The 110618-nt window shown below is 38.3% G+C and overlaps 2 protein-coding genes across 3 annotated transcripts; both read left to right on the top strand.

Moving 5' to 3' along the window:
* The first annotated feature begins 11874 nt into the window (after window positions 1-11874).
* On the top strand, window positions 11875-29701 carry chrnb3a (cholinergic receptor nicotinic beta 3 subunit a). Its single transcript, XM_047366609.1, has 8 exons — window positions 11875-12258; window positions 21951-22102; window positions 23839-23883; window positions 25484-25593; window positions 26052-26565; window positions 27613-27803; window positions 28842-29058; window positions 29243-29701. The coding sequence occupies exons 1-8, from the start codon at window positions 12198-12200 to the stop codon at window positions 29375-29377; spliced, it is 1425 nt and encodes a 474-aa protein (XP_047222565.1). The 5' UTR covers window positions 11875-12197; the 3' UTR covers window positions 29378-29701.
* An 18887-nt stretch (window positions 29702-48588) lies between these two features.
* On the top strand, window positions 48589-107901 carry LOC124868947 (neuronal acetylcholine receptor subunit alpha-7-like). Of its 2 annotated transcripts, XM_047366607.1 has the most exons (10): window positions 48589-48996; window positions 62952-63091; window positions 74150-74194; window positions 79247-79356; window positions 96815-96894; window positions 98646-98813; window positions 101740-101934; window positions 102395-102481; window positions 104830-104939; window positions 106210-107901. In XM_047366607.1, the coding sequence occupies exons 1-10, from the start codon at window positions 48927-48929 to the stop codon at window positions 106819-106821; spliced, it is 1617 nt and encodes a 538-aa protein (XP_047222563.1). In that variant the 5' UTR covers window positions 48589-48926; the 3' UTR covers window positions 106822-107901. The 2 variants fall into 2 exon arrangements, with proteins under 2 accessions (XP_047222563.1, XP_047222564.1); XM_047366608.1 differs by lacking the exon at window positions 74150-74194.
* The last annotated feature ends 2717 nt before the right edge of the window (window positions 107902-110618 follow it).

Below are 110618 nucleotides of genomic sequence, written 5' to 3'. Positions count from 1 at the left end.
CCCTTTATCGGCAAAAAGTGAACACCTGTGAAAACAACTGTACATCAGAACATTGCAAAAACTATCTCTTAGCCTTGTGAATTAAGGCTCTACTTACTTAAAATAATGCTCTAATGGAACTAGGAGTAACCTCACACCCAACCCAGCCATGGGTTACAGCATGGATTTTTTTCTCTCTTAATATTAAAAAACATAATTTAAAAACTTGATTTTGTGTTTACTTGTGTTGTCTTTGACTAATATTTAAATATGTTTGATGGTCTGAAATGCTAAAGTGTGACAAACATGCAAAAATATAAGAAGTCAAGAAGGAGGTAAACACTTTTTCACATCACTTTTGATCTAGTAATGCATCATCTAAATCATATTTTATCTCTGACAAATGCATGTTATTTTCACCTGCGTTTTCTCAAGGCTAGGTATTCTTAGGGCTAGGTACTTACCTGATATCTCATACATCTTCGAAGGTAGCATTGTTTGCAACATTACACAATTCAGGTGATTACAATTGAAAAAAACATAATCTAATTCTTGTAAATTTACATCAAGGCTGCAACTCAGTGACATCGCCAGCATTTGACAGTTTTTAAGTGATGCTGTAGCTGTTGATTTTTAAATGGATTCTTCTGGAGATTAGCTTGGATACACTAACATATTCCACTTATTTTTTTTGGTAGAAAAAAAAACTTCACATATGTTGTGAATTTATTGGGTGGGTTTAGTCAAATGCTGCCAATAGCTGTTAAGAGGTTTAAATTATACATGTTAATAGGTTCCATATATTAAAATTCCTGAGTTGAAGCTTGAGCTGATTAGTTTCTATGGGAAAAAAAAGAAGAAAAAACTATATTTGAGTAAATTGTTGAGTTTTTTGGAATCTATATTTTCAAAAAAAGATGTTGGTCTTTTAGCTTTATTTCTTAATTGTCTCTTCTAAGTTAAAAGTGAACACCTTCCTTTTAAAGTAAACAAGCAGTATTTTAAACACATAGAATACATGAAGAAAAACATGTCAGTACTTGGATCTTTCTTTTTCTTTCATTGTTTATTAGAAATCAAGAGTAAAGTGTTCATCAGATTTTATATTGTGTGAATTTGCAAATTGCACCGTTCTTCTAGTCAGTTTTGATGTTTCCGTTATCTCTCTACTTTACTGTGTATTTATGCCATTAGAATGGAAGCAGTCATACAGGTCCTTCTCAAAAAATTAGCATATTGTGATTAAGTTTATTATTTTCCATAATGTCATGATGAAAATTTACCATTCATATATTTTAGATTCATTGCACACTAGCTGAAATATTTCAGGTCTTTTATTGTCTTAATACGGATGATTTTGGCATACAGCTCATGAAAACCCAAAATTCCTATCTCACAAAATTAGCATATTTCATCCGACCAATAAAATAAAAGTGTTTTTAATACAAAAAACGTCAACCTTCAAATAATCATGTACAGTTATGCACTCAATACTTGGTCGGGAATCCTTTTGCAGAAATGACTGCTTCAATGCGGCGTGGCATGGAGGCAATCAGCCTGTGGCACTGCTGAGGTCTTATGGAGGCCCAGGATGCTTCGATAGCGGCCTTTAGCTCATCCAGAGTGTTGGGTCTTGAGTCTCTCAACGTTCTCTTCACAATATCCCACAGATTCTCTATGGGGTTCAGGTCAGGAGAGTTGGCAGGCCAATTGAGCACAGTGATACCATGGTCAGTAAACCATTTACCAGTGGTTTTGGCACTGTGAGCAGGTGCCAGGTCGTGCTGAAAAATGAAATCTTCATCTCCATAAAGCTTTTCAGCAGATGGAAGCATGAAGTGCTCCAAAATCTCCTGATAGCTAGCTGCATTGACCCTGCCCTTGATAAAACACAGTGGACCAACACCAGCAGCTGACACGGCACCCCAGACCATCACTGACTGTGGGTACTTGACACTGGACTTCTGGCATTTTGGCATTTCCTTCTCCCCAGTCTTCCTCCAGACTCTGGCACCTTGATTTCCGAATGACATGCAGAATTTGCTTTCATCTGAAAAAAGTACTTTGGACCACTGAGCAACAGTCCAGTGCTGCTTCTCTGTAGCCCAGGTCTGGGGAATGCGGCACCTGTAGCCCATTTCCTGCACACGCCTGTGCACGGTGGCTCTGGATGTTTCTACTCCAGACTCAGTCCACTGGTTCCGCAGGTCCCCCAAGGTCTGGAATCGGCCCTTCTCCACAATCTTCCTCAGGGTCCGGTCACCTCTTCTCGTTGTACAGCGTTTTCTGCTACACTTTTTCCTTCCCACAGACTTCCCACTGAGGTGCCTTGATACAGCAATCTGGGAATAGCCTATTCGTTCAGAAATTTCTTTCTGTGTCTTACCATCTTGCTTGAGGGTGTCAATAGTGGCCTTCTGGACAGCAGTCAGGTCGGCAGTCTTACCCATGATTGGGGTTTGGAGTGATGAACCAGGCTGAGAGTTTTAAAGGCCTCAGGAATCTTTTGCAGGTGTTTAGAGTTAACTCGTTGATTCAGATGATTAGGTTCATAGCTCGTTTAGAGACCCTTTTAATGATATGCTAATTTTGTGAGATAGGAATTTTGGGTTTTCATGAGCTGTATGCCAAAATCATCTGTATTAAGACAATAAAAGACCTGAAATATTTCAGTTAGTGTGCAATGAATCTAAAATATATTAATGTTAAATTTTCATCATGACATTATGGAAAATAATGAACTTTATCACAATATGCTAATTTTTTGAGAAGGACCTGTACAGGGGTTGGACAATGAAACAGAAACACCTGGTTTTAGACCACAATAATTTATTAGTATGGTGTAGGGCCGCCTTTTGCGGCCAATACAGCGTCAATTCGTCTTGGGAATGACATATACAAGTCCTGCACACTGGTCAGAGGGATTTTAAGCCATTCTTCTTGCAGGATAGTGGCCAGGTCACCACGTGATACTGGTGGAGGAAAACGTTTCGTGACTCGCTCCTCCAAAAAAACCCAAAGTGGCTCAATAATATTTAAATCTGGTGACTGTGCAGGCAATGGGAGATGTTCAACTTCACTTTCATGTTCATCAAACCAATCTTTCACCAGTCTTGCTGTGTGTATTGGTGCATTGTCATCCTGATACACGGCACCGCCTTCAGGATACAATGTTTGAACCATTGGATGCACATGGTCCTCAAGAATGGTTCGGTAGTCCTTGGCAGTGACGCGCCCATCTAGCACAAGTATTGGGCCAAGGGAATGCCATGATATGGCAGCCCAAACCATCACTGATCCACCCCCATGCTTCACTCTGGGCATGCAACAGTCTGGGTGGTACGCTTCTTTGGGGCTTCTCCACACCGTAACTCTCCCGGATGTGGGGAAAACAGTAAAGGTGGACTCATCAGAGAACAATACATGTTTCACATTGCCCACAGCCCAAGATTTGCACTCCTTGCACCACTGAAACCAACGTTTGGCATTGGCATGAGTGACCAAAAGTTTGGTTATAGCAGCCCGGCCGTGTATATTGACCCTGTGGAGCTCCCGACGGACAGTTCTGGTGGAAACAGGAGAGTTGAGGTGCACATTTAATTTTACCGTGATTTGGGCCGCCATGGTTTTATGTTTTTTGGATACAATCCGGGTTAGCACCCGAACATCCTTTTCAGACAGCTTCCTCTTGCGTCCACAGTTAATCCTGTTGGATGTGGTTCATCCTTCTTGGTGGTATGCTGACATTACCCTGGATACCATGGCTCTTGATACATCACAAAGACTTGCTGTCTTGGTCACAGATGCGCCAGCAAGACGTGCACCAACAATTTGTCCTCTTTTGAACATCATGGGTATGTCATCCATAATGTTGTGTGCATTTTGATATCTTGAGCAAAACTGTGCTCTTACCCTGCTAATTGAACCTTCACACTCTGCTCTTACTGGTGCAATGTGCAATCAATGAAGACTGGCTACCAGGCTGGTCCAATTTATCCATGAAACCTCCCACACTAAAATGACAGGTGTTTCAGTTTCATTGTCCAACCCCTGTACAAGGTGAACTATGACAGTAAAACCAGTTAACCTGGGATGAAACCTACAACCAGAAAAAACGCTTGCCTGTTTAGTAAAAATAATTCAAATTCAAAAATACTTTATTAATCCCAAAGGGAAATTAAATGTTGTTGTAGCTCATTATGTAGGTTTCTTCAAAGAGCCGTTGTAGATGCTGATGGCTGTGGGCAGGAAGGATCTCATGTAGTGGTCTGTCTTACAGCACATCTGAAGAAGCCTCTGACTGAAGACACTGTTGTACAACAGTCTCATAAAGAGGATGCTCAGGGTTCTTCATAATGTTCTTCATTTTATGAAGAATCCTTCTCTGCACAATGATCTCCAGAGGTTCCAGAGGAGTCACCAGAACAGAGCCAGCCTTCTTTATCAGCTTGTTGAGCTTTTTAAGTCCCTGGCTCTGATGCTGCTTCCCCAGCAGATGATGGCAGAAGAGATCACACTCTCCACAACAGACATATAGAAGATATGCAGCATCTGGCTGCAAACACCAAAGGACCTAAGCTTCCTCAAGAAGTACAGTCTGCTCTGTCCCTTCTTGTAGATGGCTTCACAGTGGCATCTCCACTCCAGTCTGTTGTTCAGGTGAACACCGAGGTATTTCTACTCCTCCACCACCTCCACTTCTACTCCCATGATGGAAATAATGTTTGACTTATTCCTGTTTCTCTTAAAATCTACAATCATCTCCTTTGTTTTATTCACATTCAAGATGAGATGATTGTTTCCACACCATGACACAAAGCAGTCCACCAGCTCCCTGTACTCAGCTTCTTGTCCATCGCATTGCTTTACCAAAACATTACCATAAATCATAAGAGGGGGGAGACTAATGTAACATACACGCACTTTATCTCCCCTGCCATGCTGTGTCCTGCGATGTCCTGCAGGATGCGCTCTTATCTCTTTGTTCTAACATATAACTTTCTGTGATACCATGATCACCATAATTATTTCATGTACAGGTCCTTCTCAAAAAATTAGCATATTGTGATAAAGTTCATTATTTTCCATAATGTCATGATGAAAATTTAACATTCATATATTTTAGATTCATTGCACACTAACTGAAATATTTCAGGTTTTTATTGTCTTAATACAGATGATTTTTGGCATACAGCTCATGAAAACCCAAAATTCCTATCTCACAAAATTAGCATATCATTAAAAGGGTCTCTAAACGAGCTATGAACCTAATCATCTGAATCGACGAGTTAACTCTAAACACCTGCAAAAGATTCCTGAGGCCTTTAAAACTCCCAGCCTGGTTCATCACTCAAAACCCCAATCATGGGTAAGACTGCCGACCTGACTGCTGTCCAGAAGGCCACTATTGACACTCTCAAGCAAGAGGATAAGACGCAGAAAGAAATTTCTGAACAAATAGGCTGTTCCCAGAGTGTTGTATCAAGGCACCTCAGTGGGAAGTTTGTGGGAAGGAAAAAGTGTGGCAGAAAACGCTGCACAATGAGAAGAGGTGACCGGACCCTGAGGAAGATTGTGGAGAAGGGCCGATTCCAGACCTTGGGGGACCTGTGAATGCAGTGGACTGAGTCTGGAGTAGAAACATCCAGAGCCACCGTGCACAGGCGTGTGCAGGAAATGGGCTACAGGTGCCGCATTCCCCAGGTCAAGCCACTTTTGAACCAGAAACAGCGGCAGAAGCGCCTGACGTGGTAAGCCAAGAGTGATGGGGTTTTAGTTATACGTGTGTGTTTTCCTTCCAAAACCCGACATTTAACACTGTTTTAAGCCTGTATACGTTTGCTCTTTCGATGATAGGAAGATTGAGCATAAATCCTATCTCTAGGTTATCTGGATTGACAAAAATTGGGATTGCACTGCCTAAGCTATAAACTAGGTGTGTTTGTGGAGGTTGCAAGATGTCTGTTGTGGTGGACTTTAGGATTTTCTCTACCAAATCCAGCGGAACTAGGTAAGTGGGTATCTGTGCCTCGGTGGGACTGTCTACAGATGAACCAACCTCCTTTAATAAGATTTTGCATGAAATCTCTGGCAATGTGGGTGTCCATTACATCATTCTTAATCACTTTTGTGAGGTCTGCTGTGCATGCAGAGTGTTATGGAAAAATATTGTGGCAACTTACAGTTTAAGACCGTGTCCTAGAAGTTATATGTTTAACTGTTTCTGTTGAAGAAAGTTGTTAGTGATTAGTGCATGTTAATGTGAGTTCATGAAACATGCACCTATTTGACTGGTCCTACGCACTGGTCTCTCCTTTCCCGGACATGGAGACAAGCTCTGTTCTTGGGGAGGAGAGTTCTATGTAGGACTTCATCTGGTTCAGCAAAAACGCAGCAGCTGGGATGATGGTGTCAACCTTTTCTGACAAGCATCCAACCCACTTAATGAAGCTGCATGTCACAGTTAGGAGGAATTTGTTACCTCCTGTTAGTTTTGGAGCTGGTTCGACCCAGTTGGTCTGAAGGTGGAACCAAGGTAATGTAACCCCCCTTCGCTGAAGCGGAGGTTGACTGGTTGGCTGGGATGGCTGAAACTGGCGGCAGGTTAAACATCCTTTGATGTGGACCTGGGTGTCGTGAGACGTTGGAGGCCAGTGCGCCATCTGTTGGAGGGTGTGGAGTGTGGCTTTGTAGCTCCTATGGCACCCTACAGGAGAGTAATGGGCGTAGGAGAATGTGACCCCCCTTTGGTCTGTTGTAGCCATGCTGAAAGCATGGGAGAGCTGTTTGATGCCAATCTGCACACTGGAGGTGCACACTCTGGCTGTCTTAAGGAGAGGGCATAGCCCGTCTGCTAAAAGGAGTGTGTGGCTGTGTTGTGCCTCAGTTAAAAGGGGGTCTTTTTGGCACAAGCGGTCATACAGCTCTCTACTGGTTGAAGGATTTTCCAGCCAGAATGCTAGAAGCATTCCTGGTATGAACATGGATTCCAGGTGTACATCTTCCAACACTTTGGGGTTGTACGTTTTCACACCTGGGTTCTTTAAAGAGCAAAGAAAGGATGCATGACTGCATCTGGGAGGAGTTTTCTGGGTTGCTGGGTGCAGCTGTGTCACAAAGGTGCCCATGTCTGGCACCGACAAGGGCCTGAGAGGTTCTTTGGGCTCCTCTAAACTGGCAACCTGGTTTGTCACCAAGGACGGTTCACTGCTTACACCCCGTGGGTTTTGCACCTCCGCCTGGACCCATAGTTGGTCCTGGTGGCAGTCAATGAATGGGGCCAGCCTGTCCAGCAGGTCCTGGCCACCAAGAAAAAGCTCTTTGTTTAATGTGCACATATAAATGGGGTGCACCAGAGCCGTGTCTTCGAGTGTGCTGTCCAGCTCCACCCAATTAGAGATGCATGATCGGTTTTGGGTGCGGCTGGTGATGCTTACATCACAAACGTCGGCCTGAAATGATCCATTGAAGGAGAGCATGGCTCTACTCACCTCCTCAAACATGATTGGGCACATCAGGTTGATCTCTGATCCTATTTTAGAATAGAAAAGATGGTTTGTGGTGTTTCTCCTGGGGAGGTCCCAAGGGGTACTTGGAGTCTCCCAGGTTTGTCTCCCCATCCGATCAGGTAGACTCTGATGGCTGTGGAGACTGGATCCACGCCTAGTCATGCTGACGGGAAGTTTGGGTCTGGTTTAACTGGACGGTCGGCTTCCTGTTTCAAGGGTTGTGGGGGCGTGGTGGCCTGACGCACTGCTTCTGTCACCATCTTACGTAAAGCCTCCTCCAACTCTTTCCCCATAATCCTTTCTGTGTGTCGGTTCCACCCTTTTCCATCAAGTTTACCTTTAGGCTTTATGTGATGGTCAGGTCATCTGTTCGACTGGAAGTGGTCCGGCAACTTTGACTGTGGTTGGTATTCAGTACCACCCCCCCAGTCCAGCTGACCAAACCTACGTTGTTCCCCGAACCGGTTCTTAACGTGGGTTCCTGCTGGAGGCATTTCCTGACCTTCTAACGCAAGGCTGGTTCTTTCAGTCTGGACCTGTAAAACCCTAGCCTTGCCCTCTGGTCCCTTGGTCGGGCGAGCACGTGTTTCCCACGCCATCTGAGCATATTTGCGGATCTTTTGCATGCTCATGGCCTTGGTTCTGCAATACATAGTAACATCGTATCGCACACTTTCATGAAGGTTGTGGAGGAACAGGGATTTAAAAGCATGTTACTCCTCAATGCCGGGCGCATTGCGTCCTTGGAAGTAAACGGCTCTCAAGCGCCGGTAATACTCCCTGGGTGCTTCGCTTTTCTTTTGCTGGATAGTGAAAGCACCAAGTGTGGCGGAGGCCCGGTCCGTGTATACAGAATATTCTTCCCTTAAAGCTTTGCAAAGGGTTGAATAACGGTCTCGGACTGCGGGTGTCAGGCTCTCCATGAAAACATGGACGCTCCTGGATGTTGTCTTCCAGATGAGCTTCAGTTTTTCCCGTGCTGATGGGCAGTACAAATCTAGAAGACAGCGTTCAACTTCCCTAAGATAATCATCAATGTTTGATTCTGCATTATTAGGGTCGAAACGCTCTATGTCTTTGGCAAGGGACTCAAGCTGGCGGGTGCGCAATCCACTCTCAGGGATTGGTCCTGGCCCATCTGAGTCATCATCGGATAGTTCACTCCAGCTGCACTCAGGGTGTTTCAGTGCATCACGCCTCATCCTCAGAGGAGGCAGTGGAGGCTGCTCCCGGTACAACGGTGGGCCCTGTGCTTCCCGGACTTGGGTCCTGGGCAGCGGTTGAGGACGGTAGGAACCACCTGAATCCCAGGGGCGGCTCTCCTGTCGCCTTGGTGGAGGTGAGGGATCATAGAGGACCATACTGTGAGTCAAATTTGAAGGCAGCTCGCATCTGAGCCGTGAACTATTTACACCTGCTGGGTCCCCAGCCAGGTACCGTTCATGGTTGCTGATTGCAGTGGGGTGGGGCACCGCACCACTGAATCGATTCTGACTACTCACACCTGTTCTTGCCTCGGTGGATGTATGGGGAACCCTATGAGCCTGGAAAGGTAATCTCTGGAGAGCAGCTTCTACATCCTCCAGATCTGACCTGCAGGTTCTCTCAGAGTTTCGCAGGTGTGGCTCACCTCCAAAGGTTTCAACCTGTGAGGTGGGTTTTGGTTCGTCCCCCCATTCTTCCAGGGGGGGAGGGGTGGCATGGCTACCCTCTATTGCTTCCAATCTATTTCCAACTTCTGTTATTTCACCTCTAAGGACATCCACTGTCTGCAAAGTATCATTCAGCTCGAACTGCAGTTTAACGCGCTGGTCAACTTCCAACATTAACCTTCGCTGATACAACAGAGTGAGCTGTCCTAACACATCTGAGACCCGTCTGTCCTTCGGTGGGTTTTTAATGACTTGGAGCAACTCCTGAATCCTGGCTTCACATTGCTCAATGCCATACTCATTGAGGCCTTTACGCTCCTCTGGGGACAACAGAATCAATGACCCAATAACCTCTTGTGCCTGCATTCCTATGGGGTCCTCCACCATACACACATCTCCAGCTGCAGTCTGGGATGTTCCCTCCATCTTTGGCCCAATATGCACAATGCAAACACACAAACTGTTTATCTATGAACCACCACTAAAGAAATTAGCAGCAATGCAACAGACTAAGCTGTTCAGTGATTAAAGGATTGCTAAAATTAATTAGCCGCACATAACAGACTAAGCTGTTCAGTGATTAAAGGATTGCTAAAACTAATTAGCAGCACACAACAGGCTGAGCTGTTCAGTGATTAAAGGACTGCTAAACTAATTAGCAGCACACAACAGGCTAAGCTATTCAGCTTGCTGTCTGATTCATACATGTATCTTCCAGGTGTATGGGTTTGCTTAAAATGGGCACACAGGTTTGACCGTTCAAACTGTGGCTTACCCAAGTCTATGCTTTAATGGGGGTAATCAAGTAAACACACAAAAAGGGGAAGAAAGAAGAAGAGAAAGAATTTTGAAATAACCCAAAACCAAATTCAAAAATACAATTTTAAAGATGGGAAACGAAACTAAACATTCAATGCTGTTCTTAGCTTCAAATAAATGTTAGTGTTCTCTAAAATGGATCACCTACCTTCCCGTTAGACAACTAAGTTAGTTTTATGAGTCAGATCAAAACATGCTTCACACAATAAAACCCAGCGAAAACGCTTATATTTTATCCAAAAGTGGTAATGAATGATCTGTAACTTCAACTTTCAACTTTAAGTTATGCCATTTTGATCATAGGTGATGGAATTATCTGCCTGTGTTAATGAATTGAGTGATTAAAGAAAAAAATCAAAGTAGGAAATGCAATTCGCACTAGTGACCACCAGATGGTACTGAGTGCAGGTTTGCGGTTTGGGAAATCCAGCTGCAACTGTAATTTATTCAATGGCCACCAGATGTAGGTGTTGTTCTCTACCTGACTGGGAGAATGTTGGTCACACCTGTAATTACGCCCAGCGGACACTGGGGCAGGTCTGCTGCTGAAGCAGCAGGCTGGCGACTGGAAATTAACTTTAACTTTTCCACAAGTTAAACTAACTTTCACCTTACATCCACAACAAACACCTCTGAAAGATAATGTTATCCTCCGTAGCAGAACTGCGCACAATCCAGTCAAAATATCCCCTGATTCACAAACGTTCTGTGCGAAACTCAAAAAATCTCACAATAAAACGTCTAGTTAACGGAGATCACAACTGTTTATTCTGTGCAACCCTGATTTGATGTCTGTCTTTTTAAGGTCCGTCAAAGGGACGCCATATGTTGGGAAAGAGGGGGGGGGTTAAACTCCATGAAAGCGGTCAGTCCCCGTCCTTTGGCCTTCTTGACGAAAAGGAAAAATAGGATCTGACCATCAGCAGTCGACTAGAACCAAGCAAGGAGGGAAAGTTGCGTCTCCATGAAACTCCGTGGTTTTGGTTACATGTTAAACTCACGTCTTCGATCGGCAAAGTGAAATTTCTGGACTTCTCATTCCAGAAACCTCTTTCATGAATTTTTTGTTGGCCAACGAAGGAGAATAGATGAAGACTCCACGTGGGACCTCTTCTTCTCCAGAGGATGCTTCAGTTGCGTGGTAACCGTGTCAAGGTCTCCAGCTGAAAGCGTATGTTCAAAATGGGCGCCTCCATATATAGCGTCCTGTGACGTCAGACTTGGGACGCTCGTCATATCAGTCGCAGTGCTCGACAGGATATGTAGTAGTGGGCTGTCCTGGGTACAAAATGGCCGATACCATTGGAGAGGCACCGTGACGTCCAACAACATGCAGATAGTCCAATATTCAGCAACAAGTGGTCCAACACCTGTTAGAGGATGCAAAAGACTTGAGACTGGGAAACACCCAGAGCTACAATCGAATGGTGTAGCTTCAAGTGCAGATGATCCAGAAGTAAATACAATTGGAAATCTGTGGTAAGACTTAAAAATGGATGTCCACAGACACTCTCTAGCTATTAATTAAGTTCCCTGGGGTGTTAATACTTTTACTAGGGACATGTTTGGCTTCAGTAGCTAATGCAGAGCATTTTGATACATTTTTAAATCCTAAATAAAATAAATGGAAATTGTTTTTAAGAACAAAGATATGAGATTTGAGTGTTGTATTGTGTTTTCTCGTAGTTAGTGGTGTTTATGACTCAGTTAAGTTTAGCTGCAAATGTTCTGTTTGGTCCATCATAATTTATCAAAGAAAACAAGTTACAATAAAATAAAGGTTCAATATGAAACAATTCAAAAACAACCTGGAATGTTACTTTTAAAGTGATCCCATCAAATGAAGCTCCTCAGTTTGGTTAATTTCTTTAAACGTTAATGAACGTATTCCCCTGTGGATGTGGGGCAGATGTGTCCTCCCTCCACACCCTGTGACGGATCTGTCCCGCCCTCAGCCCGTCGGCTCGGCTCCGGTTCTCCAAGCTGGACTCACACGCAGAAGAAGCTGCAGAGAAGCACAGCGGGTTCCGTAGGACCAGGACGGACCAACACAAGCCGCTATTCTCCACAGCAGGAAGGTGGGGCGCGTTGTGCACCGGCACCAACAAGCTGCTGTCCTTCATCATTTATCATTTAAAGCGGTCTCCGCGGTGGGGATGCAGCTGGGGGTCCCACATGGCTGCTGAGGACACGCAGAACGGTAGAACATTCTGATCCATTGTTGAAGACGGGACAAAGCATGAAGTTTGCGGCTGCGGTGCTATGGTTCTGTTTGGCTCTTGGAGAGGCTGCGACGCAAGGTGAGGATCTGGGAAACGCGTCCTGATGTAAACTGGTGAAGGTGTGATAGGAAAATTGAGGAGCCACAGTGCCGAAAATGGCTTGGACTCGTTTTGTGCGACCGGCACACATCCCATCACGTCAGCCTCATTATTCAGACTAATTATTGAGCGTTTAGCATGTAATGTCTATTGCGCAATATGTAAGAACAGGTTTTATAACTGAGTGTTCGTTTTATAATTTTCATACAGAAATTACACTGTATGATCGAGGGAGAAAGCGGGACATGACATAACGCTGGGGTCACCGAACAGAAGCGCGTTCATCATTTATTAAAGAGTGAATGCGCAGCGCCCCCCTGGGGACGTGTGACACACGGCGAGCTGTGAGGAGAACAGTAAGAAACAATAAAGTATATAATAACCATTGTAACAAAAGGGGGAAATGAAATCCCTTATATAATAAAGAGAATTATCGCGGAAAACCTTTGTTATGGAAGGTAAAGTAGGCTTATGAAAGTAGGCTTGCTTGTGTGAGCTGCAAATCAAACTGTAAGATTGATTTTATATATCAAAAGATATTTAAAACAACTGCTAATAGATACTTTTTAAAGAAAATATTAAGGTACCATTTATTTTTCTTTATCAATTATGTATATTTAAACATTTTAGGTTTAGTCTAGTTTCAGTTGCTTTACTGCATCAAATAATTTACAGTAATTTTATTTTTTGCATTCATCCAAGAGCATCCAGCTGTAGACTCTGTGGGGAATCATAATTTGATCTGATCTCCATCTCTGCTCAACAAGATTAGGTTTTGGCGGATATTTTATATTTGACGGGAATTCTCTGCCTCCAGTTTAAAAGCCTCTGTTTTAATTACAGACAACATGTCAGCTTTTGTCACAGTTTTTTTTCTGTATGAGTTCTTTATTCACTTTTGTCTTGTTTTCGTCAGGAAACAAAGGTCCTTACCAAAAATTGTATGGGGAAAAATGTTTAGCTACATTAACCCTAGTTGCGATGCAAATTTTAGTCATGTTAAAAAGTTAGGACACCTAATTAATTAAATATTTAGTTTTGTTTTTTGTAAAATGTTTACTTTTATAGTTCTGTCTGGAAATGATTATGATTGGATGGCAGGTAACCACCTTGTTTTACTCATTAAACTAAATATATGAACAAAATGTTTATTTTCAGCCCAGTGAAAAGTAAGTACACCCTACCTAGTGTTGCCTTCGTTGGCTAAATTAATATCAGTGAGATGCTTCTTGTACCCATCTTCCAGTCTCTGACATCGGTCTGAGAAAACTTTGTCCCACTCCTCACTTTCAGGTGTCAGATTTTTAATGGGTTTCTTAAATGTGTAGCATATTTTAGGTCACCTCACACGTCTCAATAAGATCAAGATCTGGGATTTTACTCAGCGCAGGACCATCAGTTTCAGAGCTAATTTGCTTGGACAGTCAGGCCTGCTCATATAGGCAGTTGTTTTGAAAGTGCTTGACTTGTAGATTGTTTTCTGTAATATAGAGTTGTGGATTTCAAAGTCTTTAGAGACCTCTTTAAATCCTTTACTAGACTCATAAGCTGCTACATTCGTCCTACTAAAGGCCTCGGACCGCTTTTTCAAACTCACCATAGTATCCATTCTCACTTCAACCATCAAGAGCACACCTAACTTAATGTCTGGGTGTAAATGGGGCAAACCATCCGGCCCAGTTATTATGGTATAATCCTTTGCATCTTATGTGTTATGCTTGTTTGATTTTAGCCATTTTAGATGGAAATAATATATAATTTAAATAGAAGAAATTTTTCTTTGAAATATACAAAGGAAATCTATTTTAATACTTGATTTGTGGGTTTAGGGTAGACCGGGGGGCTAATGGAACAGGGGTAAAGTCGATACATCTCAACTAAGATCCATACGCAGCAAGCCTGATGAATGAATTTTGCTAGCACATGAGTAATATCCTATTTGTGTGTAAGAATTTGGACTAATGTGCAATGTTTCCACTTCAGAGATATCGGCACTAAGTATTTCGTCTATATGGCAAGCTTCCACATTGAATAGCTTCTTTTGTTTTTATTTGACTTAGATGAATGTAAACTTTAATCTCTGCCCTAAAAACAGACTCATTTATTGACTCCATGCCATGCAAGATCAATGTGCAATTTAGAGAAATATTTAAGGTGGTCATCTGGATACAGTTGAGACAAAATGACTCAACTGACTGTGGCCACAGCTAAATATGCCACATATGTGAGTAAATGACAACAGTTTTTCTTTTTTGCAATCTTTTTTATTTTTGTATTTTTTATGTTGATTTTGTTATTTCCATTTACCTTATTTGCTATGTATAGTCTTGAAAAAAGTTTCTATGAAATAAAGTGATCTTAGCAATTATATTCAAACAGAATTAAATGAATATTCAGTTTGGGTTGAAAAGGCATGTGGAAATGTGATATTAAAATGATGTCTATATTCCTACAACAATTGCAATAATTGTTTAGTACGAGGGTACTAGGTGCAGTTGAGACAAAAAGCGCTTAATATTTATGAGCCATTTGAGAAAAATATAAATTACTTATTGATATATTGACTCCGTATAATGTAGTACATGAGGAAAAGAAATACTGTGTGAAAATCACTTCTGCAATGCATTTAGTTTTTGTGTAGTTATGTGAAAAGTGTCTCAACTGTCCTTGGTCACATATTTAGTGCTTGTATGTGGGAAGATATTATGTTTAATGAAGACATATATTTGTAATATTTTTAGATATAGCTAATTGAAATTGCTTTACAGTGTACATTGCATATATTTGAATGTTTGTTACTTATTTCCCATTTTGTTAAACTTTTAATCTCTTGAATTTTTCACAGATTAACAATGCAAGCATTCATAAACGGTGATATATGAACTGTTTGGGAATAAAAAGCCTCCTAAAACATATAGATACATTTACGTTTAAAATCTTTGTGTAAATACAATCACATTGTGGTATCATTACCCAAGATTATCATGCAGTTAAAATCTTACATTGATCCAAGCATTAGTGGTCAATTACTCTTTGTTGCAGTTAATCAAAATGATTAAAATATAAACTTAAACTATGATAATATCCCCTGATGTATAAAGTCAAATCAGTTTTCTGTCTTCTGTTGCCCCTCTCAGTGGCACTTCCTGTTGTGTTTCTGCATGGAACAGATGTGGCAGTGTCAAGGTGATTATAGTATTGTGTCCCCACATGGGGTTTTTCAGATTGAGAAACAGGCAGGGTGCACTTGTGCATGCTGGGCCTCTTCTGCATCTCTGTCATTCACCAAAGAAGCTTTGTCTCTCACAGACTCTATTGAACCTCTGAAATATTCCTGCTGAGGTGTTTCATGCCGGAAGTGGATACAGACATTCACGCTTTAATGCATCATAATTTTCCAACAGAGAATCGACTTCCATCCCCCCAACCATCACAGTGCTCATTCTAATCAATACCTTCCTCTATATCTCGGCCATGCACACACACACATTCACAAACTATTTATCTATCTACCTGACTCTAATGGAAGGAGCTGGCTCTTATGGAAGAATGCAGACCTGGAAATAATGGGACTCTAATGTTTTTGTTTATGAGGATCTTGAAACAAAGCTGCTTCCTGTACTTTTGCCTAGACGAGTCCAACTGGAAAAGTGTGCAAAAGCCCCATTTTAGCTCTTTGCAAACTTTGTACAAATCTGATGCAATGGGAAGAAACAGCCTGTACTTTCTTTTTATACTCTACACACTGAACAGAAAGCAATATGGCTTTGAAAACAAGCAGTAAAAGGTCCATGTGTGTTTTACTTTCTCTTTTTTCTTGAGAATTCTTTTTGTTCACAGATAAGGGACAGTATTACCAAATTATATTAAAGTATTCTGGAGTCAATTGTGAGAAAAAATGTCTAAAGCTTTGTTAAAATGAGGCTATACAAGCTATTGTATTGGGAAGAGAAACACAATAATGTGAGACTGAGCTACATCTAGTTGTTTCTGCTGAAGAGGGTCTGAAAGCTGTTGAATAATGGCATGTACTTAGATTTTTGAACACAACTGTTTCATTTTGTGTTCATCTTTTGCTTCATAAATTATTACATTTCTGTGTTTGAGGTTAAATCTAGTTTTTTGAACTTGGCAGAGATTTGATCATTTTTATTTAAGACCCTAAAACGAAAATTTGTAAGTTAATTTAACTTCTTTTTTTTTTACATTGTACCTCGTTTATTATTACTGAGACATTAATTGAATGTTGATTTTCATCTGTTGCTATACCTGTGGGGAAATACTTGGTATGTATAGGTTACTGCAAGAACTGTGGGACATACTGTAAAACATGCACAAGTTAAATTTGGCTCTGTTTGGATTTGAGAAAATAGTAAAAAGACTGTCTCAAATGCATCGTTTAAATATAAAATGACAGACATGATTTCCATGATGAGTGTGTGTGAACCTCTGACCGGCACTGTAGGTTAGATTCAAAAGTTATTGTGGCCAATATGAAGCCACAGGAAAAATCCACCAGAGCTCATTCAACAGTAGGTGTAAGTAGCAAGAGCTGATTTTACCACTTCAAAATAATTGTGCTTATTTATTTCAAGATACCTTAAGAGCAGCAGTGGAACAGCTTAATTTTTTTTATTCATTTAGAGCAGCTTTCCCTCATTTACTTGGCTTATGTTCAGAACAACAGACATCTGCATGCAACTCACTGTCTTAAGTAGAAGTTGGAAGGTTTGGTAATCATGTTAATGAGTTTAATGATCTGATATGTTGCTGATTATATTTCCAATTAACCTACAGCTGTTTTGAGTCTGTGTTCATTTGTGTGCAGCATTTCACATTCTACTGTGTCAAAACAAATCTTTAGACTTTGTTATGTTTGATATTGTCAGATTTCTGTCAAAATATATGATATACTGCATTATAAAGGCAACTGGGGGAGGGGATTCAATGACACTGACACCTTTAGTTGCTACCAGATATTTGGAAAGACCTAAAACGCTGAATCCCATTGCTCGACCGAATGATGGAGCCATTCAGTTTTTATACCTCATGCCTGAAATTAAGCTTTAGAGCTCAGTGGTTTGAGCAATGACAACTTGGCCCCAGCACCTGAGCCCCAACTGATTTTTTTTTAGCCTGTTGAAGGATTTGGCTCATAAAGTGGAAAAAAAAAAACAGTGTCTTGTGTTCAAATGCAAAAAAGAAATGGGAATTACTTTCCCTTACTATCAGTTTTGCTGTCTGTTCCTCGTCCTCTTGCCCCAGTTAATGTATCTTTCAGCGTCTCTCCTTCCCCCTCATCCTGCTTCTCTCAGATGCTGGAGGGAATTGCTCTGGGTCAGTGTGTCTCACTCCCTCCCTTATTAGCTCTCACCACTCCTCTCATGCATTCCCTTATTTGAAAGGCTGTTGAATTAAACTTGCTCTCTGCTGTCCTTTGGCCTCTATTGCAACGCTGCACAACAGGCTGTGCCAAACGTCACTTTCTTATGTGGACAAAGCCCAAAGCTTTCAGCTCATAAAGCCATAGCGTTACTGAAGCAGGCTCTTTTGTGTTGCTCATGTACAAATGCCAGATATTGCTCTGAGCGTCCAGCAAATGCAGCTGTCATTTTCATCTGAATTCTGCAAAATGAGAAAAATGGTTCTTTGTCTCATTACTTAGCTATATGCCAGGGCATCAGGAAAAAAAAAAATACTTGCTGAATTTTTCATGAAAGAAATGTAAAGTGAAAAACAAAAATTCATTAAATGAAGGGTCTCCTCAGATTACATTTATACCTACAGCTTTTATCTACGTTCAGACGATCAGTGAAGTTGCACCAAGCAGAATTACAGAATGCATCATCATACTTTGGCAGCCTGTTATCTGTTAGTGCCCACCTTTGGGATCTGAAATCTCCCAGCTGTTTGCCAACGAATGGCAGCTGGTGAAGTGAGAGTGCTGCAGCTTCGTGCCCAGTTTTCCAACAGAGCGCGGGTGTCACTTTTTACACCGACGATCATGTCTTGTGGCTGACTGCACAGAGCACTCTGAGCTCTTTTTAATCTCCCCTGGCAATTGATCTGTCTAAGGTGATGGTGTCAGCATGATCATTTTGCCTGCCTCTGGAGCTTGGACACATCCGTTTGGACAGCTTTAAGTCTGATGTTGACTGCTGATGTATGTGTGTGTGTGTGTGTGTGCTGCCTGGCTGGCTCTAAGGACATGACCTCATATCTTCCTACTTACTTTTGAGAGTAAGTGAAGAGTCGGTTATTTTAATTAATGACTATTGCATATATGTATATATGGGTGTGTTATTAGTGTGTGTGTGTCTGTAGTGTGTGCAGGTTGATGATAAGCATGGCTTGCATGTGTATTGAGCTCCTAGAGTCAATACTTTCTACAACCACCTTTCGTTGCAGTAACAACTTTGCATTTACAGTTTTTTGACCATTCAGATTTGCAAAGCATCTCAGGCACATTCAGAATTTATTGGTGAATCTAGAAACTGAATTCAGTCTGGACTTTGAGTGGGCCGTTCGAACACTTGATTATGATGACATCTAAATGACTCCATTGTAACTCTTGGTGTATGACGTGATACACTCTTTTGTAGCTTATGACAGGTTTTCTTCCAGGATATTTCAGTACATAGCTTCATCCATCTTACCATCAACTGTAACCACTTTGCCTATCCATGCCAAAGAAAAGCATTGCCACAGCATGATGCTGCTACTGCCATGTTTCACTGCGAGCATGGTGTGCTCAAGGTGATGTGGAGTGTTACTCTTCCACCACTCATAACGTTTTTGTAAAATGTTAATTTAAACTTTAAGCTTTCAGTCTGTATAACTTTATCCCTGACCTGTATGGTGTATTCCTTGGTTTTCATGATGCTGTTTGTTCATTTATGTTTTTTACAAAATCCCTAAAAACTTCACAAAAAAACAGTATTTATACTGAGATTAAATCACACATAGTTGTTTACTAATTAGATGGTTCGTGACAGCAATTTGCTGCACTAGATTTTATTTAGTAGTATCGGATTAAAAGGAACTGAAAACATACGCACAACAGACTTTTCAAGCTTTAAAAAACGTATCATTTTCCATTCACTGTTCACAATTATGCACTACTTTGTGTTGGTCTGTCACATGAAATCAGAATGATTCAATGGACATTTGTAGTGCAGGGGTAAGAATATTTTTTAAATGCACTGGAGATAGATGCACCAATTTGTAAAGAAACTTGTACAGCATCTCACAAAACTGGGTACACCCCTCACATTTCTGTAAATATTTTATTATATTTTTTCATAGGAAGATATGACACTTTGATACAATGTAAAGTAGTCAATATACAGCTTGTATAACAGTATACATTTGTTACCACCTCAAAAACACACCATTAAGCCATTCATTTCTAAACTGGTGCTAACAAAAGTGAGTGCACCCTTAAGTGAAAATGTCCAAAATGTCCCCAATAAGACATTTTCCCTCCATGGTGTCATGTGACTCGTCAGTGTTACCAGGTCTCAGTTGTTAATGGGGAGCAGGTGTGTTAAATTTGTTGTCATCGCTCTAACACTCTTTCATATTCGTCACTGGAAGTTCAACCTGGCCCCCGTGGCAAAAAACTCTCAGAGGATCTGAAAAAAAAGATTTGTTGCTCAGCATAAATATGAACCAGACCATAACAAGATTACCACACCCTGAAAATGCGCTGCAGCACCGTGGCCAAGACCATACAGCAGTTTAACAGGACAGGTTCCACTCAGAACAGGCCTCGCCATGGTCGAACACTTAAGGGCACTTAAGTGCACGTCCTCAGCATCATATCCAGAGGTGGTCTTTTGAAAATTGAAATATGAGTGCTGTCAGCATTGCTGCAGAGGTTGACGGGGTGGGTGATCAGCCTCTTAGCGCTTAGACCATATGCCGCACACTGCATCAAACTGGTCTGCATGGCTGTCATCCCAGAAGAAAGCCTCTTTCTTTCTTTTTTTAAAGGCTCTTCTAAAAATGAAGCACAAGAAAGCCCACAGACATCTTGGTGAAGACAAGCAGACTAATTATATAGATTACTGCAACCTTGTCCTGTGGTCTGATGAGACCAAGAAAAACTTATTCGGTTCAGATGGTATCAAGCATGTGTGGCGGCAACCAAGTGAGGAGTACACAGACAAGCATGGGGGTGGGAGTGTCATGATTGGGGCTGCATGAGTGCTGCTGGCTGTAGGAAGCTACAGTTCATTAAGGGAACCATGAATGTCAACATGTACTGTGACGTACTGAAGCAAAGCATGATCCCCTCCCATCAGAAACAGGGCCACAGGGCAACATTCCGGCATGACAACGACCCCAAACACACTGGCATGTCTCTAGACCTAAACTCTATTGGGCATCTGTGGGGCATCCTCAAACCGAAGGTGGAGGAGCACAAGGTCTCTAACACCCACCAGCTCTGTGACATCATCGTGGAGAAATGGAAGAAGATTCCAGTGGCAACTTGTAAAGTTCTAGTGAACTCAATGTCCAAGAGAGGCAGTGCTGGAAAATGATGGAGGCCACACAATATCTACACATTGGGAACAATTTGGTAATTTTCACTTAGGGGTGTACTCACTTTTGTTGCCAGTGGTTTAGATTTTGATGGCTGTGTGTTGAGTCATTTTGAGGGTGCAGAAAATGTACACTGTTATACAAGCTGGACTACTTTACATTGTATCAAAGTGACATATCTTTAGTGTTGTCTCATGAAAAGATGTAATAAAATATTTATGAAAATGTGAGGGGTGTATTTACTTTTGTTAGATACTGTACAAAAAATATATAAGAAATAAATAAGAAGCTCTCAGGTATTCAGAGTGTTTGTTCCCTAAAATTAACTATATGGATTGGTGCAAAACTCATTATTTCATGGGTTCTGTATTTCTACATTGTATGCACAATTATTAATCAAGTTGTATATTTGAGGATTAATTTTGATATTGAAAAACAATGGTGCTCTCTGTCCATTCAAAATGTGATTTAAATCTGATACCTACATTTTATTTGAGAAAGGAAAACTGATGTTTTGGCATTCCAAGAAGAATATCTATGTGAAATCGTAACTTTTAGTCTACAGATTTATTATGCGACTAAATTAAAACTTAAAAATTCTCCCATATTATTTCCTTATTTTTATCTGTTGAATGATAATAATAAACAAACAGCTCAAGATTTATAAAAACTTTCTGACATTTAAAGAAAAATCAGTGACCATTCCCCCTCATTCCAATAAGTCACAAGCCTCACATTCATGGCCAGTTTCTTGATATATTGATGATCAACTTTTTGTGCAGCAGAAACCATAGCCCCCCAGACAGAGGTTAACTGTTTTTGTTTATTGTAAATCTGATGTTTAAGAGAGGCCCACAAGTTCTCAAAGGGGCTTAGTGGTAAACGTTTAATATTCATTATATTGAAGATATCACAAGTACTGCATCTCCATTAAAATACCTTTTAGCATTTAAACTTTACAAAGACAGTTAAACTATGCTGATATAGGGTGTGGATCTCCTTAGGCCACACATTCCCTCATTGCAAAATACATTCACTACTGGTCAAATCAAATCAAGAAATATGTAACAAATGCGTTAATTTTCATATTTCCCTTTTTTGTTTCCCTCTGTCATCTTTTACAGGCCAGGAGGACTTTTTGTCACTGGCTGAGATGGAAGATTCCTTGCTAAGAAACCTTTTTAAAGGTTATCAGAAGTGGGTGCGGCCCGTCGGGCATGCCAACGACACCATAACTGTACGATTCGGATTGAAGATCTCACAGCTGGTTGATGTGGTGAGGACATGACATTTAAAATCAATTTCAGGTTTTATTCACATCAGACACTGCAATGCATTTAACTTTTATGAAGATTGAATAGTCGTTCCAAGCAAAATAAATGTTATTGATCTATGGCGAACCTTTGAACCGACAATCAGCATTGCGGGGCTACTTTAAATAGATTTTTTGAAAATGAAGACCACTAATGAAGACTGTGGTCTCAGTTTATGATCAGCCACTGCGTGACACTAGATAACCCTCAGGAAGATGAATTAGACTCTGAAGTGGAGATGTTCTGCTTTAATGTGACTCCGCAGCAAGGTTATCTCAATGGAAGATTTAGCAGATGAAAAGCTTTCCTGCATTGCCACCATAATAAAACAGCATCGGAATCCAAAGAACTAAGAAGTCAGGTCCAATATGAAAACAGGACTTCTTAAGTTAAAAGTTTAAACTTTAGGCTTCCTCTTCAGCAGTTTGTAAAAAAAGTAAAATTTATTTTATGACATGAAAATTTATCAAATCCAGATTTTAAGTCCTTTATCAATTTTGTGCAAATTATGGTTACATTTTAATTGTGACAGTTGACAGAGGGAGGGCAGGGTATTTGGACTTCCTTTATAAAGTCAGTCAGACTCTGGATAAAATTATAAACAAAATGAAGCCCATCTGTCATATGCTCTGTGTTCTCACTAAAAACTCCAGTCCAGTTTGTGTCAGTGCAATTCAGTTAATCAGTGAAGCTTTACTTCACTGCAAAATTTGTCTTGGGGCACTGTGCAGAAAAAAAGTTAAACGGCCGCAATCAAATCCAAGTTAATATGTTTTCATTTTTTTCATTACACTTCAATTCAAGTCTAATCAAATTCAAATGCAACCTCAAACAGAAATTGTTTCAGGAATGCCAGCTCTTTGTCTTAACATGCTGGAGGTGCGAAACTAAGAGAAACAAACAGAATCTAAAACACAGAGCCAGGAAAACTGGCTTTTCAAAATGTAATAAAAAAAAGAAAAACACAAATATCCTCAGCTGTAATTGCACTGGTATAAAAGGAAAGTCAAAGTACAATTAGGAGAGTAAAGTGATGGGTATATCATGAGACATCTGTCAACAGCATAAATCTAAGACTGCATCACTAAAGGGAGAAATCAAGGTGATGGAGGACAACACTAACTACAAACTTTATCGAAAATAAACGTTTTAGATCAACTCTTACAGAAATGTCTGTAAAACCTGCCTAAATGCCTAGTTTTAGATACCATCAAAAACATTTAAACCTTTACTCCCCATACAAAACAACCTTGTTGAGCTTATTTATAATTCTGATGTCTTTATGAGACAAAATTGTAATCAGTGACCTTCTTATACCGTGTGCTTTAGATTATTAGCATGTCTGCCTGGTGACGTTTCAAGTGTTATATTTCCTCAACAGCTTTCAGAAACAGATGTTGTTTTATCCACTGTAAAGTATCCTGTGGAGTGGCTGGTAAAGGAGAAGGAAATATTGTTTTCTTGTAAAGCATTGTGAAATCTGTAGTAAGGCAGATTAGACTGAAAGAGGTTCTACTGTACTTTCTCAGGTCAAAGCTAAGCAAGAAATGAGTCACCTCTAGGCTTTTTAGCTGTCTTTCATTAAACTTAACTTCAGTTCAGCTTCTGATTTGCTCCTCATTAGCCTCTCTTATCATTCCTAGTAAGCAGCTTTATTAATCATAAACCCTGTTCCTTTTTGTCCCTTTTTTTCTTGCAGGATGAAAAGAACCAGCTGATGACCACAAATGTCTGGCTCTGGCAGGTGAAGATGAGAGTTTGACTGACGTTTTAAAATAAAATTCACAAAAATGATTCTTAAAGTATACATTTAGTTCTTTAATTTATTTTAAGTTGTTATCAGTTTAATTGAATATGATGGTTATGATGAAAGTACATGGCCATTTATTGAATCATCAATAAGTGGATTCGTGCCATGCAATGCATGTTTTTGGTTTACATTCCAGCAGCCTGTACCAGCCAGGGTGCAAATAATACCATATCAACAACTACCAATCATCATAGAGAGAGATGTTACAGCTAAACAACATTTCACTACAGATTTGTTGTTCATTAGAAATATAGGAATGATCTAGTGATTTGGATCATGGCTTGGATCAAATAAAACTGCATACACCTGTACCCAAAGTCATGCCAAACATGTGTTTCACATTGACTAGCGACAAGTCTGTAACCCCTGGTGTATTGGGATGCGCATATTGTATTTCTCTGTTAGCACTATGTTTTCTACTCTTTATGACTGCCTCCATGACATAAACATGCTAAGAGTCTAGTAAGTCCAAGACAACCCTGTTAAAGAGAAGAAATCACAGGATAATTTGGGCTTTAACCAACGTGAGATCAGTGATATTGACAGTAGACACTCACTGATCTACATAATCTTAGAACAAGCAGGGAGTATAAACTCCCCACCGACTGTAGATGCATAAAAGTAATAGAAAACTTATTCAGGGTGCAACTGACTGATTAATATTATATCTTTTTTTATATGCTCCCTGTGCATTCCCCTTTTTGGTGCCGCCCCAGGCAACTACCCATATGGCCCATATCCAAAAACGCAACTAGACCTGGCAGGTGTCATCCTTGGCCATGTCACAAAGGAAATAGTGTTGAGCCATTTACCTTGTAAACTCACAAAAACATTGTTTTCACAACTCTTTCTGGTGGTAAAACATGTTAGCACCTGTTTCAAAGCTTCTGATTTGACAGTTAAATAAGTTAGGTAGTTGTACCAGTATAAACAATCCATGTCACATAATGTAAACACATGTATTTCCAATCACTGATGGAGATTTAAAGATCCTCACTTAAAAGTAAAAAAATATATTTGTGAAATTCAAGTGTTTGAGCTTAGATTCACATAAATACATTTAGTGATCCAACTCAGCTTTTGCATTGTTGCTGTTTTGGTAACAGTGTGTTTAATTACATTCATGTTCCTCTTGTAAATATAATTTGTATTCATGGCTTCATATTTCAACAAATCTCAGATGGCCAATTCAGGATGGTTCTTAAATGATGGATGAGCTGAGTGTCACCCGAATGACAAAGTTCTTATCCACATAGTGGACAGATTATGACAATTTGACAAGTAATTATTTAATATAAAGAGTAATATACAGACAATGGATGAACTTAAGCATTTACCGGTTTTATATTTTTTTTCCTCAAGCTCAGGAAGCAGTTAGCAATTACTCTTGCCAGACAAAACATAACTAGATTTTTATTTTAGTTTGTTAAATAGCTGTAATGAAAATACAAATACCTGTGCTACATAGAGTCATTTGACTGAATTAGTCTAAATTAAATATAATCAGCCTTAATTGTGTGTTTCATTTTAATAGGAGTGGACAGATGTGAAGCTCAAATGGAACCCAGAGGACTACGGGGGCATTACGTCAATCAGAGTGCCTTCAGAAACTATATGGCTACCTGACATTGTTCTCTATGAAAAGTGAGTCATATTGCACTCTGCATATTACAGTGTTTGATCAGTTTCATCTGTTCCTTCTAGGCATGGGCTGATATCAAGGCATATCAAGAGTTTATCAAGTTATAATCTCACAACCACTAGAATTTTCAGTCATGCTTTTTCTAGGGTTTACAGTCCTTGCCAGAGGAATTGAATCATGTTTTCTCTTACTGTAAGTAGCATAGGCTACTACAGTTTTTCCTCGCTTTCAGGACAAACAAATCAGACTTTTTGGAAAGATTTCCTAAAATGAAAAACATGCATAGTAATGGTATGACAAATAAAAAGGTTCCATCTATCATGCTAATTAAAGCATTTGTGTAATAATAATTTCCATAATAATCCATAGTTACTCTAGATTTTCACACAGAGAGAAGACCATGCCTAGTCAATTTAATTCAAACAATACTGTCTTCCCTTTATTTTTCATATTCTGCAAGTGCTGACGGTCGCTTTGAAGGTTCCTTGATGACTAAAGCTATAGTGCGCTGGGATGGCACTATAACATGGACTCCCCCTGCCAGTTATAAATCCTCCTGCACCATGGATGTGACCTTCTTCCCGTTTGACCGACAGAACTGCTCCATGAAGTTTGGCTCGTGGACCTACGATGGGCACATGGTGGACCTGGTCCTTGTGGACCAATACGTGGATCGTAAAGACTTTTTTGACAACGGTGAATGGGAGATTCTTAATGCCACGGGAGTGAAAGGAAGCAGGAGGGATGGGGTGTACTGGTTCCCATTTATCACCTACTCTTTCATCCTCAAGAGGCTGCCCTTGTTCTACACTCTCTTCCTCATCATCCCGTGCCTCGGCCTGTCCTTTCTAACTGTGCTGGTGTTTTATTTGCCATCTGATGAGGGAGAAAAGCTGTCCCTTAGCACATCAGTGCTGGTGTCACTGACTGTATTCCTTTTGGTCATAGAGGAAATCATCCCTTCATCTTCAAAGGTTTGCACAGGAAACTAGTCTTTCTCATGTGTCTACTGTTTTTTACATTAGACATGTCTTTTTGGTGACTCACTCATTCTGCTTGTAGTCTAAAAATGCTGGTTGTCCTTATCTAAGCAGATCATAGCCAAATACAACTCTCCTCCAACGAACTTCATGTTACTGAACAAACAATTGGCATTATTTTGGGTGTCTTGTATTTGTCAAGCTGCTGTATTTTTTTCTGCATGCTTGAAAGGGGAGGATGAGATGGGAATATTTAGACTGAAATCTAATGATTATTCTGGACAACTTTATGGTAAAAACGAAGAAGAATTGTAACAAAAAGCACCCTCAAATATATTGTTCTGACTTTAGGTATAAGCAAGTTAAGGAGTATAGCCATCTTCTTGTAGCCTTTTGCTGCTTGTCGCAAAGCAGCACACAACTGCCTTACCAGTAAACCAGTAAAATTTATTCTGATTTGATGGTTGACTACATTAATGGTTGTGATTGGATTTTGCTCAAAACGTCACATGCAGCAATGAATTGTGGGTAATATACTTCGGCGAAGTCCACTTAGATGCAAGTGCACCAAGGGGGTGGGGCAAAAGACCACTCTGGAGAAATTGGACACACTACACACTCGAACCCATCAACGGGAACATGCAATTGAGGGACCCAATGCCAGAAGTGTTTATTGGGACAGTGCCTATAGAGGCCTCTGTGCCACATCACATTCATACCCCAGGGAAACATGAATTATAATAAGAAGTTCCTAATTTCTAAAGTAAAGTATAAATTACCAGTTAAATTGCATTAAATAAAAACTGAATTGAATTGAATTTACTTCATGTACTTAAAAAATTGTTTGGGATGCATAATTTGTAGCTTTAATATTTAGATTACACATTGACAATAATTTTGTAAACAGATTTACCAGTTACACTTTCTTTTGTTTGGTGTGGTGAATAAACTTACCTTCATAGTAAGTAATGCTTCCAAGTGTATCACACATCAGCATGAGGGTTAAAAGTGTTTAAATTGTTTTATTTTCTGTTTTAACAGGTGATCCCACTTATTGGAGAGTACCTCCTCTTCATCATGATCTTCGTTACCTTTTCCATCATTGTCACAGTTTTTGTGATTAATGTTCACCATCGCTCCTCTGCCACCTACCACCCCATGGCCCCCTGGGTAAAAACCCTGTTTCTTCAGAGACTGCCCAAGCTGCTGTGTATGAGGGGCCACACTGATAGGTAAACCTAAATAGACTTCACTTTTTTACTAATGCCTTGGCATTTTCATTAAACCGTAAATTTACTCTCTGAACATGAAATTGTACCCAGGAGATGTCAACAAAATGTTTTGTTACTACATAGATTTAAGAAAACACTGAATTGATGTAAAATATAAAAACATAACCTTTAAAGTTGTGGTTTTTTTGAAAATAACTCTCTCCCCAGTTTTTTTTCTGTTAGCAGGGTTCCTACAGAGTGGAAGTCTGTGAAAATATGGAATTAACTTTTATCATTTAGGATTTAGGATAAGTATGGAAAAAAAAGGAAAATGGAGTATGGAAAAATGAGTTTCCAGTTTATTCCTTATTCCAGTTATCTAGAAGATAAAAAAGAAAACTGAATGTCTGAACAATAAAGTGAATTTTACATTAATTGTTATTTATGTGTTATCGTAGGTCCCACATTCTGACTTTAATTTTTTTTTTTTTATCAAATTGGTTTTACTGAACCTCATGAATCCAGTAAAATATTGTCTTTCACTTATATAATTAGTTTTCTATTTTTTTTTCTTCCAAAATCTGTGTTAAGGATATAACCAAATATAATGATAATATTACTTGAGGTATAAGAAAACAGATTTAAACTGAAAAAGGATTTTAGAGTTGGTAAGAGAGAGAAGCATCATTAAAAATATAAAAATGCCAATTTCCCTGTGTTTGTGACATCTACACATTCTTAAATCAGTTTCAGAGTAAACCTGTGAGTGTTTTTTTAAACTGGGCCTGGTTTAAGCGTCAAACAAAACAAAAAAGCAAAAAAGTGTTGAAATATATCATCCAGATTTGACAAATTGGTATAGATCCAAATTTGTTTTTTTTTTAAACTAAATAAATATTTAAGACACTACTGATTTAGAAGTCAACCTCAGCATTGTGTCATTTCATGATAAGGAAACTTAAACTGAAGTATGTAATTTCTGTCTGGAATATCTTTGAAAATTGTGTCTGGAAAAGTATGGACATTACAGTACACTACAGTTTGCGCCATTCTCCTCAGGTATCACTTTCCAGATATTGAGATGCGAAGCCCAGAGCAGAAGTCTCGCAGGGGTGTGGGGAGGAGGGCTGTTCCTGGTCACGGTGGCAACCAGCAGCGAGGAGCCTATGGAGGGAAGGAGGATGAAAACCAAGCATGGTTGGCAATGCTGGAGAAAGCTACAAGCTCAGTTCGGTACATCAGCCATCACATCAGGAAGGAGCATTTCATACGAGAGGTGCGGAGGCAGGCAGACAGGAGGGAACGCATCTAAAAAACTGTCAGATTTTTATGCTGCAGAATCATTTGAGCTTCAGCCTCCTGTCTAAACAGTTGAAAGGTCCAGACATTTTTTTTTCTGTGACGAAGCTGATATTTGGGAACTAAATTATGTGTCTCCGCTTCTTTTTGTGTATCAACAGGTTGTTCAGGACTGGAAATTCGTGGCTCAGGTGTTGGACAGGATTTTCCTGTGGGCCTTCCTCACAGTGTCAATCCTGGGAACTGTTTTAATCTTTACACCTGCTCTGCAGATGTACTTCAGCACACCTTCGTAAACTCAACCTCACAAAAAAACCTTCTCTTGGCAGGCTCTTCAATTTAGTCTATAAATTATTACTGTGTATTACTATTGTAAAAATAAACAACAACCTCAGGCTCCATGCTTCCCGTTCCTAACAGTATGGTTTGCAGCCTCAAATTACTCCTGTAAACTGTAATGTCAGAAATTCAACCTACCCTTTATTCCAAACTGCATGCTCAGGGGTGTGAAGAAGTAAGAGCAATAAACAGGTTAAATTAGTGTGAATGATTTAGGCATCTTTTTTTTTTCTATGACTGTAATATTGCAGTTCTAAATGCAATAAAATGCACAAATATGACTTCATAAAGAATTCATTATTTTACTTGTCACATGCACTTTGTCGTCAAACCATTTGTATTTGTCTGTATGTTCTGCCCAATGATCAGATTAAACCTTAAGTATTTGAATTTATCTTAAAGTCATTTCAATACATAATTGTATAAAACACTTATAAAGCTAATTTCCTTCATCTTCAACAAAAAGTAAAGCCATTGCTTTGTTTGAGAGAGTTTGAAAGAGCTATTCATATTCATTTAATCTAAACTTGACTATTGTAAAAGTCCTCATTCAGGTGTAAGTCCGTCATTGGTAAACTGTCTAGAGCTGATTCAAAACGGCAGCATGGTTACTAACTTGCACAAGCAAGCAAGAGCATATATCTCCTCTACTTTTTAAGGCTTTAAGGCTGTTTTAAGGCTTTGGATACGTTATCGCTCAGAGATCTGTGAAGAGAATGTTCCTGGCTGTTCCAAGGTCAAGATTAAAGCCTTAGGGAGCCCAGTCCTTTGCTGTTGCTGCTCCTGAACTATGGAACAAACTGACCCTTCATATCAAGACCTTTCCAACATTAGACACTTTTAAATCCTGCTTGAAAACCTACTTTTACATTGTGGCTTTTAAATCAGAATGAGTTACAGTACTTTTTATTTGTACTACTTTGTATTCAGATTTTTCTTATTTTATGTAAAATTCTATTTTATCATTTTGTTCTACGTTTGAATGCTATTTGACTATGTTAGATGTACAGACCTTTGCTCAAAAGGTGTTGTTTTAAATGTGCTTTAGAATTAAATTTGACTTGATTTGACGTTTGACTAAAAAGTTCTGAACAACCTCAATAATTTTTGAAAACCAGCTCAGAGACCTGAGATGGTTGCCACTGAAACATTGCAATAGATCACAAGGATGTTTAGCAAAGATTCCAGCACCAAACACCACAGGACAACTACAAAGCATGCAGATATTTTTGCTTGCGACGTAGCATCTGATCAGGCTACCTAAATATAGTTACTTTATACATTTCTTGTTGGTCTAATGAAATAAACTGATCAGTCTCATATCTGTCCAAAATCAGTCTGAAGAGTAAATTCTTTTCCCTAGTTGCTGATCTTTAATAGCAAACTTTATGGAGTTTTGACGAAAATTCAACATGGAAGACTCATCTCCACTTCCGGCTCCATCTAATTACTCCACCACGTTCTCCGCTCCAACCAATCAGCTCCTGATCCACATTCCTCTTCAGGGGAGCGCCAAAAGAAATCAAACATCAGCTAATAAACTCCTCTAATTGCCAACTCTGTTTCTCTCATTTGTGAGTCTTTCCAGGTTGAAATGAGATTTATTGACACTTCAGTTGAAAATGAATAAGTCATTAGGACAATTTGCTCACAGAATCAATATTTGAACAACTAGTAATCACACCAGTTTAATTCAGTAAGAGACAAAAACATAAAATAACAAACAAGCAAACATGGAGTTATCACTTAATTAAAGTTAAATTATAAAGAGAGCCGTGACTAAACATTTTTAATCATTACCTGTTAAAAGGTCTAACTTTATCGAACGTTCTATTATGTCTCTTGCTCTGAAATTTGAATCCAAAGGTTTCACAAATAGCTTGGAGTTATAAATATATTAACTAAGTTTAGGGAAAGGTTTAGAGAGAGAAAAGGGGAGAATTCAAAGAGAATTCATTTTCCAGCATCAGAACCACCAGAGATCAAACTGATAAGAAGTGCCTCACTTCTAGTCAAGAGAGGCTATTCCATTCCAAGTTTCCATTCAGAGTTCCACAGTAAATCTCAAATCAAAGTTGTAACTGATTACAAATTAATTATGAGTCTTTTCAAACACTAAATGAGTTCTAAATTAGCAGAGTAAGACTTTCACTTTAAAGAACACTTTGATATGAACTGACATGTATATAAATATACTTTATCATAGCATCGTCAGGGTCATAAACCCTGCACTGTTTAAAAATCTCCACAACATTATCTGAGGAATAAACAATTATTCAGTCATGTTATGAGAAAGGCCTTCAGCAAAATCTGTAAGAGAGTAAAAGGTGTGCATTTGGTTTATGTTATTGCAATGTTGTTTCGAATGTGTTAACTCAGAAGAGTAATGAGTAGAGCTGGCCAAATTCTCTTGTTGCTGAATAAGGAAATATTTCCTGCATCCAGACCTAGTATACATTAGGTAAAGTGCAGCTTTTTGTTTGAGCTTTTTCAAGCAATTTTTTTACTTTCACAACTTTAACCACATGTAACTGACTGAACAGCACAGTACATGCGGTCAGACTTGGTTTTCAGCAACATTTTTCCTTCCTTGTCCTCACTGACAAGAGAAACGTTTAGGAAAATAAATGGGGAAAAATATATTTTTTTAAATATATGTGCAGTTAAACCCCACAGCATATAAAATGGCAGATTATCTTTTGTGTCAAATCCCCAGGGAACTAGCTGATTTTATTTAAGCCTCTTAAACTTGTCAAAAGCCCCTTATTTCTAATTATTGAATAGCAACAGTGAGAAACGTCCCGCTGAGGATAAATAATATTTTACCCAGGCATTTATATGGAGATAGATCCTCAAAATCATAAAAATATGGCTATATATTCATAGGAACTATTTAGGTAATTTAGCTTTTATTGAAAGAAGGCAAGAAATTTAGAATTGACAGACTTTGTCCACAATACAACAACCACAGTTGCTCACCACAGTGGAGACAAGAAGCAAAGTGACAAAGAAGATCAAACTAGCTAAAAGAGCATACAATGAAAACATATAAAAAACAACAGCTTCTCAGCTAACAACACTACTTCAGTGTGCAGGAATTTGCAGACTCTTACCAACTATAGGAACCATTTCCCCGATGCTGTGACGACACCCTGTGTGGCTGAGGATCTGAACTGTTTCTTTTGTAGGTTTGATTACCAGCCTTTCACATCTCACTCTCACAGACTGCTGCTGCTGCTTTTGACATGTCTGTTCAGAACGTGTCATTTTCTTTAGCAGAGTAGCTTGCTAAACGTTTGCCTGAAATGATTTATTAACTAAAACGACAGTGAAATGTATAAATCCAGAGTATTCTTCAGAAATATGGGCTAATATGGGGAGAAAAGTGAGGTAGCTTGTAAACTATGGACAAAGTTAGGAATGGACAACAGGTCAATGTTTCAGAACTTTACATGAACCACTTACAGAACCACCTTGCCTGTGAAAGAATTGGGTGATCTACTGTCTACCCTTTGCATCTTTCTCTTCTGTGAGCTTTTTCTTTTTCCTTTATTTCCTTTCCCCTGTCAGTCACGGGCCCTTGACACTTTATTAGCTTATTGCTGCTGCATGACTTGTACTCTTTTTATTACACACCATTAGTACTTTTGTATTTATAGTGAGTTGAATGGTTCTTCCTTTTCCATGCATTTCATTCCACTGTTGACTGTGTGTTAACCTGCATATGACAAATAAACCAATGCAATACATCTCGGACACAAACTGTTGAGACTATTAACTATAGAGCGACACAGAGCGCTAATGGCAAAAACCAACCGCCACAGAGACAGTTTCTTTCCCCAGGCTTTCTCTCTGTTTCATACAACGAACCCCTCACAGCCATGGTAGTCAGTTATTCTGCTGGAAACAAATAAGCATATTTATCACAACCTGCCTTAGATTTTATATACACATCAAAAAGAAAAGGAAAAAAATCGAAGACATGCACTCTTGTAAATACTGTTCCTTGTCCTTATTTATTTGTTTTTAGTGATGGACACCAAAGTTAAAAACTTTAAAAACAGAAAGTTAAAAAATCTATCCAATGCCCAAGGAAAGCATCTTAGAGACATGCTGACAATATAATTTCCACACATCCCTAATTGTGCATATGAGCTAGTCCTTTCCCCAAGTTTGCTTTGATTGGTTGACCAACTCCTGCCTAATGAATCCACCATGGATGTGATCTCTTACGTTGAGCTGGTATCGCTCACTCTCATCAGAAAGCTTTCTCCCCAGGAAATGAGTTAATTGCCCATTTCCCCTTATTTGGGCATATTTAATGTTCAGTTTGTTGACATCGTACATTTTGCGTAGTTTCAGTAAATGTGGAGCTAAATAGGTGAAAACTTTGTTTTCTACACAGTGCTTAATCCTGTACCTCTTTAAAAAAAATTGCATTCAACTTTGTTTCAGCACTCTGCCAGAGTACGTCTGCCAGAAAGAACAGCACCACCCTCTTCCATTCTACAAGCGCACCAGGGTGATCAAACATCTGTTTGAGCTGAGACTCAGTCATCACCCAACCGGAGATACAAGCAAATCTACAAACTCCATGCCAGAGTACATGAGAACTGAAATATCAACGAGTCACACCCAAAGAAAGCACTGTTCTGTTCTTTTGTGGCATTTGTCTGTTGCTGGCAAGTTTGAGTGTTTAGAAAGTGGTCCTGAGAACTGACTACATACCCCCCTTTCCCTCTTAGATCACAGTTAAGTATTACAATTCAGAATTAGGCCATAAAATCCATTCCTTTTGGCCTCTAGAAAACCAATGTGTTCCTGTTAAATATTAGCTTTTCATCAGTTTTATTATTGTAGTTTTTTTTTTTTTTTGGTTCTTCCTCAAATGAGTAGTGCACAGGTTAAAATGATTATTGTTATAATTTAGTCTGTTAGTTGTTTAGCTTTGTTTTGGACTTTTTAATTTTTTAGTGAATCAGTAGTAGTAGATGTTATTTGGCGATCAATAATTTTGAATCTTTATTTCTAATTCAGCTTTAGCAAGCTTTTTTAAATTTTGACTAAAGTGTACATTTTTTGTGTTTTTAAATAAATTTTAAATGATGAGGAATACAAAGTAATCTTCCCATGCTTTGTTTTAGTGTAATGTACATAGCTCACTACCAAGAAAATTATACATTGAAAATCGAATTATGAGCTTTAATATAATTTAATTTCTGTTTAAGTTAGTTGTAATTCACAAGCTTCAGCACTGTTCGTGGGTTGGTGGTGAAATGTTTTTACCTAACCAGGTCATACAAAGTGAACCAGTCAGGCTGCTGATGCAATGACACAAGATAACCACTAGATGGGAGCAAATATTTTTTTAATTTTACATCAGGAAAGAACATGATTAAAAACTGCTTCCTATAAAGATGCAAATAAAATTACATCTACAATTATTACTCACTGTGAAACTATGAAATAGCAATGCCATATTTCTTGGATATAACTTTATTTTCTATTATTCAGGCACCCACTGAACATTGCTACAGATGGTAGCCCCAGTGATGTCATGGTGTTTTGACCTAGATTTTTTGGATCACAGAGTTTGTTTTCAGTCTTATTAGAAATGTCTGGCGTGCTTAAACAAAGACTCTCTCCTGCCTCCCTCACACTTGAACAGTCTGACCTCAGTCTGCTCTTCTATTATTCACAGCTACAGATCTGAGTCATGCAGACAGGTGTGGGTCTGTAAGTTCACACATGCATGTTTGCTCGTTTGATGTGACAGAAACGCTCTGGGACAGAAGACCTTAAAAATAAACAAGATGTCTTTGAATTGAGGAAGATCTTTTAGTGTAACTGAGACTACAAAATATTTCAGCACATTCAAGTGTTTTTATTTTCATTTCATAATGTATTTCCTTGCTTTCCCCACAGGCAGCTAAATAATTGATTATTTAAACTTTTAAAATGGATGACAAGAAGCATCAGTTAAATGTATCTGAAACACAAAAAGCTGTGAATTGTGGTGTCAAAACCAATACCCTCTTATGTAAACCAAAAAATCTTATGTAAGTTTAATTAAATATAAAAGAGCTGACATTTAACTGAATCCCCTCTCACAAACTCTAATTATGTAGCTGAAGTGATATGGCTAGTGTTTATATTAAAATCTATACCTCAGTGTACTTAAATTGCCTGGAAAAAGATACCAGAACCCAACCTGAGCTACTTTTATGCCTCAATGTCCTGGCCCTGCTTCGGAAAAAAACTGACTTAAAATACAGAACAAAGGTAACTCTAGAACACCATTTATGTAGCGTACTGATTCATCTCTGCTTGTATTAACTAGAAACTATAATCATTTTCTCTGACTCTACCATACAATTCCAGCAGCAGCGATCAAGAAAAGGTTGAGAGGGTAATCACCGAGATTTGTTGGGGGAATTTCTGGGCATATTGAAAGACTCAATTTTCCACCTCACATCTGTTATTCCCACTGTAAGCTGAATCTCATCAGAATAGAAGGACTCAAACATGAGTTCTTTGCATGCAATTTTTAAATTGTCAAATTGGTTGCATGTCAAGAAGAAAACGCAGGTTTCTGGTTCTGTAGCTGTTTTAGTGAAAGAAAATCCATCTAATCATTGTCTTCTGCATATCCAAAACAGAATCAAATGTAACTGTTCAAGAAAACCCCAGTGCATTCTGAGGGATCCCAAGGGTTTCCCAGGCTACAAAGGACATAAAGCAGTGAGTCCAGGGTCTTACACTGAGTCTCGTCGCATTGGAACGTAACCAGAAAACCTCCAATGGGAGCCATCCTGACAGGTACCTGAAACACAGCAACTGTCTTTTTCCACTGCGGTGACTAAATTTAAAGCTCTCATCTGATGATGGTACATCCTATTTCTGAGTCCAGCTACCCTACAAACAAAGCTCATTTTAGTTGCTTTAATCCAGGATCTCATTCTTTGATGGAGATTTTGACCATAGCCAAAGGTAAGAACATGAAGAGACCAGTAAATAAGGAGCTTTACTTTTTGATTTAATCCCTCCACCACAATCGACTGGAACAGCTCCTGCGATACTGCAGACTTTCCCACTATTCATCTATCCATCTCCAGCTGTTTCTTACCATCACTGGTGAACGATACACCAAGACCCTCGAGCTCCTCCACTTGAGGAGGAAAATGGACCCCCAATCTGGTGGAGACAGTTTCTGTTTATCCTGCTGAGAATAATGGCCTCGGACTTAGAGAAACTGACTCTCATCCTGGGCACCTCATGCTTTGCTGTAAACTACTCTAGTGCAAGCCGAAGGTCATGCCTTTAGGACACCAACAAAACCACACCATCTGCAATAATCAGAGGTGAGATCCAGAGGTTCCCAAATCCGATAACCTCTATACTAATAGTCCTTGACATCTAAACACCACAAACAGGATCAGTGACAGGGAGCAGCCCTAACACAGTCCAACCCATAGAGGGAACAAGCTTGATTTTGTGCCAAGAAGGCGACACATCTCATGCTTAGGGTATATAAGGACAGTCCTTAAAAGTAACTAAGACACACTACTATCCCATAGCAACGCTAACAAAATACCTTGAGCAACACAGTTGTCGGCCTTCTCCAGATCCACAAAACATGTGTGGACTGGACAATCATGCTGCCATTACCAACTTAGCAGTTATGTGGAAGTAAAGATCTGGAACATTCTTTAATGAACAAATGTTTTAATTCAATCTGTGACTGTGAAAAACTAGTCCATGAATTTGTTACTTCAGTGCTGGACAATTGTAATTCTTTACTATCAGGAAGTCCACAAAATATAGTTAATAGCATTCAGCTTATCCAAAAAAAAGAGAGATCATATTTCCTCTTTTTTACTTCTCTTTATTGGCTATCTGATAAATCCAGAAAATAATTTAAAATTGTCCTTCTCTCATATAAAGTCCTTAGAAATCAAGCTCCATCATACATCAGGGATCTGAGTGTTCTATATGTTTATAACAGAGCACCTAGCTACTAGAGTCTCTAGAAGTAGAATGGGAGGCAGATCCTTTAGTTATCAGGCTCCTCTCCCGTGGAACCAGCTCCCAGTTTTAGTCCATGAGGCAGATACCCTGTGGACATTTAAGACTAGGGTTAAGACTTTCATTTTTGATAAAACCTGTAGTTAGAGTGGTTTAGGCTATCCTGAGCTATCACTGTAGTTATACTGCTATAGGTGTAGGCTGCTGGAGGACATAATGACCCCTTTTCCTCCCTCTGCTGCATTCCCATACTACTCTCCATTACTTGGTGTTATTTCAGCTTTCAACTTTTTGTTCCTTCTCTGTTTTTTCCTTCATAGTAATCGGCTGAGCTACTGCTGCCAATAACTCCATGTTCTCCTTCTATAGATGAAACACTCTGCCCTGTCTTTCAATGTTTAACCCTGTCTCTCTCCTAGACATAGTTATTGGCTGAGCTTTTACTGCAACTAACTGAATGTGGTCTCTTTCATCCTATAGACTTAAAACTGACTCAGTGTATCTGCTTAGCTGTGTTTCTCTCAAGTCACTTAAGCTGCTACTACAGTCATTAACTTTTTACATTAACATAAAAAGTACCTCTGGATTAGTGCATCTGTGTTTTTTTTGTGTCTGCTCTATCCTCTAAAATCCCCCAGTCAGCCGTGGCAGATGGCCGCTCACACTGAGCCAGGTTCAGATGGATGTTTCTTCCTATTAAAGTGGAGTTTTCCTTTCCGCTGTTGCTACATTCACGCTGCAAAGTCAACGACAGAATGCAAGTGACAATCCATTGTTTTTAGATGGACATCCAGGAGGAGTGAATATTAATAAGCTCAATGTAAAATGAAAACTGAAGTATTAGAAATACAGCCTGACTAAGAATAATAACTGTGTTAAATAAAAAGAATTATGGTACAGTTTTTAAATATTTGATCTGTTTTTAATAATATTTCCTCTCACAAAATCACCACAAAAATGTATCCATCAAACAAACACATGCAAAATAAAACATATTTCTGACTTTTTTAAGGGTTTTTAAAACTCAGATTTGTCCTTGCATAGACACTTGTCAGTGAGACGCATTGGACCATGGATACAGTTGCTGACCACTGGGACAAATATCCACAGTCTTTTTAAATGTGAACCTGTGATTCTCAAACACCTTAACTGTATATTATAGCTGCTTGGCAGTCTTTTCTCCTCTTTTCAGCAAATGGTCTAAACAGTGGCTTGCCAATACATGACTGAACACAGGAATCTGGCTTCATAGTTTTATGTCAATATGTTCTGCATATTGACACAAAACATGTCTGAGTATTAGTGTGTGGTATGATAACTTACAGTGTCACACAAAAGTGAATACACCCTTCCCATATTTTATTATTTTGTTTTTTGGTAGAACACTGAACATTTGACACTTTGACACAATAGTTGGTGTCCAGCTTGTAAAACAGTGTAAATTTGCATATTGAAATCACTGTTAGAACCACTAGTTGCTATCTATATGCCAAGCAGCTGTTTGGGAGCCATGCCAGGAAAAAGCCTTTTCTGTCCAACCGTCACAAAAATGCGGCGTCTGCTAAACTTTAATTGATCTTTAACACAAACTGTGTGCTGGTCAGATGAGACTAAGTTTGAACTTTTCAGCAACAAACACTAAAGCCATATTTGGCATAAACAAAGGATAAACATGTGGAAAAGAACATAATTAAGTATGGCAAAGTATTTGTCATGCCATGGACATGTTACTGTTCTAAAGGCCTTGTAAAGCTTGTGAGGGTGATTGGCATCTTGAACTCTTTGAAATAGCAGAACAATTTCAGTTAACATTTGGTGGCTTCTTCCATAAAACCTAACATAGGTTTAATTTGTTTTTCTCATTTAACATTTAACTTCTTTATCTTTTTAACAGAATGACCTACAACATGTGGCCAAATCAAGACAGAAATGGTCCAGTAGAGATAAAATAAATGTTTTTCCATGATCATCTTAGTACCTAGATCTAAGTGCTGAAACCTTTGGGGTACGCTGGCAAGATGAGAAAGGGGATACACACAACTCAGAAGGATCTAGAAAGAATATGGAAAAATAAATGACCAAATACACTCTTATGATTCATTCCGAGGTAAAGCATGAGGGTGTTCCACAGGGTTAGATTTATAATATGGGCTCAAGGCCACCATGCTACCTGATTATTTGTGTGATAAAGCAGGGAAGGGTTGTCTTAAATCACAACAGACAGAAGACATACAGGATGACCAAGTAAATAAACAAGTGGTCACAAAAGAAAAAGTGAAAGTAAAGCCCAAAGTTCCTGCTGGTTCAGCTTAAAGCATCTTAAAGAGCTATGATGGCAGAGCTACACACATGCAACACTACTCCCAGAGCAAAGCCTGTGGGAAACAAAATATACGTAGAGGAGGGGGAACATGGGAGCATGTGGAAATGGAAGATTTGTACACTGAGGAAAATAGCAAACAGAAGAGTGTGATAGATGGTGAGAGCATCATAAATGCTGCAGGTATTCTTGTAATTGTCGGAGGTTATCACAGATACTTTCAGGCAGAGCTGCAGGAGTACAGGAAGAATGAGAGATGGAAAGCTGTCGAGGAGGAAAAGAGAAAACAAAAGCAATAGGTACAGATCCAGTGTGGGTAGAGGGTAAATTATGTGAGGAATCTATACAATAGGAGGGCAAGTAAAAAGGATCACTGAGAAAGAGGGGAGGAAAGGTCAAACATGATGCAACGAGAGGATAGAGGCAAGGACGAGAATACAGAAATAAGTCCATTTAGCATGAGTATATTTCATCAAAAAGGCCAATAATCCAAGAAAGACAATACTCAACACACTCACACACACACACACACACACACACACACACACAGTTAACTGTGTATGTTCAATTACTCTCAGAGGCATCAGAGAGGCAGTACTGTATGATTGAAAATTAAAGTGTTATGCCATAGACTTACATTACAATTTTTGGTGAATGCTAAGCTGTAGGGATTTGAAATGACCAGCTCTGTGGATCTTTTAGCATAATTCTCACATGCTTATTTCTTCAAAACATTACTGGTCAGTTAGTTTTTTTCATCTTCTTCCTTCTGAGATTCCCACCTGAAAAAATTCCACATATCTTATTCTTCCTGAAACATACATTCAATTCAATTCAGTTCAATTCAGTTTTATTTATATAGTGCCAATTCACAACATATGTCGTCTCAAAACATTCCACAAAGGATAGTGCCTTACATCCAACGTGATATCCTAAGAAATACAGAATATAGTGAAACTGAATCCACAGTCCTTAGAAACATGTGTCTTTTGACCTTCCTGTGCTGGCACATTGCATCACAGCCACCTGTATGCATTTATTAAAAATTAATGCAAACAAGGAACCAGAACCACAGCCTGTCTGCTTTATTTGGATCACTGTTCTTGCTGACCCGAGTCTACGTAATCCTTTGATTAGTTAGTTCCACACAGATATTCTTTTACGTTGAATAAACAACATGCCAGTTGGTGTAAGCATTTAAGAGCTGCATCTGTGTTTGCTTTCAGTGTCAGTGCCTACTCTGTGAGGTCACCAGGTTAGCCTGTTGTTCCAGCCTGTCCTCCTCAGCTAGATATGTCTAACCTTAGATCCTCCTTCTGTATTGCATAGAAGGAAGACTGAACAGTGTAACTTAGTTTCATTTATAGCTCTGTGATGGATGGGCGACCTCTATAGGGTGCACCCTGCCTCTCTACCAAAAACAGCTAACATAGGCTCCTTGGGACAATGAAAATGAATAAACAGGTACGAGAAATGGATTGGTATTTCCCATGAGAACTTAAAATGCATCTTCACCAAGAGCACAAAATCTACTAAAAAACCTAAAGATAACCTAACCCTTCCCCCACTCTTCTACATTTACAGTAGCATAAAATGTCAAAAAGGGGTAACAAGTGCAATCAAATAATCATTACTCAGAGATATGAGAGCTTTCACAACGATAACTAGAAAAGGAAAAATATAAACATTTAATCATCTCCAAGCCCATGATTTAACTCAAACAATGATGTATTATAAAATTCAGCAATGTAATTCATCAGCCAAAACATATCCAGACAGGATTCAATAAAACAAATCTGTGTAACTGTGTGAAATGTTTAACCTCAAACTGGTAGTGGTACTCCTCTAGCATTACTGTATATGTGTATTTTATTTTTTTAAACATTAGCTTTGGCAAATAAACACCACCAACATTTCTTCTAACACTATATGTCTATATGGATCTCATTTGTAGTTCTGTCAAGGTAAATACTGGTTATAAACTGGATTATTGTAGTCCATATGTACTGTCCAAATGTAGCCCGAACAAATACATTAAACGTCAGGCTTAGTTAGCCCATTTGAGCAACTCTTACATCTTTCAACCAGATCCCGGCGTCAGTGGTCAACTTTATGTCAAATGCTTTTCACCTTACATCCATTTTTTTAGACAAAGGATGAATTGTTTTTTCAGACAATTTTTAAGGGGGTATAAGTGTTAGCTCTCATGTATGTGATACAAAAGGAGCAAACATAGATACTTTGCTCTGAGCTACAGTGTATTTTGTTTTGTGAAAAATATTGCCACAAATGTTTTATCAAGCACATTTTTCATAATACTATTGAATCTTTACAGCACAATACCACTCAACAATTGATACAACTGTTGATTAGGTAGAGGTTCTAGCAGTCCCTCTCCATCCAGTTAATTGGCAGTGCGTCAATCCGGATGACCCCCAAAATACTCGTTGGTTAGTGAATATAGAGACATAATTAGTGTGAGCCTAAATAAGGTTATACAGTGTTATTTGTGCAGACAGTTTAATGCTTTGCATTTATCAAAGGACGAAAGTTGAGTCTGTCCACCTCTTTGGACATGCCTGTTTTTTCAAAATGAATGCACAGAAGCCTTTTGTCGGAGTCTTCAAAACTGTATTTACAGAGTCAAACAGAAACAGGAGAATGCCTTGTTAACTGATGCCACATCAACAGGGTGAAATTTGAAAGCTGAGACAGAGGCCCTGTGTCAGAGTGCCCAGTAAAGATGAGCAAAGTTGCTTTGTGACAACATAATATAGTCAGTCAGACAGTCATTTTCTACCGCTTATTCCATAGTGGGTCACAGGGGAGCTGGTGCCTATCTCCAGCAGTCTATGGGCAAGAGGCGGGGTACACCCTGGACAGATCGCCAGTCCATCGCAGGGCAACACACATACAACCAAGCACACACTCATTCATACACCTAAGGTCAATTTAGAGTGACCAATTAACCTAACAGGCATGTCTTTGGACTGTGGGAGGAAGCCAGAGTACCTGGTGAGAACCCACACATGCACGGGGAGAACATGCAAACTCCATGCAGAAAGACCCCAGGCTGGGAATTGAACCCGGGACCTTCTTGCTGCAAGGCAACAGTGCTACCAACTGTGCCACCGTGCAACATAATATAATGTTGTCATAAAGAGGGCTGAAGAAAAAGCAATAAGACAGAAGAGTAAGACAGAAATGGAGAACTCGTTCAGTGACAGTCTGCTGCATCCTAGGTGCACAAAGGAGCTGTATAGCAGATCCTTCCTCCTAGCAGCTGTTATTTCCAACAGATTCAATAAGTGTTTACATCCTTGAGGTTTTTGCATAATTGTATTTGTTTCTCATAGTCTTTTGTTGTTTTTCATGCACCAAAATACATGCAAATTTTGTATTTGTTTTAAATCATACTACTCAGTTGCCAATTTCTTAACCTAAGTGTGCTATTTTTAATAACTTTGTTTTTTATATTCATTACCTTTGTGTGTATCTGAATGCTTCCATTTGTCTTTCACTTTTCTGCTTTTTTATTCCATTCTAAGTAAACCTTGTGATAAAGTGTTCAGTTTAAACTTTTTTCTTTCAGTTTCTTAATTTAATTTGTTTTTACAGCAATTATTGAAAGGCTTAGAATATATAATATGGTATTTAACACTGATTGTTAAGGTTCAGACAGGATATTCTTCAGTTTCTCCTTCTTTTTAAGTAAATTCTGAATTCAGTTACTTATTTGGTTATTTTCTCAGGTGCAGGGGTTAGGTGGTTGTTTGAAAATATTTTTTTTTATCTGGTGTTAACAAGCGTGTTAGTGGGTTTGTCATATCTTCTATAGTTAATTTCGAGAGTGTAAGAATTATGATTATTGATTAATTAATATCTATCAAGAATTATAATTTAAAATCATAATTTGAATTTTTTTTATTTCTTAACCAAAAATCATTACTTACAAATAGAAATCAGAGATGTCCTCTGGTGTTGTGATTATGGGCTCAAAGCTCTTTAATAATTACAATTAGCTATTCATCATTAATAATTGATAAATTATTAACCAAAACCACAAAATGTCACTGTTTATTCAACCGCTGCACCGAAGGTGTGGAACTTCGACCTTGTTTTGACAGATAAATCACTCTTGCACGAAATAAACACAAATGCTTCTCTTAATTATATATATGAAGATTTATTGAAGCCAAATAATTCTGATATACCATTATTCTGGTCCAAAAACCTTCACCTAACAAACAAGCAATATTCTACACAAAGAGGATAAAAATGATCTTAAAATAATAAAAGAAAAATATATGTGCATTGAATGGACAAAATGTGTCATTTGGGTTAAATGGAAAGAGAAGACCTGGTGGGTTGATGTCAAGATTGCAGCGATCAGCTGGTAAAACGGTGGGACCACGCCCATTTAGCCTCTAACAGTTGATTGCCCCAAATCTTGAACAGAGAGTCATAAACTCTGAGGTGGGAACTGAGTGGAAAAATCCAGTAATAAAACTGGAACAAAGGAGTGGTCAGGCGAGGCCCAGACCGCAGTTACTTTGAATGAAACACACTTTTAAATGTCCAACTTCTAACTCGTGGCTGATTTGGGATCTGCCGGACAAAAACATGAACACGCACAATTCAGCAGCGCTTCCGCAGCAAATCAAAACACAGCTCAGCATAAAACACTTCAATCAGTATTGCATGCAACACGTTGATACCTTAGATTAACTACTGGTGATTCTAAATCACCTTCACTATGCCTCATCCTGCCCAGACTTCTAAATGCACCTATCCAATTTAATATAAAAAGAACGAAATTACTTTGAAGTTGATTTATTCTCTCCACCAGTTGAGGATGGATCAGGTCTAAAAAATAACGAGGGAGGGGGATCACGCGTCCGTGATCAACTCAAGAAAAAACGGTAAACTTCTCATCCGTCTAGGAGGGGAAACTATGAAGAACCGTTTAGTCGACTGAATCAACAAGGAGGAAACTCATGTCCTTAGAAATAAAACCTCTGTGGGTTTTCACCTGTGCCGGGTGTCGGCGTGGTCTTCGATCGGTATATGAATCTTCTGACCTTCTTGTATCAGACAGATTTCCAGCTTTCAAGCTCTTCCAGGAATGGCCTTGTGGAGTAAAAGTTCGCCTACGAGCTTTTGTCTCTCCTGATATGCGCCTCCGTTTCGTCGTCCAGTGAGACACGCTGGAAATGGCAACAAAACTTTTTTTTTTGTCGGTGGATTAATAATCCCAGTGACGTCAGAGCTGCGATGTATGTTGTGCTGCGCATGTCAAACTTTGCTACCAAAATGGATGACTCCAATAAGAGCAAATGCATAAAGGTGAAAATAAAATAAAATTTTTTTAAAGTACTGTAATGGCAGTATGTTAATGTGAAACATAATCAGCAACATGCTGTTTACGTAATGCACAGGTGGTTGTGAAGACCAGTGGCGATTGGTCTAAGACTGCAAGGGAAGCTCAGCTTCCCCTAAAATGTCAAAAAATAAGTGATCAAATATATACTGTTGTGTGTACATGTCATTGACTACAACGCACTCAACGTTTGTTCAGAATCAGCTTCTTATCAATGGTGACAAGCAGCTTTCCGTTCACTCATTCCCACAGCTTCACAGTGGTTTAAACAGTGAGTTCAATAGCGAAGCAAAAATGCTGGGCTTTGTCCCGCCCTTCGGACGCTCAGCGTCTCTGCGGGTCTATGGGGCAGTGGGCTGGCCTCGGCTGGCCCGGACGCTCAGCTTCTGCATGATGATTGGATGATCTGTCTGAGGCTGAATCCCTTTTTGATTGACAAGAAAATGAGCGAATCAGCGATCTTGAAATTGAGCTTCCCCTCCTTGAAAGACCAGCATCTGCCACTGGTGAAGACAATAGCTTTCAATTATAACTATGTTAACATGACTGTCAAACCTAGAAGGTTTGCCTTTGTGTACAGCCACTGCATTTATAAACTTGTCCTGTGTGAATGAAAGTTCTCCTGGGACCCCTAGTCCACAGAGGGCTTTAATAAGTCCTCAAATAAATGTTGTCTTGCAAAGCAATTTAAACATAAGTAAAGTCACTCAATTAAGTAAATGTAGAAAATGTATTGATACATAAATGTGGCACTTAAAGCCTCAGTTGTTCCAGCCAGCACTATTAATATACTCCACAATGCCATGAAAACCATTGGAGACCCTGGCAGAAATCTGAGTGACCAACCACAGCAATGCAATAATAACAACAAAGTTAACATGCAACATAGCTCAGCATACACAGCAAACTTCAGGATCCCAAATAACTTTACGCATGAATCACACCATCAGAGTCAGGCATAAGGGGTTGTAGATATAAATTGTGGCAGGTGTAAAAAAAGTAGTTAGTCTGCCCCTACAAGACACAGGTCTTCTAGCCTACAGGCCATGCAAGGCCAGACGGACTAACAAAAACAAACAATGTATTCAACTCAACTCAAAAAGGACAGGACACAGCTGATCTGAAACTATAAAAACACGAACGTCCAATTAATGACTAGACACTTTAAGACACAGTTCATTTCATAACAATTAAATAATTATACAATATATAAAAAAACAACAAACTGCTCAATGAAATACAAGGATATTCTTAAAATCTCATGTTGCCACACTATAATATCCATGAATACAAACATTTAAAAGAGGTAACTGCGAATTTGATAAGTGCTTTCTAACCACAACAGCAGAGGCACAATCATCAAACATTTCTGATCATGCCACACCCACTCCTTCAATCTGATCCTCTTTCCAAAGGGCAGTTTCCTTAAGATATAAGGCTATATTACCAATGTTATATTATATATTAGCTGTCTACATTCTCATTAGAGACAGTTGTTAGGTTTTTTTCATTGTTTTCTTAACAATGTGTTATTACATTAATGTTACATTGGTTCACACTGTCAGCTGTATCAGTCAGAGGATTGTGTGTCCACCGGGATCCTTTTCCAACAAACTGTTGACCTGGAAAATCACAGGAACATACCAGCCTTAGAGCGGAGTTCAGAGTTGCAGCTGACTGGGCGGACTGATACAGCAGCCTAAACCAGCATAACTTTAGCACTGAAACACTGCTCTTACTTGGCTAAGAAAACAGCAACAAACTTAAAAATTGTCTCAATGGTTTAAATGACTAAAACTGACTAACTGTTCGCCATCTATAATGGCAACATGACATTGGTGTTTTTCAGATTGTCGCGGTGGGGTTTTGGGTCGGACCAAAGTGCAGACAAGAGGTTGGCAGCCGCATCTTAGTAATTCTTTAGTTTATTCCAAGAAGTCAAAAACGTAACAAAAACACTGCAGGGATGAACCAAGGACAAGAATCAAAAACTTGCACAAACCTGCAGGTAACCAAAGCAAAGCGTAGCATGGGCAAAAACATAGCATAGACAAAAACGTAGCTTAGTTTTCCAAAAGCGAAGCATAAGCAAAGCATAGTCATGGTAGGGAATGGGGTAGTGGCGAACAGGAACCAGCCACACATAATGACACAAAACTAATATACTGAGGGATAACAAAGGGCAGGTAATCAATGGAACAGGAAACATGTGTGACAAGGAGGCAGGAAGGCAGAAGGAACAGGTGAAACAAATACAAAGACTGAGCATGGGTGAAATGACTAATAAACAATAAACAGAAAACACAGACCGAGCAAAACTATAAACAATGATAAATAATCAAATGAAGCATAAGAAAACTAGAATAACCCTGAACTAAAGTAAACAGAGAAACAAGACGGAAACATAGGAACACAAACAACAATCTAAGAACAAACAAAGAGTCCATAAAGAAAACCTGAATACCAAAGTAAACAAACCCAACCACACTGACTGAACTGATTGGAAAGGAAATAGAAAATAAACTAGTAAACAAGAAGAATGCAAAGGAACACATAATAAAACACAATTAAACACAAAGATACTAAAGAGAAATAAAACTAGAGAATCCGGGAAGACCAAGAACTATAATAATAATAATAATAATAATAATAATAATAATAATAATGATAATAATAAATCATACAAAGTAATAAGAAAACAACCATAAAGGAAGTTAAGAAGGAAAACACTAGGAGGCGGTAGAGGGAGAAAAAGAAAACATGATACAAAAACATTTAAGCAAAAGGTAAACAAGCACAAAGCCGCAAACAAAGTCCAAAAATGTCACACCCTGACACAGATAAGGGAACTGACAACAACTTTCCAGAACCCCAATCCAAAGAAACAACACAAAACAAAACAAAAAACAAACAAACAAAAAACAAAAATAAAAATAAAAACACCAGAATTATCCACCATAGATTCAAACACAGTGATCAAGTTAAAACTGTTAATTTTGTTGTTATGGCTCAAATGTGGCTCTTTTTCATTAATCGGGATCATTCACCCCCACTAAGAAAATGATTATCACTAGAATTAAGTTTGCCAGAAAAGCAAACTTTTCGATCGACTTTCCAATAAGAAGGAAAACGTCATAAGTGGTGCAAATAGGAAAAAGACTGGAGCGACAAAACTGTGCTAATTTTAAGGTGTAATTTTTAACCTTATTTCCCTACGTTCGCTTAGAGAAATAAAATGCGCGATTGGTAACACATAGCAGCCAAACTATTCTTAGTCTTATTACACATTAAATCTGCCTGAATAGAAAAATGAAATAAAAGTTTTAAGGTTAGACTGAAGGGGTGTGGCTTGCCGCCTTTTGACACAGATGTATTGAAAATATGCAGATTCAGCTGAGCTCATTAAGTCATCCTGCATGAATGAGGGGACAAACCTGGAGAAGTTTGCGGGATTTCGCTTAGGAGACAAGTTGTCGGTCATCGTCAGCTCCGAATATTTAATATAGTATAAAAATCCATAAGGACAGTAAGAGTGAGAGAGAGAGAGGGCAGAGTTAGATCCAAAGTGACTTTTGAAGTGGCTCTCGACCCAAACACAAGAAGACAGACATCCTGCGTGTGTATGTACCAGTGTGTCCGCGTCTGCCTGAGCATCTGACGAGGAGAAAAGAGACAGAGAGACGGTGCGGAGGAAGAGCAGCACCAGACTGTCAAAGATCCTCTCCTTCCAAGTTTGACATTTCCAGCAGGCTTTCAGGGGGACTTCAGATCTCAAGCTGCGATGGAGCTTCGGAAGCGCAATGAATCTGTATTGGTTGGAGTTTACCTGTGGGCGATGTTTTACTATCAAGGTGGGTTACTGTCTGGTACTTTCTTGCTGTTATTCAGGAAACGTTCATAAAAATGCAAAGGTGAAAGCTCCTGTTAAGAGACATTTGTTCAGATGTGGCCACATCTGGCATAAGAGGCAAATGTATACCCACGGGGAAAAACGCGCAAGACTCCGCAGTGGATTCCTATGTTGGATGCTTTTCTTTTCTGTTTTTCAGTCAGACGATTAATGTTTGCATCGGCATTTCTACTTTCTGTGTACTCGAGTCTTATTCTATGGGCTTTCACCGTTAAATAAACTATTGTGAACCAAATTTCAAATATAAATTTTATGGATCAGTGTGCGTAAAAACCAGAGTCTCCTTGTTAGCGGCCACATCTGCTTCTCAATATGGAGGACGTCCCGGAGGTGCACACAGTTCATGAGGTCGGTCATTATAATCCACAGCTGTTTAGATGCATGATTAGATGCAGAGGCTACATGAAGCTCCCTCCTGAATGCCTTACCATAGGTTACAACGTAAGACAAGCTTTATTGTCATTGCACAGACAGAGTTAAAGTGCACGTCAAAAACAAACACACACACAGTCCATATGCTTGCACACACTGAAAACCTCAGCAAGATAAATAAGACACTGATTGTCTTGCTATGTCTAGCATGACCTGAAAGTAATGAGGAAATATTTTGAAATAAAAACAATCACGATAGAAAAACCCATCTTTCAATTCATTTTTAAACACCTTACTAATACTTAAAATAGCTGACCTTAGGTTTTCTTCACCCATTCACTGCATCCATACTGAAGAGTGTTATTGTGAACATGACCTGGTAGTGCTTAGTATGGCGCATTTATTGACTGGAAAAATATGTTATTTTTGAGTTTCACACCAAGCAGTCTCCAGCTGATCAAACAGAAAATTGAGTGATACTGGATAGTAGCCGTTTTCTTGATGCATCTCTACTCTAATGTCAGGGTTGCTTCTTCAGCAAGATGGGTCAATCCAAGTCGTGAAGTTTTTATAGGCCAGAGAGACTTCCCTTTTACGATAACACATACTGTGGTCAACAAATACTGATCAGAGGAAACAGGTCACAACAAAAATTTAAATGGATAGTGGTTTTTAGCTGGTTAATGAGGATAAGACACCAGAAGATCTGAGAACAATGTTAATACACAGAAATACAACTGTAAATTGAGCAAAAATATGACTTTGTTCCTAGAAAGTTGCTGGTTATTAACCCGTTATTCAAAAAGATTTCATGCTATCTTTGAAATGATGCAGTGAGGGAGCTCTCTTTATCTTTTGGTGCTCCTGAGGCCTGGGGTTAGCAAGTCAGCAAAACACTTATCCATAATGTTAATTAGGAAACTATTACTCTATACATTTGTCATGATTTATAATTTTATACAAATCAGTGAATGTAAAATCATGTAATTGAGACAAAGCTAAGAGGGTTCATGATGAGCTATTTAATGTGATTTGGATAATTGCCCATGTTTGCTGATTAGTTGCAGTGTAGAAGACTTCTCATCAGCCTCAAGGACATGGATGACTAAATATATTGTGAGGGCAATAAACCCTCTACAGATATTTCTGTAACTTGAGAGTGTTGGGAATATTGCTCAAGCTTTACCTAAAATATTTTATCCTAAAGGGTTACTGCAAAAGGGCTTAAAAGGTCAAAATATTGAAATGCACCTTAGCTGTGTTCTGTCCTATTCTGGTCAGAAATTGGTTTTTGTAAGAAAGTTTTGCAAAACGGTCTGCATTAATTCATTTTTAAAACTTGACCAAATCTCCTCTGTGCAGACTGCTGGAGGCTGATCAATATTCAGCCTGCCTTTGTAGGGGAGTGTCCTTTGGAGCAGTCCTTTTCATTTTTACTAAGCTGAAAGGTATCTATCTACAGTAGTTTCAACTAAATTCCTTCAAAAGGGTGCTGCAAAGACTGTTCAAAGAAACATACAGGTCCTTCTCAAAATATTAGCATATTGTGATAAAGTTAATTATTTTCCATAATGTCATGATGAAAATTTGACATTCATATATTTTAGATTCATTGCACACTAGCTGAAATATTTCAGGTCTTTTATTGTCTTAATACGGATGATTTTGGCATACAGCTCATGAAAACCCAAAATTCCTATCTCACAAAATTAGCATATTTCATCCGACCAATAAAAGAAAAGTGTTTTTAATACAAAAAACGTCAACCTTCAAATAATCATGTACAGTTATGCACTCAATACTTGGTCGGGAATCCTTTTGCAGAAATGACTGCTTCAATGCGGCGTGGCATGGAGGCAATCAGCCTATGGCACTGCTGAGGTCTTATGGAGGCCCAGGATGCTTCGATAGCGGCCTTTAGCTCATCCAGAGTGTTGGGTCTTGAGTCTCTCAACGTTCTCTTCACAATATCCCACAGATTCTCTATGGGGTTCAGGTCAGGAGAGTTGGCAGGCCAATTGAGCACAGTGATACCATGGTCAGTAAACAATTTACCAGTGGTTTTGGCACTGTGAGCAGGTGCCAGGTCGTGCTGAAAAATGAAATCTTCATCTCCATAAAGCTTTTCAGCAGATGGAAGCATGAAGTGCTCCAAAATCTCCTGATAGCTAGCTGCATTGACCCTGCCCTTGATAAAACACAGTGGACCAACACCAGCAGCTGACACGGCACCCCAGACCATCACTGACTGTGGGTACTTGACACTGGACTTTAATGATATGCTAATTTTGTGAGATAGGAATTTTGGGTTTTCATGAGCTGTATGCCAAAATCATCCGTATTAAGACAATAAAAGACCTGAAATATTTCAGTTAGTGTGCAATGAATGTAAAATATATGAATGTTAAATTTTCATCATGACATTATTTTCATCATGACAAATGAACTTTATCACAATATGCTAATATTTTGAGAAGGACCTGTAATCTAATAATAAAACCTAACTCAGCCATTACAGTCTTTATTATCAGAACAAATACTTTAGCTTTCAAGAAACATATAAAGCTGGATGTTTTCCTCTTTTCCATCAGCCTACAGTTGTTGGACTCAAGTTTTAATTTTCCTTGTTAAACGTTCGGCTAATGTTTTTCTGACCACAGATTATTTTCAGGTTTTCTTGCACTTTGATCCAAGTTGGTGTTGTGTTGCATGTGCATTTACTACTTTAGGTTTACTACAGAATGTAAACTAACATGCCTATTTGGATGTTTTAAACATTTACTCTACACAGTATTTGGCCTACTAGCTTGAAGTGGTTGCTTTTTTTCTTTGCTTGAAGCTACAAGCTGTTGGGGTAACCCCCTGGCTATTAAAAGCATTATACTGATCTGTTAAAATGGGTAAAAAAACAGGTTATGGTTTTTATAAGGGGAATAAAGGTTTTATAGTTTTTACAGCTGTGCTATGTTGATGTAAACTCTTTTCCTAAATGCATCTCACAAAGACATATTAAATATGTGAGCAAATCAGGATCACCTTACTGGTGTTGATTAATTTAATACTCACTTATTGAGTCTCAACAGAAAAGCACATTAACTTTGTCACTGATGTTAGCATTATCTTGACTTAGTTCCCCCATCTAAACCAAATGGGGGAACGTTTTTTTTTTTTTTCCTAGAGGTCTATTTAAAACCAAGCTGCAGCATAACTGTGTTTTATCCAGAAGGCGCCATATCAAGTTTCAAGTTGGAAAAAATCGAACATAATGTTAGAACCCCCTATGACATTTATATTACTTCTGACTGGAACTAATATTAATGTTTTGGAGTGGCCCAGACACTGAAGCAGACCATCCCTTAACTTGTAAACTCCTTCTTGTTTCTTGAACATTCTTTGAATGTGACGTGGAAGGTTGTTATTATTTTGTTTAACCAAAATAAGAGCTTGCCATAGATATACAATCTCAGCGAGTTTTAATCAATTTTGATTTCACAACTAACGGGTTAGTATGACCCAGATGACTAACTTTGTTAATTATTCTATTGGCTCTTTTTTGTAATTTGTTTACTAATTGTATCGTTATTTTGTGACTCTCACCCCAAATTTTAGCACAACAACTTAAGTATGGTAATCTAGAACATGCTTAGCTTTGCTTACTGAATACTGAAATGCATTTTCAGAGTTTATTTTGAAAATATCTAATTTGAGGTTTCCACTTAAGGTTATCATCAATAACACCAATAAATATTTTTTTCATACAGTTTTTCAACATTCACCCTATTTACCTGTAGATTGAGTTACATGTTTGATGTACAACTACCAAATATTATTTTTGCTTTGTTCAGATCGAAGGACAGCTTGTTTCCATAAAACCACATTATTAGTTTGGTAATTTCTTCATTTACATCATTTAGCAACAGGTAGAGCTTGTCTGAAATTGGTTTTTTATGAGTGCTGTTTAGCCAATTAGAGGGAGAGTTTGGAAGATGTGAGGCTATGTGGCCTTACACAACCCACAAAAAACAAATTTATTGTTTTTTACATTACATTCCTGAGAATAGACCAAAATGTCTACGATCTATCATTGCTGGTATGATAACGGTCTGGTCACTAAGGTCTTGAGTATACTTAGACGTCACAAAAAACATGTTGAAGATTCTGGGAAGCCACCTGAAGAATTATAGGTTGTTTTAGCTAAACCTACAAGTCCAGCAAGTTCATTTTTAAGTAACCAAATAGCAGTTCTTGCATGTGAAAGGTCAACGTTGACATGTTTGTGTTCCTTACATCTACAAGTAACTGTCACACATCAAATTATGAAATCTTTTAAAAATATATAGAGAAGTAGTCTGGGTGCTCGTATAACATGATTTAGCATGCAAAGATTTGACCAGATCAAAAAATAAATAAAATTGGTTCAATTAGAAATTGCTTTTTAAGACATGCCAGACATCACTGGCATGTCTGGTTGTAACACAGAGATAGTCTCTTGGAAAATCAGACATAATCCCTGTCATTTGGAACTTGTGACAGGAAATCTCGATGACATCAACTTCTTTAAAAATGCATTATTTAGCATAGTTTATTTGTTTTATCATTCTTCTGAAAGCCCATCCATTGACTGAAGCAGTGAAAAAATATACAGTGAAGCTGCAGAACCCACAGTTTGAGCACTTAAGTTTAAACTAAAACTTTGTGTTAAAAGAAATACGAGTATTTACAGTTCATCAAACTGTTTCATAATTCTAACACTTTTTATACATAAATTTTTGGTTAAGGTACCATTCCTTTTTAGTATTGTTAAACTAGTATTGGTTCCATTATACCACTTTATTTTTGTAGAAAATCAGAGAGTTTGTCAAAAATTGTCTTCTACCAATTTCTACATATGACAGCATATTTCTTTTATGTAATTCAGTGGGACTGCAGTTTTTTCTTTAGGAATCAAACACTGACATTGTATCAATGCTTTGAGAAAAAGAAAAATAAGAATAAAAAACAACAACTGTGATTGTCAACTGTGACAGAAAGAATGGGAACAGCAGGGATGCCAAAAGTGTAAATAATTATTTTGAATGCAGGATGTACCATGAAGAGTGAAAGACTCAAACAAAATAGTTTTTTATTTTGTGTTACATGCAGTTGAACTGAAGAGAAACTTTTTTTGCAGTGAAAGCTTAAGCAGTAAAACTGAGTTGCAATGAATCAGTCAGATACTGAGTGGTTACTGAAAAGGAAATTTGAGAAATTTTAAATGATTGAGATTAATTGCCATATGAACAGATATGGTTTTAGACTATATAAAGAGTAGTTTGATACTGATTACTGTATCAGTAAGTGTTTAGGTTTTTGGAAACTGTCAACAGTTGCAGTTGTTGACCACAAAACAATTGAGAGATGGAGGATATTAAGCAAGGTTCCAAAAGTTTTTATATTTTTAGGAGTGTATATTTGTGTTACAATGATAAAGGTAACTTTCACTCAGCATGGCAAGGAGATCTGCGTTTGTAGGTTTCTGTCACTATGTAGTTTGGCAAAGTTTAACTGAAATGAAATATTTTAAATGCAAATAATACCAATCCAGCTGACACAGTCCCTTTTGCAGTCCCGTGGGAAAATCTTTTACAATACAGTGATAGCTAGAAATCAGGAAACTGATTGTGCATTTTGAAAAGTGAATGTGCAAGCTTAAGCCTGACTTTCAAAAAATTTTGCTATATGGTGGAATTGTGTGACATTTTTAGGCACTTTAATTCTTAACAATCTGTCCTTTGGTAACTACTTGCATAAAGATCAAAATAACTTTACTATATTTTTATAAAGACATAAGCATCTGAAAACAATCTGCAAACTGGCTTTAACATGTACAGCCATTCTAGTTGCTTATGGAAATGAGAAAATGGAAACATGCATTGAATCTGTGCAGGCTAGTAATTGTTTTGTTTAATAGGATTTGTCTGTAATGACCAGTCCGATTTAAGCTTATGAAAAATGACTTAACCTCCCGTCAAATTAATCAATAGAAGCAATTTATGCAAGTTGAAATTACCAGAGTATGCATTGAAAATAAACATTTGCTTTTCTGGCCAGTCTATCTGCCAATGTTAAACATTTCTAGTACCAATTGCCTGTTTTGTTAAGGTTTAACTTTTTTTTAGCAATTAAATAATGTGCACAACCTACAGCACAGTTTCTTAAGCAAAGCAAACAATTTACACTGTCATTTTAAAAACCAAACTTTTGTCAGGTTTTTGCCACCAGGACTTAAAAATGAAGAATTTGGACAAGTTGCTTTTGCAAAATTATTGGTCTCAAATCTTCCAGTTATCATTAAGGTTAATGAAAAAAACTGTGTTTTAATAGTGAATACCTTGTTAACTATGACCAGCCGCTTTAATGCACTACAGTCAGGTTTCCGTGCTCACCACAGTACCGATACTGATTTTGTTGAGGTGTTTAATGATATAATGATATTCGCATGAATACAGCCTGTGGAAGAAGCACCGTGCTGGTCTTATTGGACATCAGTGCAGCATTCAACACTGTTGACATGGTATATTACTGAAGCACCTGTAGAACTGGTCAGTCTTTTTGGTACAGTACTTGACTGGTTTAAGTCTTATTTGAAGGACAGGGACTTCTTTGTGTCACCATGTAACTTTACATTAGAGTTGACAAAAACATATGCGGGGTTCCCCAAAGTTCGATCTTTGGGCCCCTCCCATTCAATATCTACATACTCCCACTGAGATTACAATAATCAACAAGAAAAGTTACCATAACTACGCAGATGACACTGCCAACCAAACCACTGGGTTTGGTTGCACTGGGTAGATGCATAGAATAAATCAATGTGTGGATGTGACATAAAGTTCTTCAGTTGACTAAAAACAAAACTAAAGTAATTATGTTTGGACCAAAAATAATATGGTCCAAAATATGTGCTTATATAAATGAACTTGCCTTGCCTAGCATAAACCACACAGAACACGTCTCCAATGTAGCAGCAAGGCAGTCTTTGCACTTCATATAACGTATAAATTCCTTTAATTTTGGTCATTCAGAAAGATATATAACACACTTTAATAGTTATTCCACTGTGTACCTTAAAGATTGTATTACAATATATGTTGCCTGCCACTTAGATATGTGGATCTTTTTGCAACAGGCCTCTGACAGGGCTCTTTACTACTCAGAATGTCTTTTCTTGGTTCACTTCACTCCAGTGCCTCTCCATATTTCTGTTGGCTGACACTGTTTCCCATTATGTAGATTTCCTTTCAACCTCAGATTTAGAGGTACCTAATCTGACACTTGCCAACACCCTTGCACATGAATGCACAGTGAGTCATCTTTCTTTATTTTTGCTTCATTAGCTGATAAGCCACCCCAACAGTTTTTGTGGCGACACAGATATCCAGGCTGTCACTTGGTAATTGGTGAAATATGTTGGGACCATGGCTAATTTGGATAAGGGTCAGTGAGGAGATGAGCGCTGAGACCTTTTCTTTGGCAATTAAAATCTGAGTCTAAAGGATGAAGAATTTGACAAGATAAGTGAATGTTCTCTTGATTGCAGTCTAAGGACCTATATTTGAAGTTTATCAGAATTGTTATTATTATTTTCTGGATGGAAGGATTTTTTTTTTAGGGGAATGACTAAATCTTAATGTAGCCTATCACTGCCTCTTTGCTACTTTCTGCTATTATTTTATTTTAGATGATCACCTTTTATCTTTTTTATTTTAAATGTATTTTTCCCAGTTGTAATGTTATAATATAAAATCAATGACAACATTATGATATAAAGACAACAAAACTTTTTACATCACTTGTTAACAATAACTAGAAGTTTCTGAAATGAAAACCAAGCAGTGATTCTTTTATTGAACCAAATGGGCTTCAGTGTTAACTTTTTCTGTAGTGAAATGATCAAGTTTCAGTACTGAAATAATTCGGTGATTGGTGATGTCAGCGGACACTTGTAGACTTGAAGCCACATATTTACATGCATTGTATAAAAAGACATGTGTCCTTTATTTCTTACAGTCTGATATTAATTCAAACTAAACGTTTCCTGTTTTAGGTCAGTTAGGATTAACAAAATTATTTCTATTTGCTAAATGCCAGAATAATGTAAGGTTAAAATTTATTTTCCATTCTTTGAAATTCAGACATTTACATGCACTAATATTGCTATGTCTTTAAACAAATTGGGACAGTCCAGATAATGATGTCAACATTTCATACCATTAACATTTTCATAATCGGAGTCACACCTACGAATACATATTTTAAGGTAATATCTGAAATACACTGTTTCCTTATGTGACATCATAGGTATATATATATATATATATATATATATATATATATATATATATATATAACATATACAGAAGTATAACCCCAATTCCAATAAAATTGGGACATTGTGTAAAATGTAATTAAAATAAAAAAACAATGATTTGCATATCCTGTTCAACACATATGCAACTGAATACACTACAAAGACAATATATTTAATGTTCAAACTGATAAACTTTATTGGGGTTTTCTTCGTGCAAATATTCACTCATTTTGAATTTAATGCTTGCAACACATTCCAAAAAGCTGGGATAGGACGTTTGCCACTGTGTTACATCACCTTTCCTTTTAACAACGCTTAATACGTGTTAGGAACTGAGGACAATAATTGTTGAAGCTTTGTAGATGCAATTCTTTCACATTCTTGCTTGATGTACAAGTTGCTCAGCAGTCCAGGGTCTCCGTTGTCGTATTGTACGCATCATAATGCGCGTCACATTTTCAATGAGAGACAGGTCTGGACTGCAGGTAGGCTAGTCTAGTACCCGCACTCCTTTACTACGAAACCACACTGTTTAACACTTGCAAAATGTGGCTTGGCAATGCCTAGCTGAAATAAGCAAGGACGTTCCTGAAAAGGAGGTTGCTTGGATGGCAGCACATGTTGCTCCAAATCCTGTATGTACCTTTCAGCATTAATGGTACCTTCACAGATGTGCAAGTTACCATGCCACGGGCACTAACACACCACCATACCATCACAGATGCTGGCTTTTGTACTTTGCGCTGATAACAACCTGGATAATCATTTTCCTCTTTGGCCCACAGGACACGACGTCCATGATTTCCAAAAACAATTTGAAATGTGGACTCGTCAGACCACAGGACACTTTTCAACTTTGCGTCAGTCCATCTCAGATGAGGTTGGGCCCAGATAAGCCTGTGCTGGGTATTGTCAATATATTGCTTTCACTTTGCATGGTAAAGTTTTAACTTAGGCCTGCATGGTGGTGCAGTTGGTGGCACTGTTGCCTTGCAGCAAGAAGGTCCTGGGTTCGACTCCTGGCTGTGGTTCTTTCTGCATGGAGTTAGCATGTTCTCCTTGTGCATGCGTGGGTTCTCTCCAGGTACTCCAGCTTCCTCCCACAGTCCAAAGAGATGCCTGTTAGGTTACTTGGTGTCTCTAAATTGCCCTTAGGTGTGTGAATGAGTGTGTGTTTGTGTGTTGCCCTGCGATGGAATGGCAACCTGTCCAGGGTGTACTCAACCTCCTGCCTGTAGACTACTGGAGATAGACACCAGCTTCCCTGCGACCCACTATGGAAGAAGCAGTAGAAAATGACTGACTGAAGTTTTAACTTGCACATGTAGATCTAGCGACGAACTGTGTTAACTAGCAATGGTTTTTTAAGTGTACCTGAGCCCACTACAGAATGATGTTGGTTTTTGATGCAGTGCCATCCGCAGGTTACAGGGATTCAGTGCTAGTTTTCAGCCTTGCCTCTAATGTGCAGAGATTTCTCCAGATTCTCCAAACCTTTAATGATAATATGGACTGTAGATGATGAAATCCCTAATTTCTTTGCAATTGTATGTTGAGAAACATTGCTCATAAACTGTTGGACTATTTGCTCACGCAGTTGTTCACAAAAAGTCATACAGTACAGTATATATCTCTACAAGAAACTAGAGAAAATAAGGAACCCCCTAACCTTTCAAGCAGAGTCAGAGACCTTTTTGTTGAACTGTTAGTTCACAGATTTCAACTGGCAAGCGAGGATTAGTAACAGAGCCATGTGGGGGGAGTTGCTCACACCAACTATGCTGCTGTTACTCTGCTTTGTGTTAAAACCCACCTGATGTTGGTTTGAGTGGTTTATTTTTGTACATTCAAAACTTCCTCATAGGGGGGCTTTTCTTTGTGGCCATGTTGCATGAACATAAAAAGATTTGACAGGTTTTGAATACAAAAGATATCTGCAAACCTTCCATGATGAATGCACTTCTGTGTTATGACAAGTAATTAATGTATTTCATCAAGACAGCAAAGACATTTCAGTGCTTCCAAAGGTGCACTGAAAAGCATTTCAAAGCAGGTTCAACAGGTTTTCTTTTCTTAGAGAGAGATTTAGTTTAACTAACTTCACCAACGAACATCTCGCTTAAGTTGTACTTTGAAGCTGGATATGTGTTTGCTCATTCAAAACATCTGGAATTGAGATTAAAGGACCAATCACAATGAAAAGGAGGGAAGAAACCTGGCCACCTTAAAAAGGTAGTGCAGATTAATAGGCTTATTCACACTGCAGTCAACAGTTTGTCATTGCAAATTCTATTGTAATAAGCACTGAAGTGTTACTTGTTGGACATTAGAGAAAGTTTTAGTTTCACTCAATCTCTGTGCAGCAATCCCAGCTGCTTAAAATAGTTGCACCAAATGATCTGCAAAGATAAAAACGATTTAGTAGGACCGAGATAGTGTAAAGTATTTACTGCCATCCAGACTCTGTTATGTTACATTAAACATTTTATGGTTATTTTGAGGTTTTTAAACAGTCTTGAAAAATACATTGTGAGTATGAACATACTCGTACTCATACTCGTTGTCTTCCGCTTCATCCAGTACCGGGTCATGGGAGCAGAAGACTCATTAGAGAGACCCAGACGTCCCTCTCCCCAGACACCTCCTCCAGCTCCTCTGGGGGGAGCCCAAGGCGTTCCCAGGCCACCCTAGGGACATAGTCCCTCTAGTGTGTCCTGGGTCGTCCCCTGGGCCTCCTTCCGGTGGGACGTCCCTGGAAAACCTCCCGAGGAAGGCTTGCAGGAGGCATCTGGTGTAGATGCCTGAACCACCTCAACTGGCTCCTCTCAATGTGGAGGAGCAGCGGGTCTTCTCCGAGTTCATCAACCTATTGTGGCGGCCTGATTGGACACGCATTTTGTTCACCTCCCCGCCCATTTCTTTTTTTATGACGTGCGTCCTCCGGCGCAAAAAGCGTTGTTTTCCGGTTGGAACGCCACTGAGAGAAATGATGCGTGGCAGTGGAGTGTGTGGCATTGACAGTTCGTGAGACAACAGCAGCAGATCTTGGATTACCTGAGAGTTCGTCTGGCTCACATCAGAAGCTCACCATTTGGATCGAGTGTTTTAAAACGCCGGTACCGTGAGTGACAAAACAACCTGTCAGCTTAAAGATGCTGATACAGGTTGTCTAACTTTATGTGCCGCAGAGCACAGTGTTTGTTTTGCTTCCTTGTGCGTGTATAAAACACACGAAATGGAGTTTTTTCTTCTATTAGTTTTTTGGATGGATTGGACTGGCGAGAGGAAAAGCCTGAACTGGCTTATTTTTATTTGAACTGAATTTGACTGAATTGAGTTAATTCTTATTGTATAGACTATTATGGATTTTTGTTGTTTTTTGCTGGGGACAGTTAAATTGTGGTTGTTGGGTGATTCTCCATCAATGTTTTGGGTGATGAGCATGTCTCTGCTTTTTTTCCCTTGTGCGGGATTTTGGAATGCAGAATAAATATGTCAGGAGAGAGTCCTGGCTGGCACCCCAGAAATAATGTTTCAAACTCTGATTCCATAATACCGCTACACTATTTCTAAGGGGTGCCCTGCCACCCTACGGAGGAAGCTCATTTCAGCCGCTTGTTTCCGGGATCTCGTTCTTTCGGTCATGGCCCAAAGTTCATGGCCATAGGTGAGGGTAGGAACGTAGACCGACTGGTAAATCGAGAGCTTTGCTTTTCGGCTCAGCTCTCTCTTCGCCACAACGGACTGACACAGCGTCCCCATTACTGTGGCAGCCGACCGATCCGTCTGTCGATCTCCGCTCCATTCTCCCCTCACTCCTGAACAAGACCCCAAGATACTTCAACTCCTCCGCTTGAGGCAGGAACTCTCCTCCAACCTGAAGAGGGCAAACCACCCTTTTCCGGTCGAGAACCATGGCCTCAGACTTGGAGGAGATGACCTTCATTTCAGCCCCTCCACACTCGGCTACCAACCACCCCAGTGCATGCTGTAGGTCTTGGCTAGAGGGGGCCAGCAGAACCCCTCTAGTATGAACATAAATTAACATAAATGTAAATAATACATAGCAGTTTGGAATGTATTAGGCATTCTGCACTGCATAAACACTCTTAGTTAATGATAAGGATATATTTTGAGAGTTGCTTTTTTTTTATCAAATTAAGAAATGAAGTTAATGCTTGTCTGTAATCTTTAGCTTCCTACAGTGGCAAACTTTAGAATAATTATTCAGTTTATGATTTACACTATATAAGCGAGACTGTTCCACAATTCACTTTGTCTTTTTTGTTGTTAAATTGTAAACCAAACGTTGCCTTAGTCAAAGGGGGAAAAATGCCAGAAACATGGTGCCTAAGACAACCTTTACTCATTCATGAATAACTGAGTTCGCTTTGCAGATGGAATGCTGTGTAATATTCATTCCTGATAAAGAAGCATTGGTTTTTGTTTTGTGGAAACCCTCTGGTGAGACCTAATGGAAACAAGAGAGACACAGTCAACAAATTAGAGTTCAGTGAGTTAATAATATGCTCATTAGAAAAGGTTTATTTTGACTTAATCACTTCTTCTGCAGACTGGTTTTGCATAAACAGTGTGAGAGATAGAAACAAGAAGGCAGATTGGATTAAAATGAACATTTTGGATGTTTTTAATTAATAATATGGCTAATTTGCTAGAAACATGAACATCAATATTTATTTTTTTGTCCTTTTTCAGTGTTGTGAAACAACTCTGTATGGTTATCGCCTTTACCCCTTTTGAGTTAATTTACCTTTCATTTGTGCTACTGGTTTTATATAACCAGCTTCCTTCGTGAACAATCCCCATTTCAAGTTTTCCAATGCAGCAGAAAGCTTTCTGTAATAAGTCATTAAATTCCAGAATTGAAACAATACAAGGCACAGTGAAGTCTGTAAATAAAGGCACTAAGGCTAATTATCTAAAATCAATATAATAATGCCAGATTTTATTCTTAGTTTGATTTAAAGAAAACATGACAATTTAGGATGACTGCCAAATGGGATTTGTATTATTGTAGTATTATTGTTGTATCGTGGTTTCTGTTTTTCACTACAAACCACTTGTATCCTTTACCTTCTATTACATTGTAATATTTTTGTTGAATTGGTTTTCTGCCAGATTTCCTGAGGTATCTGTCTATCTCTCCCATCCAGCTTGTCATGGCGGAGTGTACCAGAGGAAGCTGTACCATGACCTGATGGCAAACTACAACCGTCTGGAGAGACCAGTCCAAAATGACTCTGCACCAATTCTTGTGGAACTTGGCCTGACATTGCTACAGATTATTGATGTGGTGTGTTTTTTTTATTTATTCTAATGCATATTTGAGGAGAAGCAAAGTTAAAAATGTCAGTTGCCACCTAAATTATTTCCAATCCATACTGACTACTCTCCATGGTTTCTTTGCACATTGCAAAAGCATTCAATGTGCATTTGTGTCCTGGAAAATATAAATGCACACATCTTGTGAATGTTGCATCTCATCATTCTTTGAACTTATTGTAAAATCGATTATCAAGAGAGTATTTGAAACAAGTTTTCCCTCCGCACATTCAGTTTCATCAGTGTGTGCTGAGAAAAGACATCTCCCTTTTCCCCACTAGCTCTTCCTTTTATTTATGTGTTTAGAGGTGCAAAATTAAACTCTACCATGTAAATCATCAAAAGGAATTTTGTCTGTGAGTTTCTCCACATAGACGGAGCGCTCAACCAATAATAACAAATACGACACGCCATCAGATCCCTGATCCAGCCTTTATGTATGCTATATAATGGAAAGTAGCGTATGAAACAACATTATAACTAATTGTTACAGTACTCTAAAATAACAAACTGGAAAAGATAATTAAGTGAGGCTCCCTCCAGAGAGACGTTTCTCCTTTCAGTTAACATTCTATGTGGCCATTTAGTGCCTTATTTTTCTGTCATAGTTGGATTTTAAGGTTATTTACATTATTTATTGCATATTTTGTTTGCGTTCACATGTATGTAATATAATGGAATGTATAGAAAAGAAAGGATGGATGTATGCCTTGTTAGCTATGCTGTTTGCTGGCTCAATACATAATGGATAAGCTGGCAAAACCAAATGAATTAATGCTTACTGGGCAGTTGTGAATAATGTAAAGCTGGCTGTGCTTGTGAGTTCATTTGTGTGCGATGTGGCCTTTGATTTCTCCATCTGCTCCTGGGTAACTCTGTAACCATAAAACTGGGTCAGATTATGGTCAACAGATGGAGTCCAACACCATAAGTGATGACAGAAACAGACATATACACACAGATTGGTCACCATACTATATGAATGCCCCACCAAAACTTTAACTAATATAAATCAAGATAATTCATGTAAATAAAACAGTGTTTTACGTTGAACATTACACATTTTTTATGGTTTTCAATAACATGCAACATTTGAGATAGATGTCGCACAGCAACTTTAAAACAACAATTTTATTTGCTAGCCATTATTTCACAAATTAGGCTTGCAAGCAGCATGGGAAGGATTTCAAACTGAAAACAATGAATATAAATTCCCAGAAGTAATAACTGAAAGTAAAGTATGCTCCTGACATGGAAGGAAACAGATATCTTGAAATGAAAATCATAAAAGTGTAGTTTAAATATGTCTTCAGCCTATTTTTTACTGACATCTCTAAATCAAATCAAATACAACCAACAGTATTCAGAAGCCATCTAATTAGTAAAGAGTCCACCTGTGTGTAACTCAATCTTAGTATCTCATCATTCGACAAGCAGCATTATGAAGACCAAGGAACAGTTCAAGATAGTGCTCTGGTTAGATGCAACCCACTGAACTTTTGGCCTCCATATAAAAAGCTATGTGTTAAGGAAAACTAAGAGTTTACATTCCCTCAACGCACCATCCCAACCATGAAATATGGTAGTGGCACCATCATTCTGTGAGGCTCCTTTTCTGCAGCAATGCTAGGAACTTACTCAGTGTTTAACGGAAGATGATTAGAGCTAAATGCAGGGAATCTTGGAGAAATACTTGTTAGAGGCAGCAAAATATTTGAGGCTGAACCGAGCGGAAACACCAATTTGTCCGAGCTACCGCACCCTGTTGGGGGACAGATGCCTCGGATCTCCCCCGAATTCGTTTCCCCAAAAGCGTCACCTCTGCTTACAATCACTTTCTCTTAAAAGGAATTACTCTCAAACTGTTCTATACTCTCAACACTTTTATTCTAAATAAGGCAAAGGAATGGTTACAGAGATCAGCGCTGATGGCTGCCGTCCTTAACCCGCTCAGTGATTGAAGTGACGAAACAGCCCCGAAAGAAGGTCACACATAGTTTTTATGTCTGGTACTCCCTGCACGGGATGTACACTCCCTCTCTGTTTATCAGTAGACTAGGTGTCACCATTCTGCTGTCTATCTGATAGAGTGTGTAATAGCAGGTGCAACCCTGAATCTAATTGTGGCTGCTGCAATCTAATCACTCCTGTTACAGTACGTACCACAATCAACCCAATACACTAAACTTCATCTCAAACTCTAGGTCACTGAGGATTATTATCCTAAGAAAAGTGAAAACATTAGCACTCATACTTTACATTCTGGTCTGTGTGTGAAAGCTCATCTATAAGTAATAGTAGGCAAGGTTATTCCTAACAAGGCTGGTGTGGAGGTTCACAGACCAACAGGACAATGACACCTAACATAGAGCCAAAAGTACAATGCTATGAGTTTGATCAAAGCACATTCATGTTTTAGAGTGACCTAGTGAAAGTCCAAACCTAGTTCTAATTGAGAATCTTTGGCAAGAGTTGAAATTTAACATGCAGACACTCTCCAATTGACTCAGCTTTAGCTATTTTGAGAGGGTTGAATACAAATACAAGCCACACTTTTCAGATTTGCATTTGCCAAAGAAAAAAAGCATTAATCCTTTTCTTTCCACCTCAAAGTTATAGGGGTAGGAACACGAAGGCACTGTAATTTCCTTTTTTATATCATTACACTGCTCATCACATAAATGGGTATACCATTTCTCTTCTGTCCAAAAATGACTGCTTACATCACAGGACATAGCTATAGATCATTTTATAGGAAATAAAAATGACACATTAAGGCTTTGGAGGTGCACATGTTTTATGTTTTATTCTGTAAAACTGACTGAAATGCTAGATATTTCTGAGTGAGCTCCTAATAAACCGTGCAGGTCATTCAGTATTAGAACTGGACACATTGATATCCGGAAGAAATTTGACCACCACTGTTTTTCAAGCTATTTGAAAGGACAGATGAGAAGCATTGGATAATGTTCACCATCGGAGATGTTTTTCACATTATATGTTGATTAAGACAATTTTGACCAATATTTTGTTTGTTTGTTTTGATTTAAATGTGAAAAACAAAGCTGAACTAATTTTTTTTTTGTGATAAAAATAAATCTATTCCACACATGATTAGCCATTTCTAGAGCCACTTGCAAGCATATTTACATCGAAAAATAAATTCATTGATATTTATATATTTGATTAATTGCAATAAAATGCAGATAAGGGTTCAATAAAATCCTTGTCTCCTGTCCAAAACCATTGAGCAAATACATGAGGAGATTAGAGTGTTTATAGCTGGTTTAAACAGGTTGACATGGCACAAGACAGCTGTCTAAAATCCCTCCGGCCACCATGGCAGAAAGGTCAAACACAAAACAGAATAAAAACATTGCAGCTTTAAAGCAAAGCCAAATTGCCACAGCTAGACAGTAGATCACACATGAAAGCGACAGAAATATGTTGCATTGTAAAGCACACAATAGGGGGCTGTTCCATTTCAGCAGCTGAGAAGAAGGCCTTTATAAAAGAGGTGTAGAAAGGACCGCTTTACATAAGATGTGAAAAGAGGAAGGGACGAGGTAAAGACGCCTAGAAAAGATGGAGGGGATTTTGGCAGACTGATTTAGAGCTGCAAAGCAAAATAGAAAAGGTATGTTTAGCTTGTCGTCAATAGCAAAATGTTAACAATTATTAGAAGACAATCATTTGTTCATGATAATGAATCAGTCAATCGTGTTTTGTCTGTAAGTTGACACCTGATAACATATGCACTTCAGAGAGTCTTGATTGATCACCCAGTCAGAGACAGACTTGGGATCATGTAAGAGCTATGTCATCCTAGACATCCAGTAAAATAAGAGATTCTACTGTTCTATTTGCTTCTATACTACTATTTTCTAGGACACCTTCTAGAACACCTTCTTAAGACCAAGACATAATCGTTCTGAAACATTTCATAATCCCAAAAATGACATTGTTCATAAGGATTCTGGCATGTCTTGAAATTAGTTCAGACAAAACATTTTCAAACAACAGACAAGGTCATATGGTTCTTATATGTTTAATACCTCTTGATGCCACCTGCATGGGTGAAAAGTTTTCTTTAACTAACATCTAAGGCATTTGTGTGCACTAATATCTCACAGTTAGTATCTCTTTTCTGTGTGAAGTTTAATATTTTCTCTTTGTCTGGGTTGTAAAATGCTCCTACTAACCTTATTGTACACATCATTGTGACCAAGGATGGTTATCTCCATGCTGACAGTGTATGCGCCTGTTTAGAATGTAACCATCCATTTGCACAGGGGTAAGCAATTGACAGAGAGATAAGATCTGTCCTGAGCAAGATATACCAGTTTTGGAAAATGAATTCATAAATACAATTTATTTAGTATAGCCTAAATCAACAGCTTGTTGATACTCTAGGGGTATTGGGTTTTAATAGGAAATTTGAAGTAAAGACAGATAAAACAGGGAAGTTTTCACCATAACAAACTGTAAGCTAAAAGGCTTTTAACTACCAGGAATCTTAGTAGAGCAAATAGTTTTTTTTCTGTGTGGGATCAACAGATAAACTTTAAAACCTGAGTGTGACCTTTTTATATCCAAGCACATTCTTCTGTGTGAGTGTTTCGCAGGATACCAATCTCCAAGTTTCCAGAGAGAGTAAAAAAACTAGAAGAAACAAGATGAGAAGGATACATTTGATAAGAAAGAAAACTATTAAGGAGTTTCGGTTTGATAGATTTTATCACAGCTACATAAAGGAAAATGTGTTGAGCCAGCTGCATTATTCTGGTTTTTCAGCTTCAGTAGAAGACTACGTGATAACCTAAATCAGTTATTACTTCATGAGGAAAAATCTGAATTTCGAGTTAAAGCAATGTCCAAATATCAAACATTTTATATCACTATCTAAAAATATGACAATCAATGGGTGAAGAAACTTGAGCTAAAAGGCAAATAATATAACAGACCTACCATGAAACAGGATAAACAGAACATTTACCCTACATTAACAAACATCTACAAAATGGATAAAACATCAGAATACGTGATTTAACAAACATTATCTATCATTGTAAATATCTAAAAACACATTTCAGTTTCTAGATTTAAATCTATTATACTAAATCCTAAAGTGCAATGTTTACTTTCCCTCTTCTCAATCCATAAACAGTCTGTTCAGGAATGCCTCTAAACCACTCTCTCCTTCTCTCAACCTTTGACTTAGAGGGTTTGACTGGTCCCGCTTCCTCAAAAAATGGTAGCTCCTTCAAGTATTTTTGTGCACTCCGAGCCTAGTCGTTACCATGCTGAACACTGTAGATGGTGCTTCAACCTAGGACTTTATAGCTTGTGCTAATAAGGCATTACCTACTTCCTGTGGGCAAGAATGGTACTGTACTTTGCAGAATGTTTCTGCTTGCTACAAAAAAATCTAATAATAGGAACATCATTACCCAGTAACTGCATCTGGCAACTTTGTGCAAGAGCTACTGACGATTGGTGACGGCGATTGTATGGCAGCCTCGCTTCTGTCAGTTTGTCCCTGGGCAACTGTGGCTACAACTTACTCTACCATTGTCAGTGTGTGAATGTGTGTATAAATGGGTGAATGATTGATTGTAGTGTAAAGTGCTTTGGGGTCCTAGGACTAAATAAAGTACTATACAAGTACAGGCCATTTTCCATTTACCATTATGTGAGACTTATCCTCAGTCCACTTATCTTAAGGTACTAAGAAAGTCAAGTTAAAACTACTGTCTTACATCCCAACAATTAACATCCAACAAAGTTTTCTCACGCCGACCATCACTGGTGTAGTACAAGCAGCATCTTGAAAAATATGCTCTCTAGTTAGTCTGGGAACAGTACAAACCTGGGATGACTTTTTATTGGATGTGATCTGTCTGCCGCTAGAGGATGCCCTGACCATAACCATGCTCACCCCCAGGGGACGTTTGTGGGCAAAGTTGGTGCCCCTTCCAAAACTACTGTGTTTGCTCCTCGTCTGGCTGCCATTGATACTTCTGCCAGTTGTGCCACCTTCTCTGGTGTGTGTGGGTTATGCTCCCAAATCCACACTTCAAATTTCAGCTCAATCATCCTCACAAACCTTTCCAGAATAATTTTCTCAGCAGATTTTTTTTTTACTGTTGACTTGTCAGGCTTAACCACTTGGCAAACATGTCTGTAAGGCACACATAAAACTCTCTTGGAGTCTCCCCAGGAAGAATTTCAAAGAACTACATCGGACCCCTCGGGTAGATATAATATGGTTCAAGGGCAAATGTATTCAGAATCCTGGATGTTTATGAACAGTTATGCACCTAACTATAACAACAAGTTATTTATACAGGATGTCTTTCTTTAGGTCTCCCAAGCACCTGGGTTTCATGTGGTGGGTGGGGATTTGAATTTCTGTTTAGACATTGTGCTGATAGATCTTCTAACAGACCCTGTCTTCTCTCTAAATCAGCTAAAATCACAATTTCATTTATGAAAGACTTAAAGTTAACGGATGTCTGGAGGCAGATGCATCCACTGGATAGAGATTATTCGTTTTATTCACATCCCCACAACTGCCATACCAGAATAGATAATTTTTTGATTTCTAGTCAGATATTTCATTGTGTGATTGACAGTTAATATCTTCCAAGACTACTTAGTGATCACTCTCCGCTGGTGATGTTGGTGCACATTTCCGACAAGGTGACTGAAAGGTACAGATGGAGGCCCAATCTTACTCTTTAAAAACAACCTGAATTCTGTATCTTCATCAGGGAACAGATTTACTTCTTCATTTTAAGAAATAGACCATCTGCACCTAGTGTTTTCATTTTTTGGGACACATTAAAAGCCTTTCTGAAGGGCCAAATTATATGCTATACTAAGAAGATAAAGAAAAAATACAATGCAGAGCTTAATACTCTGGAAAGACAAATTAAGGATCTCGAGAAAACATATCAAAGTGCCCCAACTAAGGACAGGTACAGAGATTTTGTGAATCTGAAAATAAAATACAATTCTATGAATACATATCAAGCAGATAGGGCAATAACTAGATCTAAACAACAATTTTATGAACTGCATGGCAACTTAAAACTGAGGAAAACAAGCGAACAATTAATATAGAAAAACTGTCAATAGATACAATGCATAATCCCAAAGAAATTAATGAGGCCTTTAAAAAGTACCTTTTCGGATCTTTATACATCACAATCTCAGGTGGATTAACAGGAAATTGAGTCCTTTTTATCCTCCATTGAATTACCATGTTTATCAGAAGAAATGAGGGAGAGCTTGGACAAACCCTTTGTTAGGACTGAATTATCAGATATTATTAATTCACTTCCTGGAAATAAATTACCTGGGTAGGATGGCCTTCCATCTGGGTTTTATAAAGAATTTCAAGATCTTCTTATACCACTGTTGATGGATGTCCTTGAGCAAAGCAGGAGGGACAGGTGTTTTCCAAATTCGTTCTCTCAAGGTGTTATAACAGTCATCCACAAAAAAGGGAAAGATCCTTTAAAATGTTCCTCCTATAGACCAATCTCACTCCTCAATACCGAACTAGTTACAAAAATGATAGCAAGGAGATTGGAAAGGTGTCTACCTCTTCTTATCAACCCAGATGAAACAGGGTTTATTAGAAACTGCTTCTCCACTAATAATTTGAGGCGTCTGTTTAACATAATACATCTTGCTAACAAAAAAAAGATACCAAGTGTAGCTGTCTCACTTGATGCTGTAAAGGCATTCGATATGGTTGAATGGCAATATCTGCTTTGTGTCCTCAAGAAATGTGGTTTTGGTGTTGGGTTTATAGATTTGATACAATCTCTTTATAGGTCCCCTTAGGCTAGAGTTATTACCAACGGGATTACCTCTGATCAATTTCGGCTCTACAGAAGCAACAGACAGGGAGAACCAGTAAGCCCCGCCCTCTTTGCGCTTGGCATTGAGCCCTTAGCAGAGTCCATTAGAATAAACCCTAATATTTGTGGCTTTGAGATTTGCACTGATATACACAAGATTTTACATTTTGCGGAGGACATCATTTTATTTTTGACCAATCCGGAACACTCTTTTTGTTACATTCAGGAGCTACTGGGTAAATACAGTTCATTTTCTGAATACAAAGTTAACCTGGAAAAAAGTGAACTTTTGCCGCTGTCTGTATTTGACTACAGTAGAGTTCAATGCATGTCCACTTTTAAATGGGCTCCTATGGGTTTTAAATATTTGGGAGTGTTTGTTGACAGTAACCTTAAAAATCTCTATAAGCTCAACTTAGCCTGCTTCAGAGGGTGAGTGAAGACTTGGGAAAATTGATGGATTTACCTCTCGCATTACTTGGTAGGATCAATGTCATTAAGATGAATACCCTTCCTAGATTTCTGTATATGTTTCAGTTGCTTCCAATACATGTCCCAATAGCGTTTTTTTCAGAAAATGTATTTGGCATGGTAAGACACCAAGACTGAGTATGGATAAACTATCGCTGAAGTATGAGGAAGTCTGAAGCTCCCTCATTTTAAGTTGTACTATTATGTGGCTCAGTTTAGGTTCTAAGCACAGATGATTGATATTGAGACTCCTCCTTCATGGCTCAAATTGAAATAACAGAGATGAAAGAGTAGGCATCAATAAATTTTCTGTATAAATGGGATAAAAAAACAATCAAACTGCAACTGATAATTCTTTAATCATCCATCCAATCCAAATTTGGTAAAAACTTTGTGAAATGTTTTATTTAGAAGGCTTTCTTTTATCTAAATGTCCTTTATGGGGAAATTGATTGCTACCAAAGATCTTTCAGATGGGCAACTTTAGATCTTGGCAGGAGAAAAGGTCTTAGCCAATTAGAACATTGCTATAAAAATGGAGTGTTTATGTCCCTAGAACAGTTAAAAGAGACGTTTAAGCTCACAAATTAAGATTACCTTAGCTACCACCAATTACGGGACTTTATTAAAACCAATCAAAAAGGAAATTGGAAGCTACCTCCCACGTCTCCAGTCGAGTATATGTGTCATACAGGCCAGCCATTATTCAGAACTATCTCAAGGTGTATAACTGCCCTCATGTCGACTCTAACCACAACAGATATGGATAGATTGAGAAGAAGTTATGGTAAAATATGTGCAGAGAAGGGGTCACCTCTACCCTAAATGCTCGATTTAGGCTGGTACAATTCAATTTTTTGCATCAGCTGTATATTACGCCACATAAATTACATAAGTCTAACTCTAATATATCCGCTCTTTGTTTTAGATGTGGCATAGTGGAAGGCACATACCTCCACACTACCTGGCAGTGTTCTAAATTGCGGGTGTTTTGGCAAGGGCTGTGTGAAATTTTATCAAACATCTATGGAGTTACGATTCCAGTGGACCGTGAAATTTGTTTATTAGGGAACTTTATGAATTCCAGTCTAGAGACAAATCATGCTACAGAAGTCCTTTTGGCAATTGCTATGAAGTGTATTGCAATAAAGTGGAAATCGGATGCCCCCTTCCAATTAAAATGTGACTTTGTGAAATTAATAGTTGTGTGACCCTTGAGAAAATAACTTACTGGATGCAGAACAGATGTGAGACCTATCATAAAATATGGCAACCATTTTTAAGGTATATGCAAAACCTAACAGCACATTAGATTCACTAACATTTCTGTATGTACGTTCTATAAACAATAGAGAGACCATCTGTCTCTCCCTGTTTCTGTGATTCATATATATTCCTATATATTTTTACATAATCCCTCCTCCCTGTTATTTTGTTTTTGTTTTTGCCATGTCATGTAAATGTATTTTATTTCAGTTGTGTCCTACTACGTAAGGGATATTGTTCTGGATCCTGACCTGACTATTATAACTTTGTTCGTGGAAAATTTCTAAATAAAGTATTCTAAAAAAGAAATAAGAAATGTCCACTTGAAGCTGCATTTCTCTAGGATCTTGCTGTTCACTGCTCTTGGCTCTTCCTGTGAGGCTTGCTTGATTTTGTTAATTTGTACCTGTATGTTTGTTAAAACCTTTACTCTTTGTAAAAGTTTCAAGAAAGTTTCGGCCTCTCACACCACTTGTTAGAATGGTCCTTAGTGGATGGATTAAGCAGAAACCTTGAGGCAGAGATAAGAGGCAAACCAACCAGATGTTTCTTCAACAGCATTGTACAGGTACAGACACAGAGGCCTGCTCAACAGGTCACACAAGGTCTTTGCAGCAGTGTCCAATGACCTTAACAGGCAGCCTCTCAAAGCCTACTAAATCCTCCAATTAATGGACCTACCATGAAACAGGCTAAACAGAACATATACACACACTGACAAACAAGTGCAAAGTTTACTTTCCCTCTTTTCAATCCATAAATTGTCTCTTCCGGAACCTTTAAAAGATGCCCAGGACCCCTGGGAGTCTTTTAGCCTGAACACCCTGCAGACGAAGAGACAGAGGTAAGTCACCTGTAAAAAAATACTGCAATTCATTTTAAAATGTCAATGTTTTACAACATTTCAAGGATCACTTGTTTTCCATTTAATCGTTTGTTTACAGGACAGACCTTCATCAGTGCCAGCTGAGAAGAAGCTGCGACAGCAAAACCACAAAAAGCAACAATAAAAATACTTCTATTGTTTCTCAGAGTAATTATTTCATTTAATGCTAACAAATCAACAAATAAATGTGTTTCGATAACAGTAATGAAGACCTTCATTACTTGCTCGTTTTTGGTACTTTCGTTGAATGTCATTTTATTACATTTGTGGCATTGCTCAAATCGGCATAAATATATGGCATTGTGTCAAATAAACTGAAGAACATCACTGGCATTCAGAGAACACATCAGCTCTGACTGAGCTTGGATGCAGCTTTAACTTCGCTGCCAGTTTTTCTCATGATCTCACAAATCACGTTTACCAATCATGCCTTTTGTTTTGTCTCTCATTGTAGCATATTTTCATTTTCTATCTGTTTACACCCACTTCAACCGCCAGCTGACAATCCTCTCTGTCTTCTCTTGTTTCCCTCTAGGATGAAAAGAACCAAGTGTTGATCACAAATGCGTGGCTGCAACTGGTATGACTCTTTGCACAGTAAATTCTGTGTGATCAGCTTGGTAATTTTATGTACATAAACATTTAAGTCCCAAATTATTCATGCCCCTGGCAGGTTTAAATCTGAAACCCATGGTGGCGCAGTTGGTAGCATATTCTCCCCGTGCATGAGTGGTACTCACCGGGTACTCCGGTCTCTCTAAATTGCCCTTAGGTGTGAATGAGTGTGTGCATGGTTGTTTGTCCTGTATGTCTCTGTGTCCCTGCGATGGATTAGCAACCTGTCCAGGGTGTACCCTGCCTCTCACCTCTCTAGACAACTGGAGATAGGCACCAGCTCCCTGGTGACGCACTATGGAGTAAGCAGGATAGAATATAAATGAATGAATGAATACTTTTTCAAACAAGAAGTTCATTTCTGATATAAAATTAGACTGGTGTCTCTCAACAGGTAGTAAAAATGTAATAAGAACTCTGAAAAAATCTGTTTTAATTAAATTTTTTTTTTTTATTTAAAAAAATGGTATGTCAAAAATGATGTATACACTTATCATTGATCAATGAAAAGTCTGTGTTGGCATTAGAGCAATCAAACCCTTTTTATACTTGCTGACGAGCTTTTTGTGAGTTACGTCTGATATTCAGAGGGTTTATTGTTGGTAATGAGCTCTGAGTCTTTGAGCTTGGCAGAGCTCTGTGCATCACCTTAATCTTTAACTTCCTCCACAGATTCTTTATTGGATTCAAGTTGTGAGTCTGGTTGGGCCTCTTCAAAATATTAATATTACTTCCAGTTAGAAGAAACATGTTGCAATATTTAAAGGATATTTTTTTTACCTTTTTGTGGCTGGGGTACAAAAATACCTATATACCTATATACAGTGAATGAATAAAAAAACTACTTGATCAGTCATCCCCAATAAAAAACTTCAATTTATAATTATGTAGGAAGTTATAGATTAAGGCCTTGACTTCCCTCATACACGAACACGGGCTGCTAGGAACTCAGAGACAAGAAAGAGCTCACATTAATACTATATTTATTCAAGTCAAACAAGCGCACTCTACTCAGAGATAGACATAGAATACAACCTCATAGGAGGTGATAACGCGCAAAAAAGTTAATTAAATAAAGGTTTTCAAGCAGTTTATTTATACTTCCTGGTGAGCTGTACCAAATACAAATTTAAATACAAATTACATTATTAGGTAAATAGGAGATCACATGTTAAAGTGAGAAAAGTTGTAAAAAAGATCAGAGTTTTTCAAGTTCACACAAACTGGAAAGTTGGAAAAATTACCCACTGGAGCATCATGTACAGTACTCTAACCACAGGCAGCAAGTTAATTATATTGGGCTTACAAAAATGACCCTAAAGAACATATGCTACTTTCCCGAATCACAGTTGATAAGCAGATTCACTCTTGAGCATGTGTTATTCTAAAGTGCTTTCTTTTTACAAGCCAAACAATTGTTTTAATCAGAAAAAAGTAGACGTGCATGAACTTTCAACTGTAGAGAGCATGTTTGAACATTGCCAGTTCACGAGTACATTAAAAGTGATGATGAGTGATAATCAAGGAATATATCTCTAAAATGAAGGGAAGGAAGCATGCCAGAGCGAGGAGGTGTCACATAAAACATTTATGATCTGTCATTTTGATCATCCTGGTTTTATTGTGTTAATAATTGTTGATGACATAAATGGGCAACAGAGAAAAAAAGAAACCCCAGCAGCCAATCACTGTCTGTATTTACAGCCTGAAGTGCAACAATTTCAACAGATTTACTGCCTTTATGACACTGTTATTCACACACCATTCATTTTATTAGGCACACCTTCAATCAGGTCTTTAGAACTGCCTTGATTCTTCATGGCAAACATTTTGGTCAATATTAACATCACAGCATCATGCTACAATTATTGATATGAATCTCCAATTCTACCAGAACTCAACGGTGCTATGTTGGATTGAGATCTATGCATTCGAATATTGTCAATTCATTCTCATGTTCAAGAAACATTTTTTAGATGATTTTGAGCTTTTTGAGATGTTGACTCATCCTGCTGTTATTCTCTGTCAGATTATGGGTACATTGTTGTTGTAAATGGTCAACAACCAAACTCAGGTAGCCTGTAGTCTTAAAATGGTGCTTATTTGTTACTAAGGTGTCTGATATATGCTTTCATGTTTATGCCAAATTCTGACCCTATGATCTAAATGTCACAGCTAAAATTAAGACTGATACCATACAATGTTCTAATTTGCCATGTCCAATTTTGATGATCCTGTGTGCCTTACTTTCATGTTTTCAGCTCAATTTAATAAAATTTTACATGTCACCAAAGCTTATAACATGCCCACTTGCAGTTAGTAAGCTGCTTGAAAAAAAAACCTGTTCCCTGAAAAAAGGCATTTGCTTATTAAATTGCCCAAACTTCTACAACAGTCCATTGTATTCTACCTATGCATGGAGGAACCTAGCCACTTTGTATTTTTATTTTACCATAAAAGTAGAAACTGCTATAAGAAATATTTATTACATTGTCCAATAGCATAATTTTTTTACATTGGTAGAACCAGAAATGTAGAACATTCTTATTATTACAGCAGATTCAGTCAGAACAGCCCATTAGTGATGATACAGTCAGGTTGAGTTGGCTGCTGACTGCCTTGCAGGTTGTATCTATTATTCAGGAAGGCACCTCTTTAATACATCATCTACTTTGGTGCAGTGGTTTATGGGGACTTTGCAGATGCATCAGTATTTGATGGAGACCTAAGAAGTGCATTATGCAGACAAAGACAATCAGTCAGATAATCAGACATAAAAGGGGTAGGTTCTACCTCACTGCATCACTGATGATTTTAGGATTACGTTTTTATTAAACATGAATGATCCACATAGAATGGATTAAATTTCCTTAGGTGAAAATTGTATTGGGATTTGCTTTTTTCACATCTGTGCACTACCTTTGTCTCCTCCTCCTGTGAATGTTAAAGATTGTAGATATGATGCCTTGCAAAAGAATTACACCTTTAACCTTTTCTCATATTCTCAGGTTACGATCACACACTTCTGTGGATTTGATTGTTTTCTGTTGTTTTTGATTGACGAAGTAATACATAGTTGTCAAGTGAAAGGAAAATGATACATAGTTTTAATTTTTTTTTTACAAAGGAAAAATTAGAAAAATGTGAAGTATTTATATTCAGTCCGTTTTACCCCTTTACCTCTAAAGAAACTATATTGCGAGCTATTGTCTTTAGAAGTTATCTCATTGGGAAATAGTCATTCAACTGTTCTGTGAAGGCCCCAGAAGTTTGTTAGAGAACATTGGAGTTTAAACCGCATTATGTACATCAGGAAACAGGTCAGAGAAAACGTTGTGGAGAATTTAGAGCAGGATTATTACAAAGTACTATTCAATTCCATATCCATGAATGGAAAGAGTATGGCACAACCACAAACTTACCAAGACATGGCCTCCCACCTTAAGCGACAGGCTGAGCAAGGAGAATGTTAAATAAAGAAGTAGCCAAAAGGCCAATTGACTAACTGGGCTATTTTAAAAAGGGAATGGGTAAAATGTTTTATTTTTGAAAACATTTTTAAAACTACAAATTATTTTTCTTCCACCTTACTAGCTTCTTTGGGTGGCCTATCACAACAAAATCCCAATAAAAGTTTTTATTGGAGTTAGTGGTTGTGAAATGATGGAACGTGAAAAGGGCTATGAATACTTGTAAAGTACTGTATGAAAACCTGAAGAACAGGTTTGAGCTACAGGAAAGTCTTTTGGTTGCACTGCTGTGCACCAGAAATTTTATTCCACTCACATGCTTTTTCTGAGGGTGAACAGAGAAACAGCAAACAGAAAAACATATTTCTTTTACCCACATGCTATTTCTAAAAAAGTATTTTCTGTCGGCTTGTGTTGAAGGGGCTCAACATTGAAAGAATAGTAAGGGATGAACATCAGAAAGACGCTTACATCATTCTAATAGACAAGAAGAAATAAATGCCATTTATTGACTTTTGTTTCCTACTTTGACTGCGTTTCTGTGAAAAAGTTTATCACATACAAGGGATCGTCGATCAGTTTACGTATATCTAAATACTTGAAGAGGTCACGTTGCCTTACGCTTAGGAGGAAATGCCCTAGAAACACACCAGTAAGGTTTGTTGGTTCCAGGCCAACAAAATCAAAGTTATGGATCAGCCAGCCAAATTCCCTGGCCTTAATCTGATTAAAAACGTGTGTGACAACATCAAAAACGCTGTTTCTGAGGTGAATAGCTGGGAAGCAGTTCTCAGAAACAGTGGTTATACAACTAAATGTTAATTTAGTGATTCACAGGAATAGTAAGTCCTAAAGATTTTTCATTTTATACAGTAAATATTTGAGTTGGGAAAATGCATACACTGCTATTTTGTTAAACATATTCACTTTTCCTAATTTGCTGTACACACAGACGTACACCCTTTACAGTGGCCATTTAGAGTCCAATATAGAAATGGGACAACATTCATTTAACTACAGATGACAGATTAACTTACTTGTGATAAATAATAAAAAAAGCAGCATTGTGTGCTTTTAAAATGCTTTGAAGCTGGGCTCACTTTGCTCTTTGCTGAAAGGAGTCAACCTCAGATGGGATTCCAGGGACCAGTGCCAAATGTTGGCTTGGCAGACTTTCAGTGGCAACATTCATTAGCTGAGCTGGAGACAAAGTGTAACAGCCAACAACTAATAACGTGTGTAATGGGAAAAAATGTTTGACTGTTGCTGACCTCAGGTTAATCACACATAAATATGGAGGGTTTTGGAGGATTCTGATCTTTTGATACTTTACTGTGTCAGCATTTATCATAAAATATGATGTAAGATGAAGCATAATGTGGTGCATCTGCTCAATTTCCAAAATTTTTATGTTCAGAGCTAAGGACAGTGAGGTGTTGTTTCTGTCAAATAAGAATGTGTTAACAGGCCTAAAAAACTGACATTTTTTACTTTTACATTATCTTTATGCAAATTAACATTTTTTTATTTCCTATGATTTGATCCAGCATTGGACGGATATTTATCTGTCATGGAACCCAGAGTACTACCCTGGGGTTCAGAATCTCCGTTTTCCTTCCAATCTGGTTTGGGTTCCAGATATACTCCTCTATAACAGGTAGGCTTTTTTGCTTGTATCTGTTGGGCTTTTTTTCTTATTTCCTGTGTGCTTTTTTTCAATTCAATTCAGTTTATTTATATAGTGCCAATTCACAACACATGTCTCAAGGCACTTCACAAAAGTCAGGTATATAGATTCCAATTAATCCTAATCATTGAACAGTGCAGTCAGATTCAGTTATTTATTCAAACTGGATAAAATATTTTTCTATCTAAGGAAACCCAGCAGATTGCATCGAGTCAGTGACTTGCAGCATTCACTCGTCCTGGGTGCAGCAATCCCTCATACTGAGCATGCATGTAGCGACAGCGGAGAGGAAAAACTCTCTTTTAACAGGAAGAAACCTTCAGCAGAACCAGGCTCAGTGTGAGCGGCCATCTGCCACGACCGACTGGGGGTTTGAGAGAACAGAGCAGAGACACAAAAAGAACACAGAAGCACTGATCCAGAAGTACTTTCTATGGGAAGCAAAAGTAAATGTTAGTGGATGTAGCTCCTTTAGTCATTTCACCTAGAAAGAAAGAACAGATAAACTCTGAGCCAGTTTTCAAAGTTAGAGTCTGAAAGAAGGCACATAGAGTTAGTCACGGTAGAAGCTCAGTCAGTAGCTATGTCTAGGAGAGAGAAAGCGTTAAACACTGAAAGACAGGGCCATGTGAATCATCGGTAGAGGGTGAGCATTAAGTTGTTGCCAGCAGAAGCTTGGACAATGCCCCCCTCCAGAAAGGGGGGCATTCGTCCTAAAAACCTGTTTAATATGGGATTTAAATGACATGTCCTGGTCAAAAATAACACCAAGGTTTTTTTACTTTATTACCGGAGGTCAATTTAATGCCATCCAGGTTAAGTCATTGACTAAGCAGTTTCTTTTTTAAAGACTCCAGTCCAAAGATGACAACTTCTGTCTTGTCTGAATTTAGAAGCAGAAAATTTAAAGTCATCCAAGTTTTTATATCTTCAAGACATGCTTGTAGTCTATCTAACTGGTTGGGCTCATCAGGATTTATGGATAAGTAAAGCTGAGTATCATCAGCGTAACAGTGAAAATGTATCCTATGCTGCTTAATAATTTTACCTATTGGAAGCATATATATAGTAAAGAGAATTGGCCCAAGTACTGAACCCTGTGGTACTCCACAATTAACCCTGGAGTTGAAAGATGATTTATCATTTACATAAACAGACTGGAATCTGTCAGACATAAGATTTAAACCAGCCTAGCGCTGTTCCCCTGATCCCTACAGCATATTCCAGCATTTCTAAGAGAATATTGGGATCGACTGTATCAAATGCAGCACTGAGATCTAAGAGGACAAGTACGGATACAAGTCCATTATCTGAGGCCATAAGAATATCATTAGTGACTTTCAGCAGAGCTGTTTCAGTGCTATGATGAGCTCTGAAGCCTGACTGAAACTCTTCAAACAGGTCATTGCTGTGTAAATGCTCACACATTTGATTAGCAACTATTTTCTCAAGAATTTTAGATAAGAATGGAAGATTGGATATAGGTCTGTAATTTTTCAAGTCATCTCGATCAAGCGAATGTTTCTTAAGTAAAGGTTTAATTACATCTAACTTAAAAGCCTGTGGTACATATCCATTTACTAAAGATAGATTAATCATATCTAAAATGGGGCTGGTAATCAGAGGGAACACTTCCTTAAATAATTTGGTCAGGATTGGGTCTAACATCCAAGTTGAAGGTTTAGATGAAGCTAATATTTCTGATAACTCAGGAAGCTCCACAGGTTTAAAACAGTCCAAACACAGATCAGGTTCTACAGTTACTTCCAATGTTGTCTCACTTGCTGAGGATGAAGTAATTATCTTCGGGAGTATGTCAAAGATTTTATTTTTAATAGAATGGCGAAGTGTCTTTTTATACAACAGTAGGCTATTTTTCCAGATTAAGTAGGAATCCTCTAGGTGTGTAGAGTGCCATTTTCTCTCCAATTTTCTAACATTGTGCTTTAAAGTATGCAGGTCTGAATTAAACCAGGGAGCCAGCCTCCTATGAATAGTTACCTTCTTTTTCAAGGGGGCTGCATTGTCTAACGCACCACGCAATGATGAAGTAACGCTATCAACAAGAGAATCAATTTGTGAAGGGGAAGAAACAAAATTATTGCCCTCCACTGTGCTTTTCTGTGATAATAAGGGAATTAAATGTGGAACAGATTCTTTAAAGGTTGTCACAGCATTTTCTGATAATGATCTACTATAATGACATTTTTTTTTCAGGTGTGGAGTACTCGGTTAAATTAAACTCAAAGGTTATTAAAAAATGGTCAGACAGGACAGGGTTATGAGAAAATATTGTTTTGTCTTTACACTCAATGCCATATCTCAGCACAAGGTCCAGAGAATGAAGACAAAGGTGGGTAGGTTTGTTAATGTTTTGAGCAAAGCCAATTGAGTCTAAGATAGCATTAAGGGCTATATTTAGGCTGTCACATTCAGTGTCAACATGAATGTTAAAATCCCCCACTATAAAAACCTTATCTGTATTTAACACTAAATCAGATAAAAGGTATGAAAACTGATCTATAAATTGAGAGTAAGGACTTGGTGGACGGTACAAAACAACAAACAGAAGTGGTTTTAGTGCTTTGTAATTTGGATGAGGAAAACTAAGGATTAAATATTCAAAAGAGTTGTAGCTATTGATTGGTCTGGGACTAATCAATAAATCGGACTGAAAGATGGTTGCTACACCTCCTCCTCGCCCAGTATTTCGAGGAATGTGAAAATTTAAATAATTAGTAGGAGTTGACTCATTTATAGTAACATAATCCTCTTGCTGCAGTCAGGTTTCTGTGACACAAAATAAATCAATCTGATTGTCACAAATTAGGTCACTAACTAGCAAAGTCTTTAAAGAGAGAGATCTTATGTTCAGTAAGCCACATTTAATTGTTTTATTTTTCTTTTCGGTCTGAGTTGTGTTTATTTTTATAAGATTTTCCTGATTTCCTCCTTTTAGATTATTTTTTAATCTATTCAATTTTGGCCATGGGCGAGACATTGTCTTAATAGGGTAATGGGTGGGTAGCAGTACAGAAGCTGCTGAGAGGAGTGTTAAACTACGACCCTGCTTCCTGGTCTGAACCCTGGGTTGTCAGAGATTTGGAGAACTAATAAATTCAGCCAGATTCCTAGAAAGAAGAGCTGCTCCATCCAAAGTGGGATGGATGCCGTCTCTCCGGATCAGACCAGGTTTTCTCCAAAATGTTCGCCAATTATCAATGTAACCCACATTGTTTTCATGACATCAGTTTTTAAACTGATGTCATGCTTTATGCTTTTTGTAATATAGGTTGCTTTCAACTACTGAGATTTTTGTGTAATCCTTTGTGTTTTACTGTTCTTACAATTTGTCTTTTCAAATCTGCTTATTGTTTGTGGGTTTGTTTGCTCCCATATGTTTTGTTTTGTACTATGCACTTTCACATTCTGTAGTTTTTTGCTTTCACGACGTCAGTCTTCCGATTACCTCATCCGTTACTCAATTCAGCTCATTTCCATCTATTAAATGCTCGTTGGTTTTCTTTTGTTTCGAGTCCTGACTCCTAATTATTGTAACCAGTGTCTTCCCTGCTTTTGTAGTTTCCATATCTTACCTTATTTACCCATTCTGCATGGGTAAAGATTCTACAAAGATTACCCAAACTTTATTAGGCACAGCTGGTACCATGTTGGATAGCGTTATAGCTTCAAAACGGCCTATATTCCACAAGGTATTTGAAACATTCCTCAGAGATTTTGGCCTATATTGACATCATAACAACACTGTTGCTAAAGATTTGTCAGTGGGACATCCGTACACCATCCCAAAGGTTCTCCTTTGGATTGAGATTTATGGACTGTGGAGGTCATTAGAGTATAGTGAACTTATTGTAGTGTTCAAGACACAAGTTTGAGGTGATTTAAGTGTTATCCAGCTGGTAGTTGCCATCAGAACATGGATACACAGTGGTCACAGACAGATGGACCTGGTGAGCAACACTACTCAGCTGTGGTGTTTAAACAATGCTCCCTTGGTACCAAAAGGCCCAAAATTCTGAACATACCTTATGATTGTCACAGCTGAAACCAAGATTAATGGGACCAGGCAACATTATTTTCCCAACCGGTTGTTATCCAGTTTCGGCGAGTATATATGAACTGTACCCACAGTTTCCCGTTCTTAGCTGACAGGAGTGACACCCAGTGTGGTTGTCTGCTGCTGTAGCCCATCCAGTTTAATTGTTGCCATGTTCTGTTCATTGGTGCCTTTCTGCACATCTTGGATTAAAGGGTGGTTATTGGAGCTACTGTTGCCTTTCTATCATCTTGAACCAGTCGGTCTGACAGATGGTTGTGCATGACAACCCCGATAAGCAGTTTCTGAAATACTCACACTAGCACATCTGGACTCAACAAAGATGCTATGTTTAAATGAACTTACATTACCTTAAGAAGTCTTCAACATCTCTATATAGCTGAATATGTAAAGTTCCTTCTACTTGACTGGCTTATTTGCTATTTGTGATAACAAGCAATTGAACATAATAAAGTGGCCGATGAGTGTATATTTGCTAGATAAAAAAATTATTTATTCAAATGACACAAAGCCAATAAAGAATGCAGTTGGTCATCCATGTAAGATTGAAAACATTGACATTTGACTCAAAACATTGAGGTAGACTCACAAATCATAGTTATATAATTTAATTTTTATCTTAAAACTAGAAACTGAATCATTCTTAATATTTTTTTTATCTAAATGATTGCTGGAAGAATAAGAAATTACTTCACCAATAATCACTGTATCTTGTCAGCAAATTGAGATTTTCTTAATACTAATTAAATGTCTATTCTGGTATCCAAACAAAAACTGTAATGGAAAAGTCTCATATGCCATACTCTAAAAAGTTATGGAACACAATGTCCCATCAGCATTTAGGGATTACTTGTCAGCTTGATTAGACACAGTATGTTTAATCAGCAGGATAAAGATGAGACTTCAATAGTACTTCATTTGTACTATTTTATTACACATTTGAACATTTTGAGACTCTCCAAAGACAGAAGTCCTTGAACTCTAACAGCAGGACCCATTACATGGTATTAAGAGCAGCTAGTAGTCTTCACGATTTTCACGATTTCCATAATTTTTTCAGAATATGTCTGAATTGTGGCAAATCTGATAATACTAATATCATTGCGAAGGTAAGCGTGACACTATTGCATTTAGGATTTTCCTTGTTGCTTTCCTGGCCATAGCATGATTTCAATATCATGGTTAACATATCTGCCTAGGATGTTTATAAGAAATCCCTGGAAAACAATTTCTGCACCTCCACTATCAGTTTCAGCCTTGCATTGGAGTTGCAAATAGCAATTTGTCTTTCATCAGCTTTTCAGCATCATAACATTATGCAGATGTGGGATTTTTCTAGATAGAATGCAGCATCCCATACAATGTGCCATACTGCGCAATAATTGTGAAGCCAGAAGAAATGGTGCACACAAAAGGGTGGTTCTTACTAATTACGTTGAACTGAGCATATGGAGAGTGTGAATCTCTGTTGTTTTTTATTGTAGTCACATCATAATTCCTTGTCCTATTTATCTTTCTCTCTACCAGCTCGTAAACAATCCCAGTGCTTTGGGCAACTTACAGTGAGGAGGCCCAATCTTAGAAATATATTTTGCATTTGAACTGCAACCTGAAAAACGTTCAACTTCGTTCAGCATCCCAGCAAGCACTCTACGTACAATCTTAAAGTGTGTGCATTCATTAGGGTTGGGTGCCCTGTTCCAGGGGGACACCCACTGCATTACAATCTCATACTTACTGGTGTGGAGATCATGGATTGTTCATTTCATATGCTTGGTAAAATCGTTTTAGTTGCAGCTGGCAGAACACCATAAGCCTTACATTAAAATTGTTGTTAGCCAGTGTGATGAGGTTGTTCTCAGGGCATGAGGCCAACATTGGCGGCCCTGTTTCAGATTTTCTTAACATTTTTGTGCCTGCTCAAAGTTCAAAATGGAGTTCACCTGAAAAAGGTTTTCAATGCAAAGGTTTTTGTACATGCTCAAAACAGTAAGGGAACTTCCTCAATTAATAGTGTTTTACTTGAAGTGTGATGTGCTCTTGATGGACCCTAGAAGACCTCTCCAAGACACTGTGGAGACCAAATACATGTGTGGTGTGATCTTTTCCAGTGCGAAGGGGATCTTAAATAGATGTCTTGGATTCAGATAAAGATAGAGGGTCTGTACAGCCTAGTTATTAAAAGTATTCAGTAACCTCCCAAGACTACCAACCGGTCCCTAAACATGTTCTTGCATTTTCAGTGTTTAAATCTTTTTTTATTATGTCTACTTTGTCCCAAAGAAAACAATTCTTAGACTTCTATAACATTTATAGAAAGCTGCCAATATGATAAACAAACACAGAGAGGATTTTATCCATTTGTGAAACAGCTGCGCCTCTGGAATGTCCTGTGATTTTATCTGGCACATGTGAGGATTTTGCTGTCCCAAAGGACAATCTGTTAAAATCAAGCATATGCTTGCCCTGCAGAAAACCATTTGTCTTCTACTTCTTGAAGATTTAATACAAACAAATTTAAATATTTCAGGGGATTGAAGTGATATTGAACAGATGATCAGTATTTTTCAGTTCTTGCATAGCCTTTGTTTCATACATAATGTGCTGTAAAAGGATCTCATGTTGTGATGCAGGGAAATATCACTCATAGAGATGCTAAATATGTATTTGTCTGTTGCAGGTTTATGTGACTAAAACTGCCATTTCTTTAACTGATGCCAGTTAAAAGTGCAAGGGGAGAGAGGTTATGAGACTGTTGATCATTTTAACTCTCCAGTCCAAGATATTCTGTTGTAATCTTACCTTCATGGAACAGATTATTCATAGACAATGAAAAAAAAAATACACAATCCTTTTAAAATGCCAGGTTTTTGGTGAGGTAACAAATATTAATTTGACAAATATCAAAATAATATTCTACTGAGAGGTCAAAATATTCTATCAAACTAATCTTTTTGTGCATTATCAATTTCAGTAAGAGAGTTCCACCTTGGTTAAGGTAGAATGACAGAGAGATGTTTTGCTGTGTAACAGAGATAACAAACGTTAAGCCGCTTACAGCGAGGGCCACAAATCACAAACTATGATGACAACATTCCTGATGCTGGCCTGGGTAAAAGCTGATGTTCTTTATGTTTTCAAGATTAATCCTCTGTAGAATTTTGGCTTCTTTATAATAATAAAGCAAGCCTGCAAGAGAAGAGATTTGAATTACGGTATATGTTAGATTTTAGAATTCCTATTGGAAAATTAGGTCATAATAAACCTGAGCAAATATGAAAACACTGGAAACATTTCTAAGACAGCACATGCCCAGATGATTGGTGCTGGAAATTCCATTAAAGTCCTGCAAAATATAGTATATACGTAAATGAGATACAGCTCATAATGTTGTTTTTTTTCAGATACACACTCTTTGTAAACTGTTTGTCGTGTTTTACTTGCAAAAAGTAACAATTTTCCTAAAATAATATCAATGGTTGTATAACTGTTGCTATCTAATAAGCCACCCAGTGTACACATTCGTGTCTAAAACCATTTAGCAGTTATTATAAGCAATTTTGTCTGCAGTAGGTATTGTGTCTATATTTAGTAGGCAATTAAGTGTCAAGCATACCTCACTCCTTTTAACACATTTTCTATTTATATTAGGTCTCTTTATTGTTGGTCTTTTTCAGTTACATACTGCATGTCAGACGGATATACAATATACACCAGGGGTCACTTATTACAAATCAGCAGGTTCCGAATAAAGAAAATCAGCAACCACTAAAGATCCAAAGACATTTTTAATTATAATCAGTTACTTTAAACAGCATTTAACACTGAAAAAAAATGCAGGTTGTGCCTTAACTTTTTACATAAAAAAATAACATAAAAATAGAACTTTCCATACAGGTCCTTCTCAAAATATTAGCATATTGAGATGAAGTTCATTATTTTCCATAATGTCATGATGAAAATTTAACATTCATATATTTTAGATTCATTGCACACTAACTGAAATATTTCAGGTCTTTTATTGTCTTAATACGGATGATTTTGGCATACAGCTCATGAAAACCCAAAATTCCTATCTCACAAAATTAGCATATCATTAAAAGGGTCTCTAAACGAGCTATGAACCTAATCATCTGAATCAACGAGTTAACTCTAAACACCTGCAAAAGATTCCTGAGGCCTTTAAAACTCCCAGCCTGGTTCATCACTCAAAACCCCAATCATGGGTAAGACTGCCGACCTGACTGCTGTCCAGAAGGCCACTATTGACACCCTCAAGCAAGAGGGTAAGACACAGAAAGACATTTCTGAACGAATAGGCTGTTCCCAGAGTGCTGTATCAAGGCACCTCAGTGGGAAGTCTGTGGGAAGGAAAAAGTGTGGCAGAAAACGCTGCACAACGAGAAGAGGTGACCGGACCCTGAGGAAGATTGTGGAGAAGGGCTGATTCCAGACCTTGGGGGACCTGCGGAAGCAGTGGACTGAGTCTGGAGTAGAAACATCCAGAGCCACCGTGCACAGGCGTGTGCAGGAAATGGGCTACAGGTGCTGCATTCCCCAGGTCAAGCCACTTTTGAACCAGAAACAGCGGCAGAAGCGCCTGACCTGGGCTACAGAGAAGCAGCACTGGACTGTTGCTCAGTGGTCCAAAGTACTTTTTTCAGATGAAAGCAAATTCTGCATGTCATTCGGAAATCAAGGTGCCAGAGTCTGGAGGAAGACTGGGAGAGAAGGAAATGCCAAAATGCCAGAAGTCCAGTGTCAAGTACCCACAGTCAGTGATGGTCTGGGGTGCCGTGTCAGCTGCTGGTGTTGGTCCACTGTGTTTTATCAAGGGCAGGGTCAATGCAGCTATCTATCAGGAGATTTTGGAGCACTTCATGCTTCCATCTGCTGAAAAGCTTTATGGAGATGAAGATTTCATTTTTTAGCACGACCTGGCACCTGCTCACAGTGCCAAAACCACTGGTAAATGGTTTACTGACCATGGTATCACTGTGCTCAATTGGCCTGCCAACTCTCCTGACCTGAACCCCATAGAGAATCTGTGGGATATTGTGAAGAGAACGTTGAGAGACTCAAGACCCAACACTCTGGATGAGCTAAAGGCTGCTATCGAAGCATCCTGGGCCTCCATAAGACCTCAGCAGTGCCACAGGCTGATTGCCTCCATGCCACGCCGCATTGAAGCAGTCATTTCTGCCAAAGGATTCCTGACCAAGTATTGAGTGCATAACTGTACATGATTATTTGAAGGTTGACGTTTTTTGTATTAAAAACACTTTTCTTTTATTGGTCGGATGAAATATGCTAATTTTGTGAGATAGGAAGTTTGGGTTTTCATGAGCTGTATGCCAAAATCATCCGTATTAAGACAATAAAAGACCTGAAATATTTCAGTTAGTGTGCAATGACTCTAAAATATATGAATGTTAAATTTTCATCATTACATTATAGAAAATAATGAACTTTATCACAATATGCTAATATTTTGAGAAGGACCTGTATTTCAATTTAAAGAACAACAATCCTTAACATTTTATTGACAATTTCATGACTTTCATATCTTACAAACACCTTTTATAAAACACCTGAACTGACTGTTTTTTTTTATTTTGTTGGGTTGATGAGAGAAGTGAGCTGTAGGCTACCCTGCAAGGATTTTAAACCTGGGCATAAATGCCGACAAAGCCATTCTCAGGCACATATCAATCATTGGTGAGCCCGAACGATATTTATTTTTGATTACGTTCATTTCATTTCTGTTCATCGGAACAAATGAGACACACTGGTTTTGTGCTCCCACCTGGCAAGACGAACAGGTACGGGTCAGTCCATTCTTCTTTAAAAGATCTGTTTTCTGTGACTTTTCTCTCACCAGTTCACATGGCTTCTTTCAGCAGTGCAGTCTCTGCTCTTTTTCCTCTTCTTCTTCTTTTATTTGACTGGCGGTTGGCAAACCAACTTAAGGTGCGTTTACCGACACCAACCGGATGCTCTTTTTGTCTGTGAATAGGCGGCTTGACTGTGTCTAATAATGGCTTGCAGCAGCAGCCCTGACTGACACAGCTCATTGCCTGACTTGCATCATGTGCATCCCGGGGCCGGAAGCTCCGCAGGGCTGCACCATATTAACATGAGATGCTGCGCAAGTAAAGTTAGACACTGTTGGACAACATGCAGTAATATATAAATGTTTAAAATCAGGTCCGGATTGGACGGCACATGGGTCCTGGTCCGTACCCTGGTCCGCTAATCCGTGACCTCTGGTATACACCTTTGTCTTTGAATGAGGTAAAATTAGTTTTAACCAATTAGGAACAACAATTTGGATGTGTTCAAGCAACCAGTTCAGAATGCACATCAGAAATGTATGTAAAATTATATTAAAATAAAATAATATTTTAATATTATCTGCTATATTAGAAATCAATTACCTTTTGCACTTTTTATTTTTAAATGTTTGATTCTTTATGTAAGGCTGCACGGTGGTGCAGTTGGTAGCACTGTTGCCTTGCAGCAAGAAGGTCCTGTGTTCGACTCCTGGCCAGGGGTCTTTCTGCATGGAGTTTGCATGTTCTCCCCGTGTGTGCGTGCGTTCTCACTGGGTACTCTGGCTTCCTCCCACAGTCCAAAGAGATGCCTGTTAGGTTAATTGGACTCTCCAAATTTCCCTTAGGTGTTTGAATGAGTGTGTGCATGGTTGGAAGAAGCTGACTGCTTCTTAATGTCATGTAATCAGCCGAATTACTAACCTGGCAGCTTAAGGCGGATATGCGTATATATATATATATATATATTATGTATTATTAATACAAATATTAATGTATGTATAAGTACCGGCGTAGGTTACAGCTGATCTGTGTTTAAACTACTCATTGAAATAAAGTTTGTTGTAACTTTAAAACACAACCCAAAACAAGCGACTTGCATCGAGGTTTAGAGGCCTGTTTGCAATCAAGCAATTTAGCACGACAAAGAAAATACACAATGAGAATAAACAACTTTTCAATTAATGAAACTTAAATAAATTTTTTCTGCCCAGACAAAACCTCTTACATGAACCAACGAACAAGAGGGCAGGAGATCCAAGGGGCAATGAGTTGCGTGGTGGGGGATGAACAGAGGAGACGTGGTGGTAGCTCTAGGCCTAGCCACCTGGGGCAAGCATACAGCGTTAAGATGAATGTCTGCTTAGACTGTACACATCAGACGTGCAGAGCTCTGGTTTCTATACTATCTTCCACAGTCAGTAGTGAAAAACCACTGATTAGAGGCACTGTCTCTTCTTGAGGAATCTCTGGTTCAGATTCTTTATTTGCAGAAGCTCATAAAGAAAGGTTAGGCTAGCTAGTCTTAATTCCGGCTGGTTTACAGTCATCTGATGCACAAAAAACAGATTACATTTAATATTTGGGATCCAAGTTTCTTCAAAGAAGTTGTCTAACTTGGCCAGTGAAGTCAGACACCCATGCATGCTGATCCCCTTATGCTGCTCTAATGAAGAGCCATGGGAAAGTGAGCGAACAGAGGTGCACGCCAGAGTTTTGTAGACCTATGAGGCACAGAGATTCCAGCTATGACTCCTCCTTCTAGGAGCATTTCTTGAAAATAGGTTTATGCCAATGGCTGAGCCCAACAGAGTGATCCTCTTTGCTGTTTGCCACCAGCCATATAAAGGACACTACAAACACATGGGACAAGATGCTCTTATCATTTCAGACCAACTCAAAATCTTTGGGCTGGTCTGAAATTATGTATTTGTTGTAAAAAAAAATTAGCACATATATCCATGGTGAAACATGATAGTCGCAAAATTTTTTTGGGGTGCCTTTTTTCATCAGGGATAGAGAAACTAGTCAGAGTTGCTGGTAGTAAGGATGTAGCTAAATACTTGCAAATACTGGAAGAAAACCGGTTAGAAAATGCAATAGACTTGAGTCTGGCACAATCTGTGGCAATCCTAAGAAATTAAAGTTCATAAACCTTCTCCTTCCAATATTGCTGAGCTTGAGCTATTTTATGAAGAAGAATGGGTAAAAACATCAATCATTAGATGTGCAAAGGTGACATGCGCTCAGAAACTTGCAGTAATTGCAGTAAAGGTGGTTCTACAAACATTAACACAGGAGAGATAATTTTTTTTTTACTATTGTAAAACATTTTCAAAATTAGGTATCATACGTCTTCCATTACACAATTAAGTAGTACTTTGTGTTCTATGAAACCCAATAAATTGTTTGGTTGTAAATTGACAAAAATGGGTAAGGGTTTAAGGGATAGGAAAACATAAGAGCAATTGTCTTGCAAGCCAAAGTTGTGGGTTTGATACCAGCATCCTCCTGCTCCAGGTTGAATTGCCCCTGGGCAAGGCACTTAACCTCAAATTGCCTACCGATCAGCGTATCGTATGAATGTGTGCACGTTTGTGAGTGTGATTGGGTTAATGTGGCTCTAGTGTAAGGTGCTTTGAGTGGTCAGTATGACTAGAAAAGCACATGTAAATGCATGTAAATACAGCCCATTTACCATTTATGTGTACTGTGGAAGATGTGGAAGATCCTGTCTTTCAGGCTGCATGTGAAATTGGATTCTGGAGTGCTGACGTATGAAAATATAAAATTACATCACTAAATGTCATCTGTCTGCACAGCTTACCAAAGGTGGAGGGGCGCCAAAGGACTAAAATCCTCTAAATCAGTGGTACTTAGGGCTTTTTATGAAAGAGCAAAGATGTTGACTTCGTATTGCTACTGGTGTGTAAAGGAAAAATATTGGCACTGTCACCTGAGTACGAAACATTTGATGGTGAGAGTAAAGGACTTCATCTCCAGCTGTTTAGACCTAAGGTCAATCTTAAAATAGCTCCTTTGGTAGAAACATCAGCTATAAACATTCATGTGGTATAATTTCTGTGGACTTTCTGTTTCAATCTATTCATGGTTGCTTTGTTCAGTTAACAGTGAGGTAAAGCCAAAACACTCACTGGAGCTTAAAAATAAATCCTAGTTGGTGGGGGAATTGTATTTGACAGTGGATACACTGCACTCTGAAGGTTATGATTTTCAAAGGTTTTTAACATGATGCAACATTTGGGCATCTGGTGAAAACCCTAAAAGTACATTTGAAAGCAGATGTTTACATAGACAGGTTTCTGTTTGCTAAAAGCCAGAAGGACCTTGGTGTTGTCAATGAGAACTAGTCCTCAATCATCTGACCTGGTTAAATAAAGGTTAAATACATTAAATACAAAAAAAAACTTTTCTTCAAAGTCAGAAGCTCACATAAACACAGAAAGATTATGTTGATTTTGAAAAGTTTTGGAAATCCCAGATGATGAGAGCATCGCTTTGTAAGCTTCTGATTAGGTTAATTTACAGCATTTGAGGCACACTTGTGTATGTATTTTAAAGTAACACCTCAAACTGCTTCATTGAGTGACACAATTGAAAATTAAAAGAAAGCAGCCAGGATATCAGGGATGGAATTGGGGATCTCCACAAGTCTGGTTCGTTCTTGGGTAAAATTTTCAGAAACCTGAAGCTGACAAGTTCATCCCTTCAGTTATATGCAACTAAAAACAAAATGTTCAGCCATCATGCTATTCATTAAGAAGATGGGTTCTGGCATATAACATATCAAACCCAGACCAATAGCAAAAAATATTCTGAAGATGCTGACTAAAGCTGTTAAGAAAGTCATTATCCACAGTGAAACAAGTCCTGCACCAACAAGAGATGAAAGGCCACTCAACAAGGGAGAAGCCATTACCCCAAAAGCAACATAAAAAGCCAACTGAATTAAAGTGGTAATTTCTGGCTAAAATGGCCCTTGTTACATTTGGAGAAAAAGTGGAAAGCTTGCAAACCTGAAAGCACTATTACAACTGTCATGTTCTGGGGGTGTTTTGCCGCCCAGAACTGCTGCACTTCTTAAATCAGATGTGTCATGAGGAAAGAACATGGAACTATTGAAGCAACATTTCATGATATCATTCAAGAAGTTAACGCTTGAGCACAAATTGGTCTTCTAAATGGCAAATGACCCTAAAGGGCAGAACATAGTTGGGCATACTCTGAGCAGCACTGTTTGCGGATGTTTGAGTTTTCAAAATCAAGCGTACAAGTTTCCTACATTTCTGGTAACAAATTCCTACATGTCCCACACTTTCTGCCATGGTGTCATTGGACTGTGAAGCTGAGGTAATTTGCCTTGTGGCTTTGAATAACACAAAAAGAAAAGAAGGCGGTGTCAAAGGTCATTAAACCAGACTAGGGACCAAGAAGGGGAATACACCTGCTCTGCCCACGCCCACTGGGCTGAGTCAGCTCTGCCCACTGAGTCAGAAAATGCACTGATCTTGGGGCATTGCAATGCCTCGAGATCAGGGCATTTTCTAAGACCATGGCATTGCAATGCCCTGATCTCAGAAAATGTGTGGGCAGAGCTGAGTCAGGCCTACAAACCTAATTTTGTTACACCAGTTGTGTCAGAATGTTTGGGGCAAAATTCCAGAAGACTATTGCAGGAAGATTGTGGAAGGAGACCACAGGAAAATGTTTGACCCAAGTTATTACAGTTTAATGTTTTATGTGCGTGTCAGCACATCAACAACACTATGCCCTGAATGTGATTTGAGAGAAAATGAGGGATGGAGATGTAATCCCTATAGAAAATTGAATGGCCCAGATGCAGTACTCTTGTAAAAATACAATATCCTTATGTATGTTTTTACAAGGGTCTGCCTCTGTGTATAAAATGTAAAAACTAGTTTGTCTATGCAGATTGGTTTTTTTTTATCTCTGATTTTATCTGGTGGTTTAGTTAAAAAAAACAAAAAACATTTTGGTGCAATTACTACTATGCAAAAGGTGGAAATACATGTTTATATGTATCTTGGTTTTTATTATTTAAATGCCCACTTCCCAGAAAATAAAGGGTACTTAAACGATAAGAAATGTACTTTATGGATAAATTAATTACATGGCGATTCAAAGCTTTCATTATGGCCTTATCCAGAATCTCTAAGACTGCCTTTTCTGTCACTTAAGGTCCTGCAAATTCATGCACTCATCTGTGTAGACTACTCAGGCTGCATTTGCTCATACTAAAGGAAAAACCATCTCTAAAGACTTCAGTTAAATCAAACCTTGATTGCCAGACTCTTCACTAATTTAGACAAAAGTCTAAATTTAACATCAGTTCTACAATCAATATACTACTTTTCTGTGGGTCTCAGGATAAAGCTAAATTTAGAAATGTTAAGAACATATAAGGCTGTCACACTGTTTTCTAACTTGTCATGTGTGTTTAATGTGGGTTCAAATGTGAAGAAAAAAACCATGTTTTGTGAAATATGACATATTGTCAAATACATAAGATGTGTTAATCATTTATGATAGACGCCCATAACTATTAGGTGTAAAGTGGGACAAAAATTAATAGCATACATCAAGTGTGAGAAACTAGGCCACTAAAAGTTTATCCAACATCCCAAATATATGCCTGACATGCAGAAATTGGCGATTTTTGACACATTTATATTGCCATGATGATAAATAAATATTGCACAACTCCACTTTCAGCAAAGATTAGTAGCACAAATAACAGTAAATCAGAGTGTCTGATTCAGTGCCTTGCCTATGTATCTGTAAATATTCACAATAATTATAAGACATGAAGAACAAGGTTCGAGCAAAATACAAGCTTTACGTACACAGGGCAAAGTTCGATCAAAAGCATGTCTGGTCTGATGTGTAGATTGTAGTTCTTAGAGGTAGTTTTATGTTAACCTTATTTGGTAATCCTGTTTTCCTCCTGATATAAAGACCAAAGCCTCTCTTTTGCTTCTGAGCAGTATTCAAAATGCCATTACAAGACTAAAACTGAATATAGCTAATTTATTCAGGTCAGTAACTGAGAATCATCATGGTAGTTCACAGCACTCTTACAACCTCTTTGCCTTTCAGCCCTATGTTAGATGAAATAAGCGATAAGATTTAAATTATGGATTTATAAGTTATAATTTGGTGTTGAGCATGGCCATGACCAAAAGTTATGAAGCATAACGCCTGCAGGGAGAATTTAAGTAAGCCTGTCATATTCTTTTGCTGCCAGTAAGTGGTAGAAATATACTAATAAACACAAATGATGGGTTGAGTCAAGCTAGTATCTGGATTGGTTTGAGCTTTCAATCATTGCTTTAGGTGAAGTGCTTTCAGTCATCACTGTGTTTTATTGAGTTTTGAGTCAGAGCCTACCAAACTTCAAAAATCATTTGTTATGCTTAGATGAATCTGTTCAATCATTGTCTCTAGAATCAGGAAACCAGGTACTGTAAAAGACAGGATTATAAAATTCTGTGAATTTCCTCAAAATGAACATTTCAACAGTCCCATTTTGTCTAAAATGTCACCAGTTTCTGATATGTTTCCAGCGTTTTTCCACAATCTTCTGAAACCATTGTTCTACTGAGGTCAGTTTAGTTGCTTATATTGAATCAGAGGGTGGCAACAACAACGGCAACATTATGACATTTATTATTCACCACTTATACTGATGTGGACTCACTTTCTGAAATGCCACACAATTTATATTTTGAACAAGCCGTGTCTATTTTATTTCTGAGTCATGTTCTATTGATTTGCAGAGACCTTTCCTATAATGGTGCAAGAAGAAACACAAACTGTGATTGAAAATTCATTATGCCACACAGCACAACAAAGCCTTGTGTCCCCATACAGTAGGGGCTAAAGGCACACATTCATCAGATGTCATCCATCTATTTAAATTGATACAGTACTGACACCAGACATGCTAAGAAAACTGCAAATGCAAAAATGTTTTTTTTTTTCATTTAGGGTGATACTTTGTGAATGAGTTCCAGTCAAATGTCGGTTCTTTTGAGCCAGGCTTTGAAGACTGTAGAAAAGTTAGAACTAAATTTGAGTCTTTCAGGAAGTACTTCAGATGTTACATGGTGTTAAGCTGTGATTATAGTCCCTGCTTCCGTTTAGACAATCTGTTTAGACAATCTGAAAGTAACAGAAATGTTGGATGTTTTGTTCTTTTGAGACAGGCAATCTTTGGTTTTTCATTGTGACAAGTAGCTTTATAGCACTCTGCTATGTTTTGTGGTTATGAAATTAAACTCCGCATGTCTGGAACTATGGTAATCCTCCTCATCTCACCTTCAGACTCACATATAATTTTTATTTTTCATCTGGGGTTTACTTTGTATCTTTGTAGCTCTTTCTTCCATCTTTCTCCATAATTTCTTTCTATGGCTTGCTTGCTATTCAGATTTGAAGTTGCAATTTCAAAGTCATATCCAATTCATCTCATCTGTAGTGCCGATGAGAGATTTGATGCCACGTTTCATACGAATGTGCTAGTCAATGCATCAGGAGCCTGCCAATACATCCCACCAGGTGAGATTTTTCACGTTATAAGAGCATTTTCTTTGAAATGTTGGAAGCAAGTTTATTTTAGTTGATTTTCCTTTAAATTCTGAAGTTTAAAAATGTGCCTTGGCATACTATAACAAAACACTGTCAAAAAATATTTCATTAATTGCACCATCCAAACCTCTTCACCTTTAGAATGTCTTTAAAGTTGTTTCACATACATGTCTATCTCAATAGATTTAAATATCATCGTATGGCCACAATTAATTCAGTAATTAATCTCAAAAACTAAAACTCCTATATTACATAACAAATGACCATTGGTTTACATTTTAGGAGTTCTTTTTATTTATTATAAAATTAGAAACAGTAACTGGTCAGGGCTCTTTCTGCTTTAATCACTGCAGGCAATCGTCAAACTATTTTGGTACTTCTGGCAGAGTGGGCATGTTCTGAATCCTGCTAGAAAATTAAATCAGTCTCTCCATAAGGTTGTCAGCAGGGGGAAGTATTATACACCATAAAATTTTCTGGTGTATGGCTAAGATGACTTTAGTCTGGGGCTGCATGGTGGCGCAGTTGGTAGCACTGTTGCCTTGCAGCAAGAAGGTCCTGGGTTTGATTCCCGGCCTGGGGTCTTTCTGCATGGAGTTTGCATGTTCTCCCTGTGCATGCGTGGGTTCTCACCGGGTACTCTGGCTTCCTCCCACAGTCCAAAGACATGCCTGTTAGGTTAATTGGTAACTCTAAATTGCCCTTAGGTGTATGAGTGTGTGGATGGTTGTATGTGTGTTGCCCTGCGATGGACTGGCGACTTGTCCAGGGTGTACCCTGCCTCTCGCCCATAGACTGCTGGAGATAGGCACCAGCTCCCCCGTGACCCACTATGGAATAAGCGGTAGAAAATGACTGACTGACTTTAGTCTGAACCGATAACATAGCTCCATAAATTATCACAGAAATTTCAAACTGGAACTCAAGCAATATGGATAATATGCTTCTCCACTCTTCCTCCAGATTTTGTGGCCTTGACCTTCAAATAAAGTCTAAAATTTACTTTAACCTAATAAGAGGACTGTGGACCACTGAGAAACAGTTCAGTCTTTTTTTCATTAACCTAGGTGATCCACTTCTGATGTTTTCACTGTTTCAGGAGTGGCCAAATAAAAGGAATACATCAGCTAACTCATACAGTATGTCTAATTAAAATTTTTTGAATGAGCTTAGCCTGAAGATCCTGTACGTGATACAGTTTTCCCTGCTCCTAGTGCACATATTTCTACCACAACTTTCAATTAATAAGCTTGGATATAGCACCCTGTGGCTAGCCAGATTGTTTTGTAACAGCCTTGTTCTGGCTTAGTGGCTAATGGCTGTCAATGACTATCTGGTGGACAAGTCGAGACAACAGTCTTCCTAGTGACTGATTAGGCCATATATTATCATTTCTGTATTAAAAATTCCTTATTATTCCTTATTCCTCTTATATAATGTTCTAATATTCTAAAAACCTTTCATTATTGGCAAATCGTAACCTTTAAAATTAATTGAAATAAACACTTACATATGACTTTGTCGGTAATGGATTTATATATGAATTTGTCTATTTGAGTTCTGAAATTAAATTTACTTTTTAAACATTTTTCAATAAACTGAGACACACCTGTACCTTACAAAATAAATCTGTTCAGAGAATCTTTTTCACAGCAAGAATTATCACTGTGCAGCAAAATAAATAAAAATAAAAATAAGAATACTCTAACTACTCCTTTCAGGCATCCTGAAGAGTACATGTTATATTGATGTCCGGTGGTTCCCATTTGATATCCAGAAGTGTGACCTGAAGTTTGGCTCATGGACCCACAATGGCTGGCTACTGGATCTTCAGATGATGGATGTGGACATTTCTACATACATACCCAATGGGGAGTGGGACCTTGTAGGTAAGAAAAACAGAACAGCAAAAACAGCACCTGTAAGTCAGTTTCTGTTTTATACATATTTATATATTTTTCTTATTTGTGAAAGGTGCCTTGAGTGGAAGTTGGTTGTTTTGAAAAAAAAAAAAAATCAAATAAATTCAGGTTGTCCACACAAAAACAGAAATTCAAAACCAAGGGTAAAATGACGTTTCAAGGACGATGTGCACATCTTTTATTGAGTACACATGACTGACAAGACTTTAAATGTGATTTTTTTAGCATTCACAAATCATTTCTATGATCGTTTCAGCTGTGAGAGTTGCAGTGAGTATCACAGAACTAAGAGTGTTTCAGATTTGATCTGCCTCATAAAATGCCATACTTTATTTGCTAAAAGCCAACTGTCTATCTCTTTAGCACGCTACGTGAAAATATTTTTTATGTTTTAAAGAAAGAAATTAAAGATGTCACAATCTCTTTCTCAATTTTTTTTGTCAGTGGCCAAGAATAGAAGGTCGTCCAAAGACGCAAACACAGACTTGCACACAAAGTGAGATCAGCTAGGTAGCCCAAGGAATAGGTGTGAGTAGGTGGGAGATATTTTGGTTTGTATGAGGTGACAGCTGGCTCAGGGATGGTTCACTTAATTCAGAACAGTCAGGGGTCAAACTTCCCAGGAAGGCAAATTGTCCTGGTGCCTCAGAACAAACCATGCCAGTGTCAAGGCCAACACACACACACACACACACACACACACACACACACACACACACACACACACACACACACAGTATGGATCTTGATTTGCAAGTCTGTAATCCATCAAGTTAATAGGTGGCTAACAAAAGCTATTTCTCTTCTTTGCCAGGTGACAAAGTTTAAATGAAATGAAATTAGATCCATTTAATTTATTTAAATTTAATTTCTTTAGGAAATCAGTTCTTTTAATAAGACATGATAATGAGTTGTGTTTCTAGGTTTTGCTGTTGATTGTTTCAGACAAGAGCATTTCTCACAAATGCTGTGTAAGTATTAAAATATTGAAAAGATTCAAACTGGTTGATATGGATGATCTGTCACACTCAACCCATAATTAAATCTGCGGCACTTCAGCTGGATTTGTATTCCAAACTGATTGCTAATTGTGGTCCAGAAAACTCGCCTCCCTTTTGTCTCAAAAACACACACCCTGCTAGATGTGAACATAATTAACACCCATAGCTTTGATTATGTTATTACCATTTCAAAGTGCTATAATTTTAGTGTTCTCTTGTTCTTTTGATTAAAATCGGTACTCCAAACCTAAACACATAACCTCTAATTAATACAAATTCATACACCTCTTTTGATATATCTGTGACTAGGACAAGGTCATTTCTGTTTCTGTTTCCAGTTTGACAAACAGACAGGTAAACTATGCAAATAGGAATATGGAAAATCAAATTGAAGATGATGTAGCTTCAAAAGCCCAATCTAAAACATTGGAGGGTTTTAAGTATTTCTTTGAGGTTTTTGGGTTATTTTGAAGCTGCTCCCTCAACTGGGTAATGCAACCCTAATTCTAATAAAGTTTGGATGTTGTGAAAAACGTAAATAAAAACAGAATACAATGATTTGCAAATCCTGGTGAACCTATATGCAATTGAATACACTCCAAAGACAAGATATTTAATGTTCAAAGTGACAAACTGTATTGTTTTTTGTAAATATTCACTAATTTTGAATTTGATGTTTGCAACACTTTCCAACAAAGCTGGGACAGGGACAATAAAATACAGGGGAAGCTGAGGAATGCTGAAAAAACATCTGTCTAGAACCTTCCACAGTTGAACAGGTTGGCTGTGACTGTTTTGTGTTCCTATTCCTCAGCCTTCTGTTGCTTTCCCTTTCAAAGCCAATATTCTAGTTGAGAAGCTGTTTCTTTGCCTGTTTATTTTTACATTGCTCTCCCACACATTGGAGGTTGTTGAGAAAAGTTGAAGTGCTCACGTCTCTCCTTTTCTACTTTGCTAACTATAGCCACACATCAATTCAACATATTCCCATTAGATAAGTATTTTTTTGGGTCAGAAGAACAATCCATTTTCACAATTTTTTCAATCTGGCGGAAGGTAACCTTTTTCTGCAGATTAGAAGACTGGTTTTCTCATCTAACATACTCCAGTAGTTTTTCATAGGTAGAAGGTTTGGATCTCAACTGGAGCCTTTCTTTGATGAGTATTTTCTCATTTTCACCCAAGTTTGAAAACATGCATGTTAACTTAAGTGTCTCTATGCTGGGCCTGTGATGGAGACACGGCCTGTCCTTGGCAAGATGGTGTTACAAAATATTCATTTTATAACACTAGACTGAATTTATATGTTTATATGTATTACATATACACTCCAAGAAAAGAAGTTTGGCATTTTTCTAAACACTTATTGTATACTGAGAAGAAATCGATTATATATATTTTTTGCTTAGAGTTATTCTAAATAAATTATTGCACTGTTTGAATCAGTATTTTCTGTTATTTACCCCCAGTTTTGCTAAGTCTTGAACAGTCACTGTGAACGAGATTCCCTCATAACTGAATCAGGAATAATTGCTGCAAGCTGGAAATTAATCTAAATTGTATTATATATAAAATAACAAACGCTTTTTACTGAATATTTATTTTACTGTCCATATTAAATAACATACTGTGAGAATGTAAAAAACTGCCACAAATTCATTGTCAAAATAAAAACTGAAAGAATTCCTCTCAAAAGAGTTGTTTAAAATGACTGCTAAAACTTAAAACCCCTGACCTTTGTCTGGGTGATTTCTGTCTATAAGGGTAACACAGAATAACACTCTGCCCTTCATTGACCATTATAGAGTTTTCACTTCATAAATTCTAACAAGTGCACTTTTGGATTTCCAACCTCTTGACACTTATAGCCTTCGTGTCTGTTTGTCCTCAAGGTGTGCCTGGAAAGCGCAACGAGCTGTACTATGAGTGCTGCAAGGAGCCCTACCCTGATGTGACATTCACTGTCACAATGCGTCGCAGGACTTTGTATTACGGCCTCAACCTGCTCATCCCCTGTGTGCTAATTTCTGGATTGGCCCTTTTGGTCTTTCTGCTTCCTGCTGACTCTGGAGAAAAGATCTCATTAGGTACAGACCAAGACCATACATTCACATGCACTCAAACAGTAAAATAATCTAACACAAAAGGACTTAGACAAGAATATAGATCTCCCATATCTCAGTAATATCAGGTCCCAATGCTTTTTTCAGAACCATATTTGTCATTATGCTATGCTAATGCTGACATTAAGGATGCATATTAGCATTTGTGAGTACAATTCATTGTCAGATGAATACAAAACTACATCATAAATCCAACAGAAGACAACCACCTGAACCTGAAAATGCCAGCTTGATTCAAAATGGCACAGCACTTAGTGAGACAGGGTCAAATTAAATAAAAACAAACACTCCAAAAATCTTTTTTTAAATCTGTTATTATGCCAGGAGTTGCTTTTATTTTTAGGTCTCATAAGTTAATAATTAGCAGAAAAGCAGACAGATGATGACAGCAGTTCTCCTATGTGTTCTCATCTTCTTTCTCTAGGCATTACTGTGCTGCTTTCTCTAACAGTGTTCATGCTACTAGTTGCAGAGATCATGCCTGCCACTTCAGACTCTGTTCCTCTGATTGGTAAGAAACCCTTTATCTGTAATTAACGCTCTCTAGAAGTAGAAGAAGGGAGAAAATGTGTAGCACTGTGCAAATTAGTGAATCTTTCCTGCTGATTAAACCAATTTGGTGCATGCAATATTGTGAAAGATAATGAAATTCATTTTTTAACTACTGTCATGCAACATATTGGATTTGGTGAGTATGACATTCTCTAGGAAATTTGCATAGCTGACAGCTCTACATCTCAATATACAATCTTAAAAATATGTTTGACTGACATGGGAAGTAGCTAAAATTGGTATTGGCAGGCCAAAGCTTTATTAAAATAATAAGTAATCTGCAACAGAATTCTGAAAAGCTATGCTGGTGTGAGGTGGATGCTTATTTTTTTGCAGCATCTGAAGATTATGCTTATTGTTGAGGACAAACATTGAGTTGCATCTTGTGAACCTGCACTGATTCACACACAAGCAGACGAGTGGGCTAAGAGATGAGAGGGAAGGCGTCAGATAGAATTGTTGCTTTGCATCGTCTGGCAGCTTGATGATGTAAAACAAAGCCATTAGCAAAGCGTCCTTCATGAGGGAGGGTGTGTGAATGCATTGTAGACAAAGTAGAACTGATGGTCAACGGCAATCCGTCAGACAGGTTTTCATCCAGTTTCCACTTCTGGTTTAACATAGAAATGTATGACAGCTGGATTGGTCTGCATAGCAGAAGCAGAAGCTGCATTAAATCAGAATCAGAATCAGAATCAGAATCAGAAAAGCTTTATTGCCAAGTACGTTTTTGGACATACAAGGAATTTGTTTTGGCATAGTCGGTGCAATACAGTACAAATTAAACAGTACAAACATATCTACAATATAATATAAATATAAGTGCACAGTTTTAAGTGAGTGAGAGTAAATATAGAGCAGTATAAGATGCAAGAGCAATACAACAGTGCAGGTGATCATTGTGCAAGTAAAGCAGTGCAAGTAAGCAGGAGTCCAAGCTGAGCGTTAATGTAACGCATAGAGTTACAGGTTACAGGTGTCCTGTCAGCAAAAAAAGGGGGGGTGTGGGGGAAAGGGGGAATGTCAGGGTGGTTTCCGGGCTTTGTTAACCAGGCTGGTGGCAGATGGGAAAAAACTGTTCTTGTGGCGTGAGGTTTTGGTCCGGATGGACCGCAGCCTCCTGCCAGAGGGGAGAGTCTCAAAGAGTCTGTGACCGGGGTGGGAGGGATCAGCCAGAATCTTCCCTGCCCGCTTCAGGGTCCTGGAGGTGTACAGTTCCTGGAGCGACAGTAGACTGCAGCCAATCACCTTCTCAGCAGACCGAATGACACGCTGCAGCCTGCCCTTATCCTTGGCTGTAGCAGCGGCGTACCAGATGGTGATGGAGGAGGTGAGGATGGACTCAATGATGGCTGTGTAGAAGTGCACCATCATAGTCTTTGGCAGGTTGAATTTCTTCAGCTGCCGCAGGAAGAACATCCTCTGCTGGGCTTTCTTGATGAGGGAGCTGATGTTTGGCTCCCACTTGAGATCCTGGGAGATGATGGTTCCCAGGAAGCGGAAAGATTCCACAGTGTCAATTGTGGAGTCACAGAGGGTGATGGGGGCAGGTGGGGCTGGGTTCTGCCTGAAGTCCACAACCATCTCCACTGTCTTTAGAGCGTTGAAATGCATGCAGACAGGGTTTTGCACATAAACATATACTTATCAAATGCAATACAGTGTATTTTTTGATTCCTTTGTCTTTATGTGTTGTATTTTCGGTGGATTGCAGATTAGAACTCAACATATTAGTAATCCATCCAACTTCCCTCTGATTTAAAACTTTGGGGACAATTCTAAATGAAGGGCTACAATTTCTATTAACGACAGTTTTCATTACCCTAAGAAGAATTTATAATCTGTGCTAGTGGCGATTGCTCTAAGTCTAAGTCCTAAAATGTCAAAAAATAAGTGATCAAATATATACTGTTGTGTGTTCATGTCATTGACTAAATATGCGCTACAACATGCTCAACTTTTGTTCAGAATCAGCTTCTTAACACTGGTAACGACGTGGCTTTCCTCTCACTCATTCCCGCAGCTTCACAGTTCTTTAAACAGTGAGTTCAATAGCGAAGCAAAAATGCTGGGCTTTGTCCCGCCCACCGGACACTCAGCGTCTCCGGGGGTCTATGGGGCAGTGGGCTGGCCTCGGCTGGTCCGGACGCTCAGCTTCTGCATGATGATTGGATGATCTGTCTGAGGCTGAATCCCTTTTTGATTGACAGCGAAATGAGCAAATCAGCGATCTTGAAATTGAGCTTCCCCTCCTTGAAAGACCAGCATCCGCCACTGATCTGTACGTATGTTTCCATTCCTTTGCAGCACAGTACTTTGCCAGCACCATGATGATTGTGGGCTTGTCTGTGGTGGTAACAGTCCTGGTTCTACAGTTCCACCACCATGATCCGCGAGGAGGAAAAATGCCTAAATGGGTAGGTTAAAGGTCCTTGTAAAAGTAAATATGTATGAAAATCTTAACTAAAAAAATCTGTTCCCTGCATTTAAAAAAAAAGTGTTAATGTCATCTTCCATCAACTTTTGTGACATTCAGCACACATAGATTAAAGTCACTCAGGTTTCTAGGTTTTATTTTGTGTTTCAGACAAGTCTTGTCAATTTCTCATCATGTCTCTGCATAACGTTTGCAAATGACCGCGTTGTTAGGATGGAAAATGATGTTGCAGCTGATGTACCTCTTTCATGTAAACCCTGCATCCTCAACAACAGCAGTTTTACTTATGAGACATCCATATGCTTCAGTTAGACCTTTCGCCCTGTCTGATTGATAAATCATAAATTAAATTAACATTTAGGACTTTTCTAGTTATGTTGACCAATCAAAGCATTTTTATACAAGTTACATTCTTCACATTTTACACACTTCAATACATGGTTGGAGGAAGTTGGAATTAAACTCACAACCCTCCAAACATTAAAAAATGAATCATCCCACTGAACCATAGCGAGCCATAAAAAATCTGTTCAAAGCTATTTTGTACCTGACCTCTTCTTTGCATTCATGTCAGTAAATCACAACATATTGAATGTGTCACTGCAAGCATGAGAAAAACATATGCTTTAGATTTTGTTTTGGGTTTCTTTATGATCTCCTGGACGAGGTCTTGATGCATGCTTGGAATAATTTTGACAGGCCAGCCACTCCTGGGAAGGTTCACCAATGTTCCTTCTTTTCTCCAATTGAGGATAATGGCTCTCACTGTGTTTCACCTTGGAAAATTCGTAATCCTTTCCAGGTTGATACTTTGTTTAGAATCTGTTCGCCTGTTTCTATAGATTAGGACATTATGTTTTGCTTTTTAGATGTTTCACTCTTTTCACCCTTCTTCATGTTGTCAGACAGGTTCTATTTAGTTGATTTCTTGATTCTACAGGTCTCACAGTATCCAGAACTGTGGCTAGTGAAACTGAACAAAAAAGATTTGGTTAATCACAGTTAATTCATGATTTAGAAACGGCAATCACTCTATATCATGACATGCATTCTGTTTGGTTTGGATGGCTTTTTTTCATTAACAAATAAAATAATTGTTTGAAAGCAGTTTATTGTAGTTACTCTGGTAACCTTTTTCTGATAATAGAATATGTTTAATTATCTGAAACATTTAAGTTTTTATTCCTTTGATCATTTTATCTTTCTTAGTTTTTGTCCTTCCTTTATGCTTTCATATTTTCGTTGACCAGGTCCGTGTCATTCTTCTGAACTGGTGTGCTTGGTTCCTCCGCATGAAGAAGCCCGGGGAAGAAAATAAAACAGCAGTGAGCTTGAGTAACCCTCCAACTTACAAATACTCTCACTCTCCTCCTCACCACACCAGTACCACCAGCATCCAAATGACCACGATACCAGGGCAGGCCTCCACCCAGTCGACTACTACCAACGGCAACATGAACCTGTACTTTGGGTACCACGCCATGGGAACAGGCAACCCCACTTTCCCACCGAGCACCGAATCAGGCTTGGTGACATGCGGCATTGGCGATGAAGGAGGCGTAGGGGGAGGAAACCACCTCAGTGGCTCTTCCCAACCGGACATCCCCTTGGACCATACACGGACATTGCTGTTGGAGCAGATCCCGGAAATCTCGCTCATCCTGGAAGAAGTGCAATATATTGCTAGGCGATTTCGAGAGCAGGATGAGGGGGAGGAAATCTGCAGTGAATGGAAGTTTGCTGCTGCTGTCGTGGATCGGTTATGCTTGGTGGCCTTCTCGCTGTTCTCCATCATCTGTACCTTCACTATACTCATGTCAGCTCCAAATTTCATTGAGGCAGTGTCAAAAGACTTTACATAGAGCTAATTTCTTGCCTGTTTGAGAAGGAAAAGGAAAGTTGCTGTAGAAAGAATCCAAACATGAATTAGTTTGTACTATATAAAGATCCACAACTACTTCTAGTTAAAGTTGGTCTATTCGTACAACCTTTGTACATAGGATATTATCGTGTCTTTACATTTTTCTTTGTGTATATTTTCGGGAAGATTTTTTTCCCTTTAAGGTGGCTTTCCTGGTTAACATTGTGCAAACAGTAGGATGTTGACACCTCATTCTGTTGTTATTAATGTAGAAAATCACTTTGATGCACTTTTGAACTTTATCTTTATTGGACCACCTCATTTACCTGCCACCACTGTGACTTCACGTCTTATCACAATAGCTTCCTCACACTCAATCCTTTTTTCCTTTTTCTGTTTTCCCTCACATCCCACCATTTATCCACTATTACAAACGTTCACAGACAGTTTCTCATCAAAAAACGTGTTTTCCTCTGTATTGTAATTATGATAATTTTTCTTTCACATTTTTTTAATTAATCTGTTTTTTGCTGTTTATTCTGAAAATCCCCACAATGTGGGTATACCTGCATATTATTTTCTGCCTGAATTTACCAGTGAATTCCAGTTATTGTGAATAAACATTTTAAATAAGTGAAATTCCTATTTTAATATGAGAATCTAAGATAACTGAGAACCCCTTCACAACTGGTAGTAACATCAACCCTGAGCATTCCGATCACATCTGCAGTGTACTAAATACAGATGTGAATGCACTCAAGATGCATTGAGGAGGATCCCCTTACTGCGTTAGTTTGAAGCAGTCCTTCTGGGACAAACTGAAGGACAACCCACTGACATTATATGAATTCCCTCCAGCAGCAGGTTTATAACCCTGTAAAACAAAATAATTCTAAATATATGGATGGTAATATTGTTGAGTGATTTTTCTCTCTTCTATATAGATTATTTTTTTGGAGTACCTGCTGTAGTCACTACATTATAAATAAGTCATGAAAAGGACATACTCTTCCCATATGTGGAATGTCCCCAGCACAATGTGTGTGAACTAATAAAGTTATGCCAGTGATCCATCTGCTGATTTACTGTGCTGTGTTTCATGAGTCAAAATTCTTAGTGTCTGTGTGCCGACACTGACTTCTGTAAATTCATACATTATTTATTGTAGTTTACTTCTCCCATATTGCTTCTGTTAAGCTGGATAATTTAGCTCTTTAAGAGTCTGTAGGGGAAATAACTACCCAAAATGCACTTCAGAGGATTCTTAACCATGTGGATGCCTAAGTACACAGGTTGTTCGAGTGACTGAATGTTTCTGTGATGTTACAGGGTAATCAGCAGACATGTTGATGCCCTGTATGTTCCTCAGCCGACAAACCGTTCAGTGACATGCCTACTTTTTTATTTTTCCAGATAAAGTGTATTTCTATGATTTGATCACTCAGGACATATTTTAATGCCAGATGCAAATGGTCATTTTTAAGCTTGTCTATTTACAACAGAATCAACCAGGACACATGTTAATTCTAGGTCTAGACAGACCTCTCATGACAAGATCAGTACCTCCATAAGTCAATTTAAGAACCTTGCAATTACTGGCAACATCTCTCCCGTGTTACTCTCTTTTTAATATACAGCTGCTAGATTTTTCCTTTTGCATTTCAAGTCCTTCTCATTGCTTCTTTAACTATTCATCTTTTCAGTTCCTCCTTGAACATCTTAAACCAAGGTTCTGTATCAACAAATATAATGAGGAGAATTTTATCAGTATGAGGAAATCTCACACTTAATTCTGAGTTTGCAGTTCTTAAAACCGTGAAAATAATTCCACAGGGGAATTTTCAACATTTCTCTTTAAATCCATAGCTTGTACTGACTTTGTATGTTTAGTGTGGTTAGCTGAAACACTAATTCACTAAGCATATTCTTTGAAGGTTGATGTGTTTGTTGCACGGTGTCACAATGTTCTGACAAAACATGATTATATTAAAAGAAACACATTTTGACTGAAACACAAAATATTTAAATGACCTCCGACGGGAAGTCAATCCTGTTTACATCATTGCATTTGGCCCAAATCTTTTTTTTTTTGTGCACATAGCTTTGTGTTTTCACTTTTTTTTTGTGCACAGAGCTTTGTGTTTTCACTTTTTAATACTCAGCAAAATGCAAACACTTTCCTGATCTCTAGCAGCAACATGCAACAAGGATTACTGTGTGACTGATGTGAAATGTAAGATGTGTGGTGAATCTCTTATACAAAGACACAAATGAACTCCAGTTTGTCATGAACAAAGGTGAAACTTTCAGATGTCGCATTTGTCCATGACTGGAGATGTAAAAGATGCTAACGAGGGATGAAAGCCAGCATAACTACTGCAGCAATAGATTAAGTACCATTACATGAAATAAATGGGCCAAGAGCAGACAAAGGGCCGCCACCTGCTGATTAACATTTATGCTTCTTTGGATTTGCAAATTTGCTGTCTAATCTGCCTATAATGCACGTACTGGAAATGTGAAGACAGTCCTGTTTGAAATGTTTGGGAGTATTGAGCATTGTTGACTGTCATGGTTCATTTTCAATATAACTTTGAAAAATAACGACTCATTCTCTAAAAGGTGAAATGATGTTTAGATTTTCTTTTATTTTAAGTAAAATACAGAAAAGTTTCAGTACAGATGCTACTATTGCCACGTTAAGACACCTTGGATTTCTTCAGGAAATTTAAATATTAACATCTTTTAAAGGTAATGTAGGTCAAAATGTCTTGGCCTAAAATACACTCTGACCTACAGACCAGATTGCGTGTCATCAGTTTTGTTGTACTTGTGATAATGACAATAGCACAAAAGGATATTCTTTTTTAAAGATATTTTTTGTGGTGCAAGTGGCCTTTATTTTGTCAGCTTTTAGATAGGACAGGAAATGGGGGCAGAGAGAGGGGAAGACATGCGTCAAATATCGCCAGGGCTGGGACTTGAACCAATATTAATCCTGACTTACACAGATATCTATAAATAAAAGGATGGATTTGAGAACTAAATAGAGTTATATTGATTTCTTATGAAATGGTATGGTTGTTGCTTACTCATGTTTATCTGTTTGTCTGTACAGGAAGCATTAATCAGTGGGTGGAGGATGATAGAAATGAGACCAAGCTGAAAAGGTGACTGTTGAATTAACTTAGTGGTTTCAGGTAAACTAATTAAGTAAACTGATAAAAGTCTGATATTTGAGACTAAAAATGCAGGACTGCCCCAAAAGAATACAAAAAATATATTAATAATTTTTTAACCAGTGTTATATGTTGGTAACAATATGTGTATTGTTTGTGGGTTATGCCTCTCTTCTCACTATGCATCATTCTTTTTAAAAGATGTCAACAAAAACTAACTATACATGACTATTTTATGAGAAATAAACTAAAAATGACACAAAAAAATCTATTTTTTCAGGTTTCAACACAGCAAACTGCCTTCCTTTTTTACCTGTCTATCTGTAATGCATTGTTTGAGTTATTAGTAGTTATTGCCAGTTTTTCTGGTTAGGTGGTGAAATCACAAAATGTATTTGTCACCCATATCATCAATTATGACATCCACAGATATTTGTCTTTGCAGAGAACAGAGGTAATACTCTGAATTTTGTGGTAAATATGTTCCTTTATGGAGCTAAATTGGGGCCAAAAGAAAAACATTTGAACCTGAAAAATTATTTTGAACCTCCACAAAAAAAAGTTGAAAACTGGAAAGAAAAGTTTTGCAACTGAAAAAAACAAAAAACAAATGTGAAAC

This window comes from Girardinichthys multiradiatus, chromosome 5, assembly GCF_021462225.1.
Source record: "Girardinichthys multiradiatus isolate DD_20200921_A chromosome 5, DD_fGirMul_XY1, whole genome shotgun sequence".
NCBI lineage: Eukaryota > Metazoa > Chordata > Actinopteri > Cyprinodontiformes > Goodeidae > Girardinichthys > Girardinichthys multiradiatus.
Note: the sequence above shows the minus strand (reverse complement) of the source record. Positions and strands in the feature narration are given on the sequence as shown.

Coding starts and splice junctions, on each gene's coding strand:
- LOC124868947 (XM_047366607.1), top strand. CDS start 48,927: ATGGAGCTTCGGAAGCGCAATGAATCTGTATTGGTTGGAGTTTACCTG. Junction 74,195..79,246: donor CAAATGCGTGGCTGCAACTG/GTATGACTCTTT, acceptor GATTTGATCCAG/CATTGGACGGATATTTATCT. Junction 104,940..106,209: donor GAGGAAAAATGCCTAAATGG/GTAGGTTAAAGG, acceptor TTCGTTGACCAG/GTCCGTGTCATTCTTCTGAA.
- chrnb3a (XM_047366609.1), top strand. CDS start 12,198: ATGAAGTTTGCGGCTGCGGTGCTATGGTTCTGTTTGGCTCTTGGAGAG. Junction 26,566..27,612: donor TCATCCCTTCATCTTCAAAG/GTTTGCACAGGA, acceptor CTGTTTTAACAG/GTGATCCCACTTATTGGAGA. Junction 29,059..29,242: donor AGGAGCATTTCATACGAGAG/GTGCGGAGGCAG, acceptor GTGTATCAACAG/GTTGTTCAGGACTGGAAATT.